This window comes from Nerophis lumbriciformis, linkage group LG27 (assembly GCF_033978685.3).
Source record: "Nerophis lumbriciformis linkage group LG27, RoL_Nlum_v2.1, whole genome shotgun sequence".
Lineage (NCBI taxonomy): Eukaryota > Metazoa > Chordata > Actinopteri > Syngnathiformes > Syngnathidae > Nerophis > Nerophis lumbriciformis.
Window position 1 is genome coordinate 32,940,745 of NC_084574.2, and position 144,179 is coordinate 33,084,923.

General features: G+C 40.5%; 3 protein-coding genes across 4 annotated transcripts; 1 reads left to right on the forward strand and 2 right to left on the reverse strand.

Moving 5' to 3' along the window:
* Positions 1–21,213: 21,213 nt before the first annotated feature.
* Positions 21,214–60,787, reverse strand: dgke (diacylglycerol kinase, epsilon). The gene is made up of 11 exons (XM_061988038.2): positions 60,142–60,787; positions 54,533–54,692; positions 54,333–54,452; positions 48,442–48,585; positions 40,315–40,472; positions 37,119–37,167; positions 36,790–36,903; positions 36,628–36,699; positions 34,059–34,186; positions 28,363–28,474; positions 21,214–22,434 (listed from the first exon to the last, which is right to left on the reverse strand). The coding sequence occupies exons 1-11, from the start codon at positions 60,594–60,596 to the stop codon at positions 22,210–22,212; spliced, it is 1,737 nt and encodes a 578-aa protein (XP_061844022.2). The 5' UTR covers positions 60,597–60,787; the 3' UTR covers positions 21,214–22,209.
* A 7,943-nt stretch (positions 60,788–68,730) lies between these two features.
* On the forward strand, positions 68,731–107,153 carry lg27h17orf67 (linkage group 27 C17orf67 homolog). 2 transcript variants are annotated; one of them, XM_061987762.2, is made up of 4 exons: positions 68,731–68,819; positions 83,295–83,395; positions 93,334–93,478; positions 107,007–107,153. In XM_061987762.2, exons 1-3 carry the CDS (start codon positions 68,765–68,767, stop codon positions 93,448–93,450), a joined length of 273 nt encoding a protein of 90 aa, XP_061843746.1. In that variant the 5' UTR covers positions 68,731–68,764; the 3' UTR covers positions 93,451–93,478; positions 107,007–107,153. The 2 variants fall into 2 exon arrangements, with proteins under 2 accessions (XP_061843746.1, XP_072772418.1); XM_072916317.1 differs by having other exon boundaries at positions 93,334–93,463.
* A 3,198-nt stretch (positions 107,154–110,351) lies between these two features.
* On the reverse strand, positions 110,352–125,465 carry cbx8b (chromobox homolog 8b). Its single transcript, XM_061988039.2, has 5 exons — positions 125,296–125,465; positions 125,182–125,225; positions 124,946–125,011; positions 124,797–124,863; positions 110,352–112,046 (listed from the first exon to the last, which is right to left on the reverse strand). The coding sequence occupies exons 1-5, from the start codon at positions 125,362–125,364 to the stop codon at positions 111,306–111,308; spliced, it is 987 nt and encodes a 328-aa protein (XP_061844023.1). The 5' UTR covers positions 125,365–125,465; the 3' UTR covers positions 110,352–111,305.
* Between the last annotated feature and the right edge of the window lie 18,714 nt (positions 125,466–144,179).

Consider the following 144,179-nt stretch of genomic DNA (forward strand, 5'->3'; position numbering starts at 1 on the left):
ATACCCAATCATGGCACCCACCTGTTCCCAATTAGCCTGTTCACCTGTGGGATGTTCCAAATAAGTGTTTGATGAGCTTTCCTCAACTTTATCAGTCTTTTTTGCCACTTGTGCCAGCTTTTTTCTAAACATGTTGCAGGCATCAAATTCCAAATGAGCTAATATTTGCAAAAAAATAACAAAAGTTTACCAGTTGGAACATTAAATATCTTGTCTTTGCAGTCTATTCAATTGAATATAAGTTGAAAAGGATTTGCAAATCATTGTATTCTCTTTTTATTTACCATTTACACAACGTGCCGACTTCACTGGTTTTGGGGTTTGTACAATGTAAAAATGCTAAGAATGTTACGTTATTTGCTGTTTTCCTCCCACAGTAGTACTGTAATATTACTGTAATATTACTGTAATAATACTGCAGTAGTGGCTTACGTGTTGAACCTGCCTGTTCATATTGCAAGTACACATGTTTCATGACTTGTTGGGTTCTTTGCCAGCAACTTTTTGGCCAAAATGTGTGAAAACCCCACAAGTGATGGGCATAAGCACTCGTTTTCTTTGTGAAAATGTACCACCAAAATATTTTTATTTTTACTATCAGCACTGTTAGATGATTATTATTTTTGTTTTAATTTGAATCAATCTTGTTTTGAATTTGGATCAATCGTGATTAATCACAGGTTATTTGAATTAACTTTAAAAAAAAAAAGACTCCAATACTTGGACACAAATGCAGTTTTACTGTCCGAATGTCACACAGGAACATTTTGAAATGTTTGACTTGACTACACGTCATTGATTTGTTAAAACTGTTCTACCCAAAGTCCAATCGGTGTATTTTTGAAGTAACCTGATCACTGACCGAATAACACCCGCCTTTCAGGTAACCATCCGCCGTCACAGTAAACAGTGTGATGAATGTGTACATGATTAATGACATCATTATTGGTGATTAATCACAGGCGGAAAACTCGTTATTTTTTTTACAGCCCTGCCAGCTGTAATCTACTTATTCATTTGCACTTTTATCTCTGATTTGAAAATCAAAGACTTGTTGAAATATTACTCAATGACTTCAACTTAAGTTGAACATGGCACACTGACAAAGCTTAACCTATTGTGACTATAACAATCTACAAGGTTAATGTAGGTTGCTTCTCTTTCTCCCCCTCCATTTTTCTGCATTCTTTCGTATCTCTAGTTATTACGTATATGTATTGTTGCATTTGAACAACTGTATTGTTGATAATAAAGGTAAATTATTGGTATTGTTCATTATCAATAGCGCTATTTCTATTGGTATTTGTATTGATCCATTTGTAGTGTAATAATGCTCATTGTCATTTCTGTATTATTTTTTATTTTTCGCTAACTGCTTATTTGCTATTACTTTTACCATCATATTTGTACATGTCGTATTTGCTGATGTTGCTCTATTGTTGTTGTTGTCTCTCTGTCTTATCCCCCTCTTGTCCCCACAATTTCCCCCTCTGTCTTCTTTTTTTTCTCTTTCTATCCCCTCCTACTCCGGCCCGGCTGCACTAAATCAGGGCCGGCCCGTGGCATAGGCCGTATAGGCAAATGCTAAGGGCGCCGTCCATCAGGGGGCGCCACGCCAGTGCCACAAATGTTGTAGAAAAAAAAAAAAAAAGTTGGTACTATTATTTCTAAATACAAAAAATAATCCCACGTTAATTAAAATGCAAAGTAAAGCCTATTTAATAGAAATATTATTTGTTACAACATTACGCCCCCTCCCCCCGCACGGTGCGCCCCCTCCCTTCCCGTATCATGACTCTTTTTGGACGTCACCACATCAAAAAATCAACACAAGATGTCAAAACGGCCAAAACTGTCAGGTGCCCAGGGAAGAAAAAAGAGAAAAGAAGAGGAGGAGAAACGAGAAAAAGACAGAGGTAGCAGGTAGGTAACGTTAGCCTACATGAAATTATTTGTCTGTTACAGAATGTGATAGTAACCTGGCTTTTTAGCATTAAGCTAATGTTACATGATTCGGCAATTGCTAATCAATAAATAGCTAGTTCTGTTTTAACGTCGGGTTAATATTGTGGAGGGGGCTAAATTGTTATGGAAAATAATGTAACGTTAGGTAATTACAGTACTCCCACCTTACATTCCTTTTGGGACATTTGTATTAGATCTTTTAAGCAGGTGTTTTTTGTTTACATTGTTATTGCCTTCTGGTTAGCTAATGTTTGCCCTGCAGGTAATAGTCACTTTTCCACCCCTTTATATATTACGTATAGTTGTAAGTAAAAAAAAAAGGTCAAAGACAAAGCTATTCGGGTTCTTGTGAGTATATACACTTCACTGCCGATGTGGGGGGGCGCCACCTAAAATCTTGCCTAGGGCGCCAGATTGGTTAGGGCCGGGCCTGCACTAAATGATAATATAAATACATTTAATAAAGCAAAATACAAATAAGGCAACAAGAGAAGTATCCTACACTTCTCTTTTGTAAAGTAAATCTGAACAGCCGACATGGGCATCTACATCAACTATATGATTTGCCTGAGAAGCTAAACAGGACACACAAAAAAAAAAAAAAAAATATTGGTGATTAATCACATGCGGAAAACTCGTTATTTTTTTACAGCCCTACCAGCTGTAATCTACTTATTCATTTGCACTTTTATCTCTGATTTGAAAATCAAAGACTTGTTGAAATATTACTCAATGACTTCAACTTAAGTTGAACATTATTTCAGGTCATTTTATTCATCTTGATAATCAGTGATTGTACGCAGGATGGAAATACCAGGAAAAAAAATCAGCTTCTTAATAGTTGCTGTGTTGATGAGTGTGTTCACTAGTGACCAATGACAGAAAAGAATTAAGAACCGACAATTGCGATCAAAGGTTGTTTTTTTTTTGTTTTTTTACTTAACTGTAAATCCGATCCAGTGTGGATGTGGTCGACCATTTTGGTCTAAAGGCTTCCTTTTGGGGAGGATTTTGATCAGTTTTTTGTAGAATGTTCTAATGTTAATTGTCACGTTCAAACACTAAGGACATCTATTAAACAAGACAAAAGGCAAGGAATCAAACAGAGACAGAATTCAATTTGGACTCAATATTGAGGAGAGACATGGCCACTGCACTCTCTGTACAGTCCTGCACCACGCTCTGACGAAGAAGGTTTTCGTCTCATTTATTCAGATGTTCAATGTTCACGCACCAACACATGTCACAGCAGGAATGGGAAGTATGTAAAACAGTCATTGTTTTCGGTCGCTTTGAAGACCCAAGAAGAGGATTTCTCGGGCTTGGGCTCTTCCTGGATCCAGCTGGGGCAGGTGTTGGAGGACAATGGATAACCCCTCCTGTCTCCTGACCACAGCAACTTCAAGAGGGCAGCGGGTCGTAAATAGCGTTGACCTCGGTTACCAAATAGTTGGAAGAGAGTTTGTGAAATACTTCAGAGAGAGTTCGTTTAACACTTCAAAGAGAGTTCCTCTGGAAGTTGAGCAGATCCTGCCATCTGTCCGTGTTGAAATCACAGTGGCGTTTCACGAGCATTCTTCCTCTTGTTAGGCCTCGAAAGACAGCCTTCATAATACAACGTTTCTTTTGTGATAACTTACAATTATTCCAACATTAATTTCATTAGAACGCCACACACCTGCCTTAAAGGTTCCTGCTGGACTTGGATCAGATCGTTTGAACTTGATTTGTGAAAAAGTACCATGTTTTCTGGACCATAAGGCGCACTGCCGATGAGCGGGTCTATTCAGGTTAGGGCTGGGCGATATATCGATATACGTGATATATCGCTGGGTTTGTCTCTGTGCGATATAGAAAATGACTATATCGTGATATCGAGTATACGTTCTCACGCAGTTGCTTTTAGCTGCGGGCATTACACTACAGCCTCTCCTCGCTCTTTCCTGTCTCTCCTTCTCACAGACAGCAAGCGCACCTTCTTACACACGTCACATACTGTCACAACATACGTCACATACGTATACCGTATTTTCCGCACCATAAGGCGCCCTGGGTTATAAGCCGCGCCTTCAATGAACGGCATATTTCAAAACTTTGTCCACCTATAAGCCGCCCGGTGTTATAAGCCGCATCTAACTGCGCTAAAGGAATGTCAAAAAAACAGTCAAATAGATCAGTCAAACTTTAATAATATATTAAAACCAGTGTGATGTGGGCGCGCATGGAGTCGTATATCAACATGGACGGAGCTGCGTGACCATTTTGTGGTCTTTACAGATGTAAACACACAAAGGAAATGAAACGTACGGTAATATCCGCGCGCTTTTTCTTCTTCTACGCGGGCGGGTGGTTGCTTACAGTAGAAGAAGAAGCGCTTCCTGTTCTATGGGGGCGGGTGCTTACCTTGGCGGTTGCTTGCGTAGAAGAAGAAGCACTTCCTCTTCTACGGGGAAAAAAGATGGCGGCTGTTTACCGTAGTTGCGAGACCGAACTTTATGAAAATGAATCTTAATATTAATCCATATATAAAGCGCACCGGGTTAAAAGCCGCACTGTCAGCTTTTGAGTAAATTTGTGGTTTTTAGGTGCGGCTAATAGTGCGGAAAATACGGTACGCCCTCCCCGAGCAGAAAGGTAGCAGCATGGCAAACGTTAGTTGTGATGCTAGCGGAGTGGTGCGAGCGCTAATACAAGAGAAAGAAGGTGCGAATCTGGTAACAAATGAAGGAATAATTAATTCCCCCCAAAAAAACAGCAGGGGGTCCATCGTCTGGCGGTGGTTTGGCTTCAAGTGGGAATATGTCTAACAGACAACCGTAATTTGTCAAGTGTGAGGCAAAAGCGTTGCTATAAAAAGTAGCATTACTGCTGTAACAAACAGTTCAGGGTGTCCCAAGTTACCGGAGTGTGTTAGTAAGGAGGAGTTTTGTCCCTCCAGAGTTGCCATAGGGCTGTGACGTAGGGTGTGTGTGGTTGTGGAAGGAGGTGTGTGATGTCGACATTAAAGAAGCGGTGGCTACCGAACCTGCTCTAATGTCTCCCGTTTATTATTTTATCAGATAAGTACACTGTATAGGCCAGGGGTCGGCAACCCAAAATGTTGAAAGAGCCATATTGGACCAAAAATACAAAAACAAATGTCTGGAGCCGCAAAAAATTAAAAGCCATATTACATACAGATAGTGTGTCATGAGATATAAATTGAATCAAGAGGACTTAAAGGAAACCAAATGAGCTCAAATATAGCTACAAATGAGGCATAATGATGCAATATGTACATATAGCTAGCCTAAATAGCATGTTAGCATCGATTAGCTTGCAGTCATGCAGTGACCAAATATGTCTGATTAGCACTCCACACAAGTCAATAACATCAACAAAACTCACCTTTCATGCACAACGTTAAAAGTTTGGTGGACAAAATGAGACAGAAAAAGAAGTGACATAAAACACGTCCTAGAAAGTCGGAGAAAGTTATACATGTAAACAAACTACCGTGAGTTCAAGGACCGCCAAAATTAGTAGGACAAAACGGTGCTTGCCAAATACTCGAATCACTGAAGCATGTTTAATATAAACAGTGTGCTTTCTAACAATTGGGGAGGTTTGTGTCATGTTTGTCCTCCTACAGAAACCATATTAAAACAAAAAATGTTTCCATTTTTCATACATTTTTGAAAAAGCTCCAGAGAGCCACTAGGGCGGCGCTAAAGAGCCGCATGCGGCTCTAGAGCCGCGGGTTGCCGACCCCTGGTATAGGCGAACCCAGGACACTCGGCTACACTGCTAATATGTAGCATCATTTGAAAAGTCACCTGCTAGACAACGTAGAGTGCTTACTCCGCACGTCAATATCTCCGTTTGGTGCCACACGTCCACACCATCAAAATGCCAAGGCAAACATTTCCACATCAACACCGTATGAATTTTTTTTTGATTTTTCTAGTTGTGAATTCCTTCTCTGCATGAAAGTTTTAAAGTAGCATATATTAATACATTATGAAGACGAATGTTTGAATGTAGACACATAAAATCATCATACTGCTGTGATTATATGCATCAAGTGTTCATTCAAGGCTAAGGCAAAATATCGAGATATATATCGTGTATCGCGATATGGCCCTAATTCAGGTCTATGTTCATACAAAAGGCGCACCGGAGTTTAAGGCGCATTAAAAGAGTCTTTTTTTTTTTTTTTTTTTCTAAATGTAAAACACTTCCTTGTGGTCTACATAACATGTGATGGTGGTTCTTTGGTCAAAATGTTGCATAGATGATGTTTTACAGATCATCTTCAAGCCGCTTTCCGACAGTCGCTTCAGGTTGCGCCGTTTTGTGGGCGGTCTTATTTACGTGGCTCACCTTCGACAGCGTCTTCTCCCCGTCATCTTTGTTGTAGCGTGCAAGGACGGCAGTGGAAGAAGTGTCAAAAGATGGAGCTAACAGTTTTAATGACATTCAGACTTTACTTCAATCAATAACGGAGCAGCATCTTCTCATCCAGAAACAACAACACAAGAAATGTGTCCCGTGAAAAACCGTCCGACCGGAACTCTCTAATAACTAAAGTTCCTTGGGTGAATAATGTAAACTCACTACACCGGTATGTTTTAGCGCTTTGATAGCTAGTTTACTGACAGATATAAGTAAGAACTGGGTGATTGGGGGAGAACATGTAAACAGCTACCGTATTTTCCGCACCATAAGGCGCCCTGGGTTAAAAGCCGCGCCTTCAATGAACGGCATATTTCAAAACTTTGTCCACCTATAAGCCGCCCGGTGTTGTAAGCCGCATCTAACTGCGCTAAAGGAATGTCAAAAAAACAGTCAGATAGGTCAGTCAAACTTTAATAATATATTAAAAACCAGCGTTCTAACAACTCTGTTCACTCCCAAAATGTACGCAAATGTGCAATCACAAACATACGTATATCAACATGGACAGAGCTGCGTGAAAAAAGCCACCCGGCCTCTTCGCGTAAACTTAAACTTACCTTAACCACTCGCTCATCTTTTCTTCATCCATCCCTTCGAGTTAGCTTTTATGATGACGCCGGCTGGAAAGGTCTCTTTTGGCAAGGTCTTCCTTTTGAATATCACCATGGGTGGAAGTTTCTGGCCATTAGCATGGCAAGCTAGAACCACAGTGAAGGATGACTTCTCATTCCCTGTGGTGCGAATATTCACCGTACGTGCTCCCGTTGTATCCACAGTGCGGTTCACAGGAATATCAGTTGCTGTGAAATAGTAATCCGTGTGCGGATGGAGAAATTGCGTCTTTTCATGAACCGGATCCTTGTCGCTTTGTAGGAGACATTTTGTGGTCTTTACAGATGTAAACACACAAAGGAAATGAAACGTACGGTGATATCCGCGCGCTTTTTCTTCTTCTACGCGGGCGGGTGGTTGCTTACAGTAGAAGAAGAAGCGCTTCCTGTTCTATGGGGGCGGGTGCTTACCTTGGCGGTTGCTTACCGTAGAAGAAGAAGCGCTTCCTGTTCTACCGGGAAAAAAGATGGCGGCTGTTTACCGAAGTTGCGAGACCGAAACTTTATGAAAATTAATCTTAATATTTATCCATATATAAAGCGCACCGGGTTAAAAGCCGCACTGTCAGCTTTTGAGTAAATTTGTGGTTTTTAGGTGCGGCTAGTAGTGCGGAAAATACGGTACTTTATATTAGAAATGGCAACAGTGGAGGATGAATGTCCCATAACAAGAAAATAGAGAAAAATCGACTACGGTGTCGCAACCGACTGCAAAGGCATACGCGCGAAAATTTTCAGGACTTATGCAGATCCCAAATACAGATCAGCGGGTACCAGAAGGTAAGAAACGGTTTTGCATAATATTATGAAAGAAAACGCCAGATATTTGCTAATAGGTGCCATTTTGTGGTCCTTATACACACACACCATATCAGATTTTTGAGCACCGTGTGTAATGTTCTATATTCTCAATGGAACATTTAAAGTTTTGGTGTTGTTTACTGGCGTATCTTTTATGTGTGACTGCCATCTACTGGTCACACTTATCACACCATGTATCAAATATAATAGCTTCGATGTCGGTAAGCACAACCAGAATTATGCCGTACATTAGGCGCACCGGGTTATAAGGCGCACTGTCGAGTTTTGAGAACATTCAAAGATTTTAAGTGCGCCTTATAGTCCGAAAAATACAATAATTAGAAATATTCTCGTGTCCAAAATCCAGTTTAGGACTGCAATGTTAAAGTTAAAGTACCAATGATAGTCACACACACACTAGGTGTGGTGAAATGTGTCCTCTGCATTTGACCCATCCCCTTAATCACCCCCTGGGAGGTGAGGGGTGCAGTGAGCAGCAGCGGTGCCACGCCCGGGAATCATTTTTGGTGATTTAACCCCCAATTCCAACCCTTGATGCTGAGTGCCAAGCAGGGAGGTAATGGGTCCCATTTTTTTATAGTCTTTGGTATGACTCGGCCGGGGTTTGAACCCACAACCTACCGATCTCAGGGCGGACACTCTAACCACTAGGCCACTGAGTAGGTACTAGGCCACTGAGTAGTCATTTCAAATGTTGTCACGGTGCTGCCTCGAGACAACAAGGTCCTGACTTCAATCACCTCGTAGCACTTTTTTGCGTGGAATTTGCTTGTTCTCTCCTTAGAAAAAAAACATGTTAAGTAATTTTGTGTTTCAGGTATGGCAGCCATCTCTCTGCCTTCGTCGGGTATGAACATGTTTTCATACCCGACCATACTGCTCGTCATATCCACGTTGTCGTCATGGTGGGTGATAATGTTAAAGGTTCCAATATGATGTTGTTGGGTAATGGGGATTATAAGACATACTTTTATGTCAAGTCGACAGTTTTCATCGGGGTGTGTCAAAGTCATTTTAGCTCAGGGGCCACATAGAGGAAAGTCTATTGCCATTCCGGGTGTTGTTGATAAATGCATAGTAGAGTTTTAAATTGCACTTACAGATGTAGCGACAAACCGTAGTTACTGACAGTGGTTTTCTGAAGTGTTCCTGAGCCCATGTGGTGATATCCTTTACACACTGATGTCCTTTTTTTGATGCAGTACCGCCCGAGGGATCGAAGGTCACGGGCATTCAATGTTGGTTTTTGGCCTTGCCGCTTACATGCAGTGATTTCTCCAGATTCTCTGAACCTTTTGATGATATTACAGACCGTAGATCAGTGGTCCCCAACCAATGGTAAAATCATGGCATGATAACTTAAAACTAAAGACAACTCCAGGTTGTTTACTTTGGCTAAAAATAGAACAAGCACATTGTGAAAACGTACAAATCCCAAATAATCCCGTGGACAAAACACTTCAAGTTTGTTGAAAGTTCTGAGGAAATTGGTGCAGTTTCAAGAACACAATGAGTCTAGACTTGGTCTCAGTGTGTCTACAAAGCCAGGATTAAACTTTAAGACAGAGTCTTGAACAAAAAAACACAACATAATAATAATAATAATAATAATAACTGGGATTTATATAGCGCTTTTCTAAGTACCCAAAGTCGCTTTACATGTAGAACCCATCAATCGTTCACACCTGGTGGTGGTAAGCTACTTTCATAGCCACAGCTGCCCTGGGGTAGACTGACGGAAGCGTGGCTGCAATTTGCGCCAACGGCCCCTCCGACCACCACCTATCATTCATCATTCAATTCACCGGTGTGAGTGGCACCGGGGGCAAAGGGTGAAGTGTCCCCGGAGCGAACCTGCAACCCTCAGGTTTCTGGCACGGTTGCTCTACCCACTACGCCATGCCGCCCCATGTAAACTCTGAGGTATCAAATACCTCCTTTGTCATGTCCACGTATCAATCCAGTGCTAACTCAACAAACCGTAAGAAACGGAGGTAGAAACTATTCAAAGAGTTTACGTTTTATCGTTTTTGACATGGGTAAGGTGCCAAATAACGATGTGTTCGAAGCAGAAGACCTAAAACGGCAGGTTTTAAGTTTCATTTGGGTGGAGGGAGAGAAGCCGCAGCCACGCTTGACTTTGTACCTCTTGCTAGTCCTAACAGAATTGCTATTGTGACATCCAGTGGACACATTTAGAACAGCACTTTCTTTCATTCCAAAAAAATGCAGCTCGTTTGATACCCCTGCGTTACCTCATGTGCCCATTAAACAGTCTTATGGTTGTGTTGTTCACCATTTTGTTTGACCTTTTATTGCACTTCTCACCTGGTGATGGGGGCCAAAGTGTCACGTTAGAAACTCTGCTCATCTGTGGTGTGAAATGAAACCTAAGATAATCTTCAATATTTTGCATTTTATTGTTTTTGTTGATTGAAAATGTGCTCAATGTGTGCTTTGAAACTACTGAAATTAAAGTCCAGATTGGTTGTTGACTTCCGGACAATGGGATGATTTCTTTCTTATGTTGTAATGTGTCGCTACAAATGGGGCCAAAGGTCATCTCTGCTAAAAGTGTTGTATTTAAAACAAGAGGTGACATTAAAAGATGCTCACAAAGGACTTTAATATGAAAATACTTATGGTAATACCTTAAAAGCCATGAACTTGTCCAACTTACATTCAGTTCAGTCGAAGTCTTGACATCCAAAGTTGCACAAAACCACACAACATTTTAAAAATTTCTGTCATTTAGCAACAATCTAACACAATATTTACATTCCTATTCAAAATGGCTTTCTAGAACGAGTCAGTGCTTACGGTTCAGATGTTAAAAGGGAACTGCACATTTCTTTAAAAATGTTGCCTATCATTCACCATCATTATTAAAGACATGACATGTTTTTTTTTTTAAAGCATTCTAACTCGGGAATAAAAGTCTGCTTGTAGTAAAGCCAGTTAAAGGTTGTCACTTACGCCAATAAAATCCAATAAATAATTAAAGCTGCAAGCACCGACTTTGACGGCACATAAAATCCAAACCGGAGCAGTAATTAAAACTCTTTGATCAACTTTTAATCAGAAGGGTTCAATCTCTCTCCTGTGCTAGTTTGAAGCCGACACGACAAACGCGCTCATGTCTCCAAGACATTCCTACTGGAAGTTACAGGCAGTTTTGTCTGAGTTTTCTTCCGAGGAGCAGTTGTGTCTATGTTTTCTTCCTAGGGGGCGCTAGAGCGCAATTTTGAGTTCTGGGGTTGGGTTTTTTATTAGATCACAATTTTTGCCAGTCCTGATGTGTGTGTCCAGTTTGGTGAGTTTTGAAGCATGTTAAGGGGGTCAAATTACATCTCAAAGAGGCAAAAGTGACTGTTTAGTAAACTTTTGTTTTGAAGGGGGAATTGCCAACTTCCTGTTGATTTTTGCTGAAGAATGTCAATGTATGAAATCTAGGTCTAAATCAGACTTAGAGGTTTTTGTTTCATGTCTCTACGACATTCCTACCGGAAGTTACAAGCAGTTTTGTCTGTGTTTTTTCCTAGGAGGCGCTAGAGCGCAATTTTGAGTTTTGGGGTTTGTTTTTTTGATTAGATGGCAATTTTTGCCAGTCCTGATGTGTGTGTCAAATATGGTGAGTTTTGAAGCATGTTAAGGGGGTCAAATTACAGCTCAAAGAGGCAAAAGTGACTGTGTTTAGTAAACTTTTGTTTTGAAGGGGGAATTGCCAACTTCCTGTTGATTTTTGCTGAAGAATGTCAATGTATGAAAACTAGGTCTAAATCAGACTTACATAGAGGTTTTTGTTTCATGTCTCTACGACATTCCTACCGGAAGTTACAAGCAGTTTTGTCTGTTTTTTCCTAGGAGGCGCTAGAGCGCAATTTTGAGTTTTGGGGTTTGTTTTTTTGATTAGATGGCAATTTTTGCCAGTCCTGATGTGTGTGTCAAATATGGTGAGTTTTGAAGCATGTTAAGGGGGTCAAATTACATCTCAAAGAGGCAAAAGTGACTGTTTAGTAAACTTTTGTTTTGAAGGGGGAATTGCCAACTTCCTGTTGATTTTTGCTGAAGAATGTCAATGTATGAAATCTAGGTCTAAATCAGACTTAGAGGTTTTTGTTTCATGTCTCTACGACATTCCTACCGGAAGTTACAAGCAGTTTTGTCTGTGTTTTTTCCTAGGGGGCGCTAGAGCGCAATTTTGAGTTCTGGGGTTGGGGTTTTTATTAGGTCGCAATTTTTGCCAGTCCTGATGTGTGTGTCAAATATGGTGAGTTTTGAAGCATGTTAAGGGGGTCAAATTACAGCTCAAAGAGGCAAAAGTGACTGTGTTTAGTAAACTTTTGTTTTGAAGGGGGAATTGCCAACTTCCTGTTGATTTTTGCTGAAAAATGTCAAAGTATGAAATCTAGGTCTAAATCAGACTTACATAGAGGTTTTTGTTTCATGTCTCTACGACATTCCTACCGGAAGTTACAAGCAGTTTTGTCTGTGTTTTTTCCTAGGAGGCGCTAGAGCGCAATTTTGAGTTTTGGGGTTTGTTTTTTTGATTAGATGGCAATTTTTGCCAGTCCTGATGTGTGTGTCAAATATGGTGAGTTTTGAAGCATGTTAAGGGGGTCAAATTACAGCTCAAAGAGGCAAAAGTGACTGTGTTTAGTAAACTTTTGTTTTGAAGGGGGAATTGCCAACTTCCTGTTGATTTTTGCTGAAGAATGTCAATGTATGAAAACTAGGTCTAAATCAGACTTACATAGAGGTTTTTGTTTCATGTCTCTACGACATTCCTACCGGAAGTTACAAGCAGTTTTGTCTGTTTTTTCCTAGGAGGCGCTAGAGCGCAATTTTGAGTTTTGGGGTTTGTTTTTTTGATTAGATGGCAATTTTTGCCAGTCCTGATGTGTGTGTCAAATATGGTGAGTTTTGAAGCATGTTAAGCGGGTCAAATTACATCTCAAAGAGGCAAAAGTGACTGTTTAGTAAACTTTTGTTTTGAAGGGGGAATTGCCAACTTCCTGTTGATTTTTGCTGAAGAATGTCAATGTATGAAATCTAGGTCTAAATCAGACTTAGAGGTTTTTGTTTCATGTCTCTACGACATTCCTACCGGAAGTTACAAGCAGTTTTGTCTGTGTTTTTTCCTAGGAGGCGCTAGAGCGCAATTTTGAGTTTTGGGGTTTGTTTTTTTGATTAGATGGCAATTTTTGCCAGTCCTGATGTGTGTGTCAAATATGGTGAGTTTTGAAGCATGTTAAGGGGGTCAAATTACAGCTCAAAGAGGCAAAAGTGACTGTGTTTAGTAAACTTTTGTTTTGAAGGGGGAATTGCCAACTTCCTGTTGATTTTTGCTGAAGAATGTCAATGTATGAAATCTAGGTCTAAATCAGACTTAGAGGTTTTTGTTTCATGTCTCTACGACATTCCTACCGGAAGTTACAAGCAGTTTTGTCTGTGTTTTTTCCTAGGGGGCGCTAGAGCGCAATTTTGAGTTCTGGGGTTGGGGTTTTTATTAGGTCGCAATTTTTGCCAGTCCTGATGTGTGTGTCAAATATGGTGAGTTTTGAAGCATGTTAAGGGGGTCAAATTACAGCTCAAAGAGGCAAAAGTGACTGTGTTTAGTAAACTTTTGTTTTGAAGGGGGAATTGCCAACTTCCTGTTGATTTTTGCTGAAAAATGTCAAAGTATGAAATCTAGGTCTAAATCAGACTTACATAGAGGTTTTTGTTTCATGTCTCTACGACATTCCTACCGGAAGTTACAAGGAGTTTTGTCTGTGTTTTTTCCTAGGAGGCGCTAGAGCGCAATTTTGAGTTTTGGGGTTTGTTTTTTTGATTAGATGGCAATTTTTGTGTGTGTCAAATATGGTGAGTTTTGAAGATTGTTAAGGGGGTCAAATTACAGCTCAAAGAGGCGGCGGAATAATAATAATAATAAAACGCACAAAATACAATAGGGTCCTCTGTCCCAAAGGGACATTGCGGACCCTAACTATTCAAAAAGCGACAACAATTTACATTTCGTGACTTGAATATTAACCAAGTATTAGTGATATTGTTATTATAATGCCAAACTATTAATGGATTTAAACTATTATACAAACATTGGGTCTGGTTCAAATATAGAGATGAGGGTCTTTAATTTGACCTGCTGTTTTTACCATTATTGGTATTTTGTCTATTACCATTGTTAGTATATTCATTCATATTCATATTCAGTAGTCAGCAGCTTTCTCACTTCCCTGCTCGTGGAAGTTTATAGTACATTTTAAATAATGTCTCTTCATGAGGACGGATTCTGACAACTTGGTACACTTTGACAGCCAATTTGCCGAGAACGACACGAAAATATGCTCGGTTTCACCCCCCCCCCCCTCCCCCTTTTCTTCACGAGGGTGTGACTCATTCTTCTATCAGTCAGCATCATAATGACAGCAGACATTGTACAGTAAGTGATGTTTTATTATGTTTGTTGGCTCTCACAAAGTCTGCCGTGAGTAATAATCAGTGATGTTAAAAAAAGCGAACGTTGTGATGCAATTTAGAAATGAATGCGCCACGTATGCTTAAATGATCAAAATATGTAAGTATGAAATGTTATTATAAATGTGCCTGTTACTACATTACATATACCGTATTTTTCGGAGTATAAGTCGCTCCGGAGTATAAGTCGCACCGGCCGTATAATGTATCCCGGAAGAGTTAGGGCTGCATGGGATTCTGGGTATTTGTCCTGTTGTGTTTATGTTGTGTTACGGTGTAGATGTTCTCCCGAAATGTGTTTGTCATTCTTGTTTGGTGTGGGTTCACAGTGTGGCGCATTATTAGTAATAGTGTTAAAGTTGTTTTTTTTTATACCGCCACCGTCAGTGTGACCTGTGTGGTTGTTGACCAAGTATGCCTTGCTGTCACCTACGTGAGCAAGCGGAAGCCTCATACAACGTGTGGCTGATTAGGCACGCTGACTGTAGTGGGCGCTATATGCTGGTATCGTCACGGCACGCATGACGCTAACAAGCGCCATTGTTTACAACCCGCGTGCCGCACCAGCTTTCGAATTCCACATAAGGGTGTGGGCAGTGTGTCTGAGACCCCTGGTTATACATAGCACAAAGCAAAGAAAAAACTGTGTATGCAAAAGTTTCAAAAATGTATGCGGCTCCCATTGTTTTCTATAATTTGTGAAACTGGTCAAAATGGCTCTTTGACTGGTAAAGGTTGCCGACCCCTGGTCTAGTCTCTTACGTGAATGAGATAAATATTATTATTTGATATTTTACGGTATTGTGTTAATAATTTCACACATAAGTCGCTCCTGAGTATAAATAAGTCGCACCCCCGGCCAAACTATGAAAAAAACTGCGACTTATAGTCCGAAAAATACGGTATACTTACATCATGTATATAAAACCTTAATGGAGGTGTTTTTAAGGGCTTTATAGGCAGAATAGAGTGACTCCTATAGCATACCTGCCAACTTTTGAAATCAGAAAAACCTAGTAGCCAGGGTCCAAGGGCCGCAGGCCCCGGTAGGTCCAGGACAAAGTCCTGGTGGAGGGTTCAGGGCTTCGCCCCCCGACGCAAAATGATTATTAGCATTCAGACAGGTTAAAATGTTGCTAAAACCATCACTTTTCTATCAGTCACAGTGACTTTTCAAAACAAAAATATTACAGCAAAAATCATATGGGTTGATTGACATGTTTATTCTGTAAGATAACTTCAATAGTTTGAAATTATTTTGACAGTTAATGCCAGTTATCCTGTCAACCTTTCACAAGACTTCAATTTGTTAATTGAAAGTATAAACAGTATAAACACTTTTTACAGTAAACAAATGGTAAAACAGTACTAAACAATTCCATTAAAAAAAAATTGGTGTCATTATTAACTTTCTGTCCAAGCTTGTATAATCTACTGCCTTGTTCAATTGTAAAAAATATTCTGTGCCTAAAATTCACATTTCTATCACAATTATCATACTGTAAACATGGTAAGCTAACTTCATTAAAATTAATAGTCCTGCCAATAGCATGGAATTACAATTCAAATGTAGTTTTTTTGTAAGCCTTTCAAAAGAATTCAAAATATGAAAAATTAATGAAAATTAATTTAAGCCATCAGACACTTGAAAAGTGGCACATCACATCTCTAATGTAATCATTTTAACTTTTCAACAGAAATAGCACTGCAAAAATATTAAGAACATACTTCTGTATTTTGGTAGTTATGCTGTCAACATTTAACAAGATTTCTTCAACTTGGACTTGAAAGCATAAATAGTATAAACACTTTTAACAGTATGTCGTGCTGTGAAATACAGCCGACAGGATTGCGCACCAAACACGAAGCAAGGCCAAAGCGCATGGTGCAGGAGAACAAAGGACTTCTTTCATTTAAGGTTTGTGATAAACCATCAAACTCATTCGTTAAAAGGACTCTATAGTAATATAAAGCGAATTTTTCTGGACATTATCATGCAAGAAAAGTTTATTTTTGGGACCGCGATCACCGCGTAATGATTTTTAAAGGTTGCATTACAAACATTTAACTGTCCCATGTGATCAGCCAGTGCGATTGGAAGTCCATGCTCAATTATTGCCTCCGTAAATAAAACTTCGGCATTTATCACATCCAAAGAATCTGTTTGGGCGACGAAAAACGTTGAAAGTTTTCCACTTGTATCGCTAGCAACGGCATTAGACTTGTGTTTTTTTGTCCCAACGTGGTCTTTTACATCGCTAATTCCTCCGTGTCCGATCGAAAAATCTTGTCTGCACAAGGTGAAATTCGCGTAGTTTTCACCCTTTTTTTTTTTTTTAAATTAATGAAAAACCGTATTTTTTATCACTGCAACCGTAACCCGGAATAGGTTGATGAAAACCGTACGAATTACGGGAAAACCGGAGTAGTTGGCAGGTATGCTATAGGCTCCATTGTAAGCAGACTTTTAATCGCAGTTATCTACTATTTAGAATGCATTAAAAAAGAAAAACATGTGTTCTCTTACATAAGGATTGTGAATGTTAGGCAATATTCCAGTTGCAGTTCCCCTTCAAGACAATGGAAATGAGTATACTTGTACATGTGTAGTCTACACTACTGTACTCACATATTTAAGTGACATTTCAGGATGAAGCCTAATGAGCATTAAGGGGACCTATGATGAATTTTGTCTTTACTGACTTATGAAATTTGTTAGAATATTGGATAATCGTGTTAAAGTCATAAGGTTCATTCATTTTGCCGTGAGCTTCCACAGTTTTGGATGCCTCTGGGTTTTCCAGTCTGGCTACGTTGTGACATCACAGCAAGGTGGATGTCCTTATTTGGACATGAAGCACAAAGCAAAGCTACGACAATGAGGAAACCACAAAGGTAAGATAAAGTGATATTTTCATCTAATCTCGGCATGTGCATAATAACCATGTGCAACATGCAGGGACATAAATGCTGCTAGAAGCAACTTTTTCTAAATGAATCCATCGGTGAGTGTGCAGGTGTACCTAATGTTGTGACCAAGTGAATCTATGTAATGTTTATTTTTGATTGTGTTCTCATTCAATGTGTTTTCTTTATTTTCATGACTATTTACATTGTAGATTGTCACTGAAGGCATCAAAACTATGAATGTGGAGTTATGTGCGCATAACATCTGGAGTTATGTACTTAGCAAAAAAAAGGTGAAATTACTGAAAACATGTTTTATATTCTAATATTTTATATTCTTTTTTTGTTAAGTACATAACTCCACATGTGTTCATTCATAGTTTTGATGCCTTCAGTGACAATCTACAATGTAAATAGTCATGGAAATAAAGAAAGTGCATTGAATGAGAAGGTGTGTCCAAACTTTCGGCCTGTACTGTACATAACCCAGTGAATATTTTCAAAAAAACGGGTTACACAAGTGTCTGTGGAGCAAAACTTCCACCAGAGCATATCCAACACATACATTCATGGTAAAAAGTTTACATACACTTGTAAAGAACATAATGACTCAAAAGACCTAACCTTGATCCTGACCTCATGGTAAACTACCGACCGGTGTCCCACCTTCCCTTTATTTGGAAAATCCTCGAAAAAATTGACGCACAGCAGCTAAATGAACACTTAGTGTCTAACAATCTCTGTGAACCTTTTCAATCCGGTTTCAGGGCAAATCACTCTACGGAGACAACCCTCGCAAAAATGACTAATGATCTACTGCTAACGATGGATTCTGATGCGTCATCTATGTTGCTGCTTCTTGATCTTAGCGCTGCTTTCGATACCGTCGATCATAATATTTTATTAGAGCGTATCAAAACACGTATTGGTATGTCAGACTTAGCTTTGTCGTGCTTTAACTCTTATCTTACTGACAGGATGCAATGCGTCTCCCATAATAATGTGACCTCGGACTATGTTAAGGTAACGTGCGGAGTTCCTCAGGGTTCGGTTCTTGGCCCTGCACTCTTTAGCATTTACATGCTGCCGCTAGGCGACATCATACGCAAATACGGTGTTAGCTTTCATTGTTATGCTGATGACACCCAACTCTACATGCCCCTAAAGCTGACCAACACGCCGGATTGTAGTCAGCTGGAGGCGTGTCTTAATGAAATTAAACAATGGATGTCCGCTAACTTCTTGCAACTCAACGCCAAGAAAACGGAAATGCTGATTATCGGTCCTGCTAAACACCGACATTTATTTAATAATACCACCTTAACATTTGACAACCAAACAATTACACAAGGCGAATCAGTAAAGAATCTGGGTATTATCTTCGACCCAACTCTCTCCTTTGAGTCACACATTAAGAGTGTTACTAAAACGGCCTTCTTTCATCTCCGTAATATCGCTAAAATTCGTTCTATTTTATCCACTAGCGACGCTGAGATCATTATTCATGCGTTCGTTACGTCTCGTCTCGACTACTGTAACGTATTATTTTCGGGTCTCCCTATGTCTAGCATTAAAAAATTACAGTTGGTACAAAATGCGGCTGCTAGACTTTTGACAAGAACAAGAAAGTTTGATTATATTACGCCTATACTGGCTCACCTGCACTGGCTTCCTGTGCACTTAAGATGTGACTTTAAGGTTTTACTACTTACGTATAAAATACCACACAGTCTAGCTCCGTCCTATCTTGTCGATTGCATTGTACCATATGTCCCGGCAAGAAATCTGCGTTCAAAGAACTCCGGCTTATTAGTGATTCCCAGAGCCCAAAAAAAGTCTGCGGGCTATAGAGCGTTTTCTATTCGGGCTCCAGTACTATGGAATGCCCTCCCGGAAACAATTAGAGATGCTACCTCAGTAGAAGCATTTAAGTCCCATCTTAAAACTCATTTGTATACTCTAGCCTTTAAATAGCCCCCCTGTTGGACCAGTTGATCTGCCGTTTCTTTTCTTTTCTCCTCTGCTCCCCTATTCCTTGAGGGGGGGGGGGCACAGGTCCGGTGGCCATGGATGAAGTGCTGGCTGTCCAGAGTCGGGACCCGGGGTGGACCGCTCGCCTGTGCATCGGCTGAGAACATCTCTGCGCTGCTGACCCGTCTCCGCTCGGGATGGTGTCCTGCTGGCCCCACTATGGACTGGACTCTTACTATTATGTTGGATCCACTATGGACTGGACTCTCACAATATTATGTCAGACCCACTCGACATCCATTGCTTTCGGTCTCCCCTAGAGGGGGGGGGGTTACCCACATATGCGGTCCTCTCCAAGGTTTCTCATAGTCATTCACATCGACGTCCCACTGGGGTGAGTTTTTCCTTGCCCGTATGTGGGCTTTGTACCGAGGATGTCGTTGTGGCTTGTGCAGCCCTTTGAGACACTTGTGATTTAGGGCTATATAAATAAAGATTGATTGATTGATTGAATGTCATGGCTGTCTTGTGTTTTCAATAATTTCACCTTTTCTCCTCCAAACATATTGCTGAGTATTGTGGCCAAGCAGCTCTATTTTTGTTTCATCTGACCACCATTTTCCTCCAGAAGGTCTTATCTTTGTCCATGTGATGTCAGATGAAACAAAAATGGAGCGGTTTGGCCACAATAACCAGCAATATGTTTGGAGGAGAAAAAGTGAGGCCTTTAATCCCAGGAACACCAACCCTACCGTCAAGCATGGTGGTGGTAGTATTATGTTCTGGGCCTGTTTTGCTGCCAATGGAACTGGTGCTTTACAGAGAGTAAATGGGACAATGAAAAAGGAGGATTACCTCCAAATTCTTCAGGACAACCTAAAATCATCAGCCCGGAGGTTGGGTCTTGGGCGCAGTTGGGTGTTCCAACAGGACAATGACCCCAAACACACGCCAAAAGTGGTAAAGGAATGGCTAAATCAGGCTAGAATTAAGGTTTTAGAATGGCCTTCCCAAAGTCCTGACTTAAACATGTGGACAATGCTGAAGAAACAAGTCCATGTCAGAAAACCAACAAATGTAGCTGAACTGCACCACTTTTGTCAAGAGGAGTGGTCAAAAATTCAAGCAGAAGCTTGTGGATGGCTACCAAAAGTGCCTTATTGCAGTGAAACTTGCCAAGGGACATGTAAGCAAATATTAACATTGCTGTATGTATACTTTTGACCCAGCAGATTTGCTCACATTTTCAGTAGACCCATAATAAATTCATAAAAGAACCAAACTTCATGAATGTTTTTTGTGACCAACAAGCACCGTATTTTCCGCACTATAAGGCGCACCTAAAAACCACAAATTTTCTCAAAAGCTGACAGTGCGCCTTATAACCCGGTGCGCTTTATATATGGATTAATATTAAGATTCATTTTCATAAAGTTTCGGTCTCGTAACTACGGTAAACAGCCGCCATCTTTTTTCCCGGTAGAACAGGAAGCGCTTCTTCTTCTACGCAAGCAACCGCCAAGGTAAGCACCCGCCCCCATAGAACAGGAAGCGCTTCTTCTTCTACTGTAAGCAACCACCCGCCAGCGTAGAAGAAGAAAAAGCGTGCGGATATTACCGTACGTTTCATTTCCTTTGTGTGTTTACATCTGTAAAGACCACAAAATGGCTCCTACTAAGCGACAGGGATCCGGTTCATGAAAAGACGCAATCTCTCCATCCGCACACGGATTACTATTTCACAGCAACTGATATTCCTGTGAACCGCACTGTGGATACAACGGGAGCACGTACGGTGAATATTCGCACCACAGGGAATGAGAAGTCATCCTTCACTGTGGTTCTAGCTTGCCATGCTAATGGCCAGAAACTTCCACCCATGGTGATATTCAAAAGGAAGACCTTGCCAAAAGAGACCTTTCCAGCCGGCGTCATCATAAAAGCTAACTCGAAGGGATGGATGAAGAAAAGATGAGCGAGTGGTTAAAGTAAGTTTAAGTTTACGCGAAGAGGCCGGGTGGCTTTTTTCACGCAGCTTCGTCCATGTTGATATACGATTCCATGCGCGCCCACATCACGCTGGTTTTTAATATATTATTAAAGTTTGACTGACCTATTTGACTGTTTTTTTGACATTCCTTTAGCGCAGTTAGATGCGGCTTACAACACGGGGCGGCTTATAGGTGGACAAAGTTTTGAAATATGCCGTTCATTGAAGGCGCGGCTTATAACCCAGGGCGCCTTATGGTGTGGAAAATACGGTATGTGCTCCAATCACTCTATCACAAAAAAATAAGAGTTGTAGAAATGATTGGAAACTCAAGAAAGCCATGACATTATGTTCTTTACAAGTGTATGTCAACTTTTGACCACGACTGTATTATCTAGACCTGAAGGAAGTGTTTTACATGTAGATTAGAATCATCAGAGATCCCCTTTGACCTTCATAGGTGAAGTTCATTTGACAGCAAGTTGTGTAAAAATGTGTAAAACATTCAAAAGTTTATTGAAGGTCAAATGAAGTTGAAAGATTATTTTCGCTTCATTCTGAAATGTCAGCCAAAAACTAAACATCCTGATTTTTTTGGTGTGCAAAAAAAAAAAACAAGTTAAGCAACTTTACTTGGTGGTTTCCTGCACACAAGATGGAGTTAAGTTAGTCTGCTTGATACAGTGTCTCATGACTAAATACTGTCACATGGTAATGCGTGCAAGCAGTCTTATTTTGGCAAGACTCGTTTTTGTCAGGCGTTGGCAGTATGTGCGCACATAAAATGGCAGTTGAATTGTATTAAAATGTGTCGTCAACAATATGAAGCACTGTCTTCTCACCTCCAAGTTCAACTTGAGAGGCTAACTGATGACATAAGGTCACAAGTTTTCCGTCCATTGAAGTGCTTTTGGTCTGAATTGGTCCTAAATTGCTTCGCCTCAGCGCTTAGCTGACATTCTTCTGGTGACGTGGATGTGTATTGTAGTGGTTACCATAGCAACAGGTGAGATGATAATGAAACAATCAGGGATGACTCACGCACGGCGGCACGGGTGAGTCGTTAGGGGCGGGGCTCTCGGGCTCCGAGGCGCTGGAGTCGTCGTCGTCGTCGTCGTCGTCGTCGGTCTGCTCGGCGCTGTGGTACAACATGAGGCACTGCGTCTTGTGGGTGATGGTGACGGTGCACGGGCCCTGCGCCCACGGCTCCCCGTCCACCTGCATGGGCATGGTGGAGCTCTTCAGAACCAGCTGGTGAGGCAAACGCTGCGGTTAATTGGGGAGAGCATCCTCAAGGTCACATTCGACGTGCAAGTACAAAATGTTGCATTTGCTGCGTTTCCTTCAAGTCAAACAGCTTTTTTTTTTCTTTTTTTCTTTTTTAAAAACAAAATAAAATACATCTGAATCTTTTTCTAAAGATGAGACATAACAGTAAATGTATTATTTCCTCTTAGTACAGCTGCTGAACACGTTAAAGTGAGGACATGTTTTTTGGAATGTTGCCTATCGTTCACAATCATTATGAAGGATGGATTTTTTTTTAATGCATTCTAAGTATTAAATTAAAGCTGCAAGCAGCATTGGTCGGGCCCGCGTATTTGGCAGGTGCTAGTCCTAAGTGTCCCAATACTTTTGTCTACTTTTAGTCTGAAGTGTCCCAAGACTTTTGTCTAGTGTACCTACCTTGTCTGCATTGTGTGGGCACGTAGGTGCTTCCTGCTTTTAAGCAGCCATCTTGAGAAAACAGCAGCGCAGCAGCATCAGCGCAGCGGGTATTTGAAGGGTCATAAAATCAAAACCGGAGCAGTTAGAAAAAAAAGCGCTTCTGTCATTGTAATCACAAGGGTTCAATCTCTCTCCTGTGTTAGTTTGAAGGCGAAACGACAAACGCGCTCAGAGGAGTTCGTTTTTGAAGGAAGGTGACCGGTTTTTACAAAAAAATTGTTTTGAAGGGGGAATAGCAAACTTTCTGTTGATTTTTGCTGGGGGTTGTCAATTTATGAAATGTAGGTCTAAGTGAGACCTACATAGAGGTTTTTGTTTCATGTCTCTCTGACCTTCCCAGTGGGAGTTACAGGCAGTTTTGTCAGTTTTTTCATCCGAGGAGCAGTTTTTTGTGCGTTTTATTAAAAAATTGCGCTAGAGCACAATTTTGAGATTTGGGGTTAGGTTTTTTTTATTAGATCCCAATTTTTGCCAGTCCTGATGTGTGTGTTCAGTTTGGTGAGTTTTGAAGCGTGTTAAGGGGGTCAAATTACAGCTCAAAGAGGCAAAAGTTACTGTTTTTAGTACTTTTTTGTCTTGAAGGGGGAATTGCCAACTTCCTGTTGATTTTAGCCCGAAGATGTAAAATTATGAGAACTAAGTCAGACCTACATAGAGGATTTTGTTTCATGTCTTTCCGACCTTCCTAGTGGGAGTTACAGGCAGTCTAGTTTTTTTTTCCCTAGGGGGCGCTAGAGCGCAATATTTATTTTTGGGGTTTGGTTTTTTTATCAAAAGGCAATTTTCGCTAGCCCTGATGTGTGCGTCAAATATGGTGAGTTTTGACGCATGTTAAGTGGGTCAAATTGCAGCTCAAAGAGGCGGCCGGTATAATAATAATAATAAAACCTTACAAATTCAATAGGTCCTTATGTCCCATTGCATAAGGACTCCCTTTGGGAGTCCTTATACAATGGGCCATGCGGGCCCTAATAAATGTAAATAAAAGTCCGCTTACAGCGGAGCCCAGGGGAGAGCCTCTACTTTGCTCATAAAATTCGATAAATAACCATTCAAAAAGCGACAACAATGCTCCATTTACATTTCATGACTTGAATATTAACCAAGTATTAGTGATATTGTTATTATAAGTGCTAACGCAGACCAACTATTTGTAGCGGTGACATGATCTCTAACGCGTGTCTCTATATTTACATCGCGTGGTCTGCTGTTTCCTCGCTTCCCTGCTCCCTGTGAGTTTATTGTAAATCCTATTTTTTTATTTGATTTTTATTAAGGATCCCCATTAGCTGGTTGCCTCAACAACCCACTAGTCTTCCTGGGGTCCACAATTCAATACAATTACAAGTAAAAGCATATAATTATAACTACACAATACAGAAAAAAATAAAAAACAAAAGCATCAATAAGAAAACAAGCAAACAATTTACAGTCACAGAATAATAATTACCATATAAATATAACTACACAATATAAAACCAAACAAATCATCAACGAGCAAACTAATTTAAAGCCTCAGATAAATTATTACTCTTTTTAAAAACCTGTTTACTTTCAATGCTGGTGAGAATTTGAGGCAGGTTATTCCAGAGCAATAAAGATCTATAAATAAAAGATTTCCGCAAAGCATTATTCCTGGGACGAGGGAGTACAAAATGCCCCTCACTGGACGCCCTGGTATTGTGATTATGTTTAGTGCTACTGTAAACTATTTGGGCCATGAGAAAAGCAAGAGTTTTACTACCGGTTACTGATTTGAACAATATAAGAGTATTAGCTGACAACCTGTTCTGCACTTTTAGCCAGGAAAGAGAAGCATGCATTTGGTTCACATTGGTTCTTAGTGAACAACCAAGAACCAGCCTTGCTGCCCTATTCTGGACAATCTGGAGCTTACTGATCTCACCACTTGCAGCAGACGCCCAGACTGTAGAACAATAGTCAAGATGACACAAGACTAAACTCTTAACAATTTGACAAAGAAGAGGTGGATCAACAAAAGCAGCACATTTCCTGGAAATACCAACAGCCCTTCCCATCTTTGTAACTATATCACTGATATGATTTGACCTACAGTTAGGTCCATAAATATTTGGACATTGACACAATTTTCAGTATTCCAGTTCTGTACAACACCACAATGGATTTGAAATGAAACAATCAAGATGTGCTTTAAGTGCAGACTTTGAGCTTTAATTTGAGGGTATTTACATCCAAATCAGGTGAACGGTGTAGGAATTACAACACATTTTATATGTGCCTTCCACTTTTTAAGGGACCAAAAGTAATTGGACAATTGGCTACTCAGCTGTTCCATGGCCACGTTTGTGTTATTCCCTTGTTTTTTTTCATTTATTTCATTTACAAAAAGCAGATAAAAGGCCTAGATGGCATTTCAAGTGTGGTATATTCATTTGGAATCTGGGGAGGTCATCTCTTAATATGATGTCCAAAGAGCTGTCACTATCAGTGAAGCAAGCCATCATTAGGCTGAAAAATCAAAACAAAGCCATCAGATAGATAGCAAAAACATTAGATGAGGCCAAATCAACTGTTTGGTACATTCTTAAAAAGAGAGAACACACTGGTGAGCTCAGCAACACCAAAAGACCTGGAAGACCACGGAAAACAAGTGTGGTGAATGACAGAAAAATCCTTCCCCTTGTCAAGAAAAAGCCCTTCACAACAGTTGGCCAGATGAAGAAAAATCTCCAGGAGGTAGGTGTATCTGTGTCCAAGTCAACAATTAAGAGAAGACTTCACCAGAGGAAATCCAGAGGGTTCATCACAAGGTGTAAACCATCAGTGAGCCTCAAAAACAGGAAGGCCAGATTAGAGTTTGCCAAGAAACATGTAAAAGAGCCTGTGCAGTTCTGGAACAACATCTTATGGACAGATGAGACCAAGATCAACTTGTACCAGAATGATGGAAAGAGAAGAGTATGGAGGAGGGAAGGAACTGCTCAAGATCCAAAGCATAGCACCTCATCAGTGAAGCATGGTGGTGGTAGTGGCATGCATGGCTGCCAGTGGATCTTGATCTCTTATATTTATTGATGATGTGACAGCTGACAAAAGCAGCAGAATGAATTCTGAAGTGTTTGGGGCAATATTATCTGCTCATATTCAGCCAAATGCTTCAAAAGTCATTGGACGGCGCTTCACAATGCAGATGGTCAATGACCCCAAGCATACTGCGAAAGCAACCAAATAGTTTTTTAAGGCAAAGAAGTGGAATGTCCTGCAATGGCCAAGTCAATCACCTGACCTGAATCCGATTGAGCATGAATTTCCCTTGCTGAAGACAAAACTGAAGGGAAAATGCCCAAAGAACAAGCAGGAAGTGAAGACAGCTGCAGCAGAGGCCTGGCAAAGCATCACAAGGGACCAAACCCAGCGTCTGGTGATGTCTATGTGTTCCACACTTCAGGCTGTCATTGACTGCAAAGGATTTGCAACAAAGTATTAAAAAATGACAATTTTATTTATGATTATATTAGTTTGTCCAATTACTTTTGGTCCCTTAAAAAGTGGAAGGCACATATAAAATGGGTTGTAATTCCTACACCGTTCACCTGATTTGGATGTAAATACTCTCAAATTAAAGCTCAAAGTCTGCACTTAAAGCAGATCTTGATTGTTTCATTTCAAATCCATTGTGGTGTTGTACAGTGCTGGAATACTGAAAATTGTGTCAATGTCCAAATATTTATGGACCTAACTGTATGTGTCAAAGTCAAGGCCCGCGGGCCGATTGAATTATCTGTGGCCCCTGGGATGATATGTGATTAGTAGGGGTGTAACGGTACGTGTATTTGTATTGAACCATTTCGGTACAGGGGTTTCGGTTCGGTTCGGAGGTGTACCGAACGAGTTTCCACACGGACATATTAAGTAGCGTACCGCACGTTGTGTAAACAATGCACACTGAGGCACAACACACGGCATGCTAGCAACGACTGGGCTACGACAACATGTAAAAGCCAGAGCTGGAAGACCCTCCTGCCTCGTTAAGATCTCCCGTTTGGGAACACTTTGGCTGCGCGATACAACAATGGAGGACGGAGGTTTGGCGACATTGTTCAGCAGCTGCCTCTGACAACACGTCAAACATGCTAACCCATTTGAAGCGTCACCAACGTATTCAAGCAGCCTCTCCTCGGCGAGTCAGGCAGGGCTAAAGCAAAAACAAATGTTTTTATTGCAGCAGATTTAAGACCATATTGCATTCGAAACTAGATGTTGACCCACTTCTATGGTGGAAGAACAATAAGCCCATATATCCTCTTACTGCCAAGTTAGCCAGGCTGGGGGGGGGAAGAAAAGTCAATCTGAGGCTGAGTTGACTTGAAACTGTTTAATGTTGCACTTTTTATATGTAGAAGAACAGTTTTGTCATTGTATTTAATCTGAGTAACAACTTGAGGCAGTTTAATGTTGATTAACGTGGACGCCGACTTAAACAAGTTGAAAAACTTATTGGGGTGTTACCATTTAGTGGTCAATTGTACGGAATGTACTGTACTGTGCAATCTACTCATAAAAGTCTCAATCAATCAATCAATCAATCAATCAATCAAAAAAAGCACTTTATATGTAGAAAGGTTTTGTTAAGAAACCATTCTGAGCCTTATCTTATTTAGTTTTTATTTTATATATGTTGACCACATTAACCCTGGCAATGGACCATGTGTGTATATGTATGTTATGCCATTGTTTACAAATTTGGTAAATAAATAACCAAAAAATGTATGTTTTGTTGTTTCTTACAGTACCGAAAATGAACCGAACCGTGACCTCTAAACCGAGGTACGTACCGAACCGAAATTTTTGTGTACCGTTACACTCCTAGTGATTAGTATTAGAAGCGGCCCGCAGGCCACAGCCGCCTGCTGCTGTTTTGCACGCACCAATACTCCATCAGTGTTGGTGCTAGGAATTTTCAAAATGGGGTCCCGGGCATCCCATCAAGTCATAAAAATGGGGTCCCACAGTACATTTTTAGTGGTCCAACTTTTTTGTAAACGTTTTGAAAACAAATGATAAATGTATGCATTATCCTGTTATACACTATATTGCCAAAAGTAACTTGTAATTTTTTTAGTAAAATTATGACTTTTGTAAAAGTAAAATTCCAATTATTATTATATTGCCAACATTTTTTAGTTTTCTTATAAAATTGTGACTTTCGTAGAGTAAAATTATGACTTTTCATAAAATTGCCAAAATGTTCAGCTTTTCTTGTGAAATGGCGACTGTTATTGAGTAAAATTCCAACTTTTAACGTAATATTGCACAAATGTTCAGTTTTTCTTGTAAAATGTTGACTTGCGTTCAGTAAAATGACGAATTTTATTATAATACTACCAAAATTCAAAGTTTTTCTTGTGAAATCATGAGCTTTTTCTTGTGAAATTGTGTGCGTGTGTGTGTGTGTGCGTGCGCGCTCACCCTGACTGTGTGAGCCTGTCCCAGTCGTACTGGGTTCGCCATCTTGACTTGGATCTGAGCACAGTGGAAGGAACCAAACACACCCACCACCTCCAGCAGACCGTCGTCCAACCTGCCGGAGAGACGGCAGACCTCTCGTTACCATGGTGACCTCGTGCATGTGAGGTCAAGTAAAGGAGAAGTGATGGCGAGCCTGATAAAACTTTCGCTTTGTCACACTCTTTTGTAAATAAACCCCCAGTCTGCTTTGCATGAAAGCCTCATCTTTATGCTGTAACAGTTGCATTGTACAGTGGAACCTCCATTTACGAACTCCTTGTTCATTATATGAACTTTTCCATTTACAAACCGCCGAGCAAATAAAAATACAATAAAACCTCATTTACCTTTTTTTTTTTGTCCTGTCCACCCACAAATCATATTGTTGATGTGCAAACCCCAAAACCAGTGAAGTTGGCACGTTGTGTAATTCGTAAATAAAAACAGAATACAAAGGTTTGCAAATCCTTTTCAACTTATATTCAATTGAATAGACTGCAAAGACAAGATATTTAATGTTCGAACTGAGAAACTTAATTTTTTTTGGCAAATAATCATTAACTTAGAATTTAATGGCAGCAACACATTGCAAAAAAGTTGGCACAGTGGCATTTTTACCACTGTGTTACATGGCCTTTCCTTTTAACAACACTCAGTAAACGTTTGGGAACTGAGGAGACCCATTTTTGAAGCTTTTCAGGTGGAATTTTTGCTCATTCTTGCTTGATGTACAGCTTAAGTTGTTTCAACAGTCCGGGGTCTCCGTTGTGGTATTTTAGGCTTTATAATTTTCAATGGCAGACAGGTCTGGACTACAGGCAGGCCAGTCTAGTACCCGCACGCTTTTACTATGAAGCCACGCTGTAGTAACGAGTGGCTTGGCATTGTCTTGCTGAAATAAGCAGGGGCGTCCATGATAACGTTGCTTGGATGGCAACATATGTTGCTCCAAAACCTGTATGTACCTTTCAGCATTAATGGTGCCTTCACAGATGTGTAGGTTACCCATTCCTTGGGCACTAATACACCCCCATACCATCACAGATGCTGGCTTTTCAACTTTGCGCCTAGAACAATCCGGATGGTTCTTTTCCTCTTTGGTCCGGAGGACACGACGTCCACAGTTTCCAAAAACAATTTGTAATGTGGACTCGTCAGACCACAGAACACTTTTCCACTTTGCATCAGTCCATCTTAGATGAGCTTGGGCCTAGCGAAGCCGGCTGATTCTCTATACCGGTATATGTGTGTAGGTGTGTGTAAAAATAAGTATTTGATCAATTACAAGAGTTCAGCTCAATATTTTGTAACATAACATTTGTTGGCAATGTCAGAGGTCAAACATTTTCTGTCGGTCTTCACCAGGTTTGCACAAACTGCAGCTGCTATTTTGGCCCTTTCTTCAATCAATCAATCAAAGTTTACTTAAATCACGAGTGTCTCAAAGGGCTGCACTTCCATGCAGATCTCTTCTAGAGCAATGATGATTTGGGGCTGCCGCTAAGCAACACAGACTTTTAACTCCCTCTGCAGATTTTATATTGGGTTGAGGTCTGGAGACTGGCTTGGCCACTTCAGGAGCTTCTTCTTTGCCCGGGCGGTGTGTTTGGGATTACTGTCATAAGGCTCTCGCTGATGGAAGGAGGGTTTTGCCCAAAATCTCACGATACATGGCCCCATTCATTTTTCCTAAGAACTGATCAGTCGTCCGGTCCCCTTTGCAGAAAAACAGTCCCCGAAGCATGAGGTTTCCACAACCATGCTTCATAGTAGGTATGGTTTACTTGGGACTCCTCATTCTTCTTCCTTCAGACATGACAAATTGTTTTGTTTTTTTAACAACATTTTTTATTTTGGTCTCATCTGATCACATGACATTCTCCCAATTCTCCTTTGGATCATACACAGGTCACAGGCAGAGGGACACGTCTGACACCGCAGAATGTGATTCCCTGTCAGCGTGGTGTGTTACCGATAGTAACCTTTGTTACTGCTCTCTGCAGCTCATTCACCAGGTCCCCCCTGTGGTTCTGGGAATTTTGCTCACCGCTCTTATGATCAGGTTGATCCAAAAGGATGAGATCTTGCGTGGATACCCAGATCGATGAAGATTACCAAAGGTCTTGTATGTCTTCCATTTTCTAAAAACTGTTCCCGCAGTTTACTTATTCACACCAAGTTGCTTACCTATTGTAGATATACACTCCTCCCAGCCTGGTGCAGGTCTACAATTGTGTTCCTGGTGTCCTTTGATAGCTCTTTGGTCTTGGCCATGGTGGAGTTTGGAGTCTGTTTGAGGCTTTGGTCACGTGTCAAATAGGTGCCATTAAAACAGGTGACGAGTGGAGAACAGAAGAGCTTCTTAAAGAAGAAGTTAGAGGTTTGTGAGAGCTAGAAATCTTGATGTTTGTAGGGTCCCAAATACTTTATTTTCCACCATGATTTGCACACTCTGGAAGTTTCGGAGTAGTAAATGAGCAGTGGCTTCACCTAGTCAACACTAGCATTAGCACAAACTAGCAGTGTGAGGCGATCCTTCATCGAATGTGTCCAGGTAGGGCCTTCTCCTTTGTTAAAAGTTAAAGTTAAAGTACAAATGATAGTCACACACACACACTAGGTGTGGTGAAATTTGGTGATTTAACCCTTAATTCCAACCCTTGATGCTGAGTGGCAGGGAGGTAATGGGCGCGATTTTTATAGTCTTTGGTATGACTTGGCCGGGGTTTTAACTCACAACCTACCGATGCTGTAACAAAGAAAACGCTGTGGCATCTTTTTAGGTCTCACCAAAATTAAAGACTGGCTGCGGAACAAAGCCCTCTTTGATGATAAAATCCTCGAACTAAAGGTGCCGCAAACCGGGGGCTAAGTAGCAAAAACGCTAGCTCAAAGCAGTTGTCTAGCAACACAAAGCTATACAGCAAGACCGTGAGAGTTTGGACATCTTTAAAGCAATTCTGATCACACAAAGTGATCTCTAGGACGATCTGACACAGCTCTGACCAGCGCAAGGTGCAACAATTGTGGAAATAAAGTCGTCAGAAGTGCCACTCGCCGTTGAAGATCTCCGAAATGGCTACCATGCAAGAATGAAGCTCTTGCTCCAGAAGCGACACCTTAAGGCTCGTCTAAAGTTTGCTGCTGATCACTCGGACAAAGATAAGACCTTCTGGCGGAAAGTGCTGTGGTCAGATGAAACACAAATTGAGCTGTTCGGCCACAATACCCAGCAATATGTTTGGAGGAGAAAAAGTGAAGCCTTTAAGCCCAGGAACACCATTCCTACCGTCAAGCATGGTGGTGGTAGTATTATGCTCTGGGGCTGTTTTGCTGCCAATGGAACTGGTGCTTTACAGAGAGTAAATGGGACACTAAAAAAGGAGGATTACCTCCAAATTCTTCAGGACAACCTAAAATCATCAGCCCGGAGGTTGGGTCTTGGGCGCAGTTGGGTGTTCCAACAGGACAATGACCCCAAACACATGTCAAAAGTGGTAAAGGAATGGCTAAATCAAGGCTAGAATTAAGGTTTTAGAATGGCCTTCCCTGGACAAAACTGAAGAAACAAGTCCATATCAGAAAACCAAATTTAGCTGAACTGCGCCAATTTTGTCAAGAGGAGTGGTCAAAAATTCAACCAAATACTTGTGGATGGCTACCAAAAGCGCCTTATCGCCGGTGTGTACAGGACGTAAACAGGATGTGATGTAGGGGGACCTGCCTCTTCAAAATGGCCATTCCGACATATACAGAAACTGTTGTCATCAATGGCAGCCCTTGATTGCTTCAAGGGGCATGCAAAGTGAATGAAGCATTACACAGAGGTAGTATATTTTGCGCGACGTAAAGGTTCGTAAACTGAAAATGACGCAATTAGAGCCACTGTATACTTTGCATACCTGCCAACTTTTGAAATCAGAAAAACCTAGTAGCCAGGGTCCAGGGGCCGCAGGCCCCGGTAGGTCCAGGACAAAGTCCTGGTGGGGGGTTCAGGTTCGCCCTCCGACGCAAAATGATTATTAGCATTCAGACAGGTTAAAATGTTGCTAAAACCATCACTTTTCTATCAGTCACAGTGACTTTTCAAAACAAAAATATTACAGCAAAAATCATATGTTGATTGACATGTTTATTCTGTAAGCTAACTTCAATAGTTTGAAATTATTTGGACAGTTAATGCCAGTTATCCTGTCAACCTTTCACAAGACTTCAATTTGTTAATTGAAAGTATAAACAGTATAAACACTTTTTACAGTAAACAAATGGTAAAACAGTACTAAACAATTCCATTAAAAAAAAAATTGGTGTCATTATTAACTTTCTGTCCAAGCTTGTATAATCTACTGCCTTGTTCAATTGTAAAAAATATTCTGTGCCTAAAATTCACATTTCTATCACAACTATCATACTGTAAACATGGTAAGCTAACTTCATTAAAATTAATAGTCCTGTCAATAGCATGGAATTACAATTCAAATGTAGTTCTTTTGTAAGCCTTTCAAAAGAATTCAAAATATGAAAAATTAATGAAAATTAATTTAAGCCATCAGACACTTGAAAAGTGGCACATCACATCTCTAATGTAATCATTTTAACTTTTCAACAGAAATAGCACTGCAAAAATATGAAAGGACATACTTCTGTATTTTGTCAACATTTAACAAGATTTCTTCAATCGCTAATTCCTCCGTGTCCGATCGAAAAATCTTGTCTGCACAAGGTGCAATTCGCGTAGTTTTCACCCTTTTTGGAACGGATAATTATTCCCGAATAGGCTTTTGAATATTCTTCACGGAATGACTGCAGTTTTCTTTTCGGTTTAAGACTCGTTTGCGATTTTTCTCCGGCTGATTCCATGATCGTTCGCTCGTTTGGAAACAATGGCAACTGGTGCCTCGTGCTTGGCAGCGGTGCTATAAATAGCCTCGCGCATGGCATTCGGAATGGCTCGATAGGAAGTTACGGGAAGCAGTGTCGATTGTCATTGTTGTTACGCGATTTCGTGAATAAAACTTAAAAAAAAAAAAAAAAATTTAATTAATGAAAAACCGTATTTTTTATCACTGCAACCGTAACCCGGAATAGGTTGATGAAAACCGTACTAATTACGGGAAAACCGGAGTAGTTGGCAGGTATGACTTTGGTGTACGTACGTGCCTGCAGGACAACCATTTTATGCCCGGCAGCACATTCATTGTGGGCGTGCTGATCGACTTCTGTGATCATTCAGTCAGCAGAGCCGTGCTGTCGTTAGCTACTGTGCTAATTGCTACTTTGTGTACTTGTTAGCCTTTTTTTTCTAGTTTTGCTAGTCTATTTGAGTCCAAAGAAAACAATTGGACAAGCAAGGTGTGTGGTTGGAACATTCAGGAAGTATCCACAATGTTGTCCACACTGCCCCATTCCTCCAGCTGCAAACACATGTAAAGGTAAATTGGATTTAACATTTTATACCTAATCATTGTGTGACCTGGCTGTTAAAGTTAAGGACTTTTGTGATTTCAAACGGTGACTACACCACAGGGATAGTGACAAGTGTGTGTGTCGGCTGGGCGGCCTCATACAAGGAGGACAATTCAGCGAGTTGTTGTTGTTTATCCCTTCTTATAAAGCTTTTATTTGTCCATGTTCATTTATGTTCATGTCAGTCTTACCGTGTGGGAGGGCAGGGTTCATCTCCCACTCCCTCCCAGAGTCTGCAGCCACCCCCCCAGTAGCCAATGTTACAAACAATGATGCCCTCCAGGCTGGGCAGCTCCACCCTCTCGCCATCAAGCTCCAGCTGTGGTAGAAGCACACACACATACACACATGTAAAAACAATGCTCAAATCCAGGAAAATAATAATATTACAGATATACAGTACTAAGCTGCCACCAGTTGCTATCTTAAAAATGAACATGGTAACTTATAAGAAATCATGTCTAATATTTGTTAAGAGTGCAAAAAGTAGAATACTTACTGGGACATAATATTGCAGTTGGTGTTTTCCTTTTAAAAAGTGTATTATTTTGATTGTAGTTTGCAGTAAAGGGTAAAGGCTGGACACAAATGTACTAATGTACAAATATATGAGCGTGTATATCCATACATCCATTTTCTACCGCTTGGTGTCGGTATTCTTTCTTTCCTACAACAACATAGCTCAAATAGTTATAGGAAGATTATGATTAAACTTTCAGGAAATATCATAAATTATTTTTTCAAAGTATTCTTTAGTGCCTGGAGATAGAACCTGGCAGAGGTCTTCTGCGCTCTTTTAGTAATGTGTTGCTCGTTTACAAAATCAAAAGAAAAAAAATATTGCTATTTCTATCAATTAATCACATGCACAAGGATCAAAACATGTACATGTAATGGCTAAAAAATTAAGATGGCCAAGAATTAATTGTAATAGCGGATAACCCGCATATAGTGGCCACATGTCTATAGTATGTAGCAGTGGTTCTCAACCTGTGGTATATTTATGTGTCACGAAGACATGCACCTGGGGATAGGTTGATTGGCAACACTAAATTGGCCCTAGTGTGTGAATGTGAGTGTGAATGTTGTCTGTCTATCTGTGTTGGCCCTGTGATGAGGTGGCAACTTGTCCAGGGTGTACCCCGTCTTCCGCCCGATTGTAGCTGAGATAGGCTCCAGCGCCCCTCGCGACCCCGAAGGGAATAAGCGGTAGAAAATGGATAGATGGACGGATGTGGAAGGCAATTTAACGACGCGACCCCAAAATGCAGCAGACAAGATGCAGAGGGTACGTAAAATAATATGATTTAATAAACAAAAGAAAATGCACTCACAAGGGTGTGGGAGAGCAGAACAAAAGAAGGCGAATGCACAAGACACACAGCTTCTTTTAGACTGGGAATAACACGTGTACATCAAGCAAGCAGCGAAACAGAGACAGCACAATAGGCAACGATACGAACCTTTCTGAAGATACGGACTTAAACACTAATATATATATATATATATATATATATATATATATATATATATATATATATCGAATCGTGACCCCAAGAATCGATATTGAATCGAATCGTGGGACACCCAAAGATTCACAGCCCTAATGTGTATATATATATATATATATATATATATATATATATATATATATATATATATATGTCTTAATAAGGTTATCCAAAACATAGTGCTCGATACCGTAGTAGAGCGCAATATATGTATGTGTGGGAAAAAATCACAAGACTATTTCATCTCTACAGGCCTGTTTCATGAGGGGTTCCCTCAATCATCAGGAGATTTTAATGGGAGCATTCACATACCATGGTTTATATAGGGCACAGAGTGGGTGGGTACAGGCTGGCGTAGGGGCGTGGTGATTGGCTCATGTGTTACCTAGGAGGTGTTTCCGTCTGTGGCGGCATGCTGTCGCAGACCTGTCATCCCTCAACAAGCGCAGCGAAATTGTATCAGCATGCCGCCACAGACGGAAACACCTCCTAGGTAACACATGAGCCAATCACCACGCCCCTACGCCAGCCTGTACCCACCCACTCTGTGCCCTATACAAACCATGGTATGTGAATGCTCCCATTAAAATCTCCTGATGATTGAGGGAACCCCTCATGAAACAGGCCTGTAGAGATGAAATAGTCTTGTGATTTTTTCCCACACATACATACACATATATATATATATATATATATACATATATATATATATATATATATATATACATATATATATATATATATATATACATATATATATATATATATATATATATATATATACATATATAAATACACACACACACACACATATATATACATATATATATATATATATATATATATATATATATATATATATATATGTGTGTAAGTGCGCATGTGTGTGTGTGTGTGTGTGTGTGTGTGTGTCTTCTATGAAACACGCTCAAGAATCGAGGTTCTACTGTATACTTATTTTTATTTCTAAAATAATTTAACTATTTTTCAAAATAATTGTTGAACTATTTGTCCATTAAATATTTAAAAAAAAAAATTTTCTACAATCATGAGTTATGTCTGAAGCAACCAAACATCAAAACTGAACATAATTATCTTTGTGAAGGCAGAATATTTCATATTGTTTTTGTGTTGCTGAATGGATTTTGCAGGTGTGGGGTACCTAATGATGTAGACAGTTATCAATCACATATCATTCATAAAAAAAATGTCAAGTAAAACCACAGTGATCATATTTGCTGCTTTGTACCTGAATCCTCTTATCCAGGTCTTTGCATTCCTGCACTAAACAGTCCTTGGTGCCGTACAGGAAATACACCACCTGAAGGAAGGGGAATATAAAAAAGTGCAAAGAAAACATGTTTTACAGACATATTCAGTGGAGTTCTTAATCAATAGAAGCTGCCCTTACCTTGTTGATGATACGACTGGAGAAGAAGGAGGGTGTTTTCTCACGATGTGTGTGGAAATTCAGCGCCATCAGAGCGTCAGGACCCACGGAGAAGTAGTTGTTCATGGCCAAAACCTGAAGAGGTCAGGCAGTCTTAGTAAATAGCATGCAACGCGCTCATCAATAGTACACAGTATTTCATAGATTGCTCACACTTGTTATCGTATGCTGTTTGGATCTTAGCCAATCAGGCCCTTATAGTTTCCAATTAATATAACTTGCATGTTTTTGTCGAGTGGAGAATCAAAATGTTTGACATATCATACGCTACATCAAAATGACAAACTCACCTTTGGTTTGCGAATAGAGAGGCCTTTGGAAGAGACCTGCACTTTCCATCTGAAAATAGTTCAAGTCAGGAATCAGTGAGTCAAATCATGTCCAACTGGTGTGTTGTTTAGAATTGGAGGGGTAAACTTTTGGTCTATTGCTATGGGCTGTGATGTAAGAACCACCCACTGTGGTCTATCTATTTCTGCCTCTTTTCAAGAATTGCAATTTCTATTGTTACTGTAGTAAACTACTGATAGAGTGCAGTTAATATAGCCTCAAAAAAGAAGGTTTTCAAAAGCACTTAATGGGAGACATTGGACTAATTGTTGCAAGTAAAACAAGACAGAAAAAGCCATTGAAAACTGTAGTGATGCCTTACACCCACTAGATGGCAACACATACTTGTTTGCTCCTTTATTTTTAAATACATCCTGTTCAAATGGCCAAATATTGCAGTACAAGATAGATAGATAGATAGTACTTTATTGATTCCTTCACGAGAGTTCCCTTAGGAAAATTAGGTCAGGGACGTCCAAATCTTTTGACTCGGGGACGTATTGGGCTTAAAAAAATGTGGCCGGACTGCATGCAAAGTAACTATACATATACATATACACATATACACATATATATATATATATATATATATATATATATATATATATATATATATATATATATATATATATATATATATATATATATATATATACACATATACATATATATATATACATATATATACATATATATACTGGTGGTTTTGGCACTGTGGGCAGGTGCCAGATCATGCTGGAAAATGAAATCATAATCTCCATAGAGCTTTTCAACAGATGGAAGCATGTAGTGCTCTAAAATCTCTTGGTACACAGCTGCATTGACTGTGGACTTGATGAAACACAGTCGACCAACACCAGCAGCTGACATGGCTCCCCAAACCATTGCTGACTGTGGGAACTTCACACTGGATTTCAAGCAACTTGGATTTTGCTCCTCTGCAGCCTTCCTCCAGTCTCTAGCTCCTTGACTTCCAAATGAAATACAAAACTTGCTATCGTCTGAAAACAGGACTCTGGACCACTCTGCAACTGTCCAGTGCTTCTTTTCCATAGCCCAAGTCAGACGCTTCTAGAGATTTTAGAGCACTACATGCTTCCATCTGTTGAAAAGCTCTATGGAGATGATGTCATTTTCCAGCATGATCTGGCACCTGCCCACAGTGCCAAAACCACCAGTAACTGGTGTACTGACCATGGCATTACTGTCCTTGATTTGCCTGCCAACTCCCCTGACCTGAACCCCGTAGAGAATTTGTGGGGTATTGTGAAGAAGAAGCTGAAAGACACCAGATCCAATAATGCAAATGAGCTAAAGGCCGCTATTGAAGCATCCTGGGCATCCACAACACCTCAGCAATGCCACAGGCTGATTGCCTCCATGCCACGCCGCATTGATGCAGTAATCCGTGCAAAAGAATTCCCAACCAAGTACTGAGTGCATTAATTGACATTTTCAAATGTTTGATTTTGTTTTGCTGTTATAAATCTTTTTTTTTTTACTTGATCTGAGGAAATACTCTAATTTTTTGAGATGGGATTTTTGAGTTTTCCTAAGCTGTATGCCATAATTAGCAATATTAAAATAATACAAGGCTTGCAATATTTCAGTTGATGTGTAATGAATCCAGAATGTATGACTTTTTTTTTTTTTTTTTTTTTTTTTTTTTTTTAAATTGCATTACAGAAAATAAAGAACTTTATCACAATATTCTAATTTTCTGAGACAGTCCTGTATGTGCATTTCAAAATTAGATTTACAGCCCCTATATATTGTTATTGTTTTCATTTCGATGCCCCGCACTCCACCGTTTAATTAATTAGAAAGTCAGTGAGTGTGTCACATCCAGGTTGCCAGTTACGCACCGCCACCTTCGTCTAGATACTGCCACTGGTAAAGTTACTAAACATGTCAGACCTTAGTAAATCTAAAAGGCCTCGTTACGATTCTCAACTTATTCATGACAAAGCCAAAAACAAAACAAAGATTTGTATCAGGGATGCCTTTGAACGATGGAGACGATTGAAGGCGGAGAAGATTTATTCATCTGATGCCAAACTTGCTAATTTCCTCCTTGATAGGTAAGTAAGGCATTTACCTTTTCTTATTACTTGTAATAAACGGAAATGGACATTTGGTATGTAAACTATATTGTCCAATACAGTCTATGATCTTGTGTAACGAATGCTTAGGAGCAAAGTATCATCCCACTAGTGTAATGCTTATTAGCATGCTAGCCCGGTCAATGACACATCGACATACAGGCCAACGGGGGAAATATATGCCAGTTAGCCTGTATGTCGATGTGTTATCCAACTGACCCGGCAAAATATATTTCTTACCTATGTGGATATGGGTAGTGTCAGTGCCTATTTCCTTCTCAATATGCTGATACACTGAGGATTAAATGGGTTTCAACATTAGCACGGCTAATTGCGGTTTCTGGTACTTTATGTGGTATTTACTTGGCACAACATAATGCATTACATGTAATGATGTTCTACTTTGTGTATTGGCATGGTAGTAAGCTGTATGATTTATGTGTAACGTGGTTTTTGCGTAACGTGGGTTGGCTCATAGAATCACACTCTGCACTGAAAGATGGTGATGTGCGTACATGGAAGAGAATGCAGTGTGTCAGGTTGGATACAACATGGGGTTATGCTGAAAGGAATGTGGCGATAATTTTACTGTTGGCCTTGGCTTGCCATCAAAGTAGGTTTATGCGGTGTATAATATATTGTATATAATTATTTCGATGGTGGTCCGTGCGGTCAAACTAGACATTTTAGCAGGGTAATGCCAACAATCTGTCCCGACTCCCGACGAAAATATTGCTGCGTAACTTTACAAATACATTTGGCTAATGGACGTCAGTAAAATGTGGCATAATTACTTAGTAAAGCATCTTGCAAGAAGCATAAACAAGAGAAACCTACAGCGTAGGACTCGTTGATTGCCATTTGAAGTTCCTTGGCGTAGGATTCGGATTAGGCTACGTATCTGGCAACCTCAGTCATGGAGAGTGGGAGGGGACCACATAATTTTGACCGTGATTGCAGTAACATTTCTGGCCCCATTACTACATATGGCACCTTTAACTAATTATGCAGTAAGATGCAATATAGTGGTGATGTTAGTAAATAAATACATCACCTGTCCATTTTCACCACCTCTGCATCCAAGATATTGCGAAGAACCTGTTCCACAGGGATCTCTCCAGCATACCCCGACCCCCAGCCCAAAGTATTGGAGAGGTCATTTCCTGTACCCAGTGGGAGGATAGTCACCCTTGGGATAAATTGGTCTTGACCCTGAACAGAGAGATGCGGTGGCATGTTGGTAAAAAAAGAAACAATTCTACAACACAATCATGTTAAATACTAATGCATGTCCTGTAAGGGCCGATATGCTAAATTAACGTTGCAATTTCTCCTTTCTGAGCTGCCACCTTATCGTGGTAGAGGAGTTTGCGTGTCCCAATGGTCCTTGGAGCTATGTTGTCCGGGGGCTTTTATGCCCCCTGGTAGGGTCTCCCAAGACAAACAGGTTCTAGGTGAGGGTGCAGACAAAGAGCAGCTCGAAGACGTTTATGAAAAAGACAAAATGTGGACTCAGATTTCCCTTGCCCGGACGCGTGTCACCGGGGCCCCCCTCTGGAGCCAGGCCCACAGGTGGGGCACGATGGCGAGCACCTGGTTGCCGGGCCTGTCCCCAAGGGGCCCGGCCGGGCACAGTCCGAAGAAGCAACGTGGGTCCCCCCTCCAATGGGCTCACCACCCATGGGAGGAGCCACAGAGGTCGGGTGCAGTGTGAGCTGGGTGGCAGCCGAAGGCAGGGCACTTGGCGGTCTGATACTCGGCTACATAAGCTATCTCTTGGACGTGGAACGTCACCTCGCTGGGGGAAACGAGCCTGAGCAGTTGCGTGAGCTGGAGAGGTTCCGGCTAGATATAGTCAGATTCACTTCGACGCACAGCAAGGGCTCTGGAACCAGTTCTCTCGAGAGGGGCTGGACTCTCTTCCACTCTGGCGTTGCATGCAGTGAGAGGCGACGGGTCGCGGTGGCAATTCTTGTTGCTTCCGGCTCAAAGCCTGCACGTTGGTGTTCAACCTAGTAGACGAGTGGGTAGCTTCCCTCCACCTTTGGGTGGGGGGGGACGGGTCCTGCACCAAACAGCAGCTCAGAGTACCCACCCTTTTTTGGATTCACTCGAGGGAATACTGCAGAGTGCTCCCCCAGGTGATTCCCTTGTTCTGCTGGGGGACTTCAACGCTCATATTGGCAGCGACAGTGAAACCTGGAGAGGCGTGATTGAGAAGAATGGCCGCCCGGATCTGAACCCGGGTGGTGTTTTGTTATTGGACTTTTGTGCTCGTCACGGATTGTCCATAACGAACACAATGTTCAAGCATAAGGGTGTCCATATGTGCACTTGGCACCAGCACACTCTAAGCCACAGTTCCATGGTCGACTTTGTAGTTGTGTCATCGGATTTGCGGTCTCATGTTTTGGACACTCGGGTGAAGAGGAGTGGTCACAAATTCAACCAGAAGCTTGCCAGAAGCTTGTGGATGTCTACCAAAAGCGCCTTATTGCAGTGAAACTTGCCAAGGGACATGTAAGCAAATATTAACATTGCTGTATGTATACTTTTGACCCAGCAGATTTGGTCACATTTTCACTCGACCCATAATAAATTCATAAAAGAACCAAACTTCGTGAATGTTTTTTGTGACCAACAAGTATGTGCTCCAATCACTCTGTCACAAAAAAATAAGAGTTGTATAAATTATTGGACACTCAGACAGCCATGCATACACCTGTTCTTTACAGGTGTATGCAAACTTTTGACCACGACTGTATGTAATGTAGTAACAGACACATTCATAATAACATGTAATATTTATCAATTTTGCACATTTTAAGCATACGTCGGTGTGATAATTTCACAGACGGATAACCATGTTCGCGTTTCCCTTCGACAACAACAACTACTCATGACAGACTTCAGGAGAACCAAAAAAACGATTACTTTGGGACAAATGATGATCCGGAACCATATGTTTTTGAACCTGAATAAATGGGAGATGAGCTACAAGTTTTAGAAGCTGTGTGCTAAACAGATCCAGCTCTGGTTAAGCACCAAGAATAATGTATCACTTTTGCTGAGTGCTAAACAAGAAATAAAAACTACTAACATAATTACTGTACAGTGTCTGCTCTCACTGGAATGCCGACATGGGATGTTCATATCTTCCCGTTTAGATGAAGAATTAATTAAAATCCTCACAAATAATTTTTTTTTAAAAGTGCCGCAAACGAGTGTCTTTTCGTGTCTTTTTTCGTCACCTTTGAATCTAAGCTGAATGTCAAAGTTGACCAACTTCTTCTACTATCCAGGTGAGAGGCATGATTTATCAATTACATTTTACCAGCTCACAGGCGATGCAGCAGCTCGTTGGCTTAATATATCAATATAGCAGCATAAATTACGGTAGTTAGTGCTCTGTGATCACGCCGCCGCTAAAAATAGTTAGTCTGCGTTAGCACTTATAATAACATTATGGCTAATACTTGGTTATGTGTTCTTTTCTTACATAATGATTGTGAATGATAGTCAACATTTTAAAATAAAGTGCAATTCTCCTTAAAAGTTGCAAAAATCACAAAAAAGCCAGCAAAATCGTGGAAGGACTGACTTATTAAAAACAGAATGAAGGTTATGGTTATAAAGTGTGTTTTATCCAATTACGAACTACAAAACACAAAACCAGTGAAGTTGGTACGCTTTCTTTTTTTTTTTTTTTTTTCTTTCTATTTTTTTTTTTTTTTTGTGTGTGTGTGTGTGTGTTGTGTATGTATGTGTTTGTGTATATGTGGGCTTATGTATATGTGTGTGGGTGTATTAATGTGTATATATGTGTGGATGTGTATGTTTATATGTATATGCATGCGTGTGTATATGTGTGTATGTGTATGTATATGTATATGCATATATGTATGTGTGTATGTATGTGTATATGAATGTGTAGGTGTGTGCATGGGTGTGGATGTCCGGTGGCTCAATTGGCCTGGCTGTGGATGAGTTGGGGTAGGTGGGTTGGTGGCCTCGGTGGTAGCCGGGGGTGTGCGTTGTTGTGGTTTACGGGGTCGGTCGCTTTTTTGTTTTGGTTTCGGCGGCCGCGGGTGTTTACGCTGCGGACGGGCGGTGGTGGTGATGGTTGCTGCGGTGATACCAGCGGTTGGCATCGCTGTGTTGGGTTGGAGTGGTTGGGGGACTGTGGCTGGTGTCTGTGCGCTTGTGGGGTTGTGGGGCTGGCTGGCGTTGGCTTGCCGGCTGGTTTGGTGGCTGGCGGGCGGACGGGATGCATTGGCTTCTTCCCCCGTTGGGGGGCTCCTTCCCCTGGCCGGGACTCGTATGGGCACGTTGCTGTGTGGATGGCCGGGATGCGGTGTTTGCATTGGGCGTGGGGGCTGTGCGGTTTTTCTGCGTTTGGTTGCCGGTATGGGCTCTGCAGGGTTGGGTTGGGGCGGGCGGGGGATGGCTTTGTTTGGCGGGGGGAGGGCTCGCGTGGCGTCACGTTAAAGTGGTCTGGTGTGGGTCACGGGCTGTGGCGGGGGGTGGCGGCCTCCTGGCCGTAGTTCCTGGTTGTCGGCCGCGTGGACTGGGGGGTTGTCCGGGCCCTCTACTCCTCCTACTTATAGCGCACACAGTCACACATATATAGGACTTTGGGGATTGTCCTGCGGGGAGGCATGGCGGGGGGTTGAGGATGCCTCCAATGGGGCTCCAGTCCTCCTGTCTTGTCCCCTGCTCGTCCATCCCTCAATCTTAGCTGCATATTAGACACTTAGGATTTGGGGGGCTTGGTTTGGTTGGGACCCACCATGACCTTGATGTCCCCCAATTTTAATCGCATTATTAGTTCCCACAAGCATACATATCTCACTCACGCTACAGTACACACATCAATAGGGACTGGAGGTCGGCTGTAACGGCTGACCTCCTAATTTTAACTACACAGTAGACACTCTGGGGGCCTTGTACACATGCATGGGGGGTTTGGGGTTCGGCGCACCCCTCATTGCCTCGTCGGCCGGCGGGGACTGCGGTCTGGTGGCCTGCCAGGCTTTTATTCATTTATTATTGTTATATATATATATATTTTTTAATGTATTTATTATTTTTATTTTTATTATTTACTTATTTTTATTTTATTTTATTTTTTTAATTTTATTTTTTTATTTTATTTTTTTATTTTTATTTTATTTTATTTATTTTTTAATCTTATTATTTATTTGTGTGTGGCGTCGCGCGGGTCTCACTTCCTGTTGGGTGGGGTCCGTGCCTGTGTGGCCCGACCTTGCGCTGTGGGGTCTCTGTTGGTGACTTGGTGTGGTGGCGGCGCAGCCCCCGTGTCTGGTCTGGATGCTGTGTCTCGGTTGTTTGGGCGGTGGTGTGTTTGTGCGGGTTTGGGTTGGGGTGGGGGGCCTTTTGGTTGGGGGGGTTGTTGGTGTCTCTTGTTTGCGTGTTGGCGTTCGGGCTGACTGGCGGGCTGGCGCCGGCTGGTCTCCGTGGTCCTGGTGGCGTGTGGTTGCTGGTCGCAGTTTTTTTTTGATCGCTTTGATTTGATTGGCTGGTGCTGGCTGTCTGGGGTTATTGCGGCTGCTGTTTCTGCTGCCGTTTGTTTGTGGTGTGGGCGCCCGTGGCTGCTGGGTCTGGTGCAGGGGTGTGGCTGATGTTGTGACTGGTGGCAGCGCGCGCGTGATGGCTGTCGGGGCTGACGAACTGTGTATATGTATGTATATGTGTGTGTATGTATGTATGTTTATATATGTGTATGTGTACATATGTGTATGTATATGTATATATGTGTATGTGTGGGTATGTATACATGTATGTGTGGGTATGTATACATGTATGTGTGTATGTGTATGTATATATGTATGTATGTATGTATATTTCTGGGGGTACGCTCTGGGCCTGCCTGTCAGATGGGGGTCGACGCCTCAGGCTACTGCATCCGAACTGCGTGTCTGGAGCTCCTGGGTCCCGCTGTCCATCCCTTCCGGGTGCCCGTCTTGGTTGGGGCCTGTTGGGCCTAGTCCCTGCGTCTATTGTGGTAGCTTGGTGCTGCAAGGTATTCCGAGGTGCTGCGAGTCGGCCAGTTGCTGGGGTAGTGACCTTGTTTGTCAGCATGTCTGTGATCTTCTTTTAATTCTTTTTTTTTTAAATTAATTAATTAATTTATTTATTTATTTATTTATTTATTTTTTAATATATTTTATTAATATTATTTTTTAATTTTTTCCCCTCCCTCAGGGGGGGGGCTCGGCGGGGCGGTTGCTGGTTGTTCCATCTCCATCGTTGGGGTCCCTGCGGGTGGGGTGGGTGGTTCCCGTGGCCCTGTGCCTGGGTGGTCCTGCGGCGGCCGGTTTGGGTGGGGTGGCCGGGGGCTGGCCTCGCCGCGCTCTCTGGGGGTGGGGGGTGGGCTCGTGGGGGCCCGGTTGCCGGTGGGGCGGGGGCGGTCTTCCCGTCCGGTTGCGGGGAGTCTCTGGGTCCCTCGGGCGGGGCGTCTCGCCTTTCTGCCCGTGTGGGGTGTGGTCTCTCGCTGGCTTGGGGTCTGGCTGTCCCCTGCTTTTCTCGTGCCCTGTCCTCTGCCGGGTGCGTCTGTCTGCGGCCTGCTGCTGGCCCTTGTGGGCGGTACGGTGGGTCGGGCTCTGGGGTTCCTGTCGCTGGCCGGCTTGGCTGCGTGGGGGCGGTGGTCCCTGGTTCCCTGGGCACCACGCCTCCTGTTTGTGGGTTGGGCTCTCGGGGGTGATGGGGCCGTGCTCTGGCTCCCACGCACTCTGGGAGTCAAATGTATTGTACATGCAAATTCACATATGCTCACATACGTACATAGGTACCTACGCTCCCACATACATACACAAATACAGTACATATTTACCTACCTAATGTTCGTACATCCACACGCACATTCAATATACAAACATACACATACTGTACATATACATTCACTGTACAAACACATATACACATTCTGTACATATACAAGTACATATGCATACTTACACTCATGCACATAATCACGTTTCATCAAACATATATTAACGTTGTTGCCCTAGGGTAAACTGGGTGTAACACATGGCACACTGACAAAGCTTAACCTATTGTGACTATAACAATCTACAAGGTTAATGTAGGTTGCTTCTCTTTCTCCCCCTCCATTTTTCTGCATTCTTTCGTATCTCAAGTTATCATTACGTATATGTATTGTTGTATTTAAACAACTGTATTGTTGATAATAAAGGTAAATTATTGGTATTGTTCATTATCAATAGCGCTATTTCTATTGGTATTTGTATTGATCCATTTGTAGTGTAATAATGCTCATTGTCATTTCTGTATTATTTTTTATTTTTCGCTAACTGCTTATTTGCTATTACTTTTACCATCATATTTGTACATGTCATATTTGCTGATGTTGCTCTATTGTTGTTGTTGTTGTTGTTTGCTGTTGTTGTTTTTGTCTCTCTGTCTAATCCCCCTCTTGTACCCACAATTTCCCCCTCTGTCTTCTTTTTTTTCTCTTTCTATCCCCTCCTGCTCCGGCCCGGCTGCACTAAATGATAATATAAATACATTTAATAAAGTCAAATACAAATAAGGCAACAAGAGAAGTATCCTACACTTCTCTTTTGTAAAGTAAATCTGAACAACCGACATGGGCATCTACATCAACTATATGATTTGCCTGAGAAGCTGGACAGGACACAAAAATAAATAAATAAAAAAAATAAAAAATAAAATTTTTTTTTTAAAAAAACAGAATGAAGGTTATGGTTATAAAGTGTGTTTTATCCAATTACGAACTACAAAACACAAAACCAGTGAAGTTGGTACGTTGTGTAAATGGTAAATAAAAACAGAATACAATGATTTGCAAATCCTTTTCCACCGATATTCAATTGAATAGACTGAAAAGACAAGATACTTAACGTTCAAACTGGAAAACTGTTATTTTTTGCAAATATTAGCTCAGAACGTTAGGGAATGCTCATCAAACACTTATTTGTAACATCCCACAGGTGAACAGGCTAATTGGGAACAGGTGGGTGCCATGATTGGCTTCCATGAAATGCTCAGTCATTCACAAACAAGGATGGGGCGAGGGTCACCACTTTGTCAACGAATGCGTGAGCAAATTGTCCAACAGTTTAAGAACAACATTTCTCAAAGAGCTATTGCTAGGAATTTAGGGATTTCACCATCTACGGTCCGTAATATCATCAAAAGGTTCAGAGAATCTGGAGAAATCACTGCATGTAAGCAGCAAGCCTGAAAACCAACATTGAATGTCCGTGACCTTGGATCCCTCAGGCGGTACTGCATCAAAAAGTGACATCAGTGTGAAAAGGATATCGCCACATGGGCTCAGGAACACTTCAGAAAACCACTGTCGGTAACTACAGTTCGTCGCTACATCTTTAAGTGCAAGTTAAAACTCTACTATGCAAAGCCAAAGCCATTCATCAACAACACCCAGGAATGTTGCCGGCTTTCCTGGGCCCAAGCTCATCTAAGATGGACTGATGCAAAGTGTAAAAGTGTTCTGTGGTCTGACAAGTCCACATTTCAAATTGTTTTTGGAAACTGTGGACGTCACGTCCTCCGGAACAAAGAGGAAAAGAACCATCCGGATTGTTATAGGCGCAAAGTTCAAAAGCCAGCATCTGTGATGGTATGGGGGTGTATTAGTGCCCAAGGCATGGGTAACTTACACATCTGTGAAGGCGCCATTAATGCTGAAAGGTACATACAGGTTTTGGAGCAACATATGTTGCCATCCAAGCAACGTTATCATGGACGCCCCTGCTTATTTCAGCAAGACAATGCCAAGCCACGTGTTACAACAGCGGGGCTTCATAGTAAAAGAGTGTGGGTACTAGACTGGCTGCCTGTAGTCCAGACCTGTCTCCCATTGAAAATGTGTGGTGCAATATGAAGCCTAAAATACCATAACGGAGTGCCAACTTTTTTGCAATGATTTGCTGCCATTAAATTCTAAGTTAATGATTATTTGCAAAGAAATTACGTTTCTCAGTTCGAACATTAAATATCTTGTCTTTTCAGTCTAGTCAATTGAATATAAGATGAAAAGGATTTGCAAATCATTGTATTCTGTTTTTGCCAACTTCACTGGTTTTGGGTTTTGTAATTAGCAGATTGCTCGATTACTAAAAGAGTCAATAGCTGCAGCCCTATCTCATCTCACCTTCAGTCTCATTGTGTCAATGGAATCCAGCACCCATCCCACAGTGCCGTCCCCTCCACACACCAGCACCCTCACACACCCAGGGGGCAAAAGGGTGCACAGCTGCAGGGCCTTGGAGGGTGCGAGCTGTGACAGGTCAAACACCTTAAGTGGAGAAAAGAGAGGAGTGGGTTTAAAAAAAAACAGCTCGAAGGAGACTGCAATTTTTTCGGAATTCTGCCCATCATTCACAATCCCTATGTAAGACAAGCACACAGTCTTTTTGAATGCATTCTAACTCGTAAATAAACGTTGGCATAAGCAATCTAACATTGGATTCAATGGGAATCGCTCCATTCCGCCTATAAAGCACTCTTAAAAAAAACCATTAAGGTTTTATACAGAGTCGTGGTCAAAAGTTTACATACACTTGTGAAGAACATAATGTCATGGCTGTCTTGAGTTTCCAATCATTTCAATCACAACTCTTATTTTTTTGTGATAGAGTGATTGGAGCACATACTTGTTGGTCACAAAAAACATTCATGAAGTTTGGTTCTTTTATGAATTTATTATGGGTCTACTGAAAATGTGAGCAAATCTGCTGGGTCAAAAGTATACATACAGCAATGTTAATATTTGCTTACATGTCCCTTGGCAAGTTTCACTGCAATAAAGCGCTTTTGGTAGCTTCTGCCAAGCTTCTGGTTGAATTGTTGACCACTCCTCTTGACAAAATTGGTGCAGTTCAGCTAAATTCTGACATGGACTTATTTCTTCAGCATTGTCCACACGTTTAAGTCAGGATTTTGGGAAGGCCATTCTAAAACCTTAATTCTAGCCTGATTTAGCCATTCCTTTACCACTTTTGATGTGTGTTTGGGGTCATTGTCCTGTTGGAACACCCAACTGCGCCCTGTCAGTATATCTCTGCGTCACCCAGCATTGTCCCACCCACAGAACCATCTGATTGGTTACACGCAAAGCGGTAACAGCCAATCAGCAGTGCGTATTCAGAGCGCATGGAGTCAGTGCTCCTGCGGTGGGGTGAGCAGATGGGTGTTTAGCAGGTAAGCATAAGTCAGCGGACTCTCCCCAAATTATAATAAACACCTCCCAGTCAACTACTAGTAACATCACTATGAGCCCGTTGACGTTCTAGAAACATAAGCGGCAGCTCAGCTCGCTTGCAGTCCTTGAGGTGAAGGCTAATTAGCTTTTAGCGTAACGTTAGCTCACTGTGCGGTGTGTGTGTGTCTGTCCTACAGTTAACGACTAAGTTATTTCACTTTACCTTTTACTGTGTTGATTGCGCTGTGTTGAAGCAGCAAAAAAGGATATTATGTTAAATGAAGAGTTTCCTGACGCTGCCTCTGATAGTTGATATAATAATGTAACTGCATCATAAAGCCTACATGAACTCCATGGTGTTCAGGGATGAATAGTCTCTCTTATTGCTACTGTACTATTTTTTTCAGCTATAGTTACTTTTAATCATTAGTAATGTAGCAGCCTAGTTTTGAATGGCAGGGTCCCTGCTATCACATGTTGATGAAAAAATAACATTTACATAATAAAAATCAACTACAGGTTTCCCAAATGCTGTAATAAATTAAGCATGATGAGTTGAGCATATGTCAGCATGTGGCCCCACTTTTAACTCTTTTTTTCAAACGCTTATTGCAAACGCTTACTTACAGTAAGTCATTAATTTGACTTAAGTCATTATTTTGACTTAGTAAATTAGTAAGTCAAAATATTGACTTACTAAGTCATAATAATGACATACTTAGTATCTCAGGTAATTAGGACTGTTTTGTGTATTGTTTTTACTTTACGGAAAAAATATCGAGATATATATATAGTATATCGGCATTCAGCATATAGAGCGGAAAACACAACCAAAAATTGTAGGCTTCCTCACGCGACGAAGCCGGCCTACGTCACCACAGTTTGTAGTCTATTGCCCCCCCAGGCTGTGGTGGCAGCGATGAGATGGAGACGTGATGGTGACAGGCTGAGTTACGCTGGTCCTTACACGCACCCACAGTGTTTCTCACACATTCATTTATTTGTGGCGGTCCGCCACGAAAGAATTACGTCCGCCACAAATGGATTTTTCGGCTTTTGACTCGCTCGACCGCTCATAAAAGCAATGGGACTCTGTCTGTGAATGTACCTTGTAGTTACAACTCCGGTGCAGTAGGTGGCGGTAGCCTACTATGCATTGTAACTCCGCCAATAGCACTTAATTCACCTGGTGGGCCAGAAGAAGAAGAAGAAGAAGAAGAAGACGGCGGAGTAAAAGAACGGACCGACCGGATCAAAATACGAGGGTAATATAGGTTGTAGGTTGATAAGTTATAGCTGCATCGCTCGCGGCTCGTCATATATTTAACGTTAATCCGCGATTTCACCGAGCGTTTCACTCACGGTGAGCAGCCTGACGCTGCTTCATTAACACCGCCGCTGTTGTCACGTCACGTGTTACCATACCGACGAGCTAACATGTCCAGGTTATAACCCTGTTGTCAATAAACACACGTGGAGACGGTGCTTCAGATACTGCATTAATAATGAAGCTAAATTGTCCACTGTCCACTGCAGCATGTGAATGCAATGAAAAGAATAAAATCTGAGCCAACCAGCTATTAAAATGTTGTCCAGGTTAATGTTTTGGCCATTAAAGGCCCTTCATTTCAAGATTTCAACTGTGATCGGGCTTTAAACAGGTGGCTGACCTGTTCAGATGGGTGTAACTCAGGGGTGCTCACACTTTTTCTGCAGGCGAGCTACTTTTCAATTGATCAAGTCGTCGGGATCTACCTCATTCATTTTTATAATTTATATTTACTTATTTATGAAATATATGTTTTTGTTAACAAGTTAAATGTGTTTAATGATAATGCAAGCATGTTTAACACATATAGTTAATATTGTTAAAAAATTAAAGGTGTTTAATGATAATACAAGTATGTTTAATACATATAGTTAATATTGTTAACAAGTTAAAGGTGTTTAAAGATAATACAAGCATGTTTAACACATATTGTTAATAAATTAAAGGTGTTTAATGATAATACAAGTATGTTTAATACATATAGTTAATATTGTTAACAAGTTAAAGGTGTTTAATGACAATACAAGCATGTTTAACACATATAGTTAATATTGTTAACAAGTTAAAGGTGTTTAAAAATAATACAAGCATGTTTAACACATATGGATTCCTTTCTTTCATGAAGACAAGAATATAAGTTGGTGTATTACCTGATTGTGATGACTTGCATTGATTGGAATCAGACAGTGGTGCTGATAACGTCCGCATTTTCGAATGGAGGAGAAAAAAAAGTCCTCCTTTCTGTCCAATACCACATGAAAGTGGTTGGTTTTTGGCATCTTATTTGTCCAGCTTCTGTACTCCTTTGTATACACTTTACAAGAAATACATTGTCGGCAAACTCCGTAGCTTGCTAGCTTGTGCACGCCAGCTTTCTGAGACTCTTATTTTGTTAGCGCAACTGTGCAGTCGGTCTTTGGAGTTTTGACGACAGGTACGGCGCCAGAGTCTGTTGAAATAAAGTGTTTCTCGCCTTCCTGTCGGTAATTTTAATGAGCTAAATATGTACATAAAGTGTTGTACTTATATTCCAACTCCGCGTTCTTCTTGGTCATCGCCGCTGCCGCTGCCACCGTCACCCCCCGACCCCCGACCACACCACCACAAATAGATGCCTGTCCTGTGGGAAACACTGCACACCCTTCCCCCTGGAGAGAAACCACCTTAACTAACACATTTTCTGGGGGAAACACTGAAATTCATAAAAGAACCAAACTTCATAAATGTATTTTGTGACCAACAAGTATGTGCTCCAATCACTCTATCACAAAAAAATTTAAGTTGTAGAAATTATTGGAAACTCAAGACAGCCATGACATTATGTTAATATAGAATGTAGTAACAGGCACATTTATAACATGTAATATTTACATATTTTGCAAATTTTTTGCATACAGCGGCACATTAATTTCATAGACGCATCACAACGTTCGCTATTTCCTTCCAACAACACTGACTACATTTTACTGCAGACTTTGTGAGAACCAACAAACATAATAAAACCATCACTTACTATACACTGTCTTCTCCCACTGGAATGATGACTGAGGGGATGATAATACATTGTTGTTTAGATGAATAATTAATCATAATTCTCGCTAAAAGTTAAAAAAAACAAAACATCTTTTTGAGTCTTTCTCGCTATATCCGGTTATAAGTTGGCTGTCAAAGTTGACCAACTTCTTGGTTTATGTCCACATCCTTCTACTATCCAGGAGAGAGGCATGATTCATCATCTAGAACAGGGGTGCTCATTACGTCGATCGTGAGCTACCGGTCGATCTCGGAGGGTGTGTCAGTCGATCACCAGCCAGGCATTAAAAAAATAGTCCTAAAAATGAGCGATCATAAATCTTCACAATGACGTCACTTTCGTCACTTGATTGACATTCACGGCACCCGAGGGTCTTCTGAGATGACGCTGGCTGCTGCCAGCTCATTAAAATTACCGACTGGAAGGCGAGAAACCCTTTATTTCAACAGACTCTGGCGCCGTACCTATCGTCAAAACTCCAAAGACCGACCGCACAGTTGCACAATAAAAGCTCTGCTTCATCCTGCTTGCGCTACCAAAATAAGAGTCTCAGGCGTGCACAAGCTAGCAAGCTACGGAGTTTGCCAACAATGTATTTCTTGCAAAGTGTATAAAAAGGAGTACGGAAGCTGGATAAATAAGATGCCAAAAAGCAACCACTTTCATGTGGTATTGGACAGAAAGGAGGACTTTTTTTCTCCTCCATTCGAAAATGCGGACCTTATCAGCACCACTGTCTGATTCCAGTCAATGCAAGTCATCAGAATCAGGTAATACACCAACTTATATTCTTGTCTTCATGAAAGAAAGGAATCTATATGTGTTAAACATGCTTGTATTATCTTTAAACACCTTTAACTTGTTAACAATATTAACTATATGTGTTAAACATGCTTGTATTATCTTTAAACACCTTTAAGTTGTTAACAATATTAACTATATGTGTTAAACATGCTTGTATTATCTTTAAACACCTTTAACTTGTTAACAATATTAATTATATGTGTTAAACATGCTTGTGTTATCTTTAAACACCTTTAACGTATTAACAATATTAACTATATGTGTTAAACATGCTTGTATTATCATTAAACACCTTTAACTTGTTAACAATATTAACTATATGTATTAAACATACTTGTATTTTCATTAAACACCTTTAATGTATTAACAATATTAACTATATGTGTTAAACATGCTTGTATTATCATTAAACACCTTTAACTTGTTAACAAAAACATATGTTTCATAAATAAGTAAATATAAATTATATATATGAATGAGGTAGATCCCCACGACTTGATCAATTGAAAAGTAGCTCGCCTGCAGAAAAAGTGTGAGCACCCCTGATCTAGAATAACTTTCACCAGCTCAGAGGCGACAGAGCCGCTCACCAGCTGATGTCAATATAGCATAAGCGAGTTAGCCCTCTGTAATCAATGTGCCGCTAAAAGTAGGTCCTTAACGTTAGCACTTATAATAACAATATCGCTAATACTTGGCTAATATTCAGGTCATGAAATGTAAATGGAGTATCAATGGCTGTTTTTAGTGGGTTTTATAGGTGCAATAAACGCAATGACGTCATGACTCCCATTTTGCGAGCGTTTATTTACGAGTTTGAATGAATTGTAAAAAAAATACACGTAATATTCTTTTACAAAAGTATTGTGAATGATAAGCTAAATTCTAAAAAAAAAAGTGCAGTTCCCTTTTAACTGGAAAAGTGTCGCTGACTTTTAAAAGCTGCTGACTGACCTGCACAGGGTTGAGGAGGATGCGAAATTCCCCCAGGAGAGCCTCCCCCATGTTGTTTCCACTGCGCCTGTTGGCCAAGACCAATACAGGAGTCCAAGTGCTGTCACACGAGGACGCCAGCTGCAAGCATTTCACACAAATGAGACTTTAGATTTGGGCCGTTGTGCGAAACTGCTGCATGAGCGCCAAACTCTACGCACCTTTGTGTACTCATCAGGGTGTCCGCGCCGGAGCTTGTTGACTTGGTAGAGATAGTGCGGAGGGATGATGAGGTTGCGAAACTCGCCCATGTTACACTCGAACGTATCCGCTAGGCTGCCCATGCACTCGTCATGTACTGTGGTCTGACACCACACACATCTGGAAATTGTTAAAGCAACATACACATTCGAAATAAGTAGTTCATCCCCTGCTGATTTTGCAAGACATCAATCATCTAGAACATTTAAAAGTAGATATATTGAAATGTACAGTATAGGCCAAACGTTTGGACACACCTTCTCATACAATGCCTTTTTATTTATTTATTTTTTTCATGACTATTTACATTGTAAATTGTCACTGAAGGCATCACAACTATGAATGAACACATGTGGAGTTATGTACTTAACAAAAAAAGGTGAAACAACTGAAAACATGTTTTATATTCTAGTTTCTTCAAAATAACCACCCTTTGCTCTGATTACTTTTTCGTACACTCTTGGCATTCTCTCGATGAGCTTCAAGGTATGAAATGGTTTTCACTTCACAGGTGTGCTTGAAGCTCATCGAGAGAATGCCAAGAGTGTGCAAAGCAGAAATCAGTGCAAAGGGTGCTCCGTGAAGTAAAGTTAAAAACAGTTAGCTCCATCTTTTGACACTTCTTCCACTCCCGTCCTTGCACGCTACACCGCTACAACAAAGATGACGGGGAGAATACGCTGTCAAAGGTGAGCCACGTAAAAAAAGACCACCCACAAAACAGCGCACCCTGAAGCGACTGTCAGAAAGCGGCTTGAAGATGGTCTGTAAAACATCATCTATGCAACATTTTGACCAAAGAACCACCATCACATGTTATGTAGACCACAAGGAAGTGTTTAGCATTCACAAAAAAAAATAAAAATAACATGACTCCTTTAATGCGCCTTATAATTCGGTTCGGTGCACCTTATATATGAAAAATGATCGAAAACAGACCATTCGTCGGCAGTGCGCCTTATAATCCGGTGCGTCCCATGGTCCGGAAAATACGGTAAGTGTTGTTGTGTGCCGGGGAAGCACGGAGACGGAAGTGTTTGCACAGGAGGTAAAACCTGTTGGAATTGGGCTGGTTTTTAGCATATGATTGGCGATAAAAGTTAAAAATAGCGAGCGCCCAACTTTTTACTTTTTCAGGAGGCTAGAATACATTATCCATTCATCCATCCATTTCTACTGCTTGTCCCTTGTGGGGTTTTTTGTTTTTCCAAACAGACCGCAGTGCTTTGCAGCGCTAATCTTTTCTTTTCGACCTCTGTCCGTTCCCTATTCCTATGTACGGAAACAACAGGTAGAGGCTAAAGTAAAGGACTGTATAAATAAAATAAAAAACAAAATATAACAAATCTCAAATGGGACCTGGTTAAATAAAGGTTAAATAAAAACATAAAATAAATAGGAATAACGTCCATCCATCCACTTTCTACCGCTTGTCCCTAAAAGACCAAATTAAATGTTAGACATCCGTAACTTTCTGGCAGTAAACCTTCAAAAATGGTTCACACTATGCACTATTTTTTGTTAATTAAGTATTTCTTATATATTCCTTATTTTTACACCGTCATTTAAAGAGGTTTTTAAGTGTTTATTGTGATTTTAGATTTTTGTTTACATTGATTTTTTGTGTTTTCCATGGTTGAGTTGACACGCTCCCCTTTCCTCTCCCTTATCTCTCCTGCTTGCTTCTTTGTCTCGTCTTAACTTTCTTGTTGCCTCTTTTTGCACTGCTCTCCAAATCTAAACATTGGAACTAATTAACTGGGCTCATCGAAATTGACAAGATCTTGGGTTTGGGGGAACCTGCCTGTTGTGACGGAGCGGTTGTTGCTGGACACACGACAGACTCTTGGGAGAAAAAAAGAGTGCTGCGTGCCTGGCGACCCTGTCAGTCGAGGACGTCAAGATATCTACCTATTGGGAATTATGGCAACAGGACATCTGCTGATTGGAGTAAGCGTTGCTCTGGTTTGTCGACAAATTTGGAAGATGCTGGCAGTCTTCAAAGTACCCCAAAGCTGCCACAAATGATTGGAGGATGCGGGAAGAACTGCGGACGCTCTTGTGATTTGGATAACATCGGACTGTCTGCTCCGCAGGGTGAATTTGAGGACCAGTCATAGACAATATAGAGTGAAAAGCAAACTTTATTTTAACTCAAATACAAAACATTCTAACTTGGATTGTTTCCCTGGCTTCAAGACTCTCCCAAAGGACAGTGCGGCAAAAACACAACAAACTCCCTTCTTGTCACTCATGGACCTGTTGTAGTTGACTTTGGACTGACTAGCGACTGCACGACATCAAGGCCGCGGAATAGAGACACACGCATCCACAAAAATATACACCACACACACATACCCCACCCCCCATCCAACGCCCTTGACACAAATTCCTTAGGAGTGATGGACGGATGGGCAGCGCCTGAAGAGCTGCAGCCTCCCACCGTGGCAACCACTCCCTCCCCTCTATTGCAAGTCTCGAGATGTATGTTGTAATATGTATATGTGCTTTACTATGGAGTTTTTTTCCCACTCCAGACTGGGCCTCCTTAGGAGCCCAGTCTAGATTGTATTTTTTTACTCATCCTCCCCCAGCGTTGACCTTTTCCCCCATCTTTTACGGGGCGCTTTGTGGCGACCCATCAGCGTTCCTGTTCTGTAACCCTGTACACTGTTTGTCTAATCTTGAACGGGTTTGTGCTGAAAACAAAGTTTTGTTGTACTTGCGCAACGACAATAAAGACCTACTGTCATGTATCTGTGATCAGGTTTTATTTTTGGACTTTTTGTGCACTTTTGTTTTGTTTTGTCACCATAGTTACCCATTAGTTTCACCTGTCATGTCACGCACCTGTTTTGAGTCACGCACCTGTTGTTAATCATGTCCATAAGTATTTAAGTTCATTCATTTTCTGTTGTTCGTCCTGACGACCTCACACCACATTAATGCTCTGTCCATTTTTTCATGTCCATGTTCACGCTGCTCCTTTTTTGTCCATGCCAAGTAAGTTTTCTTTATTCAAGCCATAGTTTTCAAGTTTTGTTTAATTGTTCATAGTTTATTCTCCGCCACTGTGCGCACCTTTTGTTTGATCCTTTTTTTGTATTTATAGTTAATAAATAAATCATGTACCTTAATTCCCGTCTCGCCCGTGCCAACTTTCCGTTGCATCCTGGAAAAGCACACCCAGGACCAAGTTTTGACACCTACCTATTTCCTTTCATTTCTGCCTTGACAGCTGAGGGTGTAATAATCAGACGAAGATTTGAAGTGAAGTGAATTATATTTACCCACACTGGGAGCAGGTGGGTAAAGTGTCTTGCCCAAGGACACGACGGCAGTGACTAGGACGGCGGAAGCGGGGATCGAACCTGGAACCCTCAAGTTGCTGGCTCTACCAACCGAGCTATGCCATATATATTTTTATTTCATTTGAAATAAAAATGTTAACGTTCTCGAATTCGAATCGCGATTCTCACGTTGTGCGATTCAGAATCGATTCTCTCTTTTTTTTTTTAATCTATTTTTTCTTTAAATGTATTATTTCATTAATCAATCCAACAAAACAATACACAGCAATACCATAACAATGCAATCCAATTCCAAAACCAAACCAGACCCAGCAACACTCAGAACTGCAATAAACAGAGCAATTGAGAGGAGACACAAACACGACACAGAACAAACCAAAAGTAGTGAAACAAAAATGAATATTATCAACAACAGTATCAATATTAGTTACAATTTCAACATAGCAGTGATTAAAAATCCCTCATTGACATTATGATTAGACATTTATAAAAAGTCACAGTGGCTTACACTTGCATCGCATCTCATAAGCTTGACAACACACTGTGTCCAATATTTTCACAAAGATAAAATAAGTCATATTTTAGTTCATTTAATAGTTGAAGCAAATTGACATTATTGCAATCAGTTGATAAAACATTGTCCTTTACAGAGGTGGGTAGAGTAGCCAGAAATTGTACTCAAGTAAGAGTACTGTTACTTTAGAGATTTATTACTCAAGTAAAAGTAAGGAGTAGTCACCCAAATATTTACTTGAGTAAAAGTAAAAAGTATGTTGTGAAAAAACTACTCAAGTACTGAGTAACTGATGAGTAACATACACACTCATATATATATATATATATATATATATATATATATATATATATATATATATATATATATATATATATATATATACATACATACATATACATTGATATATACAGTATATAATTTATATGTATTTATTTTGCTGTTTTTGTTTACATGTTAAAGATGTTTTAATGAATATACATGCATGTTTAACATAGATTCCTTTCTTTCATGAAGACTAGAATATAAGTTGGTGTATTACCTGATTCTGATGACTTGCATTGATTGTAATCAGACAGTAGTGATGATAACGTCCACGTTATCAAATGGAGGAGAAGAAAAGTTCCTCCTTTCTGTCTGATACCACATGAAAGTGGTGGGTTTTTGGCATCTTATTTGTCCAGCTTCCATATTCGTTTTTATACACTTTACAAGAAATATATTGGCGTCAAACTTCTTAGCTTGCTAGCTTGTTTGCGCTGGCTTTCGGAGACTCTTGTTTTGAAAGCGCAGGCGCGATAGAGCGGCACTTTTATTGTGAAGACAGGAACTGTGCAGTCAGTCTTTAGGCTTTTGACCGGATGTACGGTTGAAATAAAAAAGTATCTTTTTTCCTTCACACTTTTGATTGATTGATTGGAACTTTTATTAGTAGATTGCACAGTACAGTACACATTCCGTACAATTGACCACTAAATGGTAACACCCCAATAAGTTTTTCAACTTGTTTAAGTCAGGTCATGTGACCACCTGGCTCTGTTTGATTGGTCCAACGTCACCAGTGACTGCATCTGATTGGTGGAACGAAGTGAAACGTCACCAGTAAGGCAGGCACTTTGAAGGTCTGTCTGACAGACCAAAACAAACAAAGCGTGCATTAACAGATCGATAAAAATTAGTAGCGAGTAGCGAGCTGAATGTAGATAAAAGTAGCGGAGTAAAAGTAGCGTTCCTTCTCTATAAATATACTTAAGTAAAAGTAAAAGTATGTTGCATTAAAACTACTCGTAGAAGTACAATTTATCCCAAAAGTTACTCAAGTAGATGTAACGGAGTAAATGTAGCGCGTTACTACCCACCTCTGGTCCTTTACAATTATAAAAGCTTTTTACAAAAATCTACTACTCTGCTTGCATGTCAGCAGACTGGGGTAGATCCTGCTGAAATCATATGTATTGAATGAATAGAGAATCGTTTTAAATCGGGAAAAAAAAAATCGATTTTGAATCGAATCGTGACCCCAAGAATCGATATTGAATCGAATCGTGGGACACCCCTAAGATTCACAGCCCTAGTTTTCAGTAATGTCGCCCAGCCCTAGATGAAACATTAAAGAACATTACTATGACGGATGTCAAGTAATCTCCTCTGACGACGCTTTGAGTTCATCCACAGTTATGCAACGGGTATTAAAATGATTACACAACGGAAAAGTGCATTTTTCATGGGATTATTCTGACTGTACCTGAAGTCGCAGAGCTTCGGCTGCGTGCCACACTGTTGCTTGCACGCCGCACAGTAGCTGGCCAGCGGCACGTTGCCCCGCACCCAGCGGTGCTCCGCTCCGCCGTCCTCCCGGGAAGGAGCCATGATCTCCTTGCACTGAAGCTCCCGGTCCGCCCGGCGCAGGCAGCGCTCGTCGGCGCACACGCCGCAGCAGTCGCAGAAGGCGCCGCGGAGGATGTGCTGGGAGCACACGCAGCAGTAGGTGGGCTTGTTGAACAGGTCCGTGCAGTGCCAGCCGTGGCGGCTCTGGCGGAAGAACTCCGTCATGTGGCTCCTCCGCTTGGAGCGCCGCACGCTGCACCAGAGAGTGACGATCACCGGCACCGCCACCGCCAGGGAGGTCCACACAAACAGCGACCACTCCTCCCGGAAGCCGCGCTCCTCCGGCGGCGCGGCGGCCTTCTCCTCGTACATCTCGGCTGGAGGAGTCAGGGGAGAGAGTTGGGTGAACAACAAGCAGGCTGAGCGGGGACGTCGCGCGTCTTCTGCGCGGCGCTCATGTTGATGGGCAGCGGCAGGAAAGCAGAACAGGACGTCGGCAGCCGCAGGCTAAAACATTCTCATTTCCCGGAAATGCGTGTGACGCGCTGCTCACGGGGTCACGATCTGCTCCGCCCATTTACAAAGATCATTCCGCCGTCAAGAGAGTTACCACACGCGCTACCGTAAAAACGTCGGATCATGAGAGACGATAACCGGAAGTGGAAAGCGGCAGGCAAAGCAAAGAATTTTATTTTATTTTATATTTATTTATTCATTTGATAGGGAAATCATAATACAGGTACTAGAATAGAATAGAATGTCATTTATTGATCCCTGGGGGAAATTCAGCACCACAGTTCGCTCACAATAACATACCTGCCAACTTTTGAAATCAGAAAAACCTAGTAGCCAGGGTCCAGGGGCCGCAGGCCCCGGTAGGTCCAGGACAAAGTCCTGGTGGGGGGTTCAGGCTTCGCCCCCCGACGCAAAATGATTATTAGCATTCAGACAGGTTAAAATGTTGCTAAAACCATCACTTTTCTATCAGTCACAGTGACTTTTCAAAACAAAAATATTACAGCAAAAATCATATGGGTTGATTGACATGTTTATTCTGTAAGCTAACTTCAATAGTTTGAAATTATTTTGACAGTTAATGCCAGTTATCCTGTCAAACTTTCACAAGACTTCAATTTGTTAATTGAAAGTACAAACAGTATAAACACGTTTTACAGTAAACAAATGGTAAAACAGTACTAAACAATTCCATTAAAAAAAAAATTGGTGTTATTATTAACTTTCTGTCCAAGCTTGTATAATCTACTGCCTTGTTCAATTGTATAAAATATTCTGTGCCTAAAATTCACATTTCTATCACAATTATTATACTGTAAACATGGTAAGCTAACTTCATTAAAATTAATAGTCCTGACAATAGCATGGACTTACAATTCAAATGTAGTTTTTTTGTAAGCCTTTCAAAATAATTCAAAATATGAAAAATTAATGAAAATTAATTTAAGCCATCAGACACTTGAAAAGTGGCACATCACATCTCTAATGTAATCATTTTAACTTTTCAACAGAAATAGCACTGCAAAAATATTAAGGACATACTTCTGTATTTTGGTAGTTATGATAACATTTAACAAGATTTCTTCAACTTGGACTTGAAAGCATAAATAGTATAAACACTTTTAACAGTATAACAGTACTAAACAATTCCAATAGATAACATTGGTGTCATTACCTTTTTGTGGCTAAAATCCGAAAAACGTTGAAAGTTTTCCACTTGTATCGCTTAGCAACGGCATTAGACTTGTATTTTTTTTTAATTAATGAAAAACCGTATTTTTTATCACTGCAACCGTAACCCGGAATAGGTTGATGAAAACCGTACTAATTACGGGAAAACCGGAGTAGTTGGCAGGTATGCAATAAACAAACACTTAGGGATTTTTTTACATGCCCATCCATCCATTTTGTACCGCTTGTTCCTTTTGGAGTCGCGGGGGGTGCTGGAGCCTATCTCAGCTGCATTCGGGCGGAAGGCGGCGTACACGTTTACCATGAATTGATTTACGTGGACCCCGACTTAAACAAGTTGAAAAACGTATTGGGGTGTTACCATTTAGTGGTCAATTGTAAGGAATATGTACTGTACTGTGCAATCTGCTAATAAAAGTGTCAATCAATCAATCAAAAACACCCTGGACAAGTCGCCAACACAGATAGACAGACAACATTCATACACTAGGGCCAATTTAGTGTTGCCAATCAACCTATCCCCAGGTGCATGTCTTTGGAGGTGGGAGGAAGCCGGAGTACCCGGAGGGAACCCACGCAGTCACGGGGAGAACATGCAAACTCCACACAGAAAGATCCCGAGCCCGGGATTGAACTCAGGACTACTCGGGACCTTCGTATTGTGAGGCACATGCACTAACCCATGTGAATAATAATGCATTGTATTATACAGCATTATTCACATGTGAATAACATAAATACAGTCTATTATACAGCATTATTCACATGTGAATAACAAATACAGTCCATTATACAGCATTATTCACATGTGAATAACAAATACAGTCTATTACACAGCATTATTCACATGTGAATAACATTAATACAGTCTATTATACAGCATTATTCACATGTGAATAACATAAATACAGTCTATTATACAGCATTATTCACATGTGAATAACATAAATACAGTATTATACAGCATTATCCACATGTGAATAACATAAATACAGTATTATACAGCATTATTCAAATGTGAATAACAGTCTATTATACAGCATTATTCACATGTGAATAACATAAATACAGTCTACAATACAGCATTATTCACACGTGAATAACAAATACAGTATTATACAGCATTATTCACATGTGAATAACATAAATAGTCTATTATACAGCATTATTCACATGTGAATAACATAAATAGTCTATTATACAGCATTATTCACATGTAAATAATATAAATACAGTCTATTATACAGCATTATTCACATGTGAATAACATAAATACAGTCTATTATACAGCATTATTCACATGTGAATAACATAAATACAGTCTATTATACAGCATTATTCACATGTGAATAATAATAGTCTATTATACAGTATTATTCACGTGTGAATAACATAAATACAGTCTATTATACAGCATTATTCACATGTGAATAACATAAATACAGTATTATACAGCATTATCCACATGTGAATAACATAAATACAGTATTATACAGCATTATTCACATGTGAATAACATAAATAGTCTATTATACAGCATTATTCACATGTGAATAACATAAATACAGTCTACTATACAGCATTATTCACACGTGAATAACATAAATACAGTATTATACAGCATTATTCACATGTGAATAACATAAATAGTCTATTATACAGCATTATTCACATGTGAATAACAAATACAGTCTATTATACAGCATTATTCACATGTAAATAATATAAATACAGTCTATTATACAGCATTATTCACATGTGAATAACATAAATACAGTATTATACAGCATTATTCACATGTGAATAATATTAATACAGTCTATTATACAGTATTATTCACATGTGAATAACAAATACAGTCTATTATACAGCATTATTCACATGTGAATAACATAAATACAGTATTATACAGCATTATCCACATGTGAATAACATAAATACAGTATTATACAGCATTATTCACATGTGAATAACATAGTCTATTATACAGCATTATTCACATGTGAATAACATAAATACAGTCTACTATACAGCATTATTCACACGTGAATAACATAAATACAGTATTATACAGCATTATTCACATGTGAATAACATAAATAGTCTATTATACAGCATTATTCACATGTGAATAACAAATACAGTCTATTATACAGCATTATTCACATGTAAATAATATAAATACAGTCTATTATACAGCATTATTCACATGTGAATAACATAAATACAGTCTATTATACAGCATTATTCACATGTGAATAATATTAATACAGTCTATTATACAGTATTATTCACATGTGAATAACAAATACAGTCTATTATACAGCATTATTCACATGTGAATAACATAAATACAGTATTATACAGCATTATCCACATGTGAATAACATAAATACAGTATTATACAGCATTATTCACATGTGAATAACAAATAGTCTGTTATACAGCATTATTCACATGTGAATAACATAAATACAGTCTACTATACAGCATTATTCACATGTGAATAACATAAATACAGTATTATACAGCATTATTCACATGTGAATAACATAAATAGTCTATTATACAGCATTATTCACATGTGAATAACATAAATACAGTCTATTATACAGCATTATTCACATGTGAATAACATAAATACAGTCTATTATACAGCATTATTCACATGTGAATAACATAAATACAGTCTATTATACAGCATTATTCACATGTGAATAACATAACATCGTTCTACGATGGGAATACAACTGGACTCACTGGTGGTGGTGGCAGAGAAGGGGACTGTGGAAAAACTAGTGAGCATCCTGGATGATGCCAGTCACCCTCTGCATACCGTTATCAGTAGCCAGAGGAGCCTGTTCAGTGCTAGACTGCTTCATCCCAAGTGCAGGACTAATAGACTCAAAAACTCTTTTGTCCCACATGCCATTAGACTGTACAACTCCTCTCTGGGAGGGAGGGGGGGTACTATGATGACAGGGGATGCAAAACAATAACAGTGCAATATTTTTTCAAAACATGGTCACTACTGCCTAGTTTCTCTTATTATATTCTTATTTTACTGCTATATTTTTATTCTCATTGTAATATTTTTCTATTTTGTTCCATTTATACCCCCATTATTTACTTTTTACTTTTTAAATTCGATCTCAATTCTGTACACTGCTGCTGGAATTTTAATTTTCCTGAGGGAACTCTCCTGAAGGAATCAATAAAGTACTATCTATCTATCTATCTATCAATCTATACAGGAGTGAGGCGCTTAAACTCTTGCTCTGTCTTTCCCTTCTGATCATTACAAAAAACGCATGCGCAGTAGACGAAGTCATTGGCCAAAATCTTGTTTCAAGGACCATGCAACCCGTGTTATCAATTCGAATTAATTTATAAATCATGATTTAAAAAAAATATATATAGGTCCTTTATAAATGACAAAGTCGGTAGTTTTTGTAAAAAAAAAAAATGTGTTTAATAAAATAAAACGCATGCGCAGTAGACAAAGTCATTGGCCCGAAATCTTGTTAAATAACCATGAAACCGACGTCCCACTGGGGTGAGTTTTTCCTTGCCCGTATGTGGGCTTTGTACCGAGGATGTCGTTGTGGCTTGTGCAGCCCTTTGAGACACTTGTGATTTAGGGCTATATAAATAAAGATTGATTGATTGATTGATGAAATCCGTGTAATGTTTGTCAACATTATTATGCTCTAGGCAAAATGTTTTCTACATAAATGTCGATTTATGAAAGTAAGGCCTACATTTTCCAATTGGCTTAATGGTTTACAATTATCAATCACATCTTGGAGAATGATTAAGAGTACAAAAGCCCTTAAATTGATATATTTGTTAAAAACATTTAAAGTTATTCAGGTAGCCCTTTTTGTCTTTTTTTTCTAATATTTTTTTAAATTATTATTATTTATTCATATTTAATACTCTCTGCATTTGCTTTTGTTTTCTTTCCATTTTGTTGAAAGTGCCTTGACTGTTGTGTGAATTATAAATGTATGTTTGTTGTTCAATAAAAAAATAATAATACAAAAAGAAAAACATGCAATCCGTGTTATCAATTCGATTTAATTTATATATCATGAGTTTTTTGTTTTTTTAAATATAGGTCCTTTATAAAGGAAAAAGTCGGTATTTTTTGAAAGCAAAAAATAAATATGTTTAATAAAAAGGTTCCACGCTGCCACCTCGTGGATAAAGAACAGAGGTGGGTAGAGTAGCCAGAAATTGTACTCAAGTAAGAGTACTGTTACTTTAGAGATGTATTACTCAAGTAAAAGTAATGAGTAGTCACCCAAATATTTACTTGAGTAAAAGTAAAAAGTATGTTGTGAAAAAACTACTCAAGTACTGAGTAACTGATGAGTAACATACACACACACATCATATATATATATATATATATATATATATATATATATACATATATACACATACATTGATATATACAGTATATCATTTATATTTATTTATTTTGCTGTTTTTGTTTACATGTTAAAGGTGTTTTAATGAATATACATGCATGTTTAACACATATAGATTCCTTTCTTTCATGTTGACAAGAATATAAGTTGGTGTATTACCTGATTCTGATGACTTGCATTGATTGTAATCAGACAGCAGTGCTTAACGTCCACGTTTTCAAATGCAGGAGAAAAAAAGTTCCTCCTTTCTGTCTAATACCACATGAAAGTGGTTGGTTTTTGGTATCTTATTTGTCCAGCTTCCATATTCGTTTTCACACACTTTACAAGAAATACATTGGCGGCAAATTCCGTAGCTTGCTAGCTTGTTTGCGCTGGCATTCGGAGACTCTTATTTTGAAAGCGCAGGCGCGATGGAGCGGCACTTTTATTGTGAAGACAGGAACTGTGCAGTCAGTCTTTAGGCTTGTGACGGGATGTACGTTTGAAATAAAAAAGTGTCTTTTTTCCTTCACACTTTTGATTGATTGATTGAAACTTTTATTAGTAGATTGCACAGTACAGTACATATTCCGTACAATTGACCACTAAATGGTAACACCCCAATAAGTTTTTACACTTGTTTAATTCAGGTCATGTGACCGCCTGGCTCTGTTTGATTGGTCTAACGTCACCAATGACTGCATCTGATTGGTGGAACGAAGTCAAACGTCACTAGTGACTGCATTTTATTGGTGGAACGGAGTGAAACGTCACCAGTAAGGCAGGCACTATGAAGGTCTGTCTGACAGACCAAAGCAAACAAAGCGTGCATTAACAGATCGATAAAAATTAGTAGCGAGTAGCGAGCTGAATGTAGATAAAAGTAGCGGAGTAAAAGTAGCGTTTCTTCTCTATAAATATACTCAAGTAAAAGTAAAAGTAAGTTGCATTAAAACTACTCTTAGAAGTACAATTTATCCCAAAAGTTACTCAAGTAGATGTAACGGAGTAAATGTAGCGCGTTACTACCCACCTCTGATAAAGAAGCACAGCCAACAACCACTATAACAGGGGTCGGCCACCCAAAATGTTGAAAGAGACACATTGGACCAAAAACACACCAAAAAAAAATCTGTCCCGAGCCGTAAAAAATAAAAACCTTATATCAGTGTTATAATGAAGGCAAAACATGATGTAAGTGTCTACATTAGCTATACTAGCCTATTATCAAAGGCTGACGCAAATCTTCGTTGACAGAAATGTTGTATTTTAATTTTTATTCTACACATTTTTGCAACATTGGAAATCATTAGTAAAATGGAGGTTTCTCACAAGATGAGATAACTTCTGGAAATTACTGTCTTAGAATGGCCAAAGGTATAGAAGTGTGTGTGTCCAACTTTAAGGAAATTGCAGGCTGTATTCTTCTAATGGATTTATTACAATCTTTGGCAAGATTGTAATAAATCTTGCCAACATCGTCTGGAACAATGCTGTGTTGTTCCAGACCACAGTGTTTGCTGTGGTCTGGAACAACATGGCACACAAACAACTGTGAGAAATGCAGCCAATATTACATACAGATAATGTGTCATGAGACATGCAAATATAAATTAAATAGAGGACACAAGTAAAGGAAATTAAATGAGCTCAAATATACCTACATGAGGCATAATGATACAATATGTACATACAGCTAGCCTAAATAGCATGTTAGCATCGATTAGCTTGCAGTCATGCACTGATCAAATGTGCCTGATAAGCACTCCAGCAAATCAATAACATCCACAAAGCTCACCTTTGTGCATTCACGCACAGCATAAAACGTTTAGAGGACAAAATGAGACAAAGAAGGAGTGGCATAAAACACGTCTTTCTGAGGCAGCATCGGAGAAAGTTGTACATGTAAACATACTACGATGAGTTCAAGGATCGCTGAAATTAGTAGGACAAAACAAGTGCTTGCCAAATACTCTAATCAGTGAAGTATGTTTAACATAAACAGTGGGATTTCAAACAATTAGGAAGGTATGTGTCATGTTTGTTCTCCTACAGAAAATATACTAAAAATATATATATATTTTTTTTTTTCTTCATCTTTTTTTATTTTCACACATCTCTGAAAGAGGTCAAGGGAGCCACCAGAGCGGCGCTAAAGAGCCACATGTTGCTGACCCCCACCCTACACGTTAAACCGGTTAATTAAAGCTCATTTAAAATATTATAATTCTTTAATTGGAATACATGTTAATGTTCCAATTGAAGAATAACTGTTTATTTTGTCAGTCAGTCATATGAGCACTGATGGTATGTTAGGGGGTGGTACAACAGAGGAGGTGTTTTCCTTTCACCCCTTCTGGACTCCAGTCCAGATCCCAGAACAGAAAAGTGTTGAGCTCAGAGAACGTGGTGAAGATGAAGACGCTGGTGGTGTTTCTGGCCTGCATGGTGCTTCTGACCGTCAACACAGGTAGGGACCTCAAGAAAATGTTACCTGAATTTGGCAATATGTGTTTGCATACTTTATGGAACCATTATGCCAGATGTTTCCGAGCACAGAAGTAGAATTTATGGAGTTGTTATCTAACCTCTCAACCCCTGAGATTTAGACTGCTTTTAAAGATTGCTTATAACATATTCATGCATAATAAATATTTGTATAGAAGATAGTATGCTTGCATTATGAGATGAACTTATGTTGTAATTTATGGCCCATGGTTTTAAATGATGACTCAACCTTTGACTAACTTTTAGTTTGAAAGACAAAATCTTGTTCTTTAGCATTTAAGTGTGACTAGGGGAATAGGAGATAAGGCATGCACATTTTGTTTTTCAATAGACTGTTTTGTCATTGACTTTGCTGAGTGACTGATTGAATTCGTTTGATCAAATCACCGGTTCGCACTATGCTCAGACGAGACATGTGAAGTCTTCAATCACGAGACTTAGACAAACTTTATTGATCCACAAAGGATCATACATAAAGAGACAGATAAGTTTATCCGAAGCTGACATCCTTACCCTTTGCATCCTTTGTAACTGAGCTCCTGTGTGGAACAATTTCCCTTGAGGATCATTAAAGTTTGTCTAAGTCCAAGTCTAAGCTATGTGCTCGCTTTGTAAAACTCCCCCTACTCACTATAGTATACAAGCTGACAGAATCTGATAATCGGAGTTCTTGTCTCTCACACATATGTAGAAACAACAACAACCCAGAGAGCCTCTGTAAGTATGTCTTAAATAAATGTAACTGATGGAATACTGAAGAGTGTTTGACAAAGTTTCTTCACCCTCTGATCAAAACGGACACGCGGCGATTGGACTGACCCAAGGTTTTAGGAATCTGTCGCCTAACACTGGGATGTATCCGAAATAAATGATATTTTTATGTTCTTGTGCAAGGTGTATGTGGCCGATCTTGGTATACCAGCAAAGGAGATATTTTGATGGTTACTGTAGATGTAAAAATGTACAGCGTGTATCTCTGCAGTTTAAAGTTTAATTATGGTTCTTAGTTTCATACTTTCTACAGATGTCTGATTGAAAGAGCAGTTCCTCGTGTGGCTGAGAAGCAAACAGCGGTTTTCACAGGTGGTTAAGTGTTTTGCCACGTAGTGCTGCCTGGGCCTGACTCCGGGGAGTGAGGAGGGTGAATGGACACTTTGTTACTTTTCAGCAACCAACCCACTTCCTTAAAAAAGCAAGGTTTTAGAGCGTGAGGAAATAATGTCATGTGTTATGTATAGGGTAGCAGAAGAGCAGATCTCTTGCTAAGGAGTAAACACCCTCATTAAGATACTTGCTGAGCAGATTAGAGTAAAAGGTTTATTCATGGAATGGAATCATGGAATTCTGAAGACATAGTTTGAAGTGTGAGGAACAGTCCTGATTAGGCGACATGCAGGCTTTGCGCAAACAACTGTAAGCAACCCTGTGGCTGCAAACTTGTAAAGATAAAATAACTAACATGAAAACATTTTAATTCCAGTGTATTAAGCAAAACTGAGATAAAACACTTGATGGGTTACAGGAAGTGTGAATTATATTTGCAAAGCGCTTTTCCCTAGTGACTCAAAGCGCTTTACATTGTGAAACGCAACATCTAAAAGTTACATTTTTAAACCAGTGTGGGTGGCACTGGGAGAAGGTGGGTAAAGTGTCTTGCCCAAGGACACAACGGCAGTGACTAGGATGTCAAAACAGGGGATCGAACCTGGAACCCTCACGTTTCTGGCACGGTCACTCTACCAACCGAGCTATACCGTCCAAAGGAGTGGTCCTCAAACTTTTTCACCAAAGTACCACCTCGGAAAACGCTTTGTTGTCCAAGTACCACCATAATGACCAATGTTAAAATACAATCAATAACGTAGTAGGGTCAGTGGCTGTTTGGGTATTTGAATTTTTATTTTCATATGTTGAAATTAAAAAAACAAAAAACGATTGGTTCATTTCAGAATCAGAATCAGCTTTATTGTCATTACGCAAGGTAACGAGATTGAGGCCATTCCATACAGTGCGATGTGTGCATGCTAGAAAAACAATGTGCAAATATATAAAAATATAAAAAATGTAGAAGTGCAATGAATATGGTGTGAAATGAATATATACATGAAAAAAAAAACAAAAAAAAACAAAAAAACAGGGTGGTTGGTGGAATGGGTTATTGCACCGAAGAGAAGGCAGTTATGAGGGACAATGGGGCAGTCCGTTCAGGATGGTTATGGCCCTGGGGAAGAAGCTGTTCTTTAGCCTGTTTGTTTTGGTTTTAATGCACCTGTAGCGCTTCCCAGAGGGCAGCAGGTGGAACAGGTCAGAGCCAGGGTGGGTGCTGTCCTTGATGATGGCACTGGCACTGTTGAGGCAGCGGGAGGTGTAGATGTCCGTCAGAGAGGGGAGAGGGCGGCCGATGATCTTCTGAGCCGTCTTGACCACTCTTTGCAGCCTCTCCCTGTCTGCTGCAGTGCAGCTGCCGTACCATACCGTAATACAGTAGGTCAGCAGGCTCTCGATGGACGAGCGGTAGAAGGTCAGCAGCAGGTCAGGCTTCAGGTTGTACTTCCCGAGGACTCTAAGGAAGTGTAGCCGCTGCTGAGCCTTCTTGATGATTGATGTGGTGTTGACTGTCCAGGAGAAGTCATTAGAGATGTGGACTCCAAGGTACCTGAAGGTGTGGACCCTCTCTACACGCTCGCCGTTGATGTAGAGGGGGGCAGGGTCGGTGCTGCTCCTCCTGAAGTCGACGATGATTTGAATTTAGTTTCAAACATATTGCTGGGTATTGTGGACAAACAGCTCAATTTTTGTTTCATCTGACCACAGAACTTTCCTCCAGGTCTTATCTTTGTCCATGTGATTTCATTGTTTTGTTTGCCTGGATAAATATGTACTGTAATATATGATCTGATAAAATAGTTAGTGCATTATTTGTCTGTTAACGAAATATCGGGTAAGATTAGTTGTGGAAGTAATAATGGGCAGTGCGGCAAACTATTTCTAACCAGAAATAAAAATTGTTTTGGCAATGACATCCATCCATTTTCTACCGCTTGTCCCTTTCAAGGTGGCGGGGGAGCCTATCCCAGTTGCACTCAGGCAAAAGGCTAAGTACAGCCTGGACAAGTCGCCACCTCATCACAGCGCCAACACAGATAGACAACATTCACACTCACATTCACACACTAGGGACCATTCAGTGTTGCCAATCAACCTATCCCCAGGTGCATGTCTTTGGTGCGAGGAAGCCGGAGTACCCGGATGGAATCCACACAGTCACGGGGAGAACATGCAAACACACAGAAAGATCCTGAGCCTGGGAATCGAACCCAGGACCTTCTTATTGTGAGGCACACACCCTAACCCCTGTACCACCATGCTGCCCTCAATCCCCCTAGTTTATCAAATATGTTTTGGGTATGAAGTACCAGCAAGAACACAACTTTTAATCCATAACTTCAACCAGTTCAGTTTCAGGGTATCATTTAAGCAATCAACATGTATCAACTTTAGTCCTCCACCTTTATATTCTTTCACCATTTTGCCCCTTTTAATAAAATGTGTCTTAATTCTCCAAATGCAATTAAAGTTGCGTTGGTTAATATTTTTTGTTATTCTAGTCGGTATGGAATGAGAGTAAGCAGGATAAATACATAAATAAACATTCCATTTTGGTTAAGTAAATTGTCCAAGTATTGACAAATCGTGGTTGCCATAAGTTTAGCTTACTTTGGCATTCTTTATTTTTATTTTCTACATTTGTTTTCTAAAAGTTAATTTGTTTTTTTGATAGGTTAATTCCTAAATATTCCACCTCAGACTTTAGAGGGACATTGCAAATATTTGCAATCACACATTCATGGTTAAGAAACAATTCACATTTTCTAAGGTTAAGGCAAAGTCCTGATATATTACAGAATTCTTGAATCTTTTTAATAGCAGTTGGCATTTGTTTTTCAGTTTTTAGGAAAAGAGTTGTTTCATCCGCTAATTGACTACCGTATTTTCCGCACCATAAGGCGCCCTGGGTTATAAGCCGCGCCTTCAATGAACGGCATATTTCAAAACTTTGTCCACCTATAAGCCGCCCCGTGTTGTAAGCCGCATCTAACTGCGCTAAAGGAATGTCAAAAAAACAGTCAGATAGGTCAGTCAAACTTTAATAATATATTAAAACCAGCGTGATGTGGGCGCGCATGGAATCGTATATCAACATGGACGGAGCTGCGTGAAAAAAGCCACCCGGCCTCTTCGCGTAAACTTAAACTTACCTTAACCACTCGCTCATCTTTTCTTCATCCATCCCTTCGAGTTAGCTTTTATGATGACGCCGGCTGGAAAGGTCTCTTTTGGCAAGGTCTTCCTTTTGAATATCACCATGGGTGGAAGTTTCTGGCCATTAGCATGGCAAGCTAGAACCACAGTGAAGGATGTGGTGCGAATATTCACCGTACGTGCTCCCGTTGTATCCACAGTGCGGTTCACAGGAATATCAAAAGTCAGTGGAACCTCGTCCATGTTGATAATGTTCTCTGGCCGGATCTTTTTTTCAGCTATCTTGTTTTTACAATATGCACGGAAAGTAGCCAGCTTTTCTTGAAAGTCTTTAGGCAGTTGCTGTGAAATAGTAATCCGTGTGCGGATGGAGAGATTGCGTCTTTTCATGAACCGGATCCCTGTCGCTTAGTAGGAGCCATTTTGTGGTCTTTACAGATGTAAACACACAAAGGAAATGAAATGTACGGTAATATCCCCGCGCTTTTTCTTCTTCTACGCGGGCGGGTGGTTGCTTACAGTAGAAGAAGAAGCGCTTCCTGTTCTATGGGGGCGGGTGCTTACCTTGGCGGTTGCTTGCGTAGAAGAAGAAGCACTTCCTCTTCTACGGGGAAAAAAGATGGCGGCTGTTTACCGTAGTTGCGAGACCGAAACTTTATGAAAATGAATCTTAATATTAATCCATATATAAAGCGCACCAGGTTAAAAGCCGCACTGTCAGCTTTTGAGTAAATTTGTGGTTTTTAGGTGCGGCTAATAGTGCGGAAAATACGGTAACTATTATTTCTTCAATTTCTTGATGAAATTATTGGGGGTTTTTTTTTTAGAGAGATTGCTAACATTTCCACTGCTAAGACAAATAAATATGGTGATAACGGGCATCCTTGAGGAATGCCCACCTCAACAGGGTAACTTCGGGTTGTGGCTGAGACTTGTAAGACAAACCTTATGATATTGTCACAGTCCCTTAATTATTTCCCGAAACTTAACACCAAATCCAGTGTGTTCCAGCACTACAAAAAAGAAAGTTCCAGTGAGTCAAACGCTTAATAAAAGTCCAAGAAGAGCAAAAGAGCATCATCTGTATCACATCCCTATATTCAATAATGTCCATGACGAGCTTTATGTTATGAATGGAGCGCCCTTTGAGGAATCTTGATTGTGTTTAATAAGTTTAATATGGGGGGATGTCGTGGCACGGTTAGGAGTGTGGCCATGCCAGCAACCTGAGGGTTCCTGGTTCGATCCCCACCTTCAACCAACTTCGTCACGTCCGTTGTGTCCTTGAGCAAGACACTTCACCCTTGCTCCTGATGGGTCGTGTTTAGGGCCGTGCATGGCAGCTCCCGCCATCAGTGTGTGAATATGTGTGTGAATGGATGAATCTGGAAATGGTGTCATAGCGCTTTGAGTAAGGCTGCAGCTAACGATTATTTTTCTATCGATTAATCTATAGATTATTTTTTCGATTAATCGGTTAATCTATAGATTTTTTTTTTTCGATTAATCTATAGATTATTTTTCCTTTTACCGATTATTTTTTTTATTTAAAATAAAGATGAAAAAATAAATGTAGGCCAGTTTTTTCAAAAGGCATGGCTTTTATTTACAAAAAAAAAAAATATGGTCACTCAGTCAACATTGACAACAACATGACAAAATATTCTGTAACAATGTAAACATTTAAAACTTTTAACATTTAACAAAATTAAAAGTAGCTTATTTGCTTTTTAATGTGCAAATATAAAAGTAAACATACAGTGCAAATCTTAATATTCTGCAATAGTATAAGCATTTCAAAAGTAAAAGTATTGCTTATTTTGCTTTAAAATGTGCAAAAATAAAGATAAACATCCAATACAAAAAGTGCAAAACGAAAATAATCTGTAACAATGTAAACATTTCAACAAAAGTAAAAGTATTGCTTATTTGCTAAAATGTGCAAAAATAAAGATAAACATCCAATACAAAAAAGTGCAAAACAAAATATTCTGTAACAACAGTGTAAACATTTCAACAAAAGTAAAAGTATTGCTTATTTTGCTTAATAACACAACAATGATAGTATGATTAAAGTGAAAGTTAATTGTTGGTTTGTACATAGTATATGTAACCGTTAATGTTGTAAAAGGTATTTGCACAACTAATTAACGTTAGCGTTTGTGACACGTCTTGTGCCGTGGGGTTCTTTCAGGACCGACAGACTGAACGCCAGACGGCTTTGCCAGGTTTACAATCTTCTAATTTTACACAAAGTATTTTCTCTTCCAACTCTTTTCTCTTTCTGTCCTTGCTTTTCAGCTCCTCTTCCTCGCTCGCTTGTCGTCCTCTGTCTCTGTCTCTCCTCCTCTCTCGCTCCACGTCAGCTTCACTCTGGCTCCTTCCAGTCTCTCTTCCCTCTCTCTCTGCTGCTCCCCTTTTCTTTAGCGAAAGGAGATGGGCGGATCGCGCACCTGGGCACGATTGCGGCGTCGCTCCCGGCGCGCCCCACCTTTTCTCTTTCTGTCCTTGCTTTTCAGCTCCTCTTCCTCGCTCGCTTGTCGTCCTCTGTCTCTGTCTCTCCTCCTCTCTCGCTCCACGTCAGCTTCACTCTGGCTCCTTCCAGTCTCTCTTCCCTCTCTCTCTGCTGCTCCCCTTTTCTTCAGCGAAAGGAGATTGGCGGATCGCGCACCTGGGCACGATTGCGGCGTCGCTCCCGGCGCGCCCCACCTCGCCGCTCGCTCGCCGGCCCCGCCTCTCCACAGCGTTAAAGAGGAGCGCATCTTTGTAAACACTGAACAGGCACGCCAAATGCTCCTCTCAGAGCGAAACGGTGCTTTAGTTTATGAATTTACAAAGCAGATACAAATGACACATTCATGTTTTTGTGTAATGATGACAACGTATACTCACGCGGACGATTGACTAGTTGATGGTGATGGCAAGAACGCTGTCGGGTGTTTTCTTTTCAAATGTTCGTTCATAGCCGTTGTGCTGCTATGATAGGCCATTTCCGCTGACACAGTGTGCATCCGTTTATTTAAATACTCCCACACTTTTGATGACTTTTGGCGTGCTTTTTCCCCCTCGCTCGCACCGTCTGCTTTGCGATCCGCCATGACAGTAGTGTGACGTAAATATGCGACGCATCGACGCACAAAAATGGCGTCGACGTATTTACGTAACCGATGACGTCGACTACGTCGACGCGTCGTTTCAGCCTTAGCTTTGAGTACTTTGAAGGTAGAAAAGCGCTATACAAGTATAACCCATTTACCATTTAATAATTACTACGTTACCCGTGTGCCTGTGACTCTGGCTGAAATGTCTTTGGAGCCCTACACAAATTATTTTAAACTGCCACGACGACGACTGACATTTACAGAAATATCTACGCACATATGAATAGAAACTGAAAAACTTATAGTCCTGAAGTTTAATTTTCAAAGTAAAAGCGGGAAAACTATGGTACCTGTGTTCCTCGCTAAAATGTATTTGGATCCCTACACATACTGTAAATGATTTCAGACATGGCAAAACGAAAAGTGAATGCAGAAAGGTATTTGATCACACACCATGCAGTTTCTGTTTTTAAAACTGCCATTTCCGGTTTCGGTATCGGAATACTGGCTTGTTTTTCAGTTTCTGTTTATGTGTGCATACAGATTTTTGTAACTGTCAGTCCTTGTTGTGCCATGTCTCACTTAATTTCTGTGTAGTGATCCAAAGACATTTTATCTGGAGTCCCTGGCACACTAACACCGGTTATTATCCCCACTTTTACATTGAAAATAAAACTTCCGGTGTCTGCAAATGACAAAAAAAACATCCATTTTGGTCTGTTTTTCCGTTTCTCTTTTTACTGGGGACTTAAAAATTGTTAGTATGGAGTATACAATGAAAATTAAACCGTTTTTATGTTTAGTTATTGATTTTAAACAAACAAAAAATAGTCTGTGTACCTTCCGTTCATTCCATTTCCAATTCTGAAACGCAAATCAAAAAACCAAATCAGGGCCGTTTTTTTTCATTTTTACTGTATATGGCAGATTTGAAAACAAACAAAAAAAAGTTGATTTTCATTAAAATATTGCCATAAAATTTGATTTTGTGCTGTTTTCCTTTTATGGATTTTTATTTTTCCAGATACACACAAAAATCCAATTCATGTTTATGCAAAATGCAAAAATGCGTGTTTATCTGTGTGATGACAAATTGAACTGGAAGCAGTTTTTTAACATAACGCCAACACCTTTCTTCAGCAGAAGTCTTATTGTCGTTTAAAAAAAATTTAATTAAATAGTTGTCCAACTTTTGTTTCAGAAATAAAAAATTAAAAAATGGCCCAAAATTTGTTTTTTGATTTGCTTTGGATAATTCGAAATCGAATGAACGGACCAAAAAAATATGTGTTTTTCAATTTTCTATATTGTATTTTACAAACCCCGTTTCCATATGAGTTGGGAAATTGTGTTAGATGTAAATATAAACGGAATACAATGATTTGCAAATCATTTTCAACCCATATTCAATTGAATGCACTACAAAGACAATATATTTGATGTTCAAACTCATAAACTTTTTTTTTTTTTTTTTTTGCAAATAATAATTCACTTAGAATTTCATGGCTGCAACACGTGCCAAAGTAGTTGGGAAAGGGCATGTTCACCACTGTGTTACATGGCCTTTCCTTTTAACAACACTCAGTAAATGTTTGGGAACTGAGGAGACACATTTTTTAAGCTTCTCAGGTGGAATTCTTTCCCATTCTTGCTTGATGTACAGCTTAAGTTGTTCAACATAATGCGCCACACATTTTCAATGGGAGACAGGTCTGGACTACAGGCAGGCCAGTCTAGTACCCGCACTCTTTTACTATGAAGCCACGTTGATGTAACACGTGGCTTGACATTGTCTTGCTGAAATAAGCAGGGGCGTCCATGGTAACGTTGCTTGAATGGCAACATATGTTGCTCCAAAACCTGTATGTACCTTTCAGCATTAATGGCGCCTTCACAGATGTGTAAGTTACCCATGCCTTGGGCACTAATACACCCCCATACCATCACAGATGCTGGCTTTTCAACTTTGCGCCTATAACAATCCGGATGGTTCTTTTCCTCTTCGGTCCGGAGGACACGACGTCCACAGTTTCCAAAAAGAATTTGAAATGTGGACTCGTCAGACCACAGAACACTTTTCCACTTTGTATCAGTCCATCTTAGATGGCTCAGGCCCAGCGAAGCCGACGGTGTTTCTGGGTGTTGTTGATAAACGGTTTTCGCCTTGCATAGGAGAGTTTTAACTTGCACTTACAGATGTAGCGACCAACTGTAGTTACTGACAGTGGGTTTCTGAAGTGTTCCTGAGCCCATGTGGTGATATCCTTTACACACTGATGTCGCTTGTTGATGCAGTACAGCCTAAGGGATCGAAAGTCACAGGCTTAGCTGCTTACATGCAGTGATTTTTCCAGATTCGCTGAACCCTTTGATGATATTACGGACCGTAATATCCCTAAATTCCTTGCAATAGCTGGTTGAGAAAGGTTTTTCTTAAACTGTTCAACAATTTGCTCACGCATTTGTTGACAAAGTGGTGACCCTCGCCCCATCCTTGTTTGTGAATGACTGAGCATTTCATGGAATCTACTTTTATACCCAATCATGGCACCCACCTGTTCCCAATTTGCCTGTTCACCTGTGGGATGTTCCAAATAAGTGTTTGATGAGCATTCCTCAACTTTATCAGTATTTATTGCCACTTTTCCCAACTTCTTTGTCACGTGTTGCTGGCATCAAATTCTAAAGTTAATGAGTATTTGCAAAAAAAAAAGTTTATCAGTTTGAACATCAAATATGTTGTCTTTGTAGCATATTCAACTGAATATGGGTTGAAAATGATTTGCAAATCATTGTATTCCGTTTATATTTACATCTAACACAATTTCCCAACTCATATGGAAACGGGGTTTGTAAAATGAAATTCAAATAAACCAGTCGTTTTTTGTTTTTCAATTCTCCATTTATGAAGAAAGTCCAATACCAAAACATTCACTAACCTAGTAGGCCTAAGTATTCATTAAAAACAAGGCAGATGTTGTATTTAACAAGTATGTTTAATATTTTGGCCACTGTAGCATTACAGACAGGTTGAACAGTAACACTGTTTGAACATAGGAAAATAAAACACTGTACTTTAATCAAGTGATTATTTGGCTTACCACTAGACGCAGGCTACATACTACTACCACAGTTTCAGAATCACTGGGTTCGAGTTAAGGGGTTCGGTTTAGGGATAGGTTCGAGTTAGGGTTATAGTTAGAGGAGTTAGATGGTTAGGTTTCGGGTTAAGAGTTAAAAAATGTTACCCATATGCAATGCATATGTTGACTTACAGTGCTTAACAAATGTTTTAAAACACATCCAATGATACATTATTGCTGATGAATTCACTATGGACAATAATTAGACATGAGTTCTTATATGTAGTGTTATAATATACAGTACATATACAATTTTACACGTTTTTCAATTTACTGATATAATAAAGTATATACAGTCATACATCATTTCTTAAATGTAGTTATATTATACAATTATGCATGACTTCTTAAATTTTGTTATCATACAATTATGTATGATTTCGTAAATTGTGTTATATTATACAATTGTCCATTATTTATTTGCTTTTTTATATTGTACATTAATTATGCAATCATTTAGTGTTTATACACATACAAGTACACATCATTTTTTAAAATGTAGTTACACATACAATCATGCAGGGTTTCTTAAATTTAGTGTTGTATTAGACATATAATTTATACATGGCCCAACCTACTCAGTGGCCTTGTGGTTAGAGTGTCCGCCCTGAGATCGGTAGGTTCTGAGTTCAAACCCCGGCCGAGTCATACCAAAGACTATAAAAATGGGACCCATTACCTCCCTGATTGACACTCAGCATCAAGGGTTGGAATTGGGGAATAAATCACCAAAAATGATTCCCAGCCGCTGCCACCGCTGCTGCTCACTGCTCCCCTCACCTCCCAGGGGGTGATCAAGGGTGATGGGTCAAATGCAGAGAATAATTTCGCCACACCGAGTGTGTGTGTGTTACAATCATTGGTACTTTAACTTTTTAACTTTACATGCATTTTTAAATACTGTATTTTCCGGGCTGTAAGGTGCACTTAAAATCCTTTTTCCCCCTCAAAACTCGACAGAGCGCCTTATAACCAGGTACGCTTAATGTTCAGAATAATTCTGGTTTTGCTTACCGACCTCAGAGCAATTTAATTGGTACATGGTGTAATTATGAGTGTGACCAGTAGATGGCAGTCAAACATAAGAGATACATGTACGTGTAGACTGCAATATGATGGCAATGACTCAAGTAAACAACACCAAAATGTTATATGTTCCATTGAACATTACACAAGACGCTCAAAAATCTATCAAAATGTTTTAGTACGACTTTGGTAAGCTATGAAGCCGCACCGCTTGATGGATTGTGTATAAGGTAAGACATTATCTGGCATTTTGTTTCGCAATATTATGCAAAAGCAACGTTTCTTACCTTCTGGTAGCTTCTGATTTGTATTTGGGATCTGCATAAGTCCTGAAAAATTGCGCGCGTCCGCCTTTGTAGTCCGTGATGACACTGTAGTCGATAAGCTTCTTCTTTTTCTCTATCTTCTTGTTATGTGACATTCATCCTCCGCTGTTGCCAATTCTAATATAAAGTAGTGTAAAGTTCTTACTTATATCTGTCAGTAAACTCGCCATGAAAGCGCGAAAACATACCGGTGTAGTGAGTTAAATTATTCACCCAAAGAACTTTCGTTATTAGAAAGTTCCGGTCGGATAGTTTTCACGGGACACATTTCCGGTTTTGTTGTTTCCGGATGAGGAGATGCTGCTCCGTTATTGATTGAAGTAAAGTCTGAATGTCTTTAAAACAGTTAGCTCCATCTTTTGACACTTCTTCCACTCCCGTCCTTGCACGCTACACCGCTACAACAAAGATGACGGGGAGAAGACGCTGTCGAAGGTGAGCCACGTAAATAAGACCGCCCACAAAACGGCGCATCCTGAAGAGACTGTCAGAAAGCGGCTTGAAGATGATCTGTAAAACATCATCTATGCAACATTTTGACCAAATAACCACCATCACATGTTATGTAGACCACAGGGAAGTGTTTTACATTTAGAAAAAAATAAAAATTATATGACTCTTTTAATGCGCTCTATAATCCGGTTCGCCTTATACATGAAAAAAGATCGAAAATAGACCATTCATCGGCAGTGCGCCTTATAATCCGGTGCGCCCTATGGTCCGTAAAATACGGTATAGTGTTTTAGAAAAAACAAAATATTTAGCCCCCCAAAAGGGACAAGCGGTAGAAAATGGATGGATGGATGGAAAATATGGTATATTATATATATAGTAAATATTCCTCAATACATCACTTTCTTGTTAGTTACTTGAATAAAAAAAAAAAAAATTATAACAAGCTGTTAATGTTTTTAAAATATTATTGTTATTTGTCAAATATTCATAAGATGTGTTTAAAATATTTCCGTCGCGCTCATTTCCCTCTCTGTCCATTGCATTGGTCTGAGCATTGCCCCCATACATCCTATAATTTTTCTGTATGCGGCCCAAACCTTTGGACTCAAGTGATATATAAAATAATAACAGCTTGGTGACATTTGTGTGGCTGTGGCAACTGTCTACTGTACTTTGTACTTGGGCTTAAGAGACCCAAGCTTTGATTGGCATGTGTTTGGATGTACTCAGAAGTGGGTAGAGTAGCCAGAAATTGTACTCAAGTAAGAGTACTGTTACTTTAGAGATTTATTACTCAAGTAAAAGTAAGGAGTAGTCACCCAAATATTTACTTGAGTAAAAGTAAAAAGTATGTTGTAAAAAAACTACTCAAGTACTGAGTAACTGATGAGTAACATACACACACACATCATATATATATATATATATATATATATATATATATATATATATATATATATATATATATATATATATATATATATATATATATATATACATACACACACACACACATATATACATATATATATATATATATACACACACACATATATATATATATATATATATATATATATATATATATATATATATATATATATATACATACATTGATATATACAGTATATAATTTATATTTATTTTTTTTGCCGTTTTTGTTTACATGTTAATAGTGTTTTAATGAATATACATGCATGTTTAACACATATAGATTCCTTTCTTTCATGAAGACAAGAATATAAGTTGGTGTATTACCTGATTCTGATGACTTGCATTTTTTGGAATCAGACAGTAGTGATGACAAACGTCCATGTTTTCAAATGGAGGAGAAAAAAAGTTCCTCCTCTCTGTCTAATACCACATGAAAGTGGTTGGTTTTTGGCATCTTATATGTCCAGCTTCCATATTCGTTTTTATACACTTTACAAGAAATACATTGGCGGCAAACTCCGTAGCTTGCTAGCTTGTTTGCGCAGGCTTTCGGAGACTCTTATTTTGAAAGCGCAGGCGCGATGGAGCGGTACTTTTATTGTGAAGACAGGAACTGTGCAGTCAGTCTTTAGGCTTTTGACGGGGTGTACGTTGAAATAAAAAATTGTCTTTTTTCCTTCACACTTTTGATTGATTGATTGGAACTTGTATTAGTAGATTGCACAGTACAGTACATATTCCGTACAATTGACCACTAAATGGTAACACCCCAATAAGTTTTTCAACTTGTTTGGTCCAACGTCACCAGTGACTGCATCTGATTGGTGGAACGGAGTGAACGTCACCAGTGACTGTATTTGTTGAAACGCAGGCACTATGAAGGTCTGTCTGACAGACCAAAACAAACAAAGCGTGCATTAACAGATCGATAAAAATTAGTAGCGAGTAGCGAGCTGAATGTAGATAAAAGTAGCGGAGTAAAAGTAGTGTTTCTTCTCTATAAATATACTCAAGTAAAAGTAAAAGTATGTTGCATTAAAACTACTCTTAGAAGTACAATTTATCCCAAAAGTTACTCAAGTAGATGTAACGGAGTAAATGTAGCGCGTTACTACCCACCTCTGGATGTACTGTATGTATCACAAGAACCATGTGTAAACATGTTTTATGATGAATCTCTCCCCTTTAGATGCCAACCCTGTCATCAAGGAGAGCTTTGCTAAGCAGCTCCTTCGTACCAAGAGGCAGGAAAGGCCAGGGAAGGCGGGACATCCGGATGAGCCAATGAGGGTAAGGGTCATTCAGGGTGCAAGCAGTACAACACCAGCAGATATTACGGTATTGCAGATACAGAAACTTTTCTCTACTTTTGAGCACCTTGTATATAATTCTAAAACTATACTGACTTATTGTTCGAATGCATGCAACATAAAAACATCAATATAGCGTTCATGTTTTCATAAGCATACAGTTATAATATTCACAGTGACAGAGCTACTGTATTTTCCGGACCATAGGGCGCACCGGATTATAAGGCGCATTAAAGGGGTCATATTATTTTTCTTTTTTTCTTAATTGAAACACTTCCTTGTGGTCTACATACGGTCTTATTTACGTGGCTCACCTTCGACAGCGTCTTCTCCCCGTCATCTTTGTTGTAGCGGTGTAGCGTGCAAGGACGGGGGTGGAAGAAGTGTCAAAAGATGGAGCTAACTGTTTTAATGACATTCAGACTTTACTTCAATCAATAACGGAGCAGCATCTCCTCATTCGGAAACAACAAGACCGGAAATGTGTCCCGTGAAAAACCGTCTGACCGGAACTCTCTAATAAGTAAAGTTCCTTGGGTGAATAATGTAAACTCACTATACCGGTATGTTTTAGCGCTTTCATGGCGAATTTACTGACAGATATACATACCTGCCAACTTTTGAAATCAGAAAAACCTAGTAGCCAGGGTCCAAGGGCCGCAGGCCCCGGTAGGTCCAGGACAAAGTCCTGGTGGAGGGTTCAGGGCTTCGCCCCCCGACGCAAAATGATTATTAGCATTCAGACAGGTTAAAATGTTGCTAAAACCATCACTTTTCTATCAGTCACAGTGACTTTTCAAAACAAAAATATTACAGCAAAAATCATATGGGTTGATTGGCATGTTTATTCTGTAAGATAACTTCAATAGTTTGAAATTATTTTGACAGTTAATGCCAGTTATCCTGTCAACCTTTCACAAGACTTCAATTTGTTAATTGAAAGTATAAACAGTATAAACACTTTTTACAGTAAACAAATGGTAAAACAGTACTAAACAATTCCATAAAAAAAAAAATTGGTGTCATTATTAACTTTCTGTCCAAGCTTGTATAATCTACTGCCTTGTTCAATTGTAAAAAATGTTCTGTGCCTAAAATTCACATTTCTATCACAATTATCATACTGTAAACATGGTAAGCTAACTTCATTAAAATTAATAGTCCTGCCAATAGCATGGAATTACAATTCAAATGTAGTTTTTTTGCAAGCCTTTCAAAAGAATTCAAAATATGAAAAATTAATGAAAATTAATTTAAGCCATCAGACACTTGAAAAGTGGCACATCACATCTCTAATGTAATCATTTTAACTTTTCAACAGAAATAGCACTGCAAAAATATTAAGGACATACTTCTGTATTTTGGTAGTTATGCTGTCAACATTTAACAAGATTTATTCAACTTGGACTTGAAAGCATAAATAGTATAAACACTTTTAACAGTATGTCGTGCTGTGAAATACAGCCGACAGGATTGCGCACCAAACACGAAGCAAGGCCAAATCGCATGCATGGTGCAGGAGGACAAAGGACTTCTTTCATTTAAGGTTTGTGATAAACCATCAAACTCATTCATTAAAAGGACTCTATAGTAATATAAAGCGAATTTTTCTGGACATTATCATGCAAGAAAAGTATATTTTTTGGGACCGCGATCACCGCGTAATGATTTTTAAAGGTTGCATTACAAACATTTAACTGTCCCATGTGATCAGCCAGTGCGATTGGAAATCCATGCTCAATTATTGCCTCCGTAAATAAAACTTCGGCATTTATCACATCCAAAGAATCTGTTTGGGCGACGAAAAACGTTGAAAGTTTTCCACTTGTATCGCTAGCAACGGCATTAGACTTGTGTTTTTTTGTCCCAACGTGGTCTTTTACATCGCTAATTCCTCCGTGTCCGATCGAAAAATCTTGTCTGCACAAGGTGCAATTCGCGTAGTTTTCACCCTTTTTTTTTTTTTTAATTAATGAAAAACCGTATTTTTTATCACTGCAACCGTAACCCGGAATAGGTTGATGAAAACCGTACGAATTACGGGAAAACCGGAGTAGTTGGCAGGTATGGATATAAGTAAAAACTTTACACTACTTTATATTAGAAATGGCAACAGCAGAGGATGAATGTCCCATAACAAGAAGATCGATAAGCTTCTTTTTCTCTACTACTACACGGACTCCGAAGGCGGACGCGCGCAAATTTTCAGGACTTATGCAGATCCCAAATACAGATCAGCAGGTACCAGAAGGTAAGAAAAGTTGCTTTTGCATAATATTGCGAAAACAAAACGCCAGATAATGTCTTACCTTATACACACACCTGTTGCGCTTGTAGCGGAAAAGCAAGACAACGTGAAGTATCGTTTGACACTCAAAAATGTGTGCGTTGTTTATTCCTCAAAGACGAGAATGAATGATCGCTTACATCACATGACTCAAAAATGGCGGTAACAAAAAAAACCCATCTTTGGGAAACTCTCCTGACGGTCCCTTAAAGGGGCCGCTCCGAATTACTCGCTCTTAACTGCACACACAAATGTCAAACAAGAACAACATTGTCATGTGCACAATCGAACAATGACAGCAAACAGGTGTGGCGAATGATGTCCTTAAAAGCAACCGCTACACACCATAATAATACTCCTATGGTGAAGCACAGTACAATCCATCAAGCGGTGCTGCTTCATAGCTTACCAAAGTTGTACTAAAACATTTTCATAGATTTTTGAGCGCCGTGTTTAATGTTCTATATTTTCAATGGAACATATAAAATGTTGGTGTGTTTACTTGAGTCATATTGCAGTCTACACGTATCTCTTACGTGTGACTGCCATCTACTGGTCACACTTATCATTTCACCATGTACCAAATAAAATAGCTTCGAGGTCGGTGAGCACAACCAAAATTATTCCGTACATTAGGCGCACCGGGTTATAAAGGCGCACTGTCGAGTTTTGAGAAAATAAGAAGGATTTTAAGTCAGAATCAGAATCAGAATCAGCTTTATTGTCATTACGCAAGGTAACGAGATTGAGGCCATTCCATACAGTGCGATGTGTGCATGCTAGAAAAACAATGTGCAAATATATAAAAATATAAAAAATGTAGAAGTGCAATGAATATGGTGTGAAATGAATATATACATGAAAAAAAAAACGAAAAAAAACAAAAAAACAGGGTGGTTGGTGGAATGGGTTATTGCACCGAAGAGAAGGCAGTTATGAGGGACAATGGGGCAGTCCGTTCAGGATGGTTATGGCCCTGGGGAAGAAGCTGTTCTTTAGCCTGTTTGTTTTGGTTTTAATGCACCTGTAGCGCTTCCCAGAGGGCAGCAGGTAGAACAGGTCAGAGCCAGGGTGGGTGCTGTCTTAAAGTCCGAAATATACGGTACATTACTATCCCATGATTATTATAAAGTTGTTATCAGACAATTTTAAATGTTTGTAACTCAGTTTTTTTGTTGACTTCATTGAATAGTATTCAATATCTTCTTCTTAGAATTCTTCACAGTCTACACGTCAATCTAATCTTGGTTGTTTTTGTGGTGGTACAGGTACAAGACGCCAACATCAATCAATGTTTATTTATATAGCCCTAAATCACAAGTGTCTCAAAGGGCTGCACAAGCCACAACGACATCCTCGGTATAGCCCATATAAGGGCAAGGAAAAACTCACCCCAGTGGGACGTCGATGTGAATGACTATGAGAAACCTTGGAGAAGACCGCAACATCATAAACTTCTAGATATAGTGACAGTGACATTCCAAAATAGGTACAAAATCAAAGCAAATGATTGGGTTATAAACACCCAATATTACACAAAACATATGTTTAGAGAATAATTATAGTTTTAAATGCAGAAAACAATACAAAATGCATATACATTACAAATAAAATGATTAAGTGAACATTTAACATCACTTTTACCTTTATGAAAGACTCTTGTTGGCAACTAGAGTGAGTTATTTCTTGAATTCAATAGTGTTTCTCGTCTTCTTTATCAAAGTTCTCGCACTCACGGTTTTATTAGGCCTCATGGTGGATTATTTTGCAGTCCTATTTAAATAAAAAAGCAGATATTGAGTCATTAACATGTGGGATTCTTTTGAGCGCCGTGGCTCAGACGGTAGAGCGGCCTTACAGAAACTTGAGGGTTGCTGGTACGAATCCAGTTGACTGCCAAGACATTTGCTACCTACCTTGCTCTCAGTGCCACCCACACTGGTGTATGAATGTTTGGTGGTGATCCGTGAGGCCGTAGGCGTAAACTGGCAGCCACATTTCTGTCAGTCTGCTCCAGGGTAGTTGTGGCTATAAATATAGCTTACCACCATCAATAAATGAGAGTAGACTAAATGAAGGATGACTTCTCAGTTCTTACTGTAAAGCGCTTTGAGCATCGAGAAAAGCGCTACATAAATCCATCCATCCATCCATCTTCTTCCGCTTATCCGAGGTCGGGTCGCGGGGGCAGCAGCCCAAGCAGGGAAGCCCAGACTTCCCTCTCCCCAGCCACTTCGTCCAGCTCCTCCCGGGGGATCCCGAGGCGTTCCCAGGCCAGCCGGGAGACATAGTCTTCCCAACGTGTCCTGGGTCTTCCCCGTGGCCTCCTACCGGTAGGACGTGCCCTAAACACCTCCCGAGGGAGGCGATCGGGTGGCATCCTGACCAGATGCCCGAGCCACCTCATCTGGCTCCTCTCAATGTGGAGGAGCAGCGGCTTTACTTTGAGCTCCCCCCGGATGGCAGAGCTTCTCACCCTATCTCTAAGGGAGAGCCCCGCCACCCGGCGGAGGAAACTCATTTCGGCCGCTTGTACCCGTGATCTTGTCCTTTCGGTCATAACCCAAAGCTCATGACCATAGGTGAGGATGGGAACGTAGATCGACCGGTAAATTGAGAGCTTTGCCTTCCGGCTCAGCTCCTTCTTCACCACAACGGATCGATACAGCATCCGCATTACTGAAGATGCCGCACCGATCCGCCTGTCGATCTCACGATCCACTCTTCCCTCACTCGTGAACAAGACTCCGAGGTACTTGAACTCCTCCACTTGGGGCAGGGTCTCCTCCCCAACCCGAAGATGGCATTCCACCCTTTTCCGGGCGAGAACCATGGACTCGGACTTGGAGGTGCTGATTCTCATCCCAGTCGCTTCACACTCGGCTGCGAACCGATCCAGTGAGAGCTGAAGATCCTGGCCAGATGAAGCCGTCAGGACCACATCATCTGCAAAAAGCAGAGACCTAATCCTGCAGCCACCAAACCAGATCCCCTCAACGCCTTGACTGCGCCTAGAAATTCTGTCCATAAAAGTTATGAACAGAATCGGTGACAAAGGGCAGCCTTGGCGGAGTCCAACCCTCACTGGAAACGTGTCCGACTTACTGCCGGCAATGCGGACCAAGCTCTGACACTGATCATACAGGGAGCGGACCGCCAAAATCAGACAGTCCGATACCCCATACTCTCTGAGCACTCCCCACAGGACTTCCCGAGGGACACGGTCGAATGCCTTCTCCAAGTCCACAAAACACATGTAGACTGGTTGGGCAAACTCCCATGCACCCTCAAGGACCCTGCCGAGAGTATAGAGCTGGTCCACAGTTCCACGACCAGGACGAAAACCACACTGTTCCTCCTGAATCTGAGGTTCGCCTATCCGGCGTAGCCTCCTCTCCAGTACACCTGAATACACCTTACCAGGAAGGCTGAGAAGTATGATCCCACGATAGTTAGAACAAACCCTCCGGTTCCCCTTCTTAAAGAGAGGAACCACCACCCCGGTCTGCCAATCCAGAGGCACCGCCCCCGATGTCCATGCAATGCTGCAGAGTCTTGTCAATGGAGACAGCTCCACAGCATCTAGAGCCTTAAGGAACTCCGGGCGGATCTCATCCACCCCCGGGGCCTTGCCACCAAGGAGCTTTTTAACTACCTCGGCAACCTCAGCTCTAGAAATAGGAGCGCCCAAAACAGATTCCCCAGGCACTGCTTCCTCATAGGAAGACGTATAGGTGGGATTGAGGAGGTCTTTGAAGTATTCCCTCCACCAATCCACAACATCCTGAGTCGAGGTCAGCAGCACACCATCCTCACCATATACGGTGTTGACAGTGCACCATTTCTGCCTCCTGAGGCGGCCTGTCGGTACCTGTCTGCTGCCTCTGGAGTCCCATGAGCCAAAAAACAGTCGTGGTCAAAAAACAGTCGTGGTCAAAAGTTTGCATACACTTGTAAAGAAAACCAACAAATTTAGCTGATCTGCACCAATTTTGTCAAGAGGAGTGGTCAAAAATTCAAGCAGAAGCTTGCCAGAAGCTTGTGGATGGCTACCAAAAGCGCCTTATTGCAGTGAAACTTGCCAAGGGACATGTAAGCAAATATTAACATTGCTGTATGTATACTTTTGACCCAGCAGATTTGCTCACATTTTTAGTAGACCCATAATAAGTTCATAAAAGAACCAAACTTCATTTATTCATTCATTTATTTATATATATATATATATATATATATATATATATATATATATATATATATATATATATATATATATATATATATATATATATATATATATATATATATATATATATATCAGTGACGTGCGGTGAGGTTGATGGCTGGTGAGGCACTGACTTCATCACAGTCAGATTTACAAACATATGAACCCTAAAGAGTATCTTATTCACCATTTGATTGGCAGCAGTTAACGGGTTATGTTTAAAAGCTCATACCAGCATTCTTCCCTGCTTGGCACTCAGCATCAAGGGTTGGAATTGGGGGTTATTAAATCACCAAAAATTATTCCCGGGCTGCCCACTGCTCCCCTCACCTCCCAGGGTGTGATCAAGGGGATGGGTCAAATGCAGAGGACAAATTTCATTACACCTAGTGTGTGTGTAACAATCATTGGTACTTTAACTTAACTTTAACTTTACACATACAAACTGTAGCACACAAAAAAGCACATTTAATTAAAAAAACGTTATTATGGTCTTTCCTTTACTTATAAAAGAAGTCCATGAGCCGCTGTTGTGCTGGATTAATGCACCCCCTGACGAGAGTGTTATATCAACTAAAGCCCTCACTTAAAACTTTCCACGTGCAAGATTGAATCTATTTAAAAAAGTGTAACCGAGGGTTTATAAATGTCGCCTATACTGTATGAAACTACAAAATAACAAACATGGAGGCTCCAGTTTACACGAGGACCACTTTATTTACATTCTTTCAAAAACTTCCGCTCCACTCCAACGTGTCATCACTTCTGCTCTTAGCGCCTTCAAAATAAGAGCTCAAGGCATATATTGTACAACAGCGCATAACAGGAACTTAACATCACAAAGAGGAAAGCCCATAAAAATAGGTTACAAAAGTTATTTAATAAGAAGCCAAAAAGTGCAAAAACAATAATGTTCGTGTTGGAGGAGTTGTGAATTAGGTACACCTGCAGTCTGCAGATGTACCTAATGTTGTGGCCCTGCAGTCATTCACAACTCCTCCAACACGAACATTATTGTTTTTGCACTTTTTGGCTTCTTATGAAATAACTTTTTTAAATAGATTCAATCTTGCACGTGGAAAGTTTAAGTGTGGGCTTTAGTTGATATAACACTCCCGTCAGGGGTTGCCGTGCATTCTACGGCGGGGGTGCAGGAGGCGAGCCTCAGCCAGTGCGTCTTTTGCAGCCGTTTTATGATCGCTCAGCACAAGAAATACGTTACACACATACAGTTGTTGACAAAATACACTGTACATTATATACCTCAGCTAACTAAACTATGGAAATGTATAATATAGTTCATATAGCAATACGGTCTCACTGCACAGCAGACCAGCAGTTAGCCGAGTCCGCAATCCATGGTGAGGCACAACACAGTGACGTGCCTCAACTGGCTGCTGTTCACCGCACCGTCTCTTCTCAGTATTTGAACGGCAAATGTGAAAATTCAGCGATTTTAAATAAAAATAATCTAAAACGGGTGAAGTTAAATGGAAAATAACTTTATAGTATAATCACTGGATACATATAACAATTTAATTAAAAAATATATATTTTTACATTTTTTTTCTTTCCATGATGTGCGGGGCCTCACCTGCCTCTAGTGACTGCACGTCACTGATATATATATATATATATATATATATATATATATATATATATATATATATATATATATATATACATATACATATACATACATACATACTTACATATGTATATACATATACATACATCATACACATACAGCACAAACAGACAAAGTTAAATGTATACAATTATTAAAAAATACAAATAATGATGTTGCTCTATTGTTGTTGTTGTTGTTGTTTGCTGTTGTTGTTTTTGTCTCTCTGTCTAATCCCCTTCTTGTCCCCACAATTTCCCCCTCTGTCTTCTTTTTTTTTCTCTTTCTATCCCCTCCTGCTCCGGCCCGGCTGCACTAAATGATAATATAAATACATTTAATAAAGTCAAATACAAATAAGGCAACAAGAGAAGTATCCTACACTTCTCTTTTGTAAAGTAAATCTGAACAGCCGACATGGGCATCTACATCAACTATATGATTTGCCTGAGAAGCTGGACAGGACACAAAAAATAAAAAATAAAAAATACAAATAAATTAAAACATGATTTTACATGTACAGGAAATTATGTACAATTAATAAGACTTGAGATAATCATATAAATATAAAATATTAAATTTAATTAGAAATAGTATTCAAATAAATACAGTGTATACTATTTGTTTATCTATATTTAAAAAAACAATAAGAACAGTTATTAATCCTATACTTGTTCTTAATTTAAATTGTTTATCATATATTCTGTACTTATTGATTACTATGTAATCATTACTTTATCTACTGTATTTATTTAATGACGCTATTAACTTTACTATTACATATTATATATCATTACTAACAACCATTCTCTCTTTACTGAATGGAAAATGTTTAACCTTTAATACACTCAGGGAACAAGCTGTCAGTAGCTGCTAAGACACGACAAAATAAGATCTGCTTCTTCTTACTTATTTTAAGACAAGTTGAATCGTGCAAGTATATCAACTAAACCAGTGACTCTTAAACTGTGGTATGTGGACCACTAGTGGGTACACCATTTAGAGCAGGGGTTGGGAACGTTTTTGGCTGAGAGAGCCATGAAAGCCAAATATTTTAAAATATATTTCCGTGAGAGCCATATATTATTTTTTAACACTAAATACAACTAAATGCGTGCATTTTTAAGAAAGACCAACATTTTTAGAGTAAATTAAGTCTCTTATTCTGTTTAATAACATTGTTATTCTGAAGCTAACCAATAATAAATAAAATACTTCTTACCATTAATGCGACTTCTTGAACAAGTGCGGTAGAAAACGGACGGATGGATTAAAATGCATGAGAATGTTTTATATTTTGAACGTTATTTTTAGCACTGTGATTACCAGCGGAATTATTCATTACTTATCATGTTAAGCAATGTCAGCTAAGATTTATCTGAGAGCCAGATACAGTCATCAAAAGAGCCACATATGGCTCGCGAGCTATAGGTTCCCTACCCCTGATTTAGAGAATCACTTGATTAAAGTACAGTTTTGTATTTTTATAAACACAGTGTTACCGCTCTGTGTGTATTGTTACAGTGGCCAAAAACATTAAATATAATTGTTAAATAATATGAATAATGTTTAATGTTGGTCATTATGGTGGTACTTAGAGAGCTAAGTGATTTCTAAAGTGGGACTTGGTGAAAAAAATTTGAGAACCACTGAACTAAACTATTTTGTAAACTAAACTACTTTTCCATGCGTCTTCTGGTGCAAACACTTTTATAATCCATCAGTTGTGTTGTGATGTAATAAATGACTTTCATCATTTGCATGTGCATCTGTGTGCAGGAGCACATGCTTCACATGCAGGCTCTGGACCAGAGGGCCCAGGAGACCAACATGGAGCACTGGCTCAACCCCCACTGCTACCCACGCTGTGACAGAAACTACGGCCACCCGGTCTGATGACGTTGCAAAGGTCATCACGCTGCATGTAAAGCTTGGTTGTATCTTTACTTCCTTGTAAAGAGATAACCTTGGCGAATAAATATTGTTGTGAGCATGATGTATGAACATATACAGTGGGGGAAATTAGTTATTTGATTTCTTGTTGATTACTAGTACTCTCTTACGTATAGAAATGAACATAGTCCATATATTGTAACAGACAAACAAAATGTAAAAATAATAACTAAAGGTTATAAATCCATTTGAGGGAAATGAGTACAGTATTTGAGCCTTTACCATCCTAATCCCCCGAGAATGCAGGGATGTCAAACTGGTTTTCATTGAGGGCCACATGGCAGTTATGGCTGCCCTCAGAGAGCCGCTTGTAACAGTGAATAATGCACAAATTTGCTTCTGGATTTCATTATTAATTATATAAATTGTTTTAAGTAGACTGTCGATTTTACAGTAAAAACTTTACATTTACAAACTGTAAAATATAGCGTTTTTGAAATGTATTTTATAAAAACATTTTACGGTAAATGGAAAGACATTACCACTGTTTTGGGGGTTTTTTTTACGGAAAAAGCTGACAGCTTCATTGCCAGAATTTTAATATTAAATTTACATTGTTTTTTTTTTACAACATTACATTGTTAATGGAAAAACAGTACAAGTTATTTTTTTTATTCTGGCAACTTAGCTGCCAGTTTTTCTACCGTAAAAAACAAATGTACTGTCTTTCCATTTACAGTACCGTATTTTCCGCACTATTAGCCGCACCTAAAAACCACAAATTTACTCAAAAGCTGACAGTGCGGCTTATAACCCGGTGCGCTTTATATATGGATTAATATTAAGATTCATTTTCATAAAGTTTCGGTCTCGCAACTACGGTAAACAGCCGCCATCTTTTTTCCCCGTAGAAGAGGAAGTGCTTCTTCTTCTACGCAAGCAACCGCCAAGGTAAGCACCCGCCCCCATAGAAGAGGAAGCGCTTTTTCTTCTACTGTAAGCAACCACCCGCCCCCATAGAAGAAGAAGAAGGGCGCGGATATTACGCTTCATTTCCTTTGTGTGTTTACATCTGTAAAGACCACAAAATGGCTCCTACTAAGCGACAGGTTTCCGGTTCATGAAAAGACGCAATCTCTCCATCCGCACACGGACTACTATTTCACAGCAACTGCCTAAAGACTTACAAGAAAAGCTGGCTACTTTCCGTGCATATTGTAAAAACAAGATAGCTGAAAAAAAGATCCGGCCAGAGAACATTATCAACATGGACGAGGTTCCACTGACTTTTGATATTCCTGTGAACCGCACTGTGGATACAACGGGAGCACGTACGGTGAATATTCGCACCACAGGGAATGAGAAGTCATCCTTCACTGTGGTTCTAGCTTGCCATGCTAATGGCCAGAAACTTCCACCCATGGTGATATTCAAAAGGAAGACCTTGCCAAAAGAGACCTTTCCAGCCGGCGTCATCATAAAAGCTAACTCGAAGGGATGGATGGATGAAGAAAAGATGAGCGAGTGGTTAAGGTAAGTTTACGCGAAGAGGCCGGGTGGCTTTTTTCACGCAGCTCCGTCCATGTTGATATACGACTCCATGCGCGCCCACATCACGCTGGTTTTTAATATATTATTAAAGTTTGACTGACCTATCTGACTGTTTTTTTGACATTCCTTTAGCGCAGTTAGATGCGGCTTATAACACGGGGCGGCTTATAGGTGGACAAAGTTTTGAAATATGCCGTTCCTTGAAGGCGCGGCTTATAACCCAGGGCGGCTTATGGTGCGGAAAATACGGTAATACACCGTTAAAAACAACCGTAGATTTTACAGTCAAAAACTGGCAGTTCAATCTACAAAATTTTAACGCAAAAAAAGGTAGTTTTTTTCAATTTACAGTAATATGCTGTAAAGAACACCGTAAAATGTATTGTCATTTTTATTAATTCGGTGGGTAGTTTGCTGTAAAATCATAAGTCAAGCAGATATTTAAATATTTATTTTTATTTAAACAAAAAATGTTTGGAAAGTGTAATATTTGTTGCAATAATGGATACTAATAACGTTTAAAAGTCATGCAAATTCAAGCAGTACATATTTTTTTTCTGTCAAAATGAAAAAAACCCAAATACATTTAGTGAGAAAATATGATGTACTTTATTGACACATATTTCCAGGTGTTTGCGGGCCAGATAGAATTATGTCACGGGCCAGATCTGGCCCCCGGGCCTTGAGTTTGACACCTGTGGCCTAGAGCAATTATGTACCCATAAAGCACACAAATTAGTCCTGTCCCTTTAATAAAGTAGGATAAAAGCCACCTGTCACAGTAACAGTATCTTCAATTCAGACCTCTCCACCACCATGGGCAAAGACTATAGAGCTGTCCAAGCACCATTATAGACCTACCAAGACTGGAATGGAGTCTTAAGAACATCAACAAGAATATTCTGCTTTGGGGATGTTTCTCTGACCAACATTCCTGAGATGTTTGCAACCCTGCTGACCAACTACAACAAACATCTGTTCTTAGCAACAAGGTTTTCTCCATTAAGTGACTGACGTTTTGCATTGGGTCCAAATACTTATTTCCCGTCATTGAATACTAATTAATTTCCTCATCAAGATTTTTTTTTTACATTATGTCACTCTGTTGCTATAAAACTACAATTGATGATGTAGACCAGGGGTTTCAAACTTGGCAGTTATGACTGCCCTCAGAGGGCCGCTTGTAACCGATTAATATTTGAAAATAAATGTATAAAGAGTAGGGTTGCAAAGGGGTGGAACGTTTCCGGAAACTTTCCGGAAATTTACCACGGGAAGTTAAGCTCGGGAAGTTTGGAAATATTGACCATTTTTTGATTATTCAAAGTTGGACACCGTCCATGGGAACTCATGGGAATTAATGGGGAATTACAATAATGATATATAATTGGGCACTTGTCTATATGCTGCTGCATCTTTGTGGCATTTTTGACGTAGCTCTTTGCACAGTATTTGCCATACTTGCCAACCTTGAGACCTCCAATTTCGGGAGGTGGGGGGTGGGTGCGGGGGGCGTGGTTGGGGCGGGGGCGTGGTTGGGGCGTGGTTAAGAGGGGAGGAGTATATTTACAGCTAGAATTCACCAAGTCAAGTATTTCATATATATATATATATACACATATATATATCCCCGCGACCCCGAAGGGAATAAGCGGTAGTAAATGAATGGATGGATATATATATATATATATATATATATATATATATATATATATATATATATATATATATATATATATATAAGAAATAATTGACTTTCAGTGAATTCTAGCTATATATATATATATATATATATATATATATATATATATATATATATATATATATATATATATATATATATAGGGGAAGAGTGGATCGTGAGATCGACAGGCGGATCGGTGCGGCGTCTTCAGTAATGCGGACGCTGTATCGATCCGTTGTGGTGAAGAAGGAGCTGAGCCGGAAGGCAAAGCTCTCGATTTACCGGTCGATCTACGTTCCCATCCTCACCTATGGTCATGAGCTTTGGGTCATGACCGAAAGGACAAGATCACGGGTACAAGCGGCCAAAATGAGTTTCCTCCGCCGAGTGGCGGGGCTCTCCCTTAGAGATAGTGTGAGAAGCTCTGTCATTCGGGGGGAGCTCAAAGTAAAGCCGCTGCTCCTCCACATCGAGAGGAGCCAGATGAGGTGGTTCGGGCATCTGGTCAGGATGCCACCCGAACGCCTCCCTAGGAAGGTGTTTCGGGCACGTCCGACCGGTAGGAGGCCACGGGGAAGACCCAGGACACGCTGGGAAGACTATCTCTCCCGGCTGGCCTGGGAACGCCTCGGGATCCCCCGGGAGGAGCTGGACGAAGTGGCTGGGGAGAGGGAAGTCCGGGCTTCCCTGCTTAAGCTGCTGCCCTCGCGTCCCGACCTCGGATAAGCGGAAGAAGATGGATGGATGGATGGATCTGCACCTTAACACAACATAAACACAACAGAACAAACACCCAGAATCCCATGCAGCCCTGACTCCCCCCCCCCCTCTCTGTGCGTCGGTTGAGGTGGGCGGGGTTTGGTAGCGGAAGAGTTAGGGCTGCATGGGATTCTGGGTATTTGTCCTGTTGTGTTTATGTTGTGTTACGGTGCAGATGTTCTCCCGAAATGTGTTTGTCATTCTTGTTTGGTGTGGGTTCACAGTGTGGCGCATTATTAGTAAGAGTGTTATAGTTTTTTTTTAATACCGCCACCGTCAGTGTGACCTGTGTGGTTGTTGACCAAGTATGCCTTGCTGTTGCCTACGTGAGTAAGCGGAAGCCCCATACAACGTGTGGCTGATGGGGCACGCTGACTGTAGTGTGTGCTATATGCTGTACCATCACGGCACGCATGACGCTGTCAAGCGCCATTCATTAAAAACCCGCGTGCCGCACCAGCTTTCAAATTCCACATAAAGGTGTGGGCAGCGTGTCTGAGACCCCTGGTTATACATAGCACAAAGCAAAAAAAAACTTAGTATGCAGTGTTATTTCATTTAAAATTTCAAAAAAAATTTGCGGCTCCCATTGTTTTCTATAATTTGTGAAACTGGTCAAAATGGCTCTTTGACTGGTAAAGGTTGCCGACCCCTGGGCTAGCAGAACAGAAGGCAGAGGAAACTACACCTTTTGATTTAGTATTTGCTAGTTGAACTTTACAGATCACAAAAAAGGTAAATTCGGATCGCTAATGTTGTTAGCATAAATTAATGAGATTTAACATAGAGAAAATTAGCATCACGGCTAACGGAGAAATATTTTCGGTTCATTATGAGACTGTGGAGGTACATAAACCTAGCTAGCTAGAAATATTGGCCCCAAAATCATTTAACAAGTACAGGAACAGCTATCGAGCTTGAGTGGAAGTCTGCTGGAGTAGTCTACAGTCATGCAGTAACAAGCAATTACACCTCTATTCAACTTAAATACCATAGATCAAATAGATTTACCCCAGTAATATCATCAAAACTTACCTGACTGGATGAAGTCCTTGGACTCAAATACTAGTGTGGCCTCAATAGCCCTGCTGTAGTGTGTTGCATGCTGGAAATTATCTGTGCATGTGATGGAAGAATGCACTGCACATGTGATGGAGGAATGCACAGTGAAGGGTTGAAATTCTACTGAATTTGCATTAAATCAGGTTGTTTTAGCTAATAATCATGCTGCAAGATCTAGCATGTTGCATTCAATGTTTATTCCCATTAATTCACATATATTCCTGTTAATTCCCATGGAAAGTTTCCAACTTTGAATATACCTGGAATTTTGCAACCCTAATAAGGAGTCAGTCACCTTTAGAGATGTCCGATAATATCTGCCTGCCGATATTATCGGCCGATAAATGCTTTAAAATGAAATATCAAAAATGATCGGAATCGGTTTCAACCTCCCGATTTTCCCGGGAGACTCCCGAATTTCAGTGCCCCTCCCGAAAATCTCACGAGGCAACCATTATCACGATTTCCACCCGACCAACAGTATTGGGGGCGTGCCTTAAAGGCACTGCCTTTAGTGTCCTCTACAACCTGTCGTCACGTCCGCTTTTCCTCCATTCAAACAGCGTGCCGGGACAGTCACATAATACAGGTAAAAGCCAGTAAATTAGAATATTTTGAAAAACTTGATTTATTTCAGTAATTGCATTCAAAAGGTGTAACTTGTACATTATATTTATTCATTGCACACAGACTGATGCATTCAAATGTTTATTTCATTTAATTTTGATGATTTGAAGTGGCAACAAATGAAAATCCAAAATTCCGTGTGTCACAAAATTAGAATATTACTTAAGGCTAATACAAAAAAGGGATTTTTAGAAATGTTGGCCAACTGAAAAGTATGAAAATGAAAAATATGAGCATGTACAATACTCAATACTTGGTTGGAGCTCCTTTTGCCTCAATTACTGCGTTAATGCGGCGTGGCATGGAGTCGATGAGTTTCTGGCACTGCTCAGGTGTTACGAGAGCCCAGGTTGCTCTGATAGTGGCCTTCAACTCTTCTGCGTTTTTGGGTCTGGCATTCTGCATCTTCCTTTTCACAATACCCCACAGATTTTCTATGGGGCTAAGGTCAGGGGAGTTGGCGGGCCAATTTAGAACAGAAATACCATGGTCCGTAAACCAGGCACGGGTAGATTTTGCGCTGTGTGCAGGCGCCAAGTCCTGTTGGAACTTGAAATCTCCATCTCCATAGAGCAGGTCAGCAGCAGGAAGCATGAAGTGCTCTAAAACTTGCTGGTAGACGGCTGCGTTGACCCTGGATCTCAGGGAACAGAGTGGACCGACACCAGCAAATGACATGGCACCCCAAACCATCACCCAACCATGCAAATTTTGCATTTCCTTTGGAAATCGAGGTCCCAGAGTCTGGAGGAAGACAGGAGAGGCACAGGATCCACGTTGCCTGAAGTCTAGTGTAAAGTTTCCACCATCAGTGATGGTTTGGGGTGCCATGTCATCTGCTGGTGTCGGTCCACTCTGTTTCCTGAGATCCAGGGTCAACGCAGCCGTCTACCAGCAAGTTTTAGAGCACTTCATGCTTCCTGCTGCTGACCTGCTGTATGGAGATGGAGATTTCAAGTTCCAACAGGACTTGGCGCCTGCACACAGCGCAAAATCTACCCGTGCCTGGTTTACGGACCATGGTATTTCTGTTCTAAATTGGCCCGCCAACTCCCCTGACCTTAGCCCCATAGAAAATCTGTGGGGTATTGTGAAAAGGAAGATGCAGAATGCCAGACCCAAAAACGCAGAAGAGTTGAAGGCCACTATCAGAGCAACCTGGGCTCTCATAACACCTGAGCAGTGCCAGAAACTCATCGACTCCATGCCACGCCGCATTAACGCAGTAATTGAGGCAAAAGGAGCTCCAACCAAGTATTGAGTATTGTACATGCTCATATTTTTCATTTTCATACTTTTCAGTTGGCCAACATTTCTAAAAATCCCTTTTTTGTATTAGCCTTAAGTAATATTCTAATTTTGTGACACACGGAATTTTGGATTTTCATTTGTTGCCACTTCAAATCATCAAAATTAAATGAAATAAACATTTGAATGCATCAGTCTGTGTGCAATGAATAAATATAATGTACAAGTTACACCTTTTGAATGCAATTACTGAAATAAATCAAGTTTTTCAAAATATTCTAATTTACTGGCTTTTACCTGTATATGCGGCTTTTACACACACACAAGTGAATGCAATGCATACTTGATCAAGAGCCATACAGGTCACACTGAGGGTGGCCGTATAAACAACTTTAACACTATTACAAATATACACCACACTGTGAACCCACACCAAACAAGAATGACAAACACATTTCGGGAGAACATCTGCACCGTAACACAACATAAACACAACAGAACAAATACCCTTGCAGCACTAACTCTTTCGGGACGCTACAATATACACCCCCTGCTACCACCAAACCCCGCCACCCCCCCAACTCAATTGATTGATTGAAACTTGTATTAGTAGATTGCACAGTACAGTACATATTCCGTACAATTGACCACTAAATGGTAACACCCGAATAAGTTTTTCAACTTGTTTAAGTCGGGGTCCACGTTAATCAACTCATGGTAAAGTTACATTGTTTAATGCATCCAGCGGGGCATCACAACAAAATTAGGCATAATAATGTGTTAATTCCACGACTGTATATATCGGTATCGGTTGATATCGGAATCGGTAATTAAGAGTTGGACAATATTGGAATATCGGATATCTGCAAAAAAGCCATTATCGGACATCTCTAGTCACCTTATTATAATATTACGCAATTGCCTATGTCTTGTATTATTATATATTTTTGACCTACACTGTAAACATTTGTTTTGTTTTGTATCATTTGCAGTAAAAAAAAAAAAAAACCTGGCACCTCCGTTGAGAGAATTTCACCGTAATATGTAGTGGGTTTTTTTACAACATCAATGTTTTTTTACGGTCAAATTCTGGCGAGTGACTTTTTAGTGAATATGTGCAGACTCCAGCTGCAGTCAGTTGGAGCGGCAGAGTGGAAAGGTGCTGGACAATGTTCCCTCTAAGGTGCGCGCCTGTGCAATTGCGCACTGCTCAAGCGTCCTCTGCGCATGGCAAATCTATGCCACGCACAAAATCAAATAAAAAAATAAGCGCGTAACAATTTTCGACACGACACGGACACGACAGAGAAAACCGTTTTCGTCATCATTGTTCAAATATTGTAACGTCTGTCGAGACGCTTTGAGGACATGAATTCCATCCATCACTTTACTGAGCAAAACTCTTTGTTGTCGGCCATAAACACATCACCAAAACATTAGTAAAAAAAATTATATCTTGCAAAACTGGTCATTTTCTGCAGTACAAACCAGACCAAAACCAACTTTGTTTTATCAACAGCAGCCGCTCGCTCGCTCTTTCTCACTTGCGCCAACACATGCACATATGGCACTTAGCCAGTGATGCGTTTACAGCCACACAAAAAGTCGGACAACTCCAACACCACACATAAAGTGTCATTCCAGGTCGTTACACTATGATTTACCAATCAAATGTGTGCTTATTCTAGTGTCATTTATTAGGAATCTTAATGTATAAATATTAATCATGAAATGATGTTAGTATATTAAATAAATACTAATAAAAATATATTTTTTACAAACAGGAAGTTGCAGGAATGTACACATGATCCCCTGCTTACATCTCATTGTGCAACATGTGAATGTTTTAATGGGAACTAAATGCAATGTCTGAAAGGGGTACAAATTATTTCCAAAGCAGGACCTCCACCCAGACAAACAATACAAGTAGACAGTTCATGAAAAACAATATTTGTTGTTATTGTCATTGTAAGTGGGCCTAAACACTTATATTAGAAAATAACCTCATGGAAATGACTGCTGTCATTTGATTATAATAATAAGAGAATCATGTCTGTCTATCTGTGTTGGCCCTGTGATGAGGTAGGGACTTGTCCAGGGTTTTTTTTTTTTAATAAAAATGTGTAAAAAAATAAAATTAAAAAAATTCCCAGTCCACAATCATCCACAACACGTTCTCTTAGATTTCCATGTTATAATACATGTTCACATTATTTATTGACTGTATCTAAAAAAGATAAAAATATATTTTTATTTAAATGAAGATATGAAATAATACTAAATGAAATACAATGACTTGGTTTATATTATTGTATATACTAGGGCAGGGGTCACCAACGCGGTGCCCGCGGGCACCAGGTAGCCCGTAAGGACCAGATCAGTCGCCCGCTGGCCTGTTCTAAAAATAGCTCAAAGAGCAGCACTTACCAGTGAGCTGCCTCTATTTTTTAAATTGTATTTATTTACTAGCAAGCTGGTCTCGCTTTGCTCGACATTTTTAATTCTAAAAGAGACAAAACTCAAATAGAATTTGAAAATCCAAGAAAATATTTTAAAGACTTGGTCTTCACTTGGAATAAGCGGTAGAAAATGGATGGATGGATGGGTCTTCACTTGTTTAAATAAATTCATTTATTTTTTTACTTTGCTTCTTATTACTTTTAGAAATACAATTTTAGAGAAAAATACAACCTTAAAAATGATTTTAGGATTTTTAAACAAATATACCTTTTTACCTTTTAAATTTCTTCCTCTTCTTTCCTGACAATTTAAATCAATGTTCAAGTAAAAAAAAATTTTTTTTTATTGTAAAGAATAATAAATATTTTAGCTTCTGGTTTTTCGACGAAGAATATTTGTGAAATATTTCTTCAAACTTACTTTGATTAAAATTCAAAAAAATTATTCTGGCAAATCTAGAAAATCTGTAGAATCAAATTTAAATCTTATTTCAAAGTATTTTGAATTTCTTTTAAAATGTTTGTTCTGGAAAATCTAGAAGAAATACTGATTTGTCTTTGTTAGAAATATAGCTTGGTCCAATTTGTTAAATATTCTAACAAAGTGCATATTGGATTTTAACCAATTTAAAACATGTCATCAAAATTCTAAAATTTATCTTAATCAGGAAAAATTACCAATGATGTTCCATAAATTATTTTTTTAATTTTTTCAAAAAGATTCAAATGAGCTAGTTTTTCTCTTCTTTTTGTCGGTTGAATTTTGAATTTTAAAGAGTCGAAATTGAAGATAAACTATGTTTCAAAATTTTATTTTAATTTTTTTCGTGTTTTCTCCTCTTTTAAACCGTTCAATTAAGTGTTTTTTTTTCATCATTTATTCTCTACAAAAAACCTTCCGTAAAAGGAAAAAAAAATGTACGACGGAATAACAGACAGAAATACACATTTTTTTATATATATAAATTTATTTATTTAGCTATTCTTGTTTAAATCACACTTACGTGTAACTTACAAATGACAATATATTTATTTATTTAAGTGTGTATCAAACTGGTAGCCCTTCGCATTAATCAGTACCCAAGAAGTAGTTTTTGGTTTCAAAAAGGTTGGTGACCCCTGTACTAGGGCATAAAATCAGTGTCAGTTGAGTCGGTCCATAGGTTGCCTGTAGGGATTTTTAATGTCCAGCAGATGTCAGTATTTAGTGACACAGTATCGACACAGTATCAATACAGTTTTGCAATGTGTCGAAACGCTTCATGACGCCTCATCAACCCATCACTACTATATAGGTGGTAGTGTTTAATTGTACTGTCCCTGTCAAATAAACAAATATCCATCAATAACAACATACATATTTCCTTAATTGCAATATTTGTCACCGTTTGACAGTTGCAAAATATCTTTAAAATGAGCTTTAAAGGTACACACAATAAAGTTTAGGAAATGAGCTCGCTTACCTGACGCACGGCCATTTTAAGGACGCCATATTAGTCACATGACTGACACGTGACCAGTAGTGATGAAATGTTTGCTATATGTTAGTGATGGGTTGATGAGGCGTCATGAAGCGTTTCGACACATTGCAAAACTGTATTGATACTGTGTCGATACTGTGTCACTAAATACTGACATCTGCTGGACATTAAAAATCCCTACAGGCAACCTATGGACCGACTCAACTGACACTGATTTTATGACCTAGTACAGGGGTCACCAACCTTTTTGAAACCAAAAACTACTTCTTGGGTACTGATTAATGCGAAGGGCTACCAGTTTGATACACACTTAAATAAATAAATATATTGTCATTTGTAAGTTACACGTAAGTGTGATTTAAACAAGAATAGCTAAATAAATAAATGTATATATATAAAAAAATGGGTATTTCTGTCTGTCATTCCATCGTACATTTTTTTTTCCTTTTACGGAAGGTTTTTTGTAGGGAATAAATGATGAAAAAACCACTTAATTGAACGGTTTAAAAGAGGAGAAAACACAACAACAACAACAAAAAAATTTGAAACATAGTTTATCTTCAATTTCGACTCTTTAAAATTCAAAATTCAACCGACAAAAAGAAGAGAAACTAGCTTATTTGAATCTTTTTGAAAAAATTTAAAAAAGAATTTATGGAGCATCATTAGTAATTTTTCCTGATTAAGATACATTTTAGAATTTTGATGACATGTTTTAAATTGGTTAAAATCCAATCTGCACTTTGTTAGAATATTCAACAAATTGGACCAAGCTATATTTCTAACAAAGACAAATCAGTATTTCTTCCAGATTTTCCAGAAGAAAAATTTTAAAAGAAATTCAAAATACTTTGAAATAAGATTTAAATTTGATTCTACAGATTTTCTAGATTTGCCAGAATAATTTTTTTGAATTTTAATCATAGTAACTTTAAAGAAATATTTCACAAATATTCTTCGTCGAAAAAACAGAAGCTAAAATATTTATTATTCTTTACAATAAAAAATTTTTTTTTTACTTGAACATTGAATTAAATTGTCAGGAAAGAAGAGGAAGACATTTAAAAGGTAAAAAGGTATATTTGTTTCAAAATCCTAAAATCATTTTTAAGGTTGTATTTTTTTCTCTAAAATTGTATTTCTAAAAGTAATAAGAAGCAAAGTAAAAAAATAAATGAATTTATTTAAACAAGTGAAGACCCATCCATCCATCCATTTTCTACCGCTTATTCCAAGTGAAGACCAAGTCTTTAATATATTTTCTTGGATTTTCAAATTCTATTTGAGTTTTGTCTCTTTTAGAATTAAAAATGTCGAGCAAAGCGAGACCAGCTTGCTAGTAAATAAATAAAATTAAAAAAATAGAGGCAGCTCACTGGTAAGTGCTTCTCTTTGAGCTATTTTTAGAACAGGCCAGCAGGCGACTCATCTGGTCCTTACGGGCTACCTGGTGCCCGCGGGCACCGCATTGGTGACCCCTGCCCTAGTATATACAATAATATAAACCAAGTCATTGTATTTCATTTAGGATTATTTCATATCTTCATTTAAATAAAAATATATTTTTATCTTTTTTAGATACAGTCAATAAATAATGTGAACATGTATCATAACATGGAAATCTAAGAGAACGTGTTGTGGATGATTGTGGACTGGGAATTTTTTTAATTTTATTTTTTTACACATTTTTATAAAAATAAAAATAAAAAGTTTTTCCGACGTATTACATTTTAGACGATTTCTCTTCTTAGTTATTATTTCTCCGGCTGTAGAAAAGACCAGCTCACAGGGCACAGAGGAGGCGTCAGTGCGACACAGTTGGCGTATCGGTCACGTGACCAAAACAGCTCATGATCGGTCACGTGACTTTCTAAAAGCGGTACGCGCACCGACACAGGGTTTTGCTCTATGAGCTCGACGCATGCGCCGATGCATCGGTGTTGCCGGACCCATCACTACTATATGTCATCGAGCAGCCTCGTAAGCACAAAGCTGTCAGACTACGGTAAATTGATAAATAAAGGTTTATAAAATAAATAAATAAAATAAATAAATAAAAAGCTGTCGGCTGTGAAAACTATGCTGCTGTGCTCCAGATTTGGATTATTTACGGAACTTGTGTGAGCCTATGGCTTTACAAATGTGTGTATGTATATATATATATATATATATATATATATTAAATTTAAAAAATATATATATATATATATATATATATTTTTTTTTTTTAATTTAATTTAATTTTTTCCTCTTTCGTTGCTTTATTGAGTTTACAACCCGCTGGCGCTGTTTTGTACTGTTTCTGTACTTGTTTTGATTATTATTATTTCTTTGTAAAAAAAAATAAAAATAAATAAATAAATGTACCGGCTGCTTTTTACAGTAATAGTATATGTATATTATTTAACAAACATAACATTGTATTAAGGAGTATATAATAATTAAACGTAATACATTTTGTTACTTGTAAATGCTCCGAGAAATACCATGTTTGTCGTCAGGCATCTATACGGACACCTATTACACTTGAACGTGTAAAACAAAAACAAAAAAACAAAAAATAAAAATAAAAATAAAAAGCTGTCAGACTACGGGACACATTGTCAGGATATTTAAAGAGTTTCTTTCTTAAGGGTTAAACATGTAAATGTTTTTTAATTATTTTTTTTTGTCTTCTTGTCTCGGCAGGAAAGACCGGCAAACTGGTGGAAAAAGAAAAGAAAAAAGCTTCTCGTCGATGTAAGGACAGAAAGGATAGTGAGAATGTCCTTTAGGGCATTGTAGTGTTTAGTGTTCTATGTAATGATGTAGTAAATGTGTGATGTCATGAATAAAAATAACAGTGAATAATGCATTTTACAATGTTTTCAACATATTATCACTTTTTCCCTCCATTTGGTAAACTTGCTTAATTAACTTGTTCAATGCAACGAGGTGTGAGCAGATCATTGATGCTCATGTGGACCATGTGATCAGGGCAGGCCCGGCCCTAACCAATCTGGCGCCCAAAGCAAGATTTTAGGTGGCGCCCCCCCACATCGGCAGTGAAGTGTATATACTCACAAGAAACCGAATAGCTTTGTCTTTGACCTTTTTTTTACTTAAAGAAAGCAAATTAACAATCAGAATAGTTAACAAGATAAAAAAAAATATGAATAAATAAATGAATGCAAAAAATAAAAAATGAATATATGAAATACAATATTTTTTACATACATATTGCTTAATTTACATTAATGATGTGCACTTTAACAACTAGGCTTACAACTATACCTAATATATAAAGGGGTGGAAAAGTGACTATTACCTGCAGGGCAAACATTAGCTAACCAGAAGGCAATAACAATGTAAACAAAAACACCTGCTTAAAAGATCTAATACAAATGTCCCTGAGGAATGTAAGGTGGGAGTACTGTAATTACCTAACGTTACATTATTATTTTCCATAACAATTTAGCCCCCTCCACAATATTAACCCGACGTTAAAACAGAACTAGCTATTTATTGATTAGCAATTGCGAATCATGTAACATTAGCTTAATGCTAAAAAGCCAGGTTACTATCACATTCTGTAACAGACAAATAATTTCATGTAGGCTAACGTTACCTACCTGCTACCTCTGTCTTTTCTCGTTTCTCCTCCTCTTCTTTTCTCTTATTTCTTCCCTGGGCACCTGACAGTTTTGGCCGTTTTGACATCTTGTGTTGATTTTTTGATGTGGTGACGTCCAAAAAGAGTCATGATACGGGAAGGGAGGGGGCGGGGGGGGCGTAATGTTGTAACAAATAATATTTCTATTATATAGGCTTTACTTTGCATTTTAATTAACGTGGGATTATTTTTTGTATTTAGAAATAATAGTACCAACTTTTTTTTTTTTTTTTCTCCAACATTTGTGGCACTGGCGTGGCGCCCCCTGATGGACGGCGCCCTTAGCATTTGCCTATACGGCCTATGCCACGGGCCGGCCCTGGATCAGGGGCGCCGCTAGTGATTTTGGGCCCCATGAAAAGAATCTTTACAGGGCCCCCAACACAGTGTCATTATTTTTTCTCTATTATAATTTCATCATCATTCGGGGCCTCTCTGGGCCCCCCTCCATCATGGGCCCCTAGAATCCGTCTCCTTTACCCCCCTTTTTCGGCGCCCCTGCATGTGATTATAATAACTTAACAAGCGTTGAGCTTCTCAATGTATTCATGCCAATATATTCATTTTTAAAAAGGAAAATAAGCCAAACTCTAATACAGGGGTGTCAAAGTCAATGCCCGCGGGCCGGATGAATTATCTATTGGCCCCCGGGATGATATTTGATTAGTATTAGAGCCGGCCCGCAGGCCACAGCCGCCTGCTGCGGTTTTGCACGCACCAATACTCCATCAGTGTTGGCGCTAGAAATTTGGGACCCCATCAAGTCATAAAAATGGGGTCCCACTTTTTTGTAAGCGTTTTGAAAGCAAATGATAAATGTATGCATTATCCTGTTATATCTCACATTCTATATTGTTTTGGAAAAAGGTTGTCATAAACGTTAATTTTAAAAAATGATACAAAAGAAAACACATTTTTATGCATGTTGTAAACTTTCATTCAGTTTTTTCTTTCCTTCATGGATCTAAACTTCACTGCTGCCGGTTTCTATATTTTTATTGTAATATTTTTAGAATGTGTTTGTTCTATTTTTTGGTCAAAATAAGACAAAGAAAACAATCTAAAGTTGTCTTTATTTTTTAGTTTTAATGCCATAATTTTAATAGTCCGGCCCGCCTGTGCACAGATTTTCCTCCATGTGGCCCCTGAGCTAAAATGAGTTTGACACCCCTGGTCTAATATGTCGTGTATGCAGCGGAAGCAAGACACACTTGGGCTTGAACCAAGATTTCTAAGCACTGTTAACTAAATAACTCCAAATACACTTCCATCCATTTCCTACAGCTTTTTTTTTTTTTACATTACATAAGGCCATCCCCTGGCATTGACCTTGGACCAGGGCCGGCCGTGGCATAGGCCGTATAGGCAAATGCTAAGGGCGCCGTCCATCAGGGGGCGCCACGCCAGTGCCACAAATGTTGGAGAAAAAAAAAGAAAAAAAGTTGGTACTATTATTTCTAAATACAAAAAATAATTCCACGTTAATTAAAATGCAAAGTAAAGCCTATATAATAGAAATATTATTTGTTACAACATTACGCCCCCCCCCCCCCGCCCCCTCCCTTCCCGTATCATGACTCTTTTTGGACGTCACCACATCAAAAAATCAACACAAGATGTCAAAACGGCCAAAACTGTCAGGTGCCCAGGGAAGAAATAAGAGAAAAGAAGAGGAGGAGAAACGAGAAAAAGACAAGAGGTAGCAGGTAGGTAACGTTAGCCTACATGAAATTATTTGTCTCGTTACAGAATGTGATAGTAACCTGGCTTTTTAGCATTAAGCTAATGTTACATGATTCGGCAATTGCTAATCAATAAATAGCTAGTTCTGTTTTAACGTCGGGTTAATATTGTGGAGGGGGCTAAATTGTTATGGAAAATAATAATGTAACGTTAGGTAATTACAGTACTCCCACCTTACATTCCTCAGGGACATTTGTATTAGATCTTTTAAGCAGGTGTTTTTTGTTTACATTGTTATTGCCTTCTGGTTAGCTAATGTTTGCCCTGCAGGTAATAGTCACTTTTCCACCCCTTTATATATTAGGTATAGTTGTAAGCCTAGTTGTTAAAGTGCACATCATTAATGTAAATTAAGCAATATGTATGTAAAAAATATTGTATTTCATATATTAATTTTTTGCATTCATTTATTTATTCATATTTTTTTTATCTTGTTAACTATTCTGATTGTTAATTTGCTTTCTTTAAGTAAAAAAAAGGTCAAAGACAAAGCTATTCGGTTTCTTGTGAGTATATACACTTCACTGCCGATGTGGGGGGACGCCACCTAAAATCTTGCCTAGGGCGCCAGATTGGTTAGGGCCGGGCCTGCCTTGGACTCTAAAAAAAGACAAACCAGAAGGGATTTGTAACTGAAAGCATGAAATGTTTCGTTTATTGGAAATCCTGAAAGAAAGAAAAAACACGTGTAAAACTGCTGTTAGTAAGCTGTTTAGTCAGGCCTGAACACAACATGATTAGCTGACAATTAAACATGCTAGGGCATTTATTTGAGGTGGCTGCATGCATGCCGTAACAACACATGTAGACAGGGGGCGCTGCTATGCAGGGCATGTCAAGGCAAGACAGCGCATAGGCCTGCTACGTTTCTATATAGTCTTATTTTTAGGGCCCGCATGGCCCATTGTATAAGGACTCCCAAAGGGAGTCCTTATGCAATGGGACATAAGGACCTATTGAATTTGTAAGGTTTTATTATTCTTTTTTTTCACTTGTTTTTTTTAGTAAATCTATTGCATTTTGCATATACTTACTTGACTCATTTTGTAAATGAACTACTTCTTATTTATCAGCGAATTGTTAATGGTACTGTTATTGTACATAAGGACACCCCATTGACATATTTAAAAACAAGGATTATTTTTTTCCCATAATTAATGCAGTTTGGGTCTGAACATTTCAAATAATTATTCTAAACCAAAGACAGAATGGAAAAATCAATGTGATTGTTAAATGTTGATTTTACAAGGGGTTTCAAAAAAGCCTGTCTAACAGGACTTGCATTAGTTTTGGCTAATATACATTCAACTGTATGTATATGACATATTTTACACCAGGAGTGTCCAAAGTATAGTCCCATGTTCAGCACAAAGCTAAATTTTTGTAATCACTCCAGATGATCAAAAATAGAATTAATTATACTTTTAGAATGATATATTTTGGGGGATTACACTAATGTGCTTTGTCATCTATGACACATCTTGGACATTATGTTTAGATAGTTTATATTGCTTTTAGCATCTTCAGTGTACAAAATGTATCCTTTGACGGAAAGAGTTTGGACACCCCCAAATATCCTTAATTATTCAAAGTCATCTGCTGTCCTTAAAAAAGCCTTTGGAGCTGCTGCTCTCTTTAATGGTGACAGTCAGGAAGTTAGCGGTCACGTCCGTCACGAGGACATGTTCCATGCTGCACAGAGCAGGCCGCCAGGTCTCTTGGTCCGAGTCGTGGTCAAGCCGGGTTGGAGAAGGCCTGTCCGGGAAGTGAGGTTTCTCCACGGGTGGGAACTGCTGCTTGGAGAGGCCGAGTGCCATGCAGGTCTTAGTCCTGTGTGGGTCACTGCTGTGCGAGTCTGAGTAAAGCTGCTTGAAGGATCCCCCCGCTGTCATTCCCCGGTGATGTGAATGGTGGTGGTAGTGATTATGTCGATGGTGTTTATGACAATGGTTCTTCTTGTATTGGTGGTAAACCAACCTCATATCGTCACTATTGTGAAGTTTTAGCAGTTTGTGAGAGCTCTGGCTTGCATGGTCCTTGTTTTTTCTCTCAGGGAGCTTTTGTTTTAGGCCTCTCCTTCTGGCTGTAAGGCCTCCAGTGTTGGTTTGCCGCAGGGCTTGCTGATGGTGCTCATAGGCCAGTTCTGGTGGTCCTAAATGCACACAGTCTCCTCCATTAACAGTGCTTGATGGGAAAATGGTGGGAACGACAGCTTGCAGGCCCTCTCTGGTCCTCGGGGCTACGACAGGCTCTGGGGTGGGGTAGGTGATGTGCATGCCTCGCACTGACTCACTACGGAACTCATGAGGCTTGACGCCGCTTTTAGCCTGGGCCTGTTCCAAAATGATGCAAATAAGAAAGAAAACCATTAGTAACACAAGTATCCCGAAATGTTAAGTTTTTGTTCCCTCCAATAAACACTTCCTCGTGTTTGAGCGGCATGCCTAACATTTTAGTTTTTAGTAAAAAAAAAAAAAAAAGTAGAACATTTAACCCATGAGAACACTACTGCTTGTCCCTTATGCGTCAAAATGGTTCCTATGCAGCTTTGAGCTTGACCTCATTTAGGAAACATTTGTTGAGGTCATGTGACCGGAAAAGTCAGATAAAGCAGCTAATTTCCAAAAAGCTTATTTTTTTGCCATTTAAAAATTATTTTTAAAGCCATTTAACAATTATACTGACTTTGCTATTTTAGTGCTGTCAAATTATAAAGAAAAAAAAGAAATCTGATTAATCCCACTTTTGAATTTACCCGTAGAACTCGTCACAGGTTATTACTCGCTTGCATAATTTAACTTGAAACAGACCCTAATATTTGGACAGCAATACAATTGTATTGTTTTATTTGCATTGACCTGTATAACTGACCGTATAACAACTTTTTAGATAACCATCTGCAGTTAAAATAACGTCTGTGAATAATCTGCATACATACATACATATATATACACACATATACTGTATATATATATATATATATATATATACACATATACAAACATACATACATACATACTGTACATACATACATACATATATATATATATATACATACATACATACATACATATACATACACACACACACATACATGATTATGCAATATTTTGTGGTTAATTGCATGAGTTAACTATTCAACGCTACAAAAATATTGTAATGGAAAGTCTGGTGTGAGATATTTGTAAGAAACAATAATAAGTCACCAAATAAATGTCACTTTTTCAGTTATTTTGAATACATATCTGTTAACAGGTTTGTGATTCTAAGTACAAGAAATTAAGAGGTTTTTTTTTTCCAAATAAGGCATAGGCTATATTAACCATGCATTTTGACATAAATAAGTTGTGTCCACGGTTATTTTCACTTCAGTCACAAACAGGCTGAGACCTTACATTTGCAACACAGGCGACTTGAAAGCTTGAAAAGTGCAATTAAGTGCAGTCACAGAGCTATAAAACGGACAATTAGACGACCAAGTTCCTTTCGGGACCGAGCGTTCACCTCTGAACTTCCCCTGACCCTGCTCACCACACAACAACAAGATAAACCTTTCAGTCAACTCACATTGCAGTTGGAGTAACTACATCTAATGATTTTAAAGTTATATTATTACTTTTTACATGTCTTGATGGCCTTGTGTCTTCTTAACTATCTGACCTATCTGAGGTCCTCTGGCCCAGGCCTTTTATCATTCCCAAATACTAGAACAAAGACTTACGATGAGGTGAGGCGGCATTTAGCCACTAGGATAGGATATAGACTTTTAATCCACAATGGGGAAATTAGGTTGCTGTGCAGATACAAAAAGTCCACACAAATAAGAATAAAAACATGAAAACAGAGGGAAACATTAAAGATTAAAAGGGACATAACAGACATTAAACACAGAACAAATGCAACCAACTGCCACTTCAGCAACACCATTTATACATACAGCTACAAAAGTGAAACACCCCCACTTGTCAAACAGCCTGCTTGAGAGCCTGAGGACTGCAGAGATAGTTCAGCTTCTTTTTTATACAAAAGGTTAAATACACACCTTTTCAATAAGGCTTTTTACTGATCATGTTAAACTCTTCAAATATTTTATATTTTTTATCGTTTTATTTTCTATTGTATTTAGTGCTATTATTACTACTATTATTCTCTCAATGTTATGTTTTTATTAATGTACTATTTATATTATATAATGGAGAAAAATCTGTGCACACGGACCATTAAAATCATGGCATTAAAACTAAAAAATAAAGACAACTTCGGATTGTTTTCTTTGTCTGACTTTGGCCAAAAATAAAACAAACACATTCTGAAAATATTACAATAAAAATACAGAAAAAAATACCGGCAGCGGTAAAGTTTAGGTCAATGAAGGAAAGAAGAAAGTGAATGAATGTTTATAACTGAATACATTTACATATGCATAAAAATTCCTAGCGCCAACACTGATGGAGTATTGGTGCGTGCAAAACAGCAGCAGGTTCTAATACTAATCCATCCATCCATCCATCCATTTTCTACCCCTTGTCCCGTTCGGGGTCGCGGGGGGTGCTGGAGCCTATCTCAGCTGCATTCGGGCGGTAGGCGGGGTACAGCCTGGACAAGTCACCACCTCATCACAGGGCCAACACAGATAGGCAGACAACATTCACACACTAGGGACCATTTAATGTTGCCAATCAACCTATCCCCAGGTCAGGGGTCGGCAACCCGCGGCTCCGGAGCCGCATGCGGCTCTTTGATCACTCTGATGCGGCTCAGCAGCTTACTTGCTCAACCCCCCGATTTTCCCGTGAGACTTCCGGATTTCAGTTTCTCTCGCAGAAAACTCCCCCGGGATTAATATTCACCGATTTTCACCCTTACAGCTATAATAAGGTTGTACCATGATAGTACAACATTTGGCGACTTCTACAATTTATATTAACATCGTGCGAGCCCAACACTTGTTGTACAATATACATCTTCGGCTTCCGCACGTACGTGACAGCAAGGCATACTTGCTCAACAGCCACATAGGTTACACTGACACTGACGGTGACCATATAAAACAACTTTAACACTCTTACTAATAATGCGCCACACTTTGAACCAAAACCAAACAAGAATGACAAACACATTTCGGGAGAACATCTGCACCTTAACACAACATAAACACAACAGAACAAACACCCAGAATCCCATACAGCCCTGACTCTTCCGGGCTATATTATACACCCCTGCTACCACCAAACCCCGCACCCACCCCAACCCTGCTCCCTCACACATCAAACCCCCCCTCTCTCTCTGTGCGTCGGTTGAGGTGGGCGGGGTTTGGTAGCGGGGGTGTATAATGTATCCCGGAAGAGTTAGGGCTGCATGGGATTCTGGGTATTTGTCCTGTTGTGTTTATGTTGTGTTAAGGTGCAGATGTTCTCCCGAAATGTGTTTGTCATTCTTGTTTGGTGTGGGTTCACAGTGTGGAGCATTATTAGTAAGAGTGTTAAAAAATGTTTTATACCGCCACCGTCAGTGTAACCTGTGTAGTTGTTGACCAAGTATGCGTTGCGGTCACCTACGTGAGCAAGCAAAAGCCACATACAACGTGAGGCTGATCAGACACGCTGTTTATAGTGGGTGCTATATGCTGTACCAACACGGTACGTATGACGCTGACAAGCGCCATTCAGTTAAAACCCGCGTGCCGCACCAGCTTTCAAATCCCATATAAAGGTGTGGGTAGCGTGTCTGTGACCCCTGGTTTATACATAGCATAAAGCAAAAAAAAATCTCTGTATACAGTGTTATTTCATTTAAAATTTCATAAATTTTTTGCGGCTCCCATTGTTTTCTATAATTTGTGAAACTGGTCAAAATGGCTCTTTGACTGATAAAGGTTGCCGACCCCTGCCCCAGGTGCATGTCTTTGGAGGTGAGAGGAAGCCGGAGTACCCGGAGGGAACCCACGCAGTCACGGGGAGAACATGCAAACTCCACACAAAAAGATCCCGAGCGCAGGATCGAACCCAGGACCTTCAGTAATACTAATTAAATATCATCCCGGGGGCCATAGATAATTAATTCGCGGCCCAGAGCCGACCCGCGGGCCTTGACTTTGACAGGTAGGTTCTACAGTGTGGACGCCTCAACGGTAGCGTTTTTCCTCTATTAGTGCCATGCCATGTTTTGTTTTTCTCAATATCCCAGTGTGTGTGTTTCCCACCTAGGCCTTCAGTGATCACAGACTTCAAAGATTACCTCTCCATCCATCCATCCATTTACTACCGCTTGTCCCTTTCGGGGTCAATACCATAATTAATGTCACCACATGATCATTGCTGGAGAAATACTATACAGGAACACATTTATACCTTACTGTGCATTAAATCACATCAACAGTGTACAAAACGGGTTATTTTCTGACGCATTTAAAAATCAATTAAAACGCATCAGCAATCAAAACATATACCGTAAATTTCTCTGCTGGGCTTATGCAACTTCCAGTCAATGAAGTTTGATTCAAAGTACACACTTCTCAAAAGATATATTAACTGCCCTGACCACATGATGGCAACAAATACACATATAACAATATTAATTAAATGACAAGCATGACACACTTTAACAACAAGAGTTTACAACTTTTAGTTGTAACAGTGATCTGTCTATTAACTGTATGTGTTCTCAAATTCATCCGCTAACGGTCCCGATGAGTATCCAATCACAGAACGCGTAAATGTCACTTTCAACGTGAGGCCAGCTAGAACAGTGTTTTTGAACCACTGTGCCGCGGCACACTAGTGTGCCGTGAGACATTGTCTGGTGTGCCGTGGGAAATAATGCAACTTCACCTAATTGGTCCAAAAAAATATTTTTTGCAAATCAATAATTATAATCTGCAAATAATGTGCCGTTCCTTAGTGTCTGTGCTGTGTAAAACTCAGCAGGGTAACGACGTAATACTCCATGTCAGTAGGTGGCAGCAGGTAGTTATTTGCTTTGTTAAAGTCGGAATGTGTCGGGTGAGACGACAATGGTTTGTTGTGATCCCAATATGCAGACTACAGCGGGAGGCAGCGTGCAGGTAAAAAAGGTATGTAATGCTTAAACCAAAAATGAACAAAAGGGAAAGGCGAAGGAAAAGGCAATGGCTATGCAAAACGAAAGTAAAACTGAACTGGCTACAAAGTAAACCGAAACAGAATGCTGGACGACAGCAAAAACTTACGGCGTCCACAAAGTACATCCGTACATGACATGACCATCAACAATGTCCACACACAAAAGGATAGCAACAACGTAAATAGCCTTGCTTGCTAACACAAAGCAGGTGTGCGGAATAGCGCTCAAAAGAAGACATGAAACTGCGACAGGAAAACCCCAACAAAACAGGAAGGGCCACCAAAATAAAAGCGCAAGACAAGATAAGCACTACACACAGGAAAACACCAACAAACTCAAAATAAGGCACGGCGACCTGGTGGAGTTTCATTTTTTAAAGTTTTCTGCTGGTGGTGTCCCTCTAGATTTGTTTAATGAAAAAAAAAGTGCCTTGCCTCAAAAAAGGTCGAAAAACACTGATCGAGAAGGCCTTACTGACAACAACTCGTAATCTGATTGGCTATCGCTTACAGTGTACAGACGCTCGCATTGTTGATTCTGAAGGCCCCGGGCAGATTTGGTACAGCATGGCAACATAAGCTAGCTGAATTCTGATTGGATACAAACTAAAACTAAAAACAACAGCACTGGAAGGAGCATAATATGACATGAAGAGAATATGAATACTTATAGATATTTAGGGAAAGTAAATAAAAAAATAAATTGATCTTTAATTATAATCATGATTTCTGGTTATGTTAGGCCAGCAGAGAAGGCCTTGCCGGCCCACCACTACTGGTTTTGAAAATGCCTAGCGCCAACACTGATGGGAGTATTGGTGCGTGCAAAACAGCAGCCGGCGGCTGTGGCCTGCGGGCTGCTTCTAATACTAATCCAGTGGTTCTTAACCTTGTTGGAGGTACCAAACCCCACCAGTTTCACATGCGCATTCACCGAACCCTTCTTTAGTGAAAAAAAAATAAAAAAAATTTCAAATTCAAGACAATGTTTTTTTACTGGCACTCCACCCGGAAAAGGGTGGAGTGCCATCTCTGGGTTGGGGAGGAGATCTTGCCCCAAGTGGAGGAGTTCAAGTACCTCGGAGTCTTGTTCACGAGTGGGGGGGGAGTGGATCGTGAGATCGACAGGCGGATCGGTGCGGCGTCTTCAGTAATGCGGACGCTGTATTGATCCGTTGTGGTGAAGAAGGAGCTGAGCCGGAAGGCAAAGCTCTCGATTTACCGGTCGATCTACGTTCCCATCCTCACCTATGGTCATGAGCTTTGGGTCATGACCGAAAGGACAAGATCACGGGTACAAGCGGCCGAAATGAGTTTCCTCCGCCGAGTGGCGGGGCTTTCCCTTAGAGATAGGGTGAGAAGCTCTGTCATTCGGGGGGAGCTCAAAGTAAAGCCGCTGCTCCTCCACATCGAGAGGAGCCAGATGAGGTGGTTCGGGCATCTGGTCAGGATGCCACCCGAACGCCTCCCTAGGAAGGTGTTTCGGGCACGTCCGACCGGTAGGAGGCCACGGGGAAGACCCAGGACACGCTGGGAAGACTATCTCTCCCGGCTGGCCTGGGAACGCCTCGGGATCCCCCGGGAGGAGCTGGACGAAGTGGCTGGGGAGAGGGAAGTCTGGGCTTCCCTGCTTAAGCTGCTGCCCCCGCGACCCGACCTCGGATAAGCGGAAGAAGATGGATGGATGGATGGATGGTTTTTTTTACTGGTGCACAAAATGTACCATGCATGAACATCACATTGTTCAAAGAACAAAACCAACATAGTGCACGAACTCACAACAAAATACACACCTGCAAATCAGTGTGACTTCTGCTGTTGCCTTTGAGAGACCAGTTCAGATATGCGTGGCTTCACATTGGCAAGTGCCACTCTTATGTCATTTTCACAGCAGAGTCTGTTCCTTTTCTTCGTTTTTATGTCCAGCAACCTCGAAAAGGATTGCTCGCAAAGATATGTTGTAACAAATGGTATAAAAAAATTCCAGGGCTTAACTAATAACTGGACACTGTACTTTTCCATTTGTTGACACCAAAATGTTGAGAGCGTTGTTGTTCTGCAGAGTTTCTGTTGAACCTGGCTCTGCTGAATTTCAATGATTTGGTTGAGGTATTCATCATTGACATTTGCTGTCTCAACAGCAAACGTGAACGGCTGTCTCACCCATGCCGGATATGACTCTCTTGTAGGGAAATATTCGTCGAGAGACTTTGCAAGCTCATCTAAGTGCGTGGCAATTGTTTGCTTCAGTTCCATGGGTACAGAAATGTCTCCGATTCCAGACACATCTCGTCGCTCACATGTTGCTCCACTGAATGCTCAAGGAGTTTTTCCATTTGCTCACGCATTTGGAAAATCAGAGGGAACATTGTTTGGGGGTATCCATAATATGCCGAGAGGGAGTTTTTATTTACATGATGAGTCGGGTGTGTCTTGACCTCCGCGGTGGAGGCTCCGCCGAACCCCTGAGGCTGACTCACCGAACCCCTAGGGTTTGATCGCACCCAGGTTAAGAACCACTGAACTAATCACATATCATCCCGGGGGCCATAGATAATTAATTTGTGGTCCGGATCTGGCCCACGGGCCTTAACTTTGGCAAATAGGTTCTACAGTTTTTCCTCTACTAGTGCCATGCCATGTTTTGTTTTTTGTCAATAGCCCAATGTGTGTGTTTGTACATGTGTTTTCTTCTCTTCTTTTTTTGTTAACGTAAATAAGTTTGCGTTGCCATTTGAAAAGTGCTACGTCAATCAAGTTTGACGACAAGCGGTAAAAAAAATGGATGGATTGACACTTTGACGTACATGATCGACCTTGACGTCCTAAAAAGTAAAACATAAAAAATAAAATAAACCCAAACTACGTGCACGTTTACCTTTCATTTCATTTTTATTTATCAATCAATCAATCTTTATTTATATAGCCCTAAATCACAAGTGTCTCAAAGGGCTGCACAAGCCACAACGACATCCTCGGTACAAAGCCCACATAAGGGCAAGGAAAAACTCACCCCAGTGGGATGTCGATGTGAATGACTATGAGAAACCTTGGAGAGGACCGCATATGTGGGTAACCCCCCCCTCTAGGGGAGACCGAAAGCAATGGATGTCGAGTGGGTCTGACATCTCCTTCATTGATGTGCATCTTTGTTCGATAGACAATTATACCACAATTATTCAATTATACATTTACACACCAATGCCTGAGAAGGAGCAGGATGAAGAAAAATCTTATATTTTCCTGCCCCCTTCAACATAATACATAGTCTTACTTAATGATATCATATAAACCAACAATTACATCCAAATATAACAAAAACAAACAACAAAACACAACAAGTGCAAAACTTCATGACGTACAAACAGAACAAAAAAAAATAAAAGCAGTAATATACACCTCACGGGATGATACAAAACAAATACAAAACCAGACAAAAAAATAAGTAAAATAATAAATATAAAGCAAAATGTAAACACTTATGGTTGTCCATATGATCTTATTGTTCTGTCTTTATATTTTTTTTTTTAATTGGAATATATTTTTACAATCTTTTATCTCATTGTAAAGAGAATTCCATAGTTTAACCCTCACCACTGATGTGCACATTTGTTTTAAAGTTGTCCTTGAATACTGATGTTGGAAATGACCTTTTCTTCTATGCTCATCATTCTCAGAAGTGATGACAAACATTTTTTGTAAATTTGCTGGTAATGTTTTACTTTTAGCCTTAAACATGACACATAAGGTCTGTAACTTTACTAGCTCCTATAATTTCAATAAACCCGAATTAATAAATAATATGTTAGTGTGTTCTAAGTAATCTACTTTATGAATGATCCTTATAGCTCTTTTCTGTAGTTGATACAATGCCTTTATGTTACTCTTATGTGTTCCCCCACACTTCCACAGTAGCTGATATATGGCAATATAAGTGCACAATACAATATACGCATTGCCCTATAATCTAACACATATTTTACCTATTTTAATATAAAAATACTCGAAAACTCACCTGGGCAGAGCTCTGGAGAGCTGAACCTCTGCGCACAAAATTCCTCATACAGTCTGTGTACGATGTCCTCCCATGCCCCGCCAACCTGCACATCTGGGGCCTAGCAGACACTCCGGAGTGCAAACTGTGCCAGAGGAGGGGCACCTTGGAGCACATCCTGAGCTCTTGCCCAAAGGCACTAGGAGAGGGGCGGTATTGCTGGCGCCACGACCAAGTTTTAAAAGCCCTGGCGGATTCTATCTGCGCAGCGATACAAAACAGCAAGTCTTGAAGCAGTCAATCACCTTCATCAGAGCAGGACAGAAGGCAAGCCGCCAGCCCAACTTCTCAGGAGGGCTCCTGGCCACCGCTCGTGACTGGCAGCTCCATGTTGACCTGGGAAGGCAACTCAAGTTCCCGGCCAATATCGCTACCACGTCACTCCGCCCAGACATGGTGTTAACATCGGAGTCAACCAAGCAAGTGGTGCGACTGGAGCTGACTGTCCCCTGGGAGGAGCGAATTGACAAAGAGGGCTAAATACGCTGAGCTCACTATCGAGTGTCGGAGTAACGGCTGGAGAGCCCGCTGTGAACCAGTTGAAATTGGGTGCAGGGGTTTTGCTGGTCACTCACTACAGCGTGTGTTCAGAATCCTTGGCATTAGAGGACTGCAGTCGAGAAAAGCCACCAAGAACATCCTAGAGGCCGCAGAAAAGGCTTCCCGGTGGCTGTGAAGCCATAGGGGGGATCCGTGGTGCGCTACTTGGACACAGGCCGGGGTCTGATCACCCCCGGCTGGGTCGCCCGGGCGAGGGTGTCTGATGATTAAAGACCCGAAACACCCTTATCACTGATGACGTGTCCAAGCATCACCGTGAGGTGTATTCAAGTTCTTAGACATCTTTTTCCGTACATGTGCGATATGAGATTTCCACGTCAGACCGTCATCCAGTATCACTCCTAAAAATCTAAGTTCAGAAACTCTTTCAATATCAATTCCATCTATTGACAGTTTGATCGTTTCCTCCCTTTTCCTCTTACAAAAAAATCATGAACTTTGTTTTTTTTACATCCATCCATCCATCCATCTTCTTCCGCTTATCCGAGGTCGGGTCGCGGGGGCAGCAGCTTAAGCAGGGAAGCCCAGACTTCCCTCTCCCCAGCCACTTCGTCCAGCTCTTCCTGTGGTACCCCGAGGCGTTCCCAGGCCAGCCGAGAGACATAGTCTTCCCAACGTGTCCTGGGTCTTCCCCGCGGCCTCCTACCGGTGGGACGTGCCCTAAACACCTCCCTAGGGAGGCGTTCGGGTGGCATCCTGACCAGATGCCCGAACCACCTCATCTGGCTCCTCTCGATGTGGAGGAGCAGCGGCTTTACTTTGAGCTCCCCTCGGATGGCAGAGCTTCTCACCCTATCTCTAAGGGAGAGCCCCGCCACCCGGCGGAGGAATCTCATTTCGGCCGCTTGTACCTGTGATCTTGTCCTTTCGGTTATAACCCAAAGCTCATGACCATAGGTGAGGATGGGAACGTAGATCGACCGGTAAATTGAGAGCTTTGCCTTCCGGCTCAGCTCCTTCTTCACCACAACGGATCGATACAGCGTCCGCATTACTGAAGACGCCGCACCGATCCGCCTGTCGATCTCACGATCCACTCTTCCCCCACTCGTGAACAAGACTCCGAGGTACTTGAACTCCTCCACTTGGGGCAAGATCTCCTCCCCAACCCGGAGATGGCACTCCACCCTTTTCCGGGCGAGAACCATGGACTCGGACTTGGAGGTGCTGATTCTCATCCCAGTCGCTTCACACTCAGCTGCGAACCGATCCAGTGAGAGCTGAAGATCCTGGCCAGATGAAGCCATCAGGACCACATCATCTGCAAAAAGCAGAGACCTAATCCTGCAGCCACCAAACCAGATCCACTCAACGCCTTGACTGCGCCTAGAAATTCTGTCCATAAAAGTTATGAACAGAATCGGTGACAAAGGGCAGCCTTGGCGGAGTCCAACCCTCACTGGAAACGTGTCCGACTTACTACCGGCAATGCGGACCAAGCTCTGGCACTGATCATACAGGGAGCGGACTGCCACAATCAGACAGTCCGATACCCCGTACTCTCTGAGCACTCCCCACAGGACTTCCCGAGGGACACGGTCGAATGCCTTCTCTTTTGTTAAATTTTTTTTTTACATTTAATTATAATTAATTGACATCAAACTATCTCTTAAGTTTAATCATTTCCTGTTCAATAATATTTGATAATGCTTTTAAGTCATGTCCTGAGCTATAAAAGTTGGTGTCGTCCGCAAATAATACAAATTTCAATAACTTTTAAACCTCACATACAGGTAAAAGCCAGTAAATTAGAATATTTTGAAAAACTTGATTTATTTCAGTAATTGCATTCAAAAGGTGTAACTTGTACATTATATTTATTCATTGCACACAGACTGATGCATTCAAATGTTTATTTCATTTAATTTTGATGATTTGAAGTGGCAACAAATGAAAATCCAAAATTCCGTGTGTCACAAAATTAGAATATTACTTAAGGCTAACACAAAAAAGGGATTTTTAGAAATGTTGGCCAACTGAAAAGTATGAAAATGAAAAATATGAGCATGTACAATACTCAATACTTGGTTGGAGCTCCTTTTGCCTCAATTACTGCGTTAATGCGGCGTGGCATGGAGTCGATGAGTTTCTGGCACTGCTCAGGTGTTATGAGAGCCCAGGTTGCTCTGATAGTGGCCTTCAACTCTTCTGCGTTTTTGGGTCTGGCATTCTGCATCTTCCTTTTCACAATACCCCACAGATTTTCTATGGGGCTAAGGTCAGGGGAGTTGGCGGGCCAATTTAGAACAGAAATACCATGGTCCGTAAACCAGGCACGGGTAGATTTTGCGCTGTGTGCAGGCGCCAAGTCCTGTTGGAACTTGAAATCTCCATCTCCATAGAGCAGGTCAGCAGCAGGAAGCATGAAGTGCTCTAAAACTTGCTGGTAGACGGCTGCGTTGACCCTGGATCTCAGGAAACAGAGTGGACCGACACCAGCAGATGACATGACACCCCAAACCATCACTGATGGTGGAAACTTTACACTAGACTTCAGGCAACGTGGATCCTGTGCCTCTCCTGTCTTCCTCCAGACTCTGGGACCTCGATTTCCAAAGGAAATGCAAAATTTGCATGGTTGGGTGATGGTTTGGGGTGCCATGTCATCTGCTGGTGTCGGTCCACTCTGTTTCCTGAGATCCAGGGTCAACGCAGCCGTCTACCAGCAAGTTTTAGAGCACTTCATGCTTCCTGCTGCTGACCTGCTCTATGGAGATGGAGATTTCAAGTTCCAACAGGACTTGGCGCCTGCACACAGCGCAAAATCTACCCGTGCCTGGTTTACGGACCATGGTATTTCAGTTCTAAATTGGCCCGCCAACTCCCCTGACCTTAGCCCCATAGAAAATCTGTGGGGTATTGTGAAAAGGAAGATGCAGAATGCCAGACCCAAAAACGCAGAAGAGTTGAAGGCCACTATCAGAGCAACCTGGGCTCTCATAACACCTGAGCAGTGCCAGAAACTCATCGACTCCATGCCACGCCGCATTAACGCAGTAATTGAGGCAAAAGGAGCTCCAACCAAGTATTGAGTATTGTACATGCTCATATTTTTCATTTTCATACTTTTCAGTTGGCCAACATTTCTAAAAATCCCTTTTTTGTATTAGCCTTACACAATATTCTAATTTTGTGACACACGGAATTTTGGATTTTCATTTGTTGCCACTTCAAATCATCAAAATTAAATGAAATAAACATTTGAATGCATCAGTCTGTGTGCAATGAATAAATATAATGTACAAGTTACACCTTTTGAATGCAATTACTGAAATAAATCAAGTTTTTCAAAATATTCTAATTTACTGGCTTTTACCTGTATATAATTAATACATAAAATAAACCATTTTGGTCCCAAAACCGTTTACCTTGAGCAGAAACGTCTTGGGTTTCGGTCCTCTCTTTTTGGGCCCGCTTAGCTCCCGTTCGCGCTCTCTGTGTCGGGGGGGGGGGGGGGGGGAATGTCAGCCGAGCAAAGTGCGCCATGACGGCGTGTAACGTTCTCGCGTCACGGTACCTCTGCTCAAAAGCGGCGAAGAGGCGGGAGTCTAGAATGTTCTCCTCCGGCTCCCACGTGCTGTATCTGCATAGGGAGGAAGCGTGGCGTTAGCGTAATAAGCTGTACTGTACACTAGCTAAGTTAGTGTACACTAGCTAAGTTAGTATAGTGCACTGTACACTAGCTAAGTAAGTGTACACTAGCTAAGTTAGTGTACTGCACTGTACACTAGCTAGGTGTTATAGCGTACTCACTTGGGAGACCAGCCCTTCCACTTGACAAGGTACTCAATCCTCCCCTGTGCGTGCGGTCAACATGGTTAAGAAACGGGAGTTATTTTTTCATAAATCCGTCGGTCGCACATTTACCTTGCGTATCCTGCGTTTGAGGATAAACTCGGCGGCGAACACCCTCTCCCCGACGGCGGACAGCTCCATGTTTACTCCGCGGCGAACCAACCCGTTAGCTCGCTAGCAGTCCCAGCCGCGCTGAACTCCCCCGGCAGACCATAATACTCTCGGAGCAAGAGAACGGACGTCAACGCGCTTTTTGGCAGGGTTGCTAGGGGCAACGCGGTCGGTGGACCCGCCAGGACGATGCCCATTGGCTGCGCCGTTGCTACGTAGGGCAAACACGTACGCGGGGGGGGGGGGGGGGGGGGAAGGACACAGGCCAAGGGGCGTGGTCATTTTAAGCCCCGCCTCTTTTGTAAAAAAAAAAAAGAAGCTTAAAAAGACAGTGGAAACTGTACTAGGGGATTATTTACTTTTAATGGGGACGTTATTAACAATAATAATTCATAATCACATTTTTTTAAACACACGGAGCATGGAGAGAATGCTTTTGAGACATCAATTTTATCGAGGCCGTGTGAATCCGACATTACGGTATTTTTTAATACATTTAATTGTCTTGTCACGTGACGGTTTTTTGGGAGGGTCTTTGAACAATTATTTCCCTTAGCTTTAAACCAGTAACACATCAATGTGATCAAACATCGGGTGGATTAAGTGGTTACATTTAAAAACCAACCGCGTCGGCTGTAAAATTCGTATTTATAAAAAATACACGCGGGTGGCAATCGGCAATTTGTTTTTAAATCAATTATAAATGAGTTCAAGAAATGTACTCAACATATAATAGCAAGTAATAATAGAGCTATAACATTATTATCGGATTATTATTATTATTGGTAATATTATTTTAGCAGCATATGATATTGTACACGAAAAAGTATTATTAAGAACAATTTGCCTTGTGGATCAATAAAGTTTGTCTGAGTCTAAGTATTAATAATAAGTGAATTGCGATTTTAATGAAATAATAATTACGCAGATACACGTAAATGCGCAATAATATGCAGTAATCCTCTAGTAAATTAATTGGCGAGCGAAAACAATCAATAACGTACCGTAACTGACATTGCGTCAAATTAATCACAGGTATATGAATTACCTCAACATTTTGTCAAGTTTAAAATAGTAATTATAATTCTGCCAGGGCATCATTTTAATGTCGCATCGTGACATAAGAGAGGATTCGAATAGAACCATTTTATGTATGCTAATTTAACCGCACTGATATTATTTATTAAAAAAAATTTAGTTAATAATAAAACATATTCATCAAGTTTCGACTCTTTTTAAAGAGTTTGGTGTAAAAGTCCGGCCCTGGTGGAAAAGATCAATGATTTTACGACGCTAATGAAAACACACACAAAAAAAATCGTCGTGTATTATACAGAACTAAATATTTAAATATGACCGACTCAAAATGTATGATTTTACTTTGATTTAAGACGTTCATTTATATACTGATTTACGGTAGATTAAACTGCTCAATGAATTGCAGTAAAATGATGCGCATGGCATTTGTGTAGTTTTTTTTCAATCGTTTTAAAAGACTGCGATGACATGAATTCCTAATTGTATTTCAAGTCAACCTGGCACTTTTTTGTGTACCTCAAACGCACTTTAAATTAAAGCAAAAAAAAAAAAAAAAAAAAAAAAAAAAATGCATTTTTGTCACGTGAATGAAGCCAACGGAAATGCCGTCATTTTAAGGCCCAAAACCCAATATAAAATATTTTCTTCATTTTTTTGTATATGATTTCATAAGAACAGTTTATCTGGTATGCTTTGTATGCAGGCCCGGCCCTAACCAATCTGGCGCCCTAGGCAAGATTTTATCGGCAGTGAAGTGTATATACTCACAAGAAACCGAATAGCTTTGTCTTTGACCTTTTTTTTTACTTAAAGAAAGCAAATTAACAATCAGAATAGTTAACAAGATAAAAAAAAATATGAATAAATAAATCCATCCATCCATCCATTTTCTACCGCTTATTCCCTTTGGGGTCGCGGGGGGCGCTGGAGCCTATCTCAGCTACAATCGGGCGAAAGGCGGGGTACACCCTGGACAAGTCGCCACCTCATCGCAGTGAATAAATAAATGAATGCAAAAAATACAAAATGAATATATGAAATACAATATTTTTTACATACATATTGCTTAATTAACATTAATGATGTGCACTTTAACAACTAGGCTTACAACTATACCTAATATATAAAGGGGTGGAAAAGTGACTATTACCTGCAGGGCAAACATTAGCTAACCAGAAGTAATTACCTAACGTTACATTATTATTATTTTCCATAACAATTTTGCCCCCTCCACAATTAACCCGACGTTAAAACAGAACTAGCTATTTATTGATTAGCAATTGCCGAATCATGTAACATTAGCTTAATGCTAAAAAGCCAGGTTACTATCACATTCTGTAACAGACAAATAATTTCATGTAGGCTAACGTTACCTACCTGCTACCTCTGTCTTTTTCTCGTTTCTACTCCTCTTCTTTTCTCTTTTTTCTTCCCTGGGCACCTGACAGTTTTGGCCGTTTTGACATCTTGTGTTGATTTTTTGATGTGGTGACGTCCAAAAAGAGTCATGATACGGGAAGGGAGGGGGTGCACCGTGGGGAGGGGGGGGTGTAATGTTGTAACAAATAATATTTCTATTATATAGGCTTTACTTTGCATTTTAATTAATGAGGGATTATTTTTTGTATTTAGAAATAATAGTACCAACTTTTTTTTTTTCTCCAACATTTGTGGCACTGGCGTGGCGCCCCCTGATGGACGGCGCCCTTAGCATTTGCCTATACGGCCTATGCCACGGGCCGGCCCTGTTTGTATGCATTAGAATGGTTAAATGGTTCTAGAGCAGGGGTCTGCAAGCTGCGGTTCTTTCATGCCTCTGCCCTCGCTCCCTTCGGCTTGCCTTTGACACAACATTTCTATAAGTAATGGCTATTTAATTTGAGTCAATTATATTTTTATTTAGTTGTGTATGTTGTCTGTCTATCTGTGTTGGCCTTGCGATGAGGTGGCGACTTGTCCAGGGTGTACCCCGCCTTCCGCCCGAATGCAGCTGAGATAAGCTCCAGCACCCCCGCGACCCCGTAAGGGACAAGCGGTAGAAAATGGATGGATGAATGGTTGATTTTAATGTTACAGTTGTAATTTTACGGCAGATTATTCACGCCATTTATTTTGCTCCTTAATCGTCTGTCTATTCTACAAATAAAATTGCATTTGTGACCAATTTTGGGGTATTTTTAGATCTAATTGAAACGTTTTATGATAATTGAATCAATGTCAGTTGACTCCTGCAAACATGACACACATGTTCTGGTCCTGTCCCTGTCTGAAAGCCTACACACTTAAAAAAAAATGCTGGGTTATTTTGATAACCCAATTTATGAGTTGCTGGTGTTGGGTTAATTATTTTAGTTATTTTTATGAATAGCAATCCATTTTTGAGATTATAGGGTATTATTTTAACTCAATTTCTGGGTTTTCGAAATTATGAACCATTTTTGGGTTGTTTTTCAACGAGTAACGCTTTTTTGGATAAAACGCTTTTTCTTTTATTATTATTAAAAAGTATTTTTTTTTCTTGAAGGGAATTTTATTATGGATTAATCTCAATAACATCATTTACAACCACTCAACATTGAATTATCATAAATCAACTTTTGGGTTAAATAATTCAACCCAGTTGGGTTGGGAATAACCCAACATTTAGTTATCATAACTCAACTTTTTGGGTTAAATAATTCAACGCAAAAAGTTGGGTTGAAAAATTTACCCAAAAATGTTGAGTTAAAATAACTCAAATAAGGGGTTTGTCCTTTTCTGAAACAGCAGTTGGGTTAAAAATTTTTAGCGTGGTTACATTAAATTAAAGACACATATGTGACACTCACTGTTGACAATTAACCTTTCCACTTACCTCAATTTATTTATTTATTTTTTTATTCAGTGACACTTCTCTGTATTTTTTTGAATTTTTTTTTTTTACTTTTTATTTTTTTTGTCAGTTCATTTGATTTTCTATCTGAAGAGGAAGGTAGTACAAGGGGGGTTGTCTGTTTATAAGTACCTGTATTATGATTTCCCTATCAAATGAATAAATAAATAAATATTATGCAAAAAAAAAAGAAAAAAAGTATAGTTTGCCAGCATTATAATAGTAACAACTTGATGATAATGAATTATCATTTTTACGCGCCGCTAGAGGCCAATAAAAAACGAGCTGCGGGCCAAAATAGGCCCCCGGGCCACACTTTGGACACACCTGCTTTAGACACCGGATGCAAAGCATGCTTGACAACCGGCAATATTAAAAATGTCTGCATTTATGGGCTGTTCATGGAAAAAATATCACTATAATTCTATTTTTGAACAATAATAATAAAAAAATGTACTTAAAAGACACGCCATGATGTCACTGCATAATAACCCCCTCATCGACTGTGGTTGTGACGTCATAAACATGACCATCAAATAGGTATTTTTTTCCAATCCTCTTGACTGCAAACATGACTTTATGAATTATTAGACACCATCTGCTGGCTGCTGCTGCCAGGCGTGTTTTTTGGCGCGCGCCATTAAGGAGACGTCGCGGAGAAGAAGCCACGTTGTCCTCACAGCAGCGCATGCGTCACTACACGTGCGCCTAAAATAGATCGACAATCTATATCCTGCGTCGATTAGATTTGAAATCATGACGCTATCATTCACCTGTTGCACCTTTCCTGCTTCCTGCTCTCAGACCGTAGTCGAAAAGCGCAGGGGAGACACTTCTCCAGGGCCGATGTATGTTCGGGGCAACACCCTTCACTTTACCCGGCAGTGGGTCTCGACAGCAGACGACTTCAGGGGAATGATGAGTCCGGCGATTAGTTGCAAACCCTGCTTTATTGATCGCTTTCCCCCAGCCAATTCAACACACAACAACACTAGTCCCCGCCCGCACATACGCTTGCGCTCCCTCTCTTCTCTCGCCCACACACTCACTGACGTCACTCACCTCACATGCTGCCACCTGTTAAAGGGCCACACACACTCATACGCTATTCTCATAACACTACCCCCACTCTGGATGACAATTAAAACACAATTTCACTCCAGCATAGTAATAAACGTTGACATTTCCATACAGACATACAGTTCCATATTCATTCAATACAATTGAAAGGATGCAGTATGACTAGTAGGAGTCAACTTAAAGGGGGTGCAATAATGTAGCTTGTTGTGCAATTGCAACAATTCAACAGCCCATGTGTTTAGTGTACGCATTACAGTTGAGCGAAACAGCCCTAAAAAAACATTAGCAGGTCCAATACTCAGGCTACAGTTTGGGAGGAGAAGCAATTAGCATTTTTAAGTGTAACGGTAACTGAGTCCCTTGTAATAACTCCAAATATTCGCCGAAAAATACACCAATTGCCTATTACGCATTGTGCATACACAAACCAATCTCAAGTTGCCTCTTTTTTTTTTTTTATGTATAGAACAATACTATTAGCTTGAACAGGTCATACAGTAAAAAAAACTATAAAACCTTTTGCCTTTTAAAGGGAAATACAAAACATAAGGCAGTAAGCAACCCCCCTTTTTTTTTTTTTTTCTTTTTTTTTTTTTTTTTTTTCAACCGTACATGAATTTGGCACTCAATGAGCCACCCACTCACCGAACTTTGCTGGTGATCTACGCCTACGGTGGGGCCTTTGAGACCGAGGGTTCTGAGGATGTGACACTGCTGCACCACCCCCACTGTCCTCTAAGTCCACCGGAACGGGAGAGCCAAGCTGAGTGGTGGAAGGGTGAGAAGCCACAGGAATACCCACGGCTGGATCCGATGATGGGAAGCTGCAGCTGTCATCAGCGTCGGTGCCAGAAAAGAGCTGAGGCAGACCCAGTAAAGAGTCAGCAGGATCGACATCGTCCGGGGGTGACACCTCCATTGGTGTCCAGCTCTGCGCTTGCTCCAGGACCCAGGTGTTGTCCAGTGGGTCACGGCAGCGATAAGGCTTTAGCTGATCGTGGTGAACCACCTTTACCTTAGTTCTTGGCCCCTTCTGGATTCGATAGACCAGGTCGTCCAACTGACCCAACACGAAGAATGGCCCCTCGTAAGACGGGAGGAACTTCCTCACTTTGTTCTTGGATTGCTTTGTTCCTTTGATGAGGTACCACACAGCATCACCAATGTTGTAATGTGTGCGGTAACAGTTCTTGTCATATTGTCTCTTTGCACGTTTTACAGATTCTCCGAGAGCATCTCTGGTGATTTGGTGCGCCAGTTCTAGTCGCTCTCGAAGGTGCTGGACAAAGGCCGGGCCCGAGGGAGCTGGTTCAGGGTCCGGTGGAAGGCCGGATACCAGGTCCACTGGCTCGCTCACTTCCCGGCCAAACATCATGTAGTTTGGAGTGAAACCAGTTGAACTGTGCTTTGTTGCCCTGTAGGCCATGACAGCGTAGGGAATCATTAAATCCCAATCCCAGTGGCAACGCTCGGCTGTCGTGGCCAGGATCTTTTGTAGAGTGGCGTTGAACCTTTCAACCTGTCCGTCAGATTGAGGACGAAAAGGAGTTGTGTGTGTTTTGTCGATTCCAAACAGCACGCACATTTCTTGGAACACCTCCGACTCAAAGTTCCTACCTTGATCACTGTGCAGTGTCTGTGGGGCTCCATAGCGACACACCCACTCAGAGGCAAGCACTTCAGCCACAGTTACGGCTTGTTCATTAGGAATGGGAAAAGCTTCGACCCATTTTGTAAAATAGTCCTGTATCACTAATACATATCTGTTTTTGCGCTCAGTTTCATTCAACGGTCCCATAATATCCAAAGCAATGCGTTCCATAGGGGCTCCGACTCGAACGGTACCCATGGGGGCTTGTGGTGTCTTCCGTGGCCTGGCTTTTGATGCGCAGCTGGTGCAGGTATTACACCACAGAGCAACATCCTCCCGCATTCTGTACCAGAAGTACCGAGTCTGCAGCCGTGCTACAGTGCGCTCAACCCCAAAGTGTCCACCAACCTGTCCGTCATGCATCTGTCTCATGATGTCGGCCCGGAAAATGCGGGGCAGCACCACTTGTGGATAGAATTGGGTGTCGTCCAGGCAGTAGAACCGTCTCACTAGTATACCGTCTTTGATGTAGAGGCGTTTCCACTGACTCCAATATGTTTTTGTGGCTGGGCTGCATGGTGAGACTGTCACCCATGCAGGACGTTCTTCACTGGTTGTCAGCCAGGTCCTGATAGGTGCGATATCTGCATCGTCTTCCTGGGCTTGTCGCAGCTCCTCTAGGGACCAACCGCCAAACAGTTTATTTTCTTTTGTCTTGGTCAGGAATATTTTCTCTGGGGACTTTAAGTTATCCCAGTCAGCTGGCGGGGCCTTGTCTACCCCCACTGGACTCAGCATCGCCTGGTTGATGTCAGAGTACAAGTCGCACTGCACAGCCTGGTGACTGACACTCAACTGAGCAATAGAAGGGTTCTGGAGCTTACAAGGGCAGGACTGACGGCAAGGTCTCCGGGAGAGGCTGTCTGCGTTGCCGTGAAGCTGGCCAGGGCGATGGACGATTTCAAAGTTGTATTCGCCGAGTCTTTCGAGCCACCTGGCGAGTTGCCCCTCAGGTTCCTTCATTCTCGTGAGCCACCGGAGGCTACTGTGGTCGGTGCGAACAGTAAAACGCCTCCCCAGGAGATACTGGCGGAAGTGGGATGTGAAATCCACCACGGCTAGCAGTTCCCTCCGGGTAGTGCAGTAATTTTGTTCAGTTTTGGACAGCTTGCGGCTCCCATAGGCGAGCACACGTTCCACGCCTTGTTGAAATTGCGAGAGGACAGCGCCGATGCCGACGTCGCTGGCGTCTGTGTCCAGTATCATGTCACCCTGGTCAAGCGGATACCCCAGGATCGGCGCCGTTATTAGCCGACTTTTGAGATCATCAAATGCCACCTGGCATTCCTCAGACCAACGGAACTGGACATGTTTCTTGGTCAGAGCATGGAGAGGCTCTGCAATACAAGCAAAGTTTTTAATGAACCTACGATAGTAAGACGCGAGGCCAACAAAACGGCGGACATCTTTGAGCGACGATGGTGTTGGCCACCCCTGCACCTTCCGGACTTTGCCTGGGTCAGTAGCCACACCGTTCTCTGAGACAATGTGACCCAGGTAGGCCACTTGGCGGCGGAAGAGGCAGCATTTTGACGGTTTCAGTTTCAGTTTAGCCTGGTGGAGGCGACTGAAAACCTGCCCCAGGCGCTGCAACATCTGTGGCACGTTGCTGCCCAGAACAATGATGTCATCCAGATATACAAGGCAGGTCTCCCACTGCATGCCAGCCAGCACACGGTCCATCAGGCGCTGAAACGTCGCTGGAGCATTACACAGTCCAAATGGCATGACATTCCATTCAAACAGTCCATTTTTGGTGCAGAAGGCTGCTGCTTTGCGTGCTCTCGGGGTCAGTTCAACTTGCCAGTAGCCGGCCGCAAGGTCCAGTGTGCTGAACCACTTGGCAGCAGAGAGGGTGTCCAGCGTATCCTGGATGCGGGGAAGAGGATATGCGTCTTTAATTGTGCAGTCATTAAGTGCTCTATAGTCTATACAGAGACGGTACGTTCCATCTTTTTTACGCACCATCACGATGGGCGAAGCCCAGCTGCTGTTGCTGTGGCGCGCTAATCCTGCCTCCAGGCTCTGTTGTATCTGTTGGTCAGCATCCTGTTGCTTCTCTGACGCCATTCGGCGTGGTGGTTGTTTGACCGGGACGCCTGGCAAAGTTACAATGTCATGTTGAACCAGGGTGGTCCTGCCGAGGTCAGTGGATCCGGTAGAGAACACGTTGCTATAAGTACACAGCAGCTGCGCTAGCTGCAGTTGCTCCTCTTTGTTAAGTTCAGTAGTGCTCTCGGCATAGAGATCTTGTAGGTGCTGGGGAACAGAGGGAGTGTTGTGGGCAGCATGTCCAGGCTGCTGGTAGTCCACAGCGTTTGCAGACTGAAGAACCTTTGCTGGTTGGAGGAACCCCACCATGGCCCCCTTTCTGACGGTTACAGCACTGCTGCCGGGATTGAAGATGCGAAGGGGCATGGTTTTATGGGGGTGAACGTCCACTAGGACTCGGGCCACTAACAGTCTGTGCTTTTCAACGAAGCCTTTAGTGGGGCTCAGCATTAATTCTCCTTTAATGGGATCTTTATGGTGGATATTGCCTTGTACCACATACTCCTGCCCAGCCTCCAGCACCACAGTCCGGGCCACTCTTACTGCGTGCGCCTTTGGTTTATTTGTGGAGTCAAAATAAGGTACCTCTTCCCCGAAAAGCACGATTCGATGATTTCCAAAGTCGAGACGGGCCTGAGCTTGAGTCAGGAATGGGTGGCCCAGGAGGGCCTCGTCCCCAGCTATATCAGCAACCAGGAAGCAGATGTTCACCTGACGGTTGTTGATCAGGACAGGTATGTGGGCTTCACCGAGCACAGGTATATCGCCAGGCCCAACACCGATCAGAGTCTCCACGGCAGATGACTGAAGTGGAGGACGGATATCCAGATGGATAGCGTCATAATGACGCAGAGGAAAAACACTTTTCCGCGCTCCACTGTCCAAAACAGCACACACTTCTAGCCCATACACAACCATATGAATGCTCATTTCATGACCTTGTGCTTTAAGGTGAAGTACAGTAGACTTTGAGCTTTGGGGGAACATGGTTGAAGCTTGAGCTCTGGCTGTTTTTCTTGGTGAAGGGCAATTTCTTTTCATGTGACCCAGGCCTGAACAGTTATGACACTGCACCTCATCCCATTTACTGTCTTTATAGCTCCTCCCTTTATATTGTGTGTGACTGTAGCTGGGGGACTCATGCTTAAAACCAGCTGATGGGGGCGCTGTAACAGGCCCAAATTCGTCCTCTTCTGAACCCTCTCTTATTAGGGCAGCACGGGGTCTGCGTTCAGCTATGTCACGAGCTCCAGGGTGCATGAGGCCGGCCACATATGATGCTGCTCGCCTTGTGGTTTCATGACGACGGGCAATGTCAAATGCTTGGGCTAGCGTCTGGGGGTGCTGCTCTAAGAGCTTCTGTACAGTGTCCACATCCCCCAGAGCATTAATGAACACTTCAACTCCTATAGCATCCTGCTCAGCATCAGTCCTGTTGCTATAGGCTACTGACACCCCCTCATAGATGTCGTCTCTCAAAACATGAAGAGCTTCGCCCGGTTTGCGGGTACGTCGCCTTAATTCAATAGCCACTGCAGCTGCATGCTGTGAAGAGGGACCATATGCAGTTTCCATCTCCTCCACCAGGCGGCAGTAGCCCCACTGGGCTGATCTGGGGTTTCTGTGGATGATGGCCCCAGCTGCACCCACCAGGCAGAACTTCAGCTGAACAGCCATTGTCTTCACGGACCAGTAGTTAGCTTCAGCACAACTCTCAAACCGGTGCAGGAACTCCTTCCAGGGTGTGGTGCCATCATACTGGCCGGGTCTCAAGGTGGGGACTCTCTCCCTTGGATCATAGTCGTCCTCACTCTCTGAAGAAGGCTGATGTAGAGCAGAGCATGGAGCTCCTTGTAATCCTGGCTGCCCGCTTTTGCGAAGAGAGCCCATTAGCTTGACACTCTGACTGTGCCCTGGCCCAGACAAATGTCCATAATTAATGTCTTTAGATGTAGAAGGGCATGTTGTGTCCAGGCAGAGGCAAGTGGGGGCTGGGGGGCCACATGTCTGGGGAGTGCTGTGGATATAACTCTCCTGGTGTGCCCGGGAAAAGGGATTTGAATGTGGCGTTGCAATAGCAGCAGGTGGTGGAATAAAGTTGTCTGGTTGGTGTTTGTGAAAACATGAGTTACTTTTAATGTCAGCCACGTCGCGTTGATAACAGCCACTGTCCTCCCTGGACTTTATGAAAGGGTTTGTGCTTGAGAACTTGGGTCGAATGAGCTCACGTGGCACCTCGGCCGCTGCATTCTTCACTCCAGCAGGCTCATCTGCACAATATGACAGGCTAGAAATGCCATAACAACTTGCATTTCCTTCGCTCACATAGTCTGTTTCCCCTTCCACATCACCGTCGTTCATCGTCACGAACGGGTTGGACTTTGAATAGCCGGCACCCCGCGGGCTACGACAGCTAGCATCCGCCATCTTGGCTAGTTTACGCAGGTAAACAATTAGCTTCTCGGCTTATTCTTCTGCTTGCTTTCACCACTGCAGTTTATTTTATCGTCCTTTGCTCACCACTGCCGTTCCATTTATGTGAGAGGGTCCCTTCGTGGTCGCCAATGTTGCACCTTTCCTGCTTCCTGCTCTCAGACCGTAGTCGAAAAGCGCAGGGGAGACACTTCTCCAGGGCCGATGTATGTTCGGGGCAACACCCTTCACTTTACCCGGCAGTGGGTCTCGACAGCAGACGACTTCAGGGGAATGATGAGTCCGGCGATTAGTTGCAAACCCTGCTTTATTGATCGCTTTCCCCCAGCCAATTCAACACACAACAACACTAGTCCCCGCCCGCACATACGCTTGCGCTCCCTCTCTTCTCTCGCCCACACACTCACTGACGTCACTCACCTCACATGCTGCCACCTGTTAAAGGGCCACACACACTCATACGCTATTCTCATAACACACCGAAAGACAAATATTATTTATGAGAACGAAAAGTTGCTCAAGCGCGCTGCAAAAGGCACATTTGAAAAAAAAATAAAAAAAATTTGTGCTTAATATTAACATTTTACTCAGAAGTGAACGATACATAGAGAGTAATAATTTTTGCCTTGTCCTATTAGCATTTTTTTTGATATTGTCACAAATACGTCACGTTACATTTAAAATCTAAATACGTTTTATATGAATTCAAGTTTAATTGTCATAATTGGTACCCCCGATTAAAGCACGTTTTAAATGATATCCTTTATTTGGATGAGAGGAACTAAATTCAGTCAGGCATTAAAAAATACACCTAAAAATGAGCTATGACGTCACTTGATTGACATTCTTGTGAGATGACGCTGGCTGCTGCGCGATCATTATTAGGACAAAATGATGGTAAATTATATTCTCTATCACACACGGACGACATAATTTATTATTTAGACCAAACTGGGACGTCATTTATTGTTGAACTTCGGCAGACACGTTAACAACGGTACATCACAAGCTCGACTCCATTTTTCGGTGCCTCACTGAATAATGTCCCCGTTGCAACACAAACAATGTTTCCTAGGGAACGCATATCTTAACAGTATCTCCTATTGTTCCGAGGAGGGCGAGAAACACTTTTTATTTCAACAGACTCTCGCGCCGGTACCTGCCATCAAAACTTTAAAAGACCGACCGCACAGTTCCTGTCTTCACAATAAAAGCCCTGCTTCATCCTGCCTGCGCTACCAAAATAAGAGTCTCAGAAAGCTAGCAAGTTACGTTTGCCGTCAATGTATTTCTTGTAAAGTGTATAAAAAGGAGTATGGAAGCTGGACTAAAAACCAACCATTTTAATGTGGCATTGGACAGAAAGGAGGACTTTTTTTCTCCTCCGTTCAAAAATGCGGACGTTATCATCACTACTGTCTGATTCCAATCCATGCAAGTCATCAGAATCAGGTAATACACCAACTTATATTCTTGTCTTCATGAAAGAAAGGAATATATATGTGTTAAACATGCTCGTATTATCATTAAACGCCTTTAACTTGCTAACAAAAATGTCTCTTTCATAAATAAATAAATATAAATTATACATACCAAATTTTCCGCACTTTAAGGCGCACCTAAAAACCTCCAATTTCCTCAAAAGCTGACAGTGCGCCTTATAATCCGGTGCGCCTTTTACAAACCCTGTTTCCATATGAGTTGGGAAATTGTGTTAGATGTAAATATAAACGGAATACAATGATTTGCAAATCCTTTTCAACCCATATTCAGTTGAATGCACTACAAAGACAACATATTTGATGTTCAAACTCATAAACTTTATTTATTTTTTTGCAAATAATAATTACCGTATTTTCCGCACCATAAGGCGCCCTGGGTTATAAGCCGCGCCTTCAATGAACGGCATATTTCAAAACTTTGTCCACCTATAAGCCGCCCCGTGTTGTAAGCCGCATCTAACTGCGCTAAAGGAATGTCAAAAAAACAGTCAAATAGGTCAGTCAAACTTTAATAATATATTAAAACCAGCGTGATGTGGGCGCGCATGGAATCGTATATCAACATGGACGAAGCTGCGTGAAAAAAGCCACCCGGCCTCTTCGCGTAAACTTAAACTTACCTTAGCCACTCGCTCATCTTTTCTTCATCCATCCCTTCGAGTTAGCTTTTATGATTACGCCGGCTGGAAAGGTCTCTTTTGGCAAGGTCTCCCTTTTGAATATCACCATGGGTGGAAGTTTCTGGCCATTAGCATGGCAAGCTAGAACCACAGTGAAGGATGACTTCTCATTCCCTGTGGTGCGAACATTCACCGTACGTGCTCCCGTTGTATCCACAGTGCGGTTCACAGGAATATCAGTTGCTGTGAAATAGTAATCCGTGTGCGGATGGAGAGATTGCGTCTTTTCATGAACCGGATCCCTGTCGTTTAGTAGGAGCCATTTTGTGGTCTTTACAGATGTAAACACACAAAGGAAATGAAACGTACGGTAATATCCGCGCGCTTTTTCTTCTTCTACGCGGGCGGGTGGTTGCTTACAGTAGAAGAAGAAGCGCTTCCTGTTCTATGGGGGCGGGTGCTTACCTTGGCGGTTGCTTGCGTAGAAGAAGAAGCGCTTCCTGTTCTACCGGGAAAAAAGATGGCGGCTGTTTACCGTAGTTACGAGACCGAAACTTTATGAAAATGAATCTTAATATTTATCCATATATAAAGCGCACCGGGTTATAAGGCGCACTGTCATCTTTTGAGAAAATTTGTGGTTTTTAGGTGCGCCTTATAGTGCGGAAAATACGGTAACTTAGAATTTCATGGCTGCAACACGTGCCAAAGTATAGTTGGGAAAGGGCATGTTCACCACTGTGTTACATCACCTTTTCTTTTAACAACACTGAATAAACGATTGGGAACTGAGGAAACTAATTGTTGAAGCTTTGAAAGTGGAATTCCTTCCCATTCTTGTTTTATGTAGAGCTTCAGTCGTTCAACAGTCCGGGGTCTCCGCTGTCGTATTTTACGCTTCATAATGCGCCACACATTTTCGATGGGAGACAAGTCTGGACTGCAGGTGGGCCAGGAAAGTACCCACACTCTTTTTTTACAAAGCCACGCTGTTGTAACATGTGCTGAATGTGGCTTGGCATTGTCTTGCTGAAATAAGCAGGGGCGTCCATGAAAAAGACGGCGCTTAGATGGCAGCATATGTTGTTCCAAAACCTGTATGTACCTTTCAGCATTAATGGTGCCTTCACAGATGTGTAAGTTACCCATGTCTTGGGCACTAATACACCCCCATGTGACGTATGACATGACAGTATGTGACGTGTGTAGAAGCTGCGCTTGCTGTCTGTGAGAAGGAGGGACAAGAAAGAGCAAGGAGAGACTGTAGTGTAATGCTTGTGAGAACGCATACTCGAATATCACGATAGTCATTTTCTATATCGCACAGAGACAAACCCACGATATATCGCCCAGCTCTATGTCAGAGACACTTTGAAATAATCCCAAACCATAGACATGGTGTCGTTAGTCAGTCGCCGAGCGAGCGAGCTTGTTAGCCATGGGTACAGCACCGGCAACAACACACTCTTGTTGTTGTTATGCTCCGCTCGCGGCGGTTTGAAGAGGTCATCAAGCGTCGCCCGTAAACCTCTCATGCTGCAGTCGTCAACTCCTGTGTTGTGTGTGGGAGAGAGGGGAGGGGCGAGGGATTGCTGACTGGGAGACGCATCTGCTCGGACATCTCTAATTTATATAGCACTTTTCTCTAGTGACTCAAAGCACTTTTTACATTGTGAAACCCGATATCTAAGTTACATATAAACCAGTGTGGGTGGCACTGGGAGCAGGTGGGTAAAGTGTCTTGCCCAAGGACACGGCGGCAGTGACTAGGATGGCGGAAGCCGGGATCGAACCTGGAACCGTCAAGTTGCAGGCACAGCAGCTCTACCAACCAATGTTTTGACTTTTTTTTTTTTTACCCCAAAAACATTGAATTAATTTATTATCAGTGTTTTAGGTGTTTCTTGTAACCTTAACCTCAAAAAGCACAGGATTCCAACAAAAATTGGAAAACAAATACTGTATTGATGTTTTATTTGTTTTATACCACACAGACTTAAAAGTAGACACCAGATATCAGTAAAAACATATACTCCAAGTTAATCGTCAAATCATTGTACTGTTTTAATTTGTCATAACTAATGATAATAAGTAGAAGTAAGTAGAAATTGCATGTGAATGCTGAAAAGTTGAAGGTGAACTGAAATGCTAGCAGTTAGCACAGGCCCGGCCCTAACCAATCTGGCGCCCTAGGCAAGATTTTAGGTGGCGCCCCCCCACATCGGCAGTGAAGTGTATATACTCACAAGAAACCGAATAGCTTTGTCTTTGACCTTTTTTTTTACTTAAAGAAAGCAAATTAACAATCAGAATAGTTAACAAGATAAAAAAAATATGAATAAATAAATGAATGCAAAAAATAAAAAATGAATATATGAAATACAATATTTTTTACATACATATTGCTTAATTAACATTAATGATGTGCACTTTAACAACTAGGCTTACAACTATACCTAATATATAAAGGGGTGGAAAAGTGACTATTACCTGCAGGGCAAACATTAGCTAACCAGAAGGCAATAACACCTGCTTAAAAGATCTAATACAAATGTCCCTGAGGAATGTAAGGTGGGAGTACTGTAATTACCTAACGTTACATTATTATTTTCCATAACAATTTAGCCCCCTCCACAATATTAACCCGACGTTAAAACAGAACTAGCTACTTATTGATTAGCAATTGCCGAATCATGTAACATTAGCTTAATGCTAAAAAGCCAGGTTACTATCACATTCTGTAACAGACAAATAATTTCATGTAGGCTAACGTTACCTGCCTGCTACCCCTGTCTTTTTCTCGTTTCTCCTCCTCTTCTTTTCTCTTTTTTCTTCCCTGGGCACCTGACAGTTTTGGCCGTTTTGACATCTTGTGTTGATTTTTTGATGTGGTGACGTCCAAAAAGAGTCATGATATGGGAAGGGAGGGGGTGCATCGTGGGGGGGGGTAATGTTGTAACAAATAATATTTCTATTATATAGGCTTTACTTTGCATTTTAATTAATGAGGGATTATTTTTTTGTATTTAGAAATAATAGTACCAACTTTTTTTTTTTTCCTCCAACATTTGTGGCACTGGCGTGGCGCCCCCTGATGGACGGCGCCCTTAGCATTTGCCTATACGGCCTATGCCACGGGCCGGCCCTGAGTTAGCACACTAGCCATATAGCGTTAAGTAAGAAAATATATGACTTAGATGTGTATCTACAAAAGCTAGCGTGCTAATGTTAACGTGACAACAGTTAGTATGCGTCAAGGAGCAAAATATGACTGAGGTTTATACCTGCAAAATTAGCTAAAAAGAGCTAGCCTTTTTGTTGGTAAAAGGAAGGGAGAATATCATCACACGTCAACATCTCGGTCATGTAATGATGCCAAATAAAAATATATTCTTAATTAACCTCCCCTGTATAAATAAAGGTTAAATAAATATATAAATACATGTACTCAGAAGGCTTAAAATTGTGCCGTTTGAGCAATAAATAGTTGTCTTGCTACAGGTTGTTCCTGCTTCATCGACGCAAGAGACAAATATACAGTACAGGCCAAAAGTTTGAACACACCTTCTCATTCAATTAGTTGTTTTTTTTCTTTTTCCCATGACTATTTACATTGTAGATTGTCACTGAAAGCATCAAAACTATGGAGTTATGTACTTAACAAAAAAGGTGAAATAACTGAAACCATGTTTTATACCGTATTTCCTTGAATTAGCGCTGGGGCGGTAATTAATTTAAAACCTCTTCTCACTCCGGCGCTTACCAAAGGCATGCGGTAAATTTGAGTGTGATGTAAGGATACCATCATGAAAATCACATTTAATTAAAAAAAACAACGTTATTATGGTCTTACCTTTACTTATAAATGAAGTCCATGCGCCGCTCCTTCTGAACAAAAGCATCGATAACTTGTTTATAGAAGTCTTCCTTATCTTCAGTTTTAAAAGTCTCTCTGTCTCGATGGAGATCTTCCTTTAATTATTACCTCCTGCTTCGATTGAAAGTCCAGTTTAGAAAACTGTTGTCACTTCTTCTGCAGCCGAGTAGTCGCAAGAATGATCACTAGCGCCCTCTACCACCATGAGGCGGGAGTCATTTCATGACTCATATTTGACACACGCAGCTATATTAAAGGCCTACTGAAACCCACTACTACCGACCACGCAGTCTGATAGTTTATATATCAATGATGAAATCTTAACTTTGCAACACATGCCAATAGCTTACTAAAGTGCAATTTTAAATTTCGCGCGAAATATCCTGCTGAAAACGTCTCGGTATGATGACGTCAGCGCGTGTGGAGGACATTTTGGGACAGCATAGTGACCAGCTACTAAGTCGTCTGTTTTCATCGCAAAATTCCACAGTATTCTGGACATCTGTGTTGGTGAATCTTTTGCAATTTGTTCAATGAACAATGGAGACAGCAAAGAAGAAAGCTGTAGGTGGGAAGCGGTGTATTGCGGGCGGCTGCAGCAACACAAACACAGCCGGTGTTTCATTGTTTACAGTCCCGGAAGATGACAGTCAAGCTTTACCATTGGCCTGTGGAGAACTGGGACAACAGAGACTCTTACCAGGAGGACTTTGAGTTGGATACGCAGACACGGTACCGTGAGTACGCATCCAGTTGCGGCTTCCAAACATTTGATCGCTTGCCCGTACGTGCGTGCCGCTATGTGCATGTCACGTACGTAACTTTGGGGACTTTGGGGAAATATATGTGCTGTATGAACTTTGGGGAGGTGAACGGTACTTTGGGCTGTGGGATTGAGTGTGTTGTGCAGGTGTTTGAGTTGTATTGGCGGGTTATATGGACGGGAGAGGTGTTTGTTATGCGGGATTAATTTGTGGCATATTAAATATAAGCCTGGTTGTGTTGTGGCTAATAGAGTATATATATGTCTTGTGTTTATTTACTGTTTTAGTCATTCCCAGCTGAATATCAGGTCCCACCCGCCTCTCACAGCATCTTCCCTATCTGAATCGCTCCCACTGCCCTCTAGTCCTTCACTCTCACTTTCCTCATCCACAAATCTTTCATCCTCGCTCAAATTAATGGGGAAATCGTCGCTTTCTCGGTCCGAATCGCTCTTGCTGCTGGTGGCCATGATTGTAAACAATGTGCAGATGTGAGGAGCTCCACAACCTGTGACGTCACGCTACTCGTCTGCTACTTCCGGTACAGGCAAGGCTTTTTTATCAGCGACCAAAAGTTGCGAACTTTATCGTCAAAGTTCTCTACTTAATCCTTTCAGCAAAAATATGGCAATATCGCGAAATGATCAAGTATGACACATAGAATGGACCTGCTATCCCCGTTTAAATAAGAAAATCGCATTTCAGTAGGCCTTTAATAAAAATTGTTTTCAAAATAAAGCACTTTGAAAGACGCAACTCCAACAACAAAAAGTCAGCTCTCCACCACTACAAACTAACACAATATTAATAATAAGAATTGCAATTATATCATAACACAATATTGATATTGTTTATTTAAAGCGTATTTTACAATTTTTTTTTCATAAATTAAGCATTTCAAGCATGTAAATAACAATATTACAGTAGTATTGGCCACGAGATGAGACTGACAAATG

Bases quoted from the DNA above. Each gene is read 5' to 3' on its own strand.
- lg27h17orf67 (XM_061987762.2), top strand. From the start codon at position 68,765: ATGAAGACGCTGGTGGTGTTTCTGGCCTGCATGGTGCTTCTGACCGTC. The intron at 68,820-83,294 runs GTAGGGACCTCA...TCTCCCCTTTAG, and splicing joins GCTTCTGACCGTCAACACAG to ATGCCAACCCTGTCATCAAG. The intron at 83,396-93,333 runs GTAAGGGTCATT...ATCTGTGTGCAG, and splicing joins ATCCGGATGAGCCAATGAGG to GAGCACATGCTTCACATGCA.
- dgke (XM_061988038.2), bottom strand. From the start codon at position 60,596: ATGTACGAGGAGAAGGCCGCCGCGCCGCCGGAGGAGCGCGGCTTCCGG. The intron at 34,187-36,627 runs GTACAAAGCAGC...CTTCTACCACAG, and splicing joins ACCTGGATAAGAGGATTCAG to CTGGAGCTTGATGGCGAGAG. The intron at 22,435-28,362 runs GTGAGCGCGCAC...TTGCCTCACCAG, and splicing joins GACAGGCTCACACAGTCAGG to CTGGTTCTGAAGAGCTCCAC.
- cbx8b (XM_061988039.2), bottom strand. From the start codon at position 125,364: ATGGAGCTGTCCGCCGTCGGGGAGAGGGTGTTCGCCGCCGAGTTTATC. The intron at 125,012-125,181 runs GTGAGTACGCTA...CTCCCTATGCAG, and splicing joins TGGAAGGGCTGGTCTCCCAA to ATACAGCACGTGGGAGCCGG. The intron at 112,047-124,796 runs GTAAACGGTTTT...ATTTTGGAACAG, and splicing joins CCAAGACGTTTCTGCTCAAG to GCCCAGGCTAAAAGCGGCGT.